This window comes from Schistocerca cancellata, chromosome 8 (genome assembly GCF_023864275.1).
Source record: "Schistocerca cancellata isolate TAMUIC-IGC-003103 chromosome 8, iqSchCanc2.1, whole genome shotgun sequence".
Taxonomy (NCBI): domain Eukaryota; kingdom Metazoa; phylum Arthropoda; class Insecta; order Orthoptera; family Acrididae; genus Schistocerca; species Schistocerca cancellata.
In genome coordinates, this window is record NC_064633.1 from 580,065,019 (window position 1) to 580,209,197 (window position 144,179).

General features: G+C 39.9%; 1 protein-coding gene and 1 long non-coding RNA gene across 3 annotated transcripts; one reads left to right on the plus strand and one right to left on the minus strand.

The window, feature by feature from the left end:
* The first annotated feature begins 5,793 nt into the window (after window positions 1-5,793).
* On the plus strand, window positions 5,794-9,135 carry LOC126094483 (uncharacterized). The gene is made up of 2 exons (XR_007521843.1): window positions 5,794-6,876; window positions 7,198-9,135. It is a non-coding gene; the product is annotated as an uncharacterized LOC126094483 (long non-coding RNA).
* LOC126094482 (uncharacterized) lies at window positions 6,871-117,299 on the minus strand. Of its 2 annotated transcripts, none has more exons than XM_049908878.1 (7): window positions 116,555-117,299; window positions 103,080-104,326; window positions 84,449-84,532; window positions 80,411-80,508; window positions 59,012-59,558; window positions 16,015-16,196; window positions 6,871-9,913 (listed from the first exon to the last, which is right to left on the minus strand). In XM_049908878.1, exons 1-7 carry the CDS (start codon window positions 116,607-116,609, stop codon window positions 9,736-9,738), a joined length of 2,391 nt encoding a protein of 796 aa, XP_049764835.1. In that variant the 5' UTR covers window positions 116,610-117,299; the 3' UTR covers window positions 6,871-9,735. The 2 variants fall into 2 exon arrangements, with proteins under 2 accessions (XP_049764835.1, XP_049764834.1); XM_049908877.1 differs by having other exon boundaries at window positions 59,012-59,591.
* Window positions 117,300-144,179: the final 26,880 nt, after the last annotated feature.

Consider the following 144,179-nt stretch of genomic DNA (forward strand, 5'->3'; position numbering starts at 1 on the left):
GCGGATTTACATCGACTGGCAGCAGCTGTTGTGTATCCCACGTGACGCTCCCCACTCTCTGCTCTGGTACGGTAGTGGGGGTGGCGTGCCCGCGCTACTCCATGCTCGCGCCTTGCTGCTCACAGCTTGCTCCGCGAGCACGTATGTTGTGAAGTCCTGATGTAGAGGCTTATCTCACTAGGGGTAAGATAGATACTGCCTACAGGAAAATTAAAAAGACCTCTGGAGGAAAGAGAACCACGTGTATGAATATCAAGAGCTCAGATGGAAACCCAGTTCCAAACAAAGAAGAGAAAGCAGACAGGTGGAAGGAGTATATAGAGGGTCTATACAAGGGCGATGTACTTCAGGACAATATTATGGAAATGGAAGAGGATATAGATGAAGATGAAATGGGAGATACGATACTGCGTGAAGAGTTTGACAGAGCACCGAAAGACCTGAGTCGAAACAAGCCCCGGGTGTAGACAACATTCCATTAGAACTGCTGACGGCCTTAGGAGAGCCAGTCATGACAAAACTCTACCATCTGGTGAGCAAGATGTATGAGACAGGCGAAATACCCCCAGACTTCCAGAAGAATATAATAATTCCAATCCCAAAGAAGGCAGGTGTTGACAGATGTGAAACTTGCTGAACTATCAGTTTAATAAGTCACAGATGCAAAATACTAATGCGAATTCTTTACAGACGAATGGAAAAACTGGTAGAAGCCGACCTCGGGGAAGATCAGTTTGGATTTCGTAGAAATGTTGGAACACGTGAGGCAATACTGACCTTACGCCTTATCTTAGAAGAAAGATTAAGAAAAGGCAAACCTACATTTCTAGCATTTGTAGACTTAGAGAAAGCTTTTGACAATGTTGACTGGAATACTCTCTTTCAAATTCTAAAGGTGGCAGGGATAAAATACAGGGAGCGAAATGCTATTTACAATTTGTACAGAAACCAGATGGCAGTTATAAGAGTCGAGGGACATGAAAGGGAAGCAGTGGTGGGGAAGGGAGTGAGACAGGGTTGTAGCCTCTCCACGATGTTATTCAATCTGTATGTTGAGCAAGCAGAAAGGAAAAATTTGAAGTAGGTATTAAAATCCATGGAGAAGAAATAAAAACTTTGTGGTTCGCCGATGACATTGTAATTCTGTCAGAGACATCAAAGGACTTGGAAGAGCAGTTGAACAGAATGGACAGTGTCTTGAAAGCAGGGTATAAGATGAACATCAACAAAAGCAAAACGAGGATAATGGAATGAAGTCGAATTAAGTCAGGTGATGCTGAGGGAATTAGATTAGGAAATGAAATACTTAAAAGTAGTAAAGGAGTTTTGCTATTTGGGGAGCAAAGTAACTGATGATGGTCGAAGTAGAGAGGATATAAAACGTAGACTGGCAATGGGAAGGAAAGCGTTTCTGAAGAAAAATTTGTTAACATCGAGTATTGATTTAAGTGTCAGGAAGTCGTTTCTGAAAGTATTTGTATGGAGTGTGGTCATGTATGGATGTTAAACGTGGACGATAAATAGTTTGGACAAGAAGAGAATACAAGCTTTCGAAATGTGGTGCTACAGAAAAATGCTGAAGATTAGATGGGTAGATCACGTAACTAATGAGGAGGTATTGAATGGAATAGGGGAGAATAGGAGTTTGTGGCACAACTTGACAAGAAGAAGGGACCGGTTGGTAGGGCATGTTCTTAGGCATCAAGGGATCAGAAATTTAGTATTGGAGGGCAGCATGGAGGGTAAAAATCGTAGAGGGAGACCAAGAGATGAATGCACTAAGCAGATTCAGAAGGATGTAGGTTGCAGTAAGTACTGGGAGATGAAGAATCTTGCACAGGATAGAGTAACATGGAGAGCTGCATCAAACCAGTCTAAGGACTGAAGACCACAACAACAACAACAACAACAACAACAACAACTCTTTGCCCGAGTTTACGTCTTTTTGTAGCCTTTCTCATTTCTTCTTAGGAAGTAACGATAAAGGCATCGTAACTCATCACCAGTAACAGTATTGCCTAGGAATGCTCAGTGAGCGACCTGATGACATTCAAGCAAATTTGCAATAATAGTCACATTAATTTTTGTTGTTTCGAACTAGAGCATGCAGTACTCCTACACCAGACTTCTGAACCTTGCCTGTTGAATGAAAATGTCGCGATTGTTAAACGGTAACCCATTACTTATATCATTAGTCGAGACTATGTGGAAAATTGTTCATGCCAGAAAGATCTTTGTTGAAACAAGAATATCATTTTCTGGCATATTTTCCCCAAAAGCACTCGCTCCACACACTGATCACATCTATCGAGCTTGCCTCCTCTGTATTCAACCCTATATTGTACTAAACATAAATATTGTGTTGCCGATGTTACTATGCTTTTTTCCACTTGCGACCCAATTTTACAACGTTTAACCGTAGTTCACGATTTTACAATGCTTAACTGCAAAATGATAACTATAACATCAAAATTGAAAATAACAGTTGATATATACACTACAGCGTTGCACCACGTTCACCTGTTTGGCGCCCGATTTCAGGTGGCGAGTGGCGTCTGGCTGCTGGCCACTGCAGCATGAGGAAATACTCAATCGTAAGCTGTTCTGGTCATGAAGCAGCCACTAGCTGTCCTGCAGAATTGTTTCTGGAAGTATTTGTTGTTACTGGTGGGTAGAATGTAAAGCGATTTATCTTGGATGCTCTGTCAGAGTCATAACTTTAGACGAAGGCTGATATGTGTTAAAAAAAAAAAAAGACACAGTTGGACGCGAACACACGACTATATGTTTAGAATGCAAGACAACACTTCCTCCTGGCACTTCTCTTACAGTGTTGTCAGATTGTGCAGATGGATGAATTTGGCATTGCCGCGGGCGGTTGGTTTTACTGGCCACTTTAAGTAAACGACTCAGACTTAAGTCTCTGTGGCAGGTGGCTGGCAGTCAGTTTTTATGTCTAAGAACTGTACATTCTACAGTTCCTCCACTGCAAGTGATACAAGTAAACTAACTTTCTATATTACTGCTAAAATTACACTTTTGTTTTCGCATGATGAAACTGTATACCTGAATCAGTACTACCAAAAGTGCAAAACATTAACAATAAATAAACAAAGAATGTAGAACAAGCTGTACTATGGCACTGTTGCGTTTATACTTACACAATGGACTTTAAATTGCAAGCAAACACCCTGAACCCATGAAATAATTTAGCCAATCAGAATCACAAAAAAGGGCATTCCTTGAGTGTCGCCAAGACAGCTTTCAGGAAAGTGGAAAATTTTGGACAGCAAAAAAGAAAACAGACTGTCCCGAGAAAAGTGGGACGAATACACACTGAGGTTATGAAAGTCATGAGGTCTCATAAATGTTCAGTGGGATTCATGTTTTGCGATCTGGGTGGCATGTCATTAATTTGAATCGTCCAGAATGTCTTCCAGCCAATAGTGAACGACTGTGGCCAGGTGACATGGTGCATTCTCATCCATAAAAATTCCATCATTGTTTGGGAACATGAAGTCCATGAATGACTCCAAATGGCCTCCTAATGGTTCAGCTGCACTAGAGGACCCAATCTATTCCATGCAAACATAGCCCACATCATTATGGAGCCACCACCGGCTTGCACAGTGCCTTGACGACTTGGGTCCATGGCTTCATGAAGTCTATGTCACACTCAAACCGTATCATCAGCTTTCACCAACTAAAATCAGGTTTTCCAGTCATCCAGGTTCCATCCAATATGGTCATAAGGCTAGGAGAGGCACAGCAGGTGGCGTCATGCTGTCAATAAAGGCACTCCCGTCAATCATTTGCTGCCACGGTCCATCAACACCAAATTTCACCACACTGTCCTAATGGATACACTCATCATACATCCCACATTGATTTCCGTGGTTACTTCATGCAGTTTTGCTTGTCTGTTAGCAGTGACAACTCTACGCAGACGATGCTGCTCTCAGTCGTTCAGTGAAGGCAGTGTTGAGTGTGGTGAGAGGTAATGGCTGACATCTGGTTTTCTCAGCACATTCTTGACACTGTGGATCTAGGAATTAACAATTTCTGAAATTCAAATGTTCCATGTGTCTACCTCCAACTACCACTCTGCATTCAAAGTCTGTTAATTTCCGTCGTGCAGCCATTAACACATTGGAAACCTTTTCACATGAATCACCTGAGCGCGTATGACAGCCCTGCCAATCCACTGCTCTTTTATACCTTGTGTTTGGGATATTTCCGCCAACTGTATATGTGTGTATTGCCGTGCCATGAGTTTTGTCACCTCAGTGTATGTTAATACTATAACATCTCACTACTAATAATCTGACGTGTGTGTGTTTGACAGCGGCAGGGAGTGGGGAGGTAGGGGAGCACACACCACCTGTCACAGTATCCCTGTTGCTAAACCCAATCAGAACAGATTCCAATGTTTACAAGGGAAATGCCACTTAACATCCCATGGACTGTCAACCGTCATTGTTTAGCACCAGTACAGAAAGACAATAATTTTGCAAATGATAAGAACTTCTGTTAGATAAATTACACAATAAACATTCACAAAAAAATTAAGAGTATTTTGTGAAAACATTGAGAACAAACTTTTCAGTTTTCTGCTGGTGAATTACATAATAAATTCCCCAATGAACCTTTCACACAGTAGTGAGTGTGCACCGTTTCGTATCTCCAACAGATTAACTGTTGGCTTTGTGTGTACTGGGGATCACTGAAATCACACAATATTTATTTGTGGCTAAAAGATGTGCTAATGATGTATTTAATATTTAAAGTATCAATCATGAATATTTTGTACTTAACTATTTTTTGTCAGGCAATGTCCATTATGTTGGATCTTTTATTACACATCAAGACATTTTCATGTGAGGAGACTATGTTTACGATGACCACAGAGGAGGAGTGTAAAATGGCTCTGAGCACTATGGGACTTAGCATCTGTGGTCATCAGTCCCCTCGAACTTAGAACTACTTAAACCTAACTAACCTAAGGACATCACACACAACCATGCCCGAGGCAGGATTCGAACCTGCGACTAGCGGTCACGCGGTTCCAGACTGAAGTGCCTAGAACCGCATGGCCACACTGGCCGGCTGAGGAGGAGTGTAGCTTTCACTATTAGGTATGGATTACCTGGTTCTAAGTGGCAGTAACTTAATTGCAGGACTGACATCCTCACTAGAGATAAAAGATGCTTCAAGTCTGGGGATACATGTGTGCATTGGTGGTAATTACAAACAAAAACCCTGGCAAGACAATGAAGTTGTCAATTTTCCTGTAGCAATAAAAAAGGAGCTTGTTTTTCTAGACACTAGCTTACACCCATGTCAAAATAGCAAACTTTGATTTCAAACACTCAAGGCTTCGCTTTCTCACTCAAGGCTTCGCTTTCTCACACAATACTCTAAATAGAGAAAGGCTGGAGTTTTCTCCTGGAATGTATAATTAACTGTCATTATAGGAGGGAAATTTGGTTCCCTTTGTATTGTTCAGTGTAAATATCATTATTGGAATGTATTCAATTCTGGAGACTTGTCAATGTGCACAACAACAGAGCTGTACTTTTTATGACTTGGTCCTGCTAACTGTCACAGTAGGTACTGACATAAGATACCGTTAGCCACATTCCTAAAATTTGAACACAAATTGAAAGACTGGTACAGGTAAACAAACTGTTTACCAATATTCATCACAATGGCAGTGCATGTATAAGAATCACTCTACACACAACTTTGCAGAGGAAACTACATCATGTAACACACAGACTTCATTTTCCCTCACACAACTTATTATTGCAACATAACTTATGTGACAAATAGAGCACACTGATCAATAAAGGAACAAGTAACACAACGCATTTTTCATAGCACTGTTTTTAGTGTGGTATCAAACTGAAAACAGTATTTCATTACCACCATAATAATATTCTTCATATTGTTACAAGTAACACAATTTTCTCAACGGTCACCATATGATCCTGATAACTACTCTAATGGGTATAATTGAAATTAACAGTGTTCCAAATGAAATGAATTCACAATACAACTCCATACATTTGAATTCTTTTAATTATACAAAAAGGAATTTCACATGTAAGAGTTCTCCTACACTTACATCATTCTACTTTGTCTTGACAGTCCAAATATTTTGGTCATAATCAGGAACTTTACTTTCACTTTACAATACTTCTGTATAGTGAGAATGTTAATGGTTAAAATGAATTAAGCAGTCACTCATACTTATAAAGTAAACTACAAGTTTTATCTAGATTTTCCTCTGGCAGCAACTTTTACATTTGTTTTCCTGTTTCTCACTATGTGGGAAGAAGACTGGAGAGAGGAGAGGGGAAGGGTTCTTTTCTCTTTCTTGTAACTATCCCGCAATTTCTCTGCAGAGCTGGAATGAACAATTTTCATAGAAAATTCAACTGTACATAAAAATCAGGAGGCCCACGCTCTACCCACACAAATGTAAAATTTTTCAATAAATTAATATCCCATGCTGCAGTTACAGGAAGCATCTAAGTTTTCACAATGATGCATTACAAAACACTTCAACAATAAAACAAAAAAAGTTTCTCTGAAGCACTCTGGCTTGATAATGGACTATCAGTTGGTGTTACTGTTACATATTCTGACCACAGACAACGAAATGCAATAAAGTGCTGTGACTTATAATAATGTACTGTTTTTTATGACTACCATATCAATCAACATCTAACAATCTGATTAGCATGCTATGTCAATTTATGTATTGAGCATAGCATCAGGAATTTTACAACACAAATGAAGTAACCTTTTCCTGTGGGGAGAAATGTGTCATCAGAAATAAACATATAGCAATGAGTTGGTTGTGTGTAATCAGTCCATAACTGATGTCATGTGAATATGAATACCATGTATCACTTACGAGTAGCTACAACAAAAGATATTTCATAATATGTCAGAATTAATTATGTAAATGTTATTAGTGGATAGACAGTTTTACACCCTATAAAATTATTTACTTTAACTGCAGGATAGTGGCCAGCATGCAAAAGATCACATCCGCAACAATGTTCTATCATAATTGATTATTTGGTACACATTTGCCTGAAAAAAATTAACAACACAGAAAAACAATAAAACAGCTGCAGAAAGTAACTTACTTCAGTGAATCATCCACACAAAATTCTAGCCCTGTAGCTTTTACAGAAACATGAGTAGGGTTATTAGCATACATCTCTTACTACTTACTGAAGTTGTTACATCTGACAAGAACTTTTTCCAATTTGTCCATGACTTTTGCTAACATTTTGTACTTTTTATCATCATTCCAATTTGTAATTCTTCTCTTGCCATCATACGTTCATTACCATTCAGAGACTTTCAGGCCCTATAATTTCAGTTGTCACTGTTGTTTTCGTATTCTACTTTTTTGATTCATTCACTATTAGCAATGACGTGGGTCAACTCTACAAATTTACCATTTTGCAAGTGAGGAAAGAGGGGAAACAGAGACAGACAGACAGACAAATAGCTCCAACATATTTCAATGGAGTGCATAATTAGCTAACACTCTAGTGCACAGGGGGAGAAAAATATGAAGTGTTTCATTATACAGGACAATTTCAGATACAAGTTAAATTTACTGGGGACTTGTATTTTTCAGTTGCTCCCTCCCTCCCACCACCATAAATGTATCAACCAACTAGCATTCTATATCTGTAAAAATTGATCTTTTGAGGCTTCACTGTACTTGCGAGTATGGGAAAAATCTAGTACACTGGCACACTTACCACAACAAGGGCTACAAACTCATAAATGATGTGTTACATAAAATGACTGATGTTGCACTGTTTTATATAAATACATGGATCCAAACAGAAAGTAACTAAATACTAAGCTGCAATGAGCCCATAAATGCTATCATTCCATGTTTTGGTTCGGTTCAAGTTTCTTTTTATGGGGGCAAAGATAAACAGAATAAATAACCTTACTCTACAAGGTGCTAATGCTGTCAGATCTTGCAAAACACATAACCAAATGAATATTTCAAGTAAATGTTGCGTGCCAACAGTGTCTGGATGGAAACTGACCCTCTCCTCCTCTCACTGTGTGTGTGTGTGTGTGTGTGTGTGTGTGTGAGAGAGAGAGAGAGAGAGAGAGAGAGAGAGAGAGAGAGAGAGAGAGAGAGATAGATAAGAGGAGGGGTGGCGGAGGAAGGGAGGGGCTAGCAGGAGGAAAACCGTTAAAGAAACAAGGAGGACAAGGACAGAGCTACGGAAATATGATGTAATTAGCTTCCACATTACAATAAACTGTATCAGTGCTTGTGTCAGCTATACTTGTTCGTGACCTGCTTCAGCTGCCTCGAGTCAGAATTACTGTTAGTAAAAAGTAAGCAATATTTACATTTTTCAAATTATTTATATATTCAATAAGAAGTATTGATTATCACATTTATGAATGATTTTGCATTTAATGCTGAATTAATTACATGTACTTATCTTGGTATGTACAAAGAATGAAAATAAATACATGTATTACAAACAATGATTATCGGTTTTCTGTACAAGATAATATTACGCAATATGCAAAACAAAATGCAATTTTGTATTTGCATGGCCATAAGAATCAATCCGTATGGACATATATGTACAGAACGACCATATAGGTCGTCAACATTTTTTTCATGATGTGACATTTTCGCATTATGATGGCAGTAAATTAATGTGGAATGCACACGGTTCATCTACACCGCAATGTTACATTCCTCTGACTGTAAACAACAAGTCAGTCTATCACAGTAAAAAATACTCTACTACAGTAAACAAATCCACCAGTAACATCACCACCACATATGACTTACGATATACACTAGCCTGGCAGCAGTACAAAAATTCAGTAATGAAATCAACATAGCTACATTTTCTGCAATTTGTGAAATTTGTCACTGTGATCAATGAAAAAGAAAGCTACAAATAGATAAAATACTCTTAACAGCTTCAGACAGCTATAAAAGCAAAAATGACTTCACACTAGCAACAAACAACAAACAATAATTCTATATGTTGTTACACTTCATTTCAAGTGTAACACATTTTCAGTCTTCGGTTACGTTTTATCCTTTGAAGTCATAGTGGTGGTTTATAGAAAATCGTGGCAGCTTTTCACGTAGGAAAATGTGATGCACATTATAAATGCAGGGAAGAGAAGTGATCCATAACTATTCTGACAGATGGGAAAGCTGGCTGGCAAACATTTAAAAAGCTATGCACCACATGTATCACTGCACCTATGCATCAGGGAGAGAAGATATTGCACTTTGTAAGTCTCCCTGCCCACTGGAGAAGAACAAGGTGGTCGTATAGGTGAGTATCAGTAACGTCTCTTTAAATGAAGGACCAGCCCATTTTTCACTTCTCATTTTGCTTCAACTGTAGCGTCCACATTCTCAGAAAAACAGACAGTGAAAACTTAACATTCATCTACAGACAAAAATCATCTTGTATCGTCAATGACAGGACACTTTTCAGTGGTGCTCAACTGCACATAACTTAAATGCCGAGTGTTAACAACGGACAACTGTACAGTCTAACACCACAGACGAATTGTACGGCATTTCCCACGCTGCGTAGAGGGCAGTGGGAACTAGAGGCCGTAGTGCTGAGGCCAGCCGAAGCCAGCAGCTGGCATCTGCCACGGCACTGACGGTGTGGCCACACAGGGCCACGCTGTGCCCTAGCTGGTGCGCTGCCGCTTGCTGGCGCTCTCCTCACTGCTGGGGTTGGCGTTCATGCGGCTGAACATGTACTTCATCTGGGGCATGTACTGTATCACGTCACGTAAATGCACCAGAGGCAGAATGTCGTTGACAGACTGGCACTTCCCAGCTTCACGAAGTATCATCATCTGTTGCCTGCAATTGAAATTGTGCTTTTGTCAATATACTATTAAAAAAATATTTTTATGTGAAATGCACAACATTTCTGATATTAATAAAATTTCACATTCTATTTTCCCACTACTCCCTCCCTTCACAGGTGAGGGATGGCAGGAGAGAATAGGGGTAGGGACCTAGCAGCACTAACTAATCTTGATTCACCACAGAAAGCCGTGTGCTGGACAGGGAATCAAATCTGCAGCCTTCCCCTAACATTTCAGAGACAATGTTCACCCACTGAATTTGGGTTTGAGTCTTGGATGGCCTAATGAGAATACCGAAGTTTCAACTCAGTTTTACTTTTAATTTTCATTCTACATGAATTACTTGTTTTAATTGAACTCTGTGTCATGTCTGACACATACTGAAAATTAAAAATAGCTGATTGGAATGATACAGGTCTGTTCCATTGTCAATAAAACTAAAATCGTCTAAGCTAATAACCAAAACATAGAGTTTAAGAAGAGAAACTACGAACTGGGACTGATACTTGTTTTACTGTAATCAGTTTTCTACATTCAAAATATGCAATATACGAGGGCAGTTCAATAAGTAATGCAACACATTTTTTTTCTCAGCCAATTTTGGTTGAAAAAAACTGGAAATTTCTTGTGGAATATTTTCAAACATTCCCGCTTCGTCTCGTATAGTTTAATTGACTTCCGACAGGTGGCAGCGCTGTACGGAGCTGTTAAAATGGCGTCTGTAACGGATGTGCGTTGCAAACAACGGGCAGTGATCGAGTTTCTTTTGGCGGAAAACCAGGGCATCTCAGATATTCATAGGCGCTTGCAGAATGTCTACGGTGATCTGGCAGTGGACAAAAGCACGGTGAGTCGTTGGGCAAAGCGTGCGTCATCATCGCCGCAAGGTCAAGCAAGACTGTCTGATCTCCCGCGTGCGGGCCGGCCGTGCACAGCTGTGACTCCTGCAATGGCGGAGCATGCGAACACACTCATTCGAGATGATCGACAGATCACCATCAAACAACTCAGTGCTCAACTTGATATCTCTGTTGGTAGTGCTGTCACAATTGTTCACCAGTTGGGATATTCAAAGGTTTGTTCCCGCTGGGTCCCTCGTTGTCTAACCGAACACCATAAAGAGCAAAGGAGAACCATCTGTGCGGAATTGCTTGCTCGTCATGTGGCTGAGGGTGACAATTTCTTGTCAAAGATTGTTACAGGCGATGAAACATGGGTTCATCACTTCGAACCTGAAACAAAACGGCAATCAATGGAGTGGCGCCACACCCACTCCCCTACCAAGAAAAAGTTTAAAGCCATACCCTCAGCCGGTAAAGTCATGGTTACAGTCTTCTGGGATGCTGAAGGGGTTATTCTGTTCGATGTCCTTCCCCATGGTCAAACGATCAACTCTGAAGTGTATTGTGCTACTCTTCAGAAATTGAAGAAACGACTTCAGCGTGTTTGTAGGCACAAAAATCTGAACGAACTTTTCCTTCTTCATGACAACGCAAGTCTTCGCACCCGAGAGGAGCTCACAAAACTTCAGTGGACTGTTCTTCCTCATGCACCCTACAGCCCCGATCTCGCACCGTTGGATTTCCATATGTTTGGCCCAATGAAGGACGCAATCCGTGGGAGGCACTACACGGATGATGAAGAAGTTATTGATGCAGTACGACGTTGGCTCCGACATCGACCAGTGGAATGGTACCGTGCAGGCATACAGGCCCTCATTTCAAGGCGGCGTAAGGCCGTAGCATTGAATGGAGATTACGTTGAAAAATAGTGTTGTGTAGCTAAAAGATTGGGGAATAACCTGGTGTAGTTCAATGCTGAATAAAACAACCCCTGTTTCAGAAAAAAAATGTGTTGCTTTACTTATTGAACTGCCCTCGTATGATATGGAGTGTTTCCTTTTACATAGTAATTGTGAAAATCAACAAGGGACATAACTACAGACATTGCACAACACGTGCATTGAGAAACATGAACACTGGGAGGCAAAAACATTCTAAAAACCCTTCCAAAAGGAAGTCTACCAAGTCAAACACTGCACTAAAGAATTTGTTTTGTACCAATGTTTACTTTGTGCCCTCTTTCACAGCCATGTTGAGGTCTTTTTTAGGATTTTTCTCAATCCTCTTTAATACACGCAGTTATTCTAATTGTCCCACTTACTTCACTGACAATATTTGTTTAAGGGGTATCACACTGGCACTACAATTTACAGTTCAATAGTTATGCAACTTCTCACCAGTGCTTGTATCTCCCTCATTGTGGATATCACTTACTGACCAAAAATATTCCAAATTTCATATCAATGTCCTCAAAATTACACTCATCATGTCTCTGTGAAAGATAAATCTTTCCACAGCAAAAACGTTGGTTTGAACACAATACTTTACCAGGTATGGTTGTTCTATTGCTGGTGCTATGCCCTCATCTTCCTCCAACGTTTGACCTTAATTATCCATCAGGTACAGGGGAACTGTACTTCAACGTGGACCCAAAACCCTGGTGGATTTGCACATTTTTCACACCTCTAGGACTGTTTGAAGATGCAACAACAGACGTTTGGATTTTGTCCGACATTTACCCACTTGGTCACAAACTACTGGTGAACAGTAACAGAAAACAACTCACATATACCACATAAGTTACATGAACTATAGAGAGTGCTTGTTGCAAAACACTTTTGAAAGTCACAACATGGAATTTCCTTCACAACATTTACTTCTATTTCTTCAAAAGTACATGTGGGCAGAGGAGGAGGAGGAGGAGGAGATTGGTGTTTAACGTCCCGTCGACAACGAGGTCATTAGAGACGGAGCACAAGCTCGGGTTAGGGAAGGATGGGGAAGGAAATCGGCCGTGCCCTTTCAAAGGAACCATTCCGGCATTTGCCTGAAGTGATCTAGGGAAATCACGGAAAACCTAAATCAGGATGGCCGGACGCGGGATTGAACTGTTGTCCTCCCAAATGCGAGTCCAGTGATGTGGGCAGAGACAATCCATATTTTGACATGTATTATTTCAGAACTCCACTGAAAACTAGATTATACACCTGCAACTTGACATGTCTGTTGGGTCCTCTTTCAAAAAATGGAAAAACTTCAATTTCTCGAAGGAAGGGATATAGAGTTTGGAACCGTACTTGTCAACAAGGCCACTACAGTCTGAGTATAAACTTGGACTGGAAAAGAATACTAGGTCCACCCTTTTCACAGGATTCTTCTTTTATTCTAGTTGTTAAGCAAATCCCCCCCCCCCCCCATTTGATTCAGAACCTTCCCATTTGTTATTCAATCTGCTCATCCAATCTTCAGCATTCACCTATAGCACCACATTTAAAAACCTTCGGTTCTGTTGTCTGAACCGCTTATCATCCACATTTCACTTCCACTCTATCAGGCTACACCCCAATTACTTCAGGAAAGACTTCCGAACACTTAGTGATTCTTCTGTTTCAGCAATGCTTTTCTTCCTATTGCCAGTCTACATTTTACATCCCCTCTACTTCAACCCTCATTAGTTATTTTGCTCCCCAAATAGCAATACCTATCTATAGCTTTTAGCGTATCAATTCCTAAACTAATTTCCTCAGCACCATCTGATTTAATTCAACTATATTTCATTTCCATCGTTTTACTTTTGTTACAGCTCATCTTATAATCTCTCATCAAAACAATACTTATTCCATCAAGACAATACTTATTTCATTGAACTGCTCTTCTGAATTCTTTCCTGTCCGACAGATTTACATCAATGGCAAATTTTAATTTTTTATTTCTTCTCCTTGAACTTCAATTCCAGTTCCAAGTTCCTCCTTGGATTACATCACTGCTTCCTCGATGTACACACTGAATAATTCAGGGATAGTCTACAATCCTGTACCACTCCCTTCTCCACAAAGGCTTCCCTTTCATGTCCTTCAACTCTCAGAACTGGAGTGAGGCTCCTGTAAAAGTTATAAATAACCTTTTGCTCCCTCTGTTCATCCCTGCTTCCTTCCTAATGTCAAATAATTTTGTCCCGTCACATTTTCAAATCTTTATCTAAATTTACAAATGCAACAGATATAGGTTTGCCTTTCTTCAACGTATCTGCTACGATAGGTCACAGAGTCAGAACTGCCTTGTATATTCACACATTTCTCTCGGGCCCAATCTGATCTTTCATAAAATTGGCATCTACCAGTTCTTCCATTCTGCTATAAACAATTCAATATTTCACAACAATGACTCAAACTAATGGTTTGGTAGTATTTAAACTTGTCAGTATCTGACTACTTTGAAAGTGTGATTGTAATTCTTAATAAAGTTTGTGCATGTTTTGCTGTCTTCCACAGCTTCAACACCATATGCAATAGTTTTGTCATCACCGACTCTCCCAATTATCTCAATAATCATCGAGGAATGTATTCCGTTCGATTGGGAGAAGAAAACATGAAGGACGGGGAGTACAAAGAGATGAAATAGCACAATGTGAGGTACTGGCATGGGCAAGGAGAGAGTACCACAAGGGATAGGGGGCTTAATATGGGGGAGAACAGTAGCACAGAGGCACGGAGACTAGCAACGGGGGGAGGGGGGGGGGATGGAGCAGCATGGGGGAGAGGAGGGTGAGAGGGAGAGGTAGGGTGAGAGAGAGAGAGTAGCAGGGGCGAGAGAGAGAGAGAGAGAGAGAGAGAGAGAGAGAGAGAGAGAGTAGCAGGGGCGAGAGAGAGAGAGAGAGAGAGAGAGAGAGAGAGAGAGAGAGAGAGGGAGAGGAGAGGGAGAGGGAGAGGGAGAGAGAGAGAGAGAGAGAGAGAGCAGCAGGGGCAGGCGAGAGAGAGAGAGAGAGAGAGAGAGAGAGAGAGAGAGAGAGAGAGAGAGAGCAGCAGGGGCGAGAGAAGAGAGAGAGAGAGCAGCAGGGGCGAGATAGAGATAGAGAGAGAGAGAGTACCATTTGGGAGGAATAGCACAGGAGGGCAGCACTGGGGAGGGGGAGGTAAGCCGAGGATGGGGGAGAGTGGGAAAATTAAGTGAGAGCGGGCAGAGAGTGGGAGAGGGGGAACGAGTGGGCTGATGGGGGTGGGGAACACATGGGCCATGGAGGGGGGGTTGAGCGGGCCGAGGGGGGGGAGCGGGCCGAGGGCCGGGGGGAGGGAGAGGGCCGGGGGAGGGAGCGGGCCGGGGGGAGGGAGCGGGCCGGGGGGAGGGAGCGGGCCGGGGGGAGGGAGCGGGCCGGGGGGAGGGAGCGGGCCGGGGGGGTGGGGGAGCAGGCCGGGGGGGGTGGGGGAGCAGGCCGGGGGGGTGGGGGAGCAGGCCGGGGGGGAGCAGGCGGGGGGGGGAGCAGGCCGGGGGGAGCAGGCCGGGGGGGAGCAGGCCGGGGGGGAGCAGGCCGGGGGGGGAGCAGGCCGGGGGGGAGCAGGCCGGGGGGGGAGCAGGCCGGGGGGGGAGGAGGCCTCTGGAGAGCAGGACGGGGGGGGGGGGAGCAGGCCGAGGGGGATTGTTGGCCACAGTGGGGTGGGAGTAGGCCAAGATTTGTGTATATGATGTGGTGGAGGGAGTAGCTTGAATCAATGAAACTGGACCTAAACAAAGCAGTCAAAATGCAAATAACAATAAAAACCTGAAAAAACATAACACAGTTAGGTGTTAACACCTGACGTTCAAAAGCAGACTGGTATACCATAGATTAAAATTACATAATACAGCACTACTGTAAACTGAACTGCAAGAAATGTGCTTAAGGCAATGTTGAACACAGTCCTATCTTACAATGATGATAGTGGTGGTGATGTTACTGAACTGAAAGAGAAGAAGTTGCTGAGGACATTATTTATGCTTCAGTATTCTCCGAAGTATATTTAATCTACGCACTGATTTACGATCATAAAGAAATCATTTTACGTAATATACCCATAAAAAGAACAGAGCAACGATATTCATACAACTACAACAAACAGTTCCCCCAATATTGTACAGGTATGCATTTGATGCTCAGATACAGTAGCTACTATTATCACTAAATATTTTTCTGTTATGTAGGTTTTGTCAGCCCTTTTGTGAAGCACTTATTAGGCCCTTTTGTGAAGCACTTATTAGAAATAAAGGTAACATATACCTATTGCCACGGTAGAGGTCCAATCCAAGTACATCTTGTAAGACCTGCCTGCAGCTGGCCAGGGAAACAGTTGGGAAGAAATGAGCCACCAAGTCAGAAAGCGTCATTAGCAGCTCTGAGGATATGAATGGCTTTGAATTGATGCTGGGTACCATTTTACCCTCAACAAGTGCTTTGTGTACCTGCAGAATAATAAGCACAGATCAACAAAATGCACCAATAAATCTGCAAGAAACTGCAAAAGATGTTGATGATTTCAATGTTACATATAACCACAGAACAAACATAATACAAACTATTTTGTTTTAAATGCCTGGAGTGTCCACACATGGCTAGGAAAGCAGATGTACACATGCCACACCAACCAAGAATGATGGCTGGTGGGTAAGATAATGTATACTATTGTATTGCATATGATATATTCTTTGAGCTGTTGGACTGTAATTGAGTGTTCAGTGGCTTTCTGTGTGTTAACACTGTAATTCAATCGGTCACTGTTATATCAACAATATTAGGAAAAGGATAGATTGCTACACACTGTAAAGATGATATGTTGAGTTGCCGACATGCACAACGAAAAGACCATTACACATCATAGCTTTCGGCCAATACCTTCTTCACAAAATAAAAAGCGCTCTCTCTCTCTCTCTCTCACACACACACACACACACACACACACACACACACACACACAGGCAAGAGCACGCTTCACACACAAATGTCTTTTCAATGTGCCTTCTGCAACTCAACGTGTCATCCTTACGGCGAGTAGCAGTCTGCGCTATTCCTAATATTCCAACGTGGAGTTTCCAATGACTTATGTTTTGTGTGTTTAATATTTCAGTGGTAAGACTGACTTTCAAAGTGGAACATTTAATCTGATTTAACATCTACTAGTACATAAATTGGTTTTGGCTTGATCTCATCTCAGGAGCTGTCCTTGCAACTAAACTGTGGGGAAAACTTATTTGCTTACTGTAATCAAAGAATTGGTAGACGACCACCTTAAATTATATGCTTTAAAAAACTAAATTTTTGATGACATACAATTATAAATAAATTCGATCTTATCTAAAAGCACACTTAATTCTATCACATTTTGAAAAGCTGAAGTTGTTAGTGGGTATGGTAGTTTTCTACAGGCCAATCAGAATTGAGAGCACTGCCTGCTTGTGGACAGATTATCATAAATCGGTGCACCTTGATTATATTATAACTGCACTTTGCTCAATGTGGTGTTTCTCAAGTACAATATAGTTTTCTTTGGAAATGAACAAAACTAATTACATTTTACAATGAATTCTTAACAATTCATCAGATGATCTGAGTACATTACGAATTCAAATCATATGATAATGACTTGCTAAGCTAAGAATTCTAAACAGACATAATGTCACAGTCTGACCTGAGGCTGAAATGTATAATTAAAATATGGTTTACAAGATGGTCACTAAAGAAGGTGAACGCCAACAAAATATTTTTACATTCAGAGGAGAAAGTCTGTGATTGAAATTTCATGAAAGTCCTCACCAGAATAAAAAACACCTTTGTTTTAAAGACTGCCACCACAAGTCACGTATCCATGACAACTGCTCCTCCACTTTGTGACAATACAATACAAAAAGTCCTTGAAACTTCCTGGCAGATTAAAACTGTGTGCCCGACCGAGACTCGAACTCGGGACCTTTGCCTTTCGCGGGCAAGTGCTCTACCATCTGAGCTACCGAAGCACGACTCACGCCCGGTACTCACAGTTTTATTTCTGCCAGTACCTCGTCTCCTACCTTCCAAACTTTACAGAAGCCCTCCTGCGAACCTAGCAGAACTAGCACTCCTGTAAGAAAGGATACTGCAGAGACATGGCTTAGCATAGTTTGGGCGATCTCTTCCATATTCCAAGTGTAGTCTTTGCTTTGTTTTCCTCACATTTCATAGATTGTTTTCTTCCACAAAAAGTCTTTCTTTGCACTTTTCTGATGTCCTCTGCCAATCTTATCAGATAAGGATCCTATAGCACACAGCAATACCCCAGAAGACAGATGAGCATAGTTTGGGCGATCTCTTCCATATTCCAAGTGTAGTCTTTGCTTTGTTTTCCTCACATTTCATAGATTGTTTTCTTCCACAAAAAGTCCTTCTTTGCACTTTTCTGATGTCCTCTGCCAATCTTATCAGATAAGGATGCTATAGCACACAGCAATACCCCAGAAGACAGATGAGCATAGTTCGGGCGATCTCTTCCATATTCCAAGTGTAGTCTTTGCTTTGTTTTCCTCACATTTCATAGATTGTTTTCTTCCACAAAAAGTCCTTCTTTGCACTTTTCTGATGTCCTCTGCCAATCTTATCAGATAAGGATGCTATAGCACACAGCAATACCCCAGAAGACAGATGAGCATAGTTTGGGCGATCTCTTCCATATTCCAAGTGTAGTCTTTGCTTTGTTTTCCTTACATTTCATAGATTGTTTTCTTCCACAAAAAGTCCTTCTTTGCACTTTTCTGATGTCCTCTGCCAATCTTATCAGATAAGGATCCTATAGCACACAGCAATACCCCAGAAGACAGATGAGCATAGTTTGGGCGATCTCTTCCATATTCCAAGTGTAGTCTTTGCTTTGTTTTCTCACATTTCATAGATTGTTTTCTTTGAGCAAATTCGTAATGTTCGAACACAGTACATGATCCAGAATCATAATGCAAATTGGCATCCATATGAGTATGTAATTAAGCAGATTGCTCATTGCCCTTAGTCGTCTGAAAGTAGCCTAACTGAACCAGAGGCCATGTCACTTTTAAGGGATTTAAGTTGCTTTGGTAGCTGTTCCTGATTTGAATTCTGAAATATTTACTTTGTCATCTGCAACAATTTACAACGTTAATACCACTGGTTCTAGGTCTATGCTCATCTTGTGTTTGGCCTGCACCCTTTGACACTGACATTCTTTCTGTACTTTCCCCATGACCTTCTAACCTAAAAAACTGCCCAGTACACCCCACACAAAACCCAATATCCATATAGGTGTCTCCTGTGTGTAATGGACCCCCCAACATATTCAGCAGAGCCCGAAATTACACCACCCTATGGCACACAACACAGAACTACACCATCTGAGCCCGTGATTTAGATCCTGAACTCTGCTCTGCACCAAATGCCTGCAATTGGGCCTGTCGACAATGGTGCAGATGGTTAGTTGTGCACCTCACAAGCAAGACTGGCAGAATTTACCAATTCAATTAGCTGCTGGAAACCAGAATCTCTTCCAATTCAAAGCAATACACATAATTAATACTGATGAGATACACCATCAGCAGTTGGCTGCACCCTGTGCTCTTCATGGTATCCGGAAGTACCTGTTCCACATCTAGGATGACTCTTCCCAGTATGCACACAGAGTGCACACTGGAGTTCTTCCCTTCCTTGATAGACATATCTCTAAGGAGACCAATTACCCAACTAACAATGGGGCTCCCAACTACCAGTAATGCCACCCTCCATGAAAGACTGGATCTTGCTAGTCAAGGGCCTTCCTCTGCAACAAGATAAATGCCTGCATCTGGCTCAGGATGTATATCATCCACAGTGCCTGAAACCTATTTTTCAGACGAACTGGGGAGGCCTTTCAGTTGGTTCCCCTACTAAGTCCTTCACTACCTGCCACATCTTGGAAGAACCACCCACTTGACCACAGGTGACGGATCAACCTCAGTGCAGGCAGGGTGGTTGCAGTAGTGGACCAATCGAGTGACACATGGGATGTGCAGGACGTTCCTTGGATCCCTTTGTCTGGCCTCCAACAGCGCTGCCCATTGGCAACAGTCTCAAGCTGCACGACAAAAGCTAGCACCTTCTGGAGCTGTGAATGAAGGGTCATCAACTCAGCTTGCATCTGAACACAACAGTCACAGCCAATTCCCATACTAAATACAGCAGAACTCATCACTACACAGTTATTAAAATTCAAAGCTGTGCTTAGTAAATACACAAAAATTTAAGAATTAGACTACAAAGCATGCAGGTATAACTAAATTTGTCACACTTCTAATTAGAAGCTTGTAAAATAATACACAAATGATCATTGTACTCTCCTGTACTACTGTTGCTGCTGCTGTAACAAAGACTGGTGCCTAACTAACAGTATAAATAAACAATTCAGCATTGATGTACATGGTACTTGAACAGAAGTTACACAGTTACAAATGCACACATTGACAGGAAGTGACAGGTTAATTCGAAAATAGGCTTCAGAGTGCCCACTGTCTGTTACAACTGCTTGCACATCAGAACTTCGTGCCTACTTCATAAAGCTGTAGCTGCATATGAACTGTAAGCTGAAGAGAAACATGTATATTTAATTTACACACAATGCTTCTCCTTATCATTGCCTTAAACACATCCTGTGTAATGGTACTTGAATTACATAACCATTACAGCACCTCATCTGAACCTCTCGATACCAGTAATATTCTACTGTGTTTCTGTTAACTACTTAACATATTTATGAGACAACATTCAGATTTGATTTCATTTGTGATACATCGATATGTTTATATTGCAATGATATTATTCTTATGTGCATTCTTTCTTTTGTCACTATGATCTTTGACGTACTTGTAACTCTGATTTTTGGGCGCGTAAGCAATTGTTAGTTAGTTGTTAAGTTGTTAGAGAGTCGGACCTTGAAAAAGTCAAGTGTTGGACGTCACGTTGGAAAGACATATAACGTAATCCGCTTATAAAATGTGAACTTTAACAGTGACTGTGAGGAAGATGTTTTCACGTATGTTTTGTATTGTGAAGTGATGTTTTGTTTTTACGTGATATTGCAATTAAAATTGTTTTTACGTGATATTGCAATTAAAATGAAGTGTAACTTAAATTCGGAGTGCTGATTATTTTTTTACATCACCACTGTCCAGTAAAAGTGTAATCTTCAAGAATGGTTTGTGAAGCGCATCTACAAAACTTTTGAATATAGCAGAATAAAACCTAGGCCTCTTTGCATCCGAGCTTGGAATCATAACCACCTAGATTTTCAACGATTGAGCCATGATTTTACGACAAGACCTGCGTGGGAAACACAAAAAAATGAGTGCCTAGTTTTTTCATTATTACATGAAATGAGTATTAACTGTGCTCTAATGACACCTGCCACATAATATGACTGTTGTTGCCCAAAAATGCAGTAGTTAGCAGCTTGAGCAATACCACAATCGTTATTAAATTCTGACCTTTGTTGTGGTAGGGTTGTTAGACCTGTCCCTACTCACATACAATATATGTGCTTTTCAAAAGAAACAATCCTATTTTGTTAATCTATGCTTAGAAATTGTGCTACATTATTCCATCCAACACACACACACACACACACACACACACACACACACACACTCTACTGAAACATTATCTCTTGCACTGTAAAAGTTAATCAAATGCAAGAAGTGTGGTAATACAGCTTGATGTGTAGCACACTGACTTATCAAACAGGGATGCACATCAGACTTTGATCAAATGCTCATGTCAGATTCTCAATAACTAGTCTAGAACCAAACCTCACTGGAGCTTTCCGCAATTGTCTAGACAGTTATCCAGCTAGTTCCCCATCTTCATCCCCAGAAAAAAAGAACACAAACTGTTGTTGCAAACACACACAGAACACAATTCACAGATTGCAAATGCTGGTTTCCTCCTGTGAGATAAACAACATTTGTGGTGACAGGAAGGGAATCTACACAGGAGATATAAATATAAGTAATGTCTAATCACAATAGGCAACTGCCTATCACCAGCCAAATGTAATAAAAGGCAGGAAAAATGCTGAAGAAAATGTTAACTGTTGAATGAGGTTAAGGCTGCATGCTGTAGTCACCCCTCAGTTACTACACCTACAGCACACAGCAGACCTAAGTCGGGCCACAACTGCAGGGTGTAGTGTGGGCCAACATTCCAATGGCATGCCTGCAACTACCGAGGTGGCCACCAGGAGCACGGGCACCTCAGTCACCGACCAGCATTACCAGGTCCACCAAGCGTGCGCCGCACTACCCATCTGATGTGGATAACATCTTTATAAGGACATGGATGGGTCTCCAGGCCCTCAGTCATGAACTGTGTTTGAGGTGTGTAAACTACTTTCATTATATCCTACTTGATTTCATTCTGTGACCCAAAAAATTCTCTCTTTTTTACACCTGCATCTCTCCTTGTTAAAACGCAAGTGGCAACACTGAGGGGCGAATTTTCATGAGCTTCAGATTCTGTGCTTTTCTGCCATTAGGCTCTTCCATGGTGGATTTACTCCACTCACTCCTGCAATAGCTGCAGGCACTTATGCCCTTATTGGAACAGTTGCTGGCTATGTTGAGCCAGGCTCAGTCACTGTTCCCGCCCTATATAATCCATGGAAGACTAGGACACTTATGAGAAGCAGTTTTGACAATATTTCGTGGTGTTCCAGTTGGTCAACATGAAGATACGTAAGGCTTTCTGCTTATCATGGATACCCCCACTTCGCTCCTCTGTGAAATCCAGCGTTACTTTCTTTTGAACATATATGTTGTTTGCTGTCCTCTTATCACCACAAGCATTTGCATGTGGTTGCAGCACACGTTAAATTCTACCAATGTCCCAACTGTATCGAGCTTGGGTTGCCAAGCTTCACAGTCTCAGTTGGAAGTGTCAGTTTGTCACAAGTAAGTCTCACGAGTCTAGTGCGGCCACCATTGTCGGAGACACGATCATTCATTTGGTTCCAGATAAGGAGGTGCGTCAATGTGCCCTTCAGTTTGAGGAGCCTAGATTAGCAGAGATTTCACATACGCACAGTCATTTGAGGTACCCCATGCCGCAAGCCATCAGTTAGAGACTTGCAGTGATGTTGCCGTTGTTGGCTGCATGCAGGCCTGGTGTATGGAGCCCTGCATACTGGGGGGGGGGGGGGGGGGGGGGGTCCGAAGCAAATGGAAGGGAAAAGAAGAAGAGGAAACGACAAAAGAAGGAAACGAAAGTGTCGTATAGAAGCCACAGATCAATCTCTAAACACCCCCCCCCCCCCACCCTGCCTCCCCGGAGTCACTGCAGGAATCAACGAACGTCAATATTCATACTGTTTTGCCATCATGTTCACCATTGTGAACACTGGAGCCGTCATGTCCCTACTCGATTTACAGAAGTACGTCAGGCTTGACACCAAACCATTGGCATGCGTTGAGTGTCGTTTGTTACTTTTGGTTTTTCTATTGTGGATACAATGTGTCTCATGGCAGATTAAGTGCCCTATCACGAATTGAATTCCTTATGTTGAGAGTTTTTGGATCTATCTGTCACTGGGTTTGGTTATGCAAACAGCACACATCACCCTAAAACCCTCCACCTGCCTTCGCTTTATTCAAGCACAACTAATACCAGTAACTTTATGTGACCATTCGGAGCTTGATCACTTAATGCCACTGGAAATGATTAGACTGATTTCCTCAAGTGAATGGGCTATGCCTTTACTGATCAAAGGATGATGTTTGGTCAGCTTTGGTTCTGTGGCAACTTCCAGATCACTATTAATGCACTGTCAGTCAGAGAGACTAACCCTCTGCCTCACACAGGCAAGTTGCTCATGAAGTTGGCTGGGTGTCAATTCTTTTTAAAAATTGACTTAGACAAAGCCCGCCTTCATATTCCATTGAACGAGGTATCAAAACACTTGTTTGTGGTTAATATGGCTTACATTCTCTGTCATCATAAACGGCTAAAGTTCAGGGTTGCTAGTGTACCAGTCATCTTTCAACTTTTTTTAGAGCAGGTTACAGCAGTTTGCTCATTGTAGTAAGTATCTTGATGATATTTTTGTGATAGATGTTACCATGGAGGATCACCTATGTAATCACTATTCTTTGTTTACTGTTCTACAAGCTCAGAGCCTCAAATGTAATCTCACTAACCCTTACTTTTTACAGCCTTCCATTGTTTATTTGGGTCACGAAACTTCCCAGCACAGTGCCACCCATGGAACAACATGTTGCCACCATTATGGCATTGCCCTGTCCATCTTATCTACAGAACTTCAGGCATTTCTTGGCAAAATGGTGTACTATCAGAAGATCATTCCCAAGGTGGCTACTACTGCCCACCCCATGCATTGTTGCTTTGGAAAAGTGCCTCTTTTGTTTCGTCTGCAGCCTGCAAGTGTGCTTTTGAGAAGCTTAAGGATAAGTCTTTGCTCTGTGCCGTGTATTGCAACATTTCAACCTGGCAAGCATCTGGTCCTGCTCACAGACGTGTCCCAGTACGGGGGTGCGGGCAACCCTGGACCATCGCCATTCAGATAACTCCAAACAGCAGTCCATTGAAAATATTCAACTTGGCTAAGTAAAATTATTATCTGGCGAGAAACAATGCTCTTGCTGCTGTCTTTGCCTTAAAAAAAAAAAAAAAATCATGTGTTCTTGTATGGTGCAACATTTCATTTAATTACCTATCATAAGCCCTTGGTTTACCTGTTTAACCCATAGGTGTACTTACCGGGCAAAGCTGCTCATAGTCGTCAGCATTGGGCTTTGCTCTTGTCCTGGTACAATTATGAGATTCATTTTCTTCTCACATTGCAACAGACGAATGCAGAGGCTCTGTCCTGTCTCCCCATGGGCCCTGCCCTAATCCCCCCCCCCCCCCCTCCCCCGAAACTGTATACAGAGCTTCCCCATCACCAGTTCCTGTATTGCCTCTGCTGTGGCTGTGGATCTGATGCTCAGGCACGTCATGTATGATACATTATGGATGATGTGACTATCCGCCAGGTTGGACAGTCATGAAACACGTTTCGGAATTTTTGTGTGTTGCACCATCTCCTTTTCCTCTTGGATGGTGTTAGGCTCCTGTTAATGGGAAGGTTCACCCCTGGTTCATGGTTTTTTGCCATGACTGGGATTGGGAAAGAGTCCTCATTTATTGTGCTGGTCCTGTATACACACACTCTGGTTGTTGGCAATTTATTTTTCTTCATTTACCAAATATTGTGCATTGCAACTGTCAAGACCCTGCCACACATGTTCTCCATAGAATGCTTCCCTTGCACTGTGATTTTGGACAAAAACTCTTAGTTCATGGTGCAATCTTTCGAGGCCTTTTGTACACACAATGGCATCTGCCACGACATGGAACCTCCCTTCCACTCCTAGTCGAACAGCAAGACAGAAAGCCTTATTCAAACATTTAAGATGCAGATGTGCAAGTATGTACAAGATTTCCCGACTGAGGAGACACTTACATTTTTTTAAGCTCTTACAAAATGATGCCCTCATCCCACTTACTTTGGTCTATACATCCCAGATCAGGCTAATTAGGAACTTCTCCTGCCTTTGGCTGCTGCCCCCGGCACTGCCACAGACATCTCTCCAGTCACAGACAGTGTTGTGGACGTCAACACCTGGTCTTTCCCCAACAAGGAAGGAGTAAGTCTAGTAGCCCATTGATTAATCCACATACCACCTACTGTGCACTGAAGTTTGGCCAACTATGGCAAGTGAAGTGCATGCCGACATGCAAATGCTATGCCTGCAACTAACCGGGGCAGCCGCCACAGGCAGTCTGGTCACGGACAGCAGTCACCCAGTCCATTGTGCATGCTCAGCACTACACCAGTGACACCTGACATGAACAGCATCTTTGTAATGGCATGCACAGACCTCCAGGCCCTTGGTTGTGAAATATGTTCATAGGTTCAGAGACATGTAAACTACTTACATTGTATTCTTGTTGATGTCACTCTGTGACCCAATAAATTGTATTTCTTTTATGACCGTGTGTTTCCTTGTGTTCCTAGTTAGAACACAAGCCATGTTTTTCAGTCCCCATTACCTTCCCTGCTGTATCCACTTCACATCATACCACTGCACTCGATTCAAAGTATGGTTCCAATAACATGAAGTCAGCAAAGGCTGTTTTGTGTTCTCAAGTTCATTGCTGTGAAGTATGCCTGAATTAGCGCATAGTGCCCAATGCTGCATACACTGAACAGCAGTTTTCAGTGAGTGTCTTTGTACAAAAATTTTTTTTGAGAAAGACATGGAAAGAAGCAGCAGGCATTTCAGTCCAAATTGCAAGACAACCACGAATTCCCAAAACCATATGTTTTAAATTTCTACGCATGACTGCTGCTTACACAGATATTTACCTATCACTTAGTTGAGTAGTGATAAATATGGAAGTATTGTTTCCTGCACTGATGAAAAAGACATTTTACTTCAGAATTCTTGTCAGTAATTACAACATACGGGCTTTCTAACGGAATATAAAAATTAAAAATATGAGTACCAAAACGAATACACACAAAGTGTATGCATTCGACAGTTTCCAAGGATGATACTTATACAGTAATAACCTGCCTTACAATTTTTGAAACACGATTCTCTCTTAGTTGAAAGACCATTCATAGACCTACATTTTCCAACAAGATGGAATACTTATCAGCAGTAGGAAACGACTCAAGTTTTTTTCAGTGAAAATGTCTTACCAATGAACCTGATGGAACTAAGCTTAAAATCTTACACTCCATATACGCCTTCCGAGAAAATTAGATCACACTCCTGAGATAATACAGTATTGAGTGGACAAAGAATGTTTTTGTTTTGCCAGTACCTACAAGCCTGTACATGACCTTACTAAATCAAACTGTAATCATGTGTTAGCTCACTGGGTTACAATATTCTGCAACACATTTCGAAGTAATTACCACACTGCATTTGTGTGACCTGTGCTGCAGATGATATGGACAATCATCACTTTTAGCCCATCAGTATGAGTAGATTTTGTGGAGTTTGAGTGAAATTGTGTAATTAATTTCTCTCAATGAAATATAGCTCAGGGAAAGTAAATAAGACCAAGTATTCCACACTCCTACAGGGCACTAAAACTTGTTTATGCTGTTGTACTAACTTTGATTTTTGCAATCTATTAATATTGTACGACCAAGATGTTTTTTCACCCCATTTCCTACGGATGAAAACTTTGATTTGCTTGTGTCAAACACATGGTTGCATCTCAGCAATTGTTCCTTCAATACTCCAAAGAGTCACAAGCACAAGTGAGGCGGTACAAAAAGACAACGGTGACTGCAGAGAAAAAAATATAATGTAGATATTGTCTTTTCAAGGAAACTACATTTCAGACCTCATAAACATTACACAATAAAACAAATTACACGATAAAAATTGCAGCTATGAGATTGTCCTCATTGCAGCTATAAGCACGTAAGCACGGTTCTACATTCAGTATTTTTCATTATGAATATTATGCTGGACAGCAGAAATTGATAACAATTAAACCACTGCAACAATCACACCTTACAGAGTATTAAATGAAAGCTGATGGCTTCAGCGAACACTACAGACTACATTTCGAATCCTACACGTGTATTTAAAGTTATAGATGATTTTACAAAATATTCAAATGTGACACAGCCATTTATCCTGCACGAGCTGAACATAGTATGAAAGCTGCAAGAGTTACTTTGTTTCTCACCTAATCATCCCAGGAAGCTATTTGACATTCTTTAAATGATTGTTTATGTAAATGGTCATTAATAAAAAATATATTGAATCCCTATGAAAGCATAAAAAATAATAAAAAACTAAGACCTTTGATATGCAGCAACATATACGCTGCATATTTTCGTATTAAGAAAATATAAATCCAAATTGCACCAACACAGCACGTTAGTTTCCAGAGCGTTGAAATGGAGATTACAATGTTCTTTTGTAAGCCAGTTGTATCTCATGTCACATGATCTTGCTAGCCGATGACAGCAGATATTCAGAGCATAGGACACACGTTATAGTCAGCCAATAGCAAGGTCACTGTTACGTAACGCCAACACACAAAGTTCAAAAGTTAGTGGTTTACATTAATATATATAGTACAGCTACTAGAAAAGCTAAGCTTTCACATGTAATATTGATCTTTTTTGCTTGTATTATACTTTTAAGATACATCACATAAATGTGCCAGTAAATTTAATCTAATGACATAAATGTCTGGTCTTCTGGGCTTGAAATTCTTGTAAGTGGCTTGACCTCAAAGTGTTCAGTTCTAAAAACTCTGCGATTTAACAAATTCATCCCACTTTCTCACATGTAACATACTTTATCTTGCATAAAAAGAAATTTACTTTGAAAGTAATGCTTTTCGAACCACAATTTGCAATACTATCCTGAGACTGTTAGAAATAGGTTCGGTTTATCAGTTGCCAGAGAGCACCAGAAAACAGGCATTATTGCACGTGCACAGTTGCAGTGGTGTAAGAAGCACCACATGTTCGTATGTATAAAGCACTAAGAGAGCTTACTTTATGCCATGAAAGAAACAGGACATCAGAGGATACTCCAAGAAAGAGCATCGGAATTTCGTAAACCATACTAAAATGCGTAATTCGGCTTGAAATGCACATTGGTTTTTTCCAGATTCAGAATGAAGTAGGTCCCATATTGTGGTTTATGGGTTGTAAATTTTCTTGGAGTACTAGTACTGCACTATCTCATGTTAGGTTCTTTATTATGGCATAATGCCATTCATGGCAGAAGATGAAAATGTGAACTTGAAATTCCGCAAACAGTTGGAACTAGCGAGAAAAAATTTTCTCGTTAGCATCTGGCTGCTAGCTGATACTGCCGATACAGCAAGCAGCCACACTTCATGCAGCGGGAAGTGGGAGAAGGTACTACTCATATGCAAGTAACTGTGCATGCACATAAGCCCGCTGGCAACTGGTCAAACAAACCAAATGTAAACAGTTGTGACGTCACATTCATAAAAAGCAGTTTATTGTTATGAAGTATTACATAGTCTTCACCCTAAGGCCTTTGACATATTTTTGCTATTTGCAGACGCTTGTGTGTGCACGGTGTTTCGTTGTAGTAAATGGCGCATTTCCTTTCCCACTAAAGTATTACTTTTTTCCCCCTCATTTATATTTTATTGGTGCAGTATTATTCTCCAGTAGCAGGATACAGTAACATCCTTTGCTAGAGAATAAATTCTTACCACTCAAAATTACAAAAATTTAACTGAAAGCTAAAGCACTGAAAAATTCCTGGGTTTTCCCCGGATGAAAAAATTTCCGGGTTTTTCCCAGATTTCCCGAGTCATATACACCCTGGAAAATGAGATAGTTTTAGGTGTCATAAGTACAAAACTATTCACACAAGTACAAGACATACCTATAGAAATGTCGAAGTCTCATACTATAAGAGTGTCAGAATTGAGCCTCCTGTTCTATTTAAATTCTGTATTTTTTATCAAGTGGAAATTATGAATAAACAAATATTGAATCAAATGAATATAATAGAGGGAAACATTCCACGTGGGAAAAATATATATATATATATATATTTTTTATATGATGAGACTTACCAAACAAAAGCGCTGGCAGGTCGATAGACACACAAACAAACACAAACATACACACAAAATCTAGCTTTCGCAACCGACGGTTGCCTCGTCAGGAAAGAGGGAAGGAGAAGGAAAGACAAAAGGGTATGGGTTTTAAGGGAGAGGGTAAGGAGTCATTCCAATCCCGGGAGCGGAAAGACTTACCTTAGGGGGAAAAAAGGACAGGTATACACTCGCGCACACACACACATATCCATCCATACATACAAGACACAAGCAGACATTTGTAAAGGCAAAGAGTTTGAGCAGAGATGTCAGTCGGGACGGAAGTACAGAAGCAAAGATGATGTTGAAAGACAGGTGAGGTATGAGCGGCGGCAGATTGAAATTAGGAATTAGCGGAGATTGAGGCCTGGCGGATAGCGAGAAGAGAGGATATGCTGAAGGGCAAGTTCCCATCTCCGGAGTTCTGACAGGTTGGTGTTAGTGGGAAGTATCCAGATAACCCGGACGGTGTAACACTGTGCCAAGATGTGCTGGCCGTGCACCAAGGCATGTTTAGCCACAGGGTGATCCTCATTACCAACAAACACTGTCTGCCTGTGTCCATTCATGCGAATGGACAGTTTGTTGCTGGTCATTCCCACATAGAATGCTTCACAGTGTAGGCAGGTCAGTTGGTAAATCACGTGGGTGCTTTCACACGTGGCTCTGCCTTTGATCGTGTACACCTTCCGGGTTACAGGACTGGAATAGGTGGTGGTGGGAGGGTGCATGGGACAGGTTTTACACCGGGGACGGTTACAGGGGTAGGAGCCAGAGGGTAGGGAAGGTGGTTTGGGGATTTCATAGGGATGAACTAAGAGGTTACGAAGGTTGGGTGGACGGCGGAAAGACACTCTTGGTGGAGTGGGGAGGATTTCATGAAGGATGGATCTCATTTCAGGGCAGGATTTGAGGAAGTCGTATCCCTGCTGGAGAGCCACATTCAGAATCTGATCCAGTCCCGGAAAGTATCCTGTCACAAGTGGGGCACTTTTGGGGTTCTTCTGTAGAGGGTTCCGGGTTTGAGGAGATGAGGAAGTGGCTCTGGTTATTTGCTTCTGTACAAGGTCGGGAGGGTAGTTACGGGATGCAAAAGCTGTTTTCAGGTTGTTGGTGTAATGGTTCAAGGATTCCGGACTGGAGCAGATTCGTTTGCCACGAAGACCTAGGCTGTAGGGAAGGGACCGTTTGATGTGGAATGGGTGGCAGCTGTCATAATGGAGGTACTGTTGCTTGTTGGTGGGTTTGATGTGGACGGACGTGTGAAGCTGGCCATTGGACAGGTGGAGGTCAACGTCAAGGAAAGTGGCATGGGATTTAGAGTAGGACCAGGTGAATCCGATGGAACCAAAGGAGTTGAGGTTGGAGAGGAAATTCTGGAGTTCTTCTTCACTGTGAGACCAGATCATGAAAATGTCATCAATAAATCTGTACCAAACTTTGGGTTGGCAGGCCTGGGTAACCAAGAAGGCTTCCTCTAAGCGACCCATGAATAGGTTGGCGTACGAGGGGGCCATCCTGGTACCCATGGCTGTTCCCTTTAATTGTTGGTATGTCTGGCCTTCAAAAGTGAAGAAGTTGTGGGTCAGGATGAAGCTGGCTAAGGTAATGAGGAAAGAGGTTTTAGGTAGGGCGGCAGGTGATCGGCGTGAAAGGAAGTGCTCCATCGCAGCGAGGCCCTGGACATGCGGAATATTTGTGTATAAGGAAGTGGCATCAATGGTTACAAGGATGGTTTCCGGGGGTAACAGACTGGGTAGGGATTCCAGGCGTTCGAGAAAGTGGTTGGTGTCTTTGATGAAGGATGGGAGACTGCATGTAATGGGTTGAAGGTGTTGATCTACGTAGGCAGAGATGCGTTCTGTGGGGGCTTGGTAACCAGCTACAATGGGACGGCCGGGATGATTGGGTTTGTGAATTTTGGGAAGAAGGTAGAAGGTAGGGGTGCGGGGTGTTGGTGGGGTGAGGAGGTTGATGGAGTCAGGTGAAAGGTTTTGTAGGGGGCCTAAGGTTCTGAGGATTCCTTGAAGCTCCGCCTGGACATCAGGAATGGGATTAGCATGGCAAACTTTGTAAGTGGTGTTGTCTGAAAGCTGACGTAGTCCCTCAGCCACATACTCCCGACGATCAAGTACCACAGTCGTGGAACCCTTGTCCGCCGGAAGAATGACGATGGATTGGTCAGCCTTCAGATCACGCATAGCTTGGGCTTCAGCAGTGTTGATGTTGGGAGTAGGATTGAGGTTTTTTAAGAAGGATTGAGAGGCAAGGCTGGAAGTCAGAAATTCCTGGAAGGTTTGGAGAGGGTGATTTTGAGGAAGAGGAGGTGGGTCCCGCTGTGACGGAGGACGGAACTGTTCCAGGCATGGTTCAATTTGGATAGTATCTTGGGGAGTTGGATCATTAGGAGTAGGATTAGGATCACTTTTCTTCATGGCAAAGTGATATTTCCAGCAGAGAGTACGGGTGTAGGACAGTAAATCTTTGACAAGGGCTGTTTGGTTAAATCTGGGAGTGGGGCTGAAGGTGAGGCCTTTGGATAGGACAGAGGTTTCGGATTGGGAGAGAGGTTTGGAGGAAAGGTTAACTACTGAATTGGGGTGTTGTGGTTCCAGAGTGTGTTGATTGGAATTTTGAATGGAATTTTGAGGTTTTGGAGGGAGTGGAGCTGGAAGTGGGAGATTGAGTAGATGGGAGAGACTGGGTTTGTGTGCAATGAGAGGAGGTTGAGGTTTGCTGGAAAGGTTGTGAAGGGTGAGTGAGTTGCCTTTCCGGAGGTGGGAAACCAGGAGATTGGATAGTTTTTTAAGGTGGAGGGTGGCATGCTTTTCTAATTTGCGGTTGGCCTGTAGGAGGATGCTCTGAACAACCGGTGTGGATGTGGGAGAGGAAAGATTGAGGACTTTTATTAGGGACAGGAGTTGATGGGTGTGTTGATTGGCTGAGTGGATGTGTAGGTGAAGGATTAGGTGGGTGAGGGCAATGGATTGTTCGGTTTGGAACTGGTATAGGGACTGATGGAAAGAAGGGTTGCAGCCAGAGATGGGAACTTTAAGTGTGAGGCCTTTGGGGGTGATGCCAAATGTCAGACAATATATATATATATATATATATATATATATATATATATATATATATATATATATATATATATATATATATATATATATATATATATATATATATTTTCCCACGTGGAATGTTTCCCTCTATTATATATATATATTTTTTTATATTTGTAAAGAAAGATGATGAGACTTACCAAACAAAAGCGCTGGCAGGTCGATAGACACACAAACAAACACAAACATACACACAAAATTCTAGCTTTCGCAACCAACGGTTGCCTCGTCAGGAAAGAGGGAAGGAGAAGGAAAGACAAACGGATATGGGTTTTAAGGGAGCGGGTAAGGAGTCATTCCAATCCCGGGAGCGGAAAGACTTACAAATATACAAATATACAAATATTGAATCATAATTTTCTAATGAAAATAAGATCATTATTTTCAGTTATGGGTCACATGAAGCAAATTAAATTGATACGGTCATGTGAAATGACTTACATACATCAATAACACTCCAGAATGAATTTTCACTTTGCAGAGGAGTATGGGCTGAAAAACTTAACCTGTCAGGAAGTTTCATCAATAATACAGTTCCATTTTGTATGCTTGAAGATAAAAAGAAATTAGTGGGAATTAGCAGTAAGTAGAAGAGATATGGAATGCCCAGGAAAAGATGTATTTGCTGTTGACAAGGAGATCTTCTGGTAGATACAGTTCAGCATTTTGAATTTTAAGGTACTAGAATCTACTAGATGACTTCTGTGAGGGATGTATCACAATACTTGTCTGCTTTTTCACTTTGCTCACAGTGTCTCTCAAAGTTTTAAAGTTTTACATGACTGTATTAGTTTATTTCTGGTACACATCATTCCACCATGTATGGAAATGAACAGATTTTTTGATGGACTATGTTTCTTTAAAATTTTGTGGATACGGTCACTGGACTTTATGAAGGCTGTATCTCCCAATCCTTACTGGTAACATAAAGTTTCAATATCATCATGATCCACAACACCAGGCTTTGATTTGTTTTCGCTGTTGACACTGATACTGTGAGCAAGTCCCCCATCATCCACCCACATTTGTAGCTTGTTTCTGTAGCAAAGTTCACTATAAACAAGCATCCGTTTGACAATATTTTTCTGAACAAATAACTTTGACTGTAAAGTTTGTAGTCTCATGACATAGCACACAAGCAGATTTACTGTCTAAATTACAACAGCGATATTTAAAGTGCAGTTTTATCTTATCCGGCATGATGTGTGTTTCATGTTTAACATCTTGCACTTGACATTGAAAATAAATCTTAAAACATCTAAATTTGTAGTCTGTGTTCTTGTCAGATTAATAATTTGTCCAGTAAGCACACAATAGTTCAAAATACATTTACTGGCATATTTTCTGCAATTTCACCTTATGTTTTTGCTTCAGAGCCAGAGGTATAACAGTAGGCTTTGCACTCAGCTATCATCCATTTGTGCTTGCGACTGCAGTTAGGCAGAAACACAGCTACCAAACAGTTGCAGTGTTCGGTGAAGATGACTGACTAAGTGCGACACCTAGTGGGAGCACTATGTACCTGTGGCGTGACATCACGAGCCGCGACCCCAGAAAGCTCAGGATTTAACACTGTCATGGCACCACACAACGTTACTGAAGGAAACATCCACATTCTGAGTCTACAGATACTCTGCAAGCCACTGTATGGTGCATGGCAGACGGTACCTTGTACTAACACTAGTTATTTCCTTTCCTGTTCCACTTACAAACAGAACGAGGGAAAAATGACTATATTTCTCCTATCTTATCTCAGTGGTCCTTACACACATTGTATGTCTGAAGCAGTAGAACTGTTCTGCAGTCGGCTTCAAATGCCATTTCTCTAAATTTTCTTAATAGTGTTCCTCGAGAAGAATGTCACATTCCCTATAGTGATTCCCATTTGAGTTCCCGAAGTATGTTGCTAAAAATTGCTTGCTGTTAGAACCTATCAGTAACAAATCTAGCAGCTCACCTCTGAATTGCTTTCATGTCTTCCTTTGATCTGACCTTGTATGGATCCCAAACACTTGAGCAATACTCAAGAACAGATCATACTAGTGTCCAAATGCGGACTCCTTTACAGATGAACCACTCTTTCCTAAAATTCGCCCAAAAAACAGAAATCGACCATTCACAATCCCTACCACAGTCATCACACGGTCATTCCATTTCATATTGCTTTGCAATGTTATGCCCAGATATTTAACTGATGCGACTGTTCACAAGCAGGACTCTAAGGACACTTCTAATGCTATATCCGAACATTATGGGTTTGTTTTTCCTACTCATCCGCATTAACTTACATTTTTCTACATTGAGAGCTAGCTGCCATTCATTAAATCAAGAAGTTGTCAAAGTCGTCTTGTACCCTCCTACAGTCATTCAACTTTGACTCCTTACTGTACACAACAGCATCAGCAGGAAACAACCATGGATTGCTGCCCCACTGTCGAGGACAACATGCTGTGTTTCATAATTTTATGAAGTCTTCGAACCACTCACATTCCTGTGAACCTATTCCATATGCTCATACCTTCCTTAACAGCCTGCAATGTGGCATCATGTCAAATGCTTTCCCGAAATCTAGAAATATGGAATCTGTCTGCTGCCTTTCATCCATAGTTTGCCATTATATCACGCAAGAAAGGGACAAGATGAGTTTCGTGCAAGCGATGCTTCCTACAACCATGCTGATTCACGGACATCAGCTTCTTGGTCTCAACAAAATTTATTCTATTCGAACTGAGAGTATGTTCAAGGATTCTGCAGCAAACCGCAAATACACTCTTGGAAATGGAAAAAAGAACACATTGACACCGGTTTGTCAGACCCACCATACTTGCTCCGCTCACTGCGAGAGGGCTGTACAAGCAATGATCACACGCACGGCACAACGGACACACCAGGAACCGCTGTGTTGGCCGTCGAATGGCGCTAGCTGCGCAGCATTTGTGCACCGCCGCCGTCAGTGTCAGCCAGTTTGCCGTGGCATACGGAGATCCATCGCAGTCTTTAACACTGGTAGCATGCCGCAACAGCGTGGACGTGAACCGTATGTGCAGTTGACGGACTTTGAGCGAGGGCGTATAGTGGGCATGTGGGAGGCCGGGTGGACGTACCGCCGAATTGCTCAACACGTGGGGCGTGAGGTCTCCACAGTACATCGATGTTATCGCCACTGGTCGGTGGAAGGTGCACGTGCCCGTCGACCTGGGACCGGACCTCAGCGACGCACGGATGCACGCCAAGACCGTAGGATCCTACGCAGTGCTGTAGGGGACCGCACCGCCACTTCCCAGCAAATTAGGGACACTGTTGCTCCTGGGGTATCGGCGAGGACCATTCGCAACCGTCTCCATGAAGCTGGGCTACGGTCCCGCACACCGTTAGGCCGTCTTCCGCTCACGCCCCAACATCGTGCAGCCCGCCTCCAGTGGTGTCGCGACAGGCGTGAATGGAGGGACGAATGGAGACGTGTCGTCTTCAGCGATGAGAGTCCTTTCTGCCTTGGTGCCAATGATGGTCGTATGCGTGTTTGGCGCCATGCAGGTGAGCGCCACAATCAGGACTGCATACGACCGAGGTACACAGGGCCAACACCCGGCATCATGGTGTGGGGAGCGATCTCCTACACTGGCCGTACACCACTGGTGATCGTCGAGGGGACACTGAATAGTGCACGGTACATCCAAACCGTCATCGAACCCATCATTCTACCATTCCTAGACCGGCAAGGGAACTTGCTGTTCCAACAGGACAATGCACGTCCGCATGTATCCCGTGCCACCCAACGTGCTCTAGAAGGTGTAAGTCAACTACCCTGGCCAGCAAGGTCTCCGGATCTGTCCCCCATTGAGCATGTTTGGGACTGGATGAAGCGTCGTCTTACGCGGTCTGCATGTCCAGCACGAACACTGGTCCAACTGAGGCGCCAGGTGGAAATGGCATGGCAAGCCGTTCCACAGGACTACATCCAGCATCTCTACGATCGTCTCCATGGGAGAATAGCAGCGTGCATTGCTGCGAAAGGTGGATATACACTGTACTAGTGCCGACATTGTGCATGCTCTGTTGCCTGTGTCTATGTGCCTGTGGTTCTGTCAGTGTGATCATGCGATGTATCTGACCCCAGGAATGTGTCAATAAAGTTTCCCCTTCCTGGGACAATGAATTCACGGTGTTCTTATTTCAATTTCCAGGAGTGTATTTCTTTCACAGCTGTGGATTTGCCAAATCTTTCAATATAGGTTTGATTGCCTCGTTTACTGTCAAAGGAAGAGAGTATTTATGTATAAAGGCATCTATGTTACCAGAAAATTCAGCTTTCCTATACTTACACCAGGTACTACAGGGGGTGGTCACTTCAGAAAAATGACTGGTTATTTACATTTTCTTCACTGTTTACACAGGTTTTCTATGACTTCAAGCACAAATTTAGATGTCACATATCCGTTATCCAGAAACTTAAGTCATTTTACAAAAGAACAATATATACAAATGCACTATGGACATCACTGGTTAACGCATTATTTTCTGACAAGCTAGTGCCAGAGACAAAGAACTGACTTGTTTATTTGTAGCAGATTGCAGATAGAATAGCTAAGTCTCAGGATAAAATTAAAACCATATGGTCAGTCGTAAAGGAAGTGGCTGGTCTGCAGAGACAGGTCGAGGATATAGAATCAGTGCGTAGTGGGAATGTCCTGAATTAGTATCTCTTATTGAAGGAAATAGTGCGCATATAGTATTAGGAACGGAAAGTTGGTTAAAACCGGAAGTGAACAGTAACGAAATCCTAGACACAGAATGGAACATATACCGCAAGGATAGGATAAACGCCAATGGTGGAGGAGTATTTACAGCAGTAAAGAATTCAATAATATCCAGTGAAGTTATTAGCGAATGCGAATGTGAAATAATCTGGGTTAAGCTAAGTATCAAAGGTGGGTCAGATATGATAGTCGGATGCTTCTATAGACCACCTGCATCAGCAACCGTAGTAGTTGAGCGCCTCAGAGAGAACCTGCAGAACGTCGTGAAGAAGTTTCGTGATCATACTATTGTAATAGGGGGAGACTTCAATCTACTAGGTATAGAATGGGATAGTCACACAATCAGAACTGGAGCCAGGGACAGAGACTCTTGTGACATTATCCTGACTGCCTTGTCCGAGAATTACTTCGAGCAGATAGTTAGAGAACCAACTCGTGAAGCTAACGTTTTAGACCTCATAGCAACAAATAGACCGGAACTTTTCGACTCCGTGAATGTAGAAGAGGGTATCAGTGATCATAAGTCAGTGGTTGCATCAATGACTACAAGTGTAATAAGAAATGCCAAGAAAGGAAGGAAAATATATTTGCTTAACAAGAGTGATAGGGCACAAATTGCAGAATATCTGAGTGACCACCATCAAACATTCATTTCTGAGGAAGAGGATGTGGAACAAAAATGGAAAAAATTCAGAAACATCGTCCAGTACGCCTTAGATAAGTTCGTACCGACTAAGGTCCAAAGCGAGGGGAAAGATCCACCGTGGTATAACAATCATGTACGAAAGGTACTACGGAAACAAAGAAAGCTTCATCATAGGTTTAAGAGTAGTCGAATCATACCTGATAAGGAAAAGCTGAACGAAGCGAAAAAGAGCGTAAAGAGAGCAATGAGAGAAGCATTCAATGAATTCGGACATAAAACATTGGCAAACAATCTAAACAAGAACCCTAAAAAGTTTTGGTCATATGTAAAATCGGTAAGCGGATCTAAATCCCCTATTCAGTCACTCGTTGACCACGATGGCACCGAAACAGAGGACGACCGAAGAAAGGCAGAAATACTGAATTCAGTGTTCCGAAACTGTTTCACTGTGGAAAATCGTAACACGGTCCCTGACTTCAGCCGTCGCACGGACGCCAAAATGGAAAATATTGAAATAAACGATATCGGAATTGAAAAACAACTGCTATCACTTAGTAGCGGAAAAGCATCCGGACCAGACGAGATACCCTTAAGATTCTACAGTGATTATGCTAAAGAACTTGCCCCCTTTCTATCAGCAATTTATCGTAGATCGCTGGAAGAACGTAAAGTACCTAGCGACTGGAAGAAAGCGCAGGTCGTTCCCATTTTCAAGAAGGGTCATAAATCAGATGCGAATAATTATAGGCCTATTTCGCTTACGTCAATCTGTTGTAGAATAATGGAACATGTTTTGTGTTCTCGTATTATGACGTTCTTAGATAATACAAATCTCCTTCATCATAACTAACATGGATTCCGCAAACAGAGATAATGTGAAACTCAGCTCGCCCTATTTGCCCAAGAAATTCACAGTGCCGTAGACACTGGCGAGCAGATTGATGCCGTATTCCTGGACTTCAGGAAGGCATTTGATACGGTTCCGCACTTACGTTTAGTGAAAAAAATACGAGCTTACGGAATATCGGACCAGGTTTGTGATTGGATTCAGGATTTCCTAGAAGAAAGAACACAACATGTCATTCTTAACGGTTCAAAATCTGCAGATGTAGAGGTAATTTCGGGAGTACCGCAAGGAAGCGTGATAGGACCTTTATTGTTTACAATATACATAAATGACTTAGTTGACAACATCGGTAGCTCCGTGAGGCTATTTGCAGACGACACGGTTGTCTACAAGAAAGTAGCAACATCAGAAGACTCGTACGTACTCCAGGAAGACCTGCAGAGGATTAATGCATGGTGCGACAGCTGGCAGCTTTCCCTAAACGTAGATAAATGTAATATAATGCGCATACATAGGGGCAGAAATCCATTCCAGTACGATTATGCCATAGGTGGTAAATCATTGGAAGCGGTAACGACCGTAAAATACTTAGGAGTTACTATCCGGAGCGATCTGAAGTGGAATGATCACATAAAACAAATAGTGGGAAAAGCAGGCGCCAGGTTGAGATTCATAGGAAGAATTCTAAGAAAATGTGACTCATCGACAAAAGAAGTAGCTTACAAAACGCTTGTTCGTCCGATTCTTGAGTATTGCTCATCAGTATGGGACCCTTACCAGGTTGGATTAATAGAAGAGATAGACATGATCCAGCGAAAAGCAGCGCGATTCGTCATGGGGACATTTAGTCAGCGCGAGAGCGTTACGGAGATGCTGAACAAGCTCCAGTGGCGGACACTTCAAGAAAGGCGTTACGCAATACGGAGAGGTTTATTATCGAAATTACGAGGGAGCACATTCCGGGAAGAGATGGGCAACATATTACTACCGCCCACATATATCTCGCGTAATGATCACAACGAAAAGATCCGAGAAATTAGAGCAAATACGGAGACTTACAAGCAGTCATTCTTCCCACGCACAATTCGTGAATGGAACAGGGAAGGGGGGATCAGATAGTGGTACAATAAGTACCCTCCGCCACACACCGTAAGGTGGCTCGCGGAGTATAGATGTAGATGTAGATGTTACTGATAAGTCGCATATATGTACAGTATTTAATAATCACTTTCTGAATATAGCAGGTGAACTAAATAGAAACCTAGTCCCAACAGGGAGTTATATAGCGCTCGTAGAAAAAAGTGTTCCGAGACTGTTACCTGAAATGCTCCTGCCTGATACTGACAAGAGGGAGATTGAGTTAATAATTAAATCACTAAAGACCAAGAACTCTCATGGATATGACGGGGTATCTAGCAGAATACTGAAGTATTGTTCCATGTATGTTAGCCCAGTACTTAGCCATATCTGTAACTTTTCCTTTAGGAGTGGTCGGTTTCCTGACCGATTAAAGTACTCGGTAGTGAAGCCACTTTATAAAAAGGGAGACAGGGATAATGTTGATAATTATAGACCTATTTCTATGCCATCGGTGTTTGCTAAAGTTATCGAGAGGGTTGTATATACAAGGTTACTGCAGCATTTAAATTCACATAATTTGCTGTCAAATGTACAGTTTGGTTTTAGAAGTGGCTTTAACAACTGAAAATGCTATAGTCTCTTTTCTCTGTGAGGTTTTGGACGGATTAAATAAAAGGTTGTGAACGTTTGGTGTTTTCTTTGATTTAACGAAGGCTTTTGACTGTGTTGACCACAAAATATTACTGCAGAAGTTGGAACATTATGGAGTAAGGGGAGTAGCTTACAATTGGTTCGCCTCTTACTTTAAGAACAGAAAGCAGAAGGTAATTCTCCGCAATATTGAGAGTGGTAATGATGTTCAGTCCCAATGGGGCACTGTTCAATGGGGCGTTCCCCAAGGATCGGTGCTGGGGCCACTGCTGTTTCTTATTTATATAAATGATATGCCTTCTGGTATTACAGGTGATTCAAAAATATTTCTGTTTGCTGATGACACCAGCTTGGTAGTGAAGGATCTTGTGTGTAATATTGAAACATTAACAAATAATATAGTTCATGAAATAAGTTCGTGGCTTGTGGAAAATAATTTGATGCTAAATCACAGTAAGACTCAGTTTTTACAGTTTCTAACTCACAATTCAACGAGAACTGATATTTTAATCAGACAGAATGGGCATGTTATAAGCGAGACGGAACAGTTCAAGTTCCTAGGCGTACGGATAGATAGTAAGCTGTTGTGGAAAGCCCATGTTCAGGATCTTGTTCAGAAACTAAATGCCGCTTTATTTACCATTAGAACAGTATCTGAAATAAGTGACATTTCAACACGAAAAGTAGTCTACTTCGCATATTTTTATACGCTTATGTCATATGGTATTATTTTTTGGGGTAATTCTTCTGATTCAAAAAGGGTATTTTTGGCTCAAAAACGGGCTGTTCGAGCTATGTGTGGTGTAAGTTCTAGAACCTCTTGTCGACCCCTATTCAATAGTCTGGGAATTCTGACATTGCCCTCACAGTATATATTATCTTTAATGTCGTTTGCTGTTAGCAATATTAGCTTATTCCCAAGAGTTAGCAGCTTTCACCCAGTTAATACTAGGCAGAAATCAAATCTGCATGTGGAATGCACTTCCGTGACTCTTGTGCAGAAAGGAGTGCAGTATTCTGCTGCATCCATTTTCAATAAGCTACCACAAGAACTCAAAAATCTTAGCAGTAGCCCAAACGCTTTTAAGTCAAAACTGAAGAGTTTCCTCATGGCTCACTCCTTCTATTCTGTCGAGGAGCTCCTGGAAGAGGTAAAAAATTAAGCAAATACCAGTGTTACATTCTTGATTTTCTTTATTTAAACTGATGACGTGTTGCCTGAATATGTTTCTTATATTTTTATTTTATCTGTTTCTACAATCGTGTTATAATTTCATGTATTGACTCGTTCCATGACCATGGAGAGTTCTCCTTAATGTGGTCCCACGGAACAATAAATAAATAAATAAATAAATAAATAAACTTCTGAGAAATTGGCATGACAATTCAAAGCATGACAATTCTTGACTGTGTGGTTTCCAAGATATGACTATGCAACTGTGGCAGTTATACGAGGCGGTAAAAATTATCAGCTACTTCTTGAATTTAAAAATATTATTTCGAGGTTTTAAAATGGCATTTTTTAGTGTTCAGGGGAGTCTAAAGCATACTAAACTTACTGTAAACAGAAAATGTCAAATTTTGACTTTGACATAATCTTCCTTTGAATACTTTAATTTATTGTTGGTTTTAGAATAGTTTTGGGTGACAACAGACTCACATTCCAACTTACAAGTGCATGCAGAATATTTGATATTCATTTTCAATGACTGAGTCTGAGTGTAAATACAAACTTTATTTGTGGGACCTGAGGCATCCAAAACCTTTAACTATTGTGCTGCAGTTAATATTGACACTCACATGTAATAGGCAAAGTTTGATAGTTTCTGCTGTGATTATTTAGGCCAACAAACTTAAGTTGTACGTCAAGATCAATATTGAGAATCTCTGCATTTGCTTATGAACTCTGTGATGTTAAATGAACACACACGTATTCCATACAATTGTTCTGCTGAACTATATTAAATATTATTCATCTTTGTTTGCATTTGAATCCACTATAATAACACAAGCCTTGGCAGGTGGGCTCTATGCCCTAAAGTGGGCCACATACGGCAATATGTTCAGCCAGAGCTCACCAGGCATCACCTGTCAGTCAGTGTCTGGAAGGTTACTTACTGTAAACACGGTCAGTTTGGCATGTGGCATATTTGACTTCTGCAACCTCAACACCACAACAAACACATTTTGGCACAAATAAATACTGGCAGTCTGAGCACGTGTTGAGGCAGTGGAGTCACTGAATTGTCAAACATCATAGTGTTGGGGCCTGTCGCTCTGTCGTCATTCTGACAGGACTGCCTGCTACGGGGATCCAACTGCCGCCTAATGGGCCGAGGGGAGAACGAGTGGTTCCTAGTCACTAGAGCACTTGCCAGCACTAGTCGCCGGTCCAGTGTTCACTCCCTGGACACCTGCCCCATCACTTGCTATGGCTGGGCAGGACACTGCATTCTGCACTCAGCAGGCCGCGTCAGCCATGATGTTGCTCAGCCACTGCCAGTATGGCTGGCTACACAAGTTCACATCACGCCTGGGCGCACCACCGCACAAGCGGAGCAGCGGCTGTTTTAATACAACACTTGGCTGCTGCAGTCCACGGGATGATATTCACCTTCCAACATTGCCTGATACGGGTCTGAGTTGTACTATGAGCCACTACGCGTAATACAGAGATTATACAGCTTCTGAGCAGCTTCTCATTCACTACAACCCGCCATCCTCCTCCAGAGCATACTGATCCTCTAAGTGGTCTCAGAACTGCTGACAGAGACTGAAATGGTCTTTTGACGTTTGCAGCAACAAAGAGCAACCCAAGTAGCAGCAGCATGTGCATTTCATAACTGCTCGTGGAATCCTTGTATCGTTCTTGGATTTGTCCTCTTCCCAGTATCCTATTTTCCATTATGTCCGTTCTGTGGGGGCTTGGTAACCAGCCATCCACCTAACCTTTGTAACCTCTTAGTTCATCCCTATGAAATCCCCAAACCACGTTCCCTACCCTCCGGCTCCTACCCTTGTAACCACCCCCAGTGTAAAACCTGTCCCATGCACCCTCCCACCACACCTATGCCAGTCCTGTAACCCGGAAGGTGTACACGATCAAAGGCAGAGCCACGTGTGAAAGCACCCACGTGATTTACCAACTGACCTGCCTACACTGTGAAGCTTTCTATGTGGGAATGACCAGCAACAAACTGTCCATTCACATGAATGGACACAGGCAGACAGTGTTTGTTGGTAATGAGGATCACCCTGTGGCTAAACATGCTTTGGTGCACGGCCAGCACATCTTGGCACAGTGTTACACCGTCCGGGTTATCTGGATACTTCCCACTAACACCAACCTGTCAGAGATCCGGAGATGGGAACTTGCCCTTCAGTATATCCTCTCTTCTCGTTATCCGCCAGGCCTCAATCTCCGCTAATTTCAATTTGCCACCGCTCATACCTCACCTGTCTTTCAACAACATCTTTGCCTCTGTACTTCCACCTCAACTGACATCTCTGCCCAAACTCTTTGCTTTTACAAATGTCTGCTTGCGTCTCTGTATGTGCGGATGGATGTGTGTGCGTGCACGCGAGTGTGTACCTGTCCTTTTTTCCCCTTAAGGTAAGTCTTTCCGCTCCCGGGATTGGAATGACTCCTTACCCTCTCCCTTAAAACCCACGTCCTTTCGTCTTTCCCTCTCCTTCCCTCTTTCCTGATGAAGCAACCGTTGGCTGCGAAAGCTAGAATTTTGTGTGTAAGTTTGTGTTTGTTTGTGTGTGTCTATTGACCTGCCAGCACTTTCATTTGGTAAGTCACATAATCTTTGTGTTTAGATATATTTTTCCCACGTGGAATGTTTCCCTCTATTATAAACAAGCTAAAAATGTTGGCCTGAGCAGCAATATTTAATGTGCAAATATAAAGATGACCTCATATTTTTCAAATGATGAATTTGGGAAAAACCACATCTTATAATCGGGTAAATACAGTACTTTGCATAGAATTTCAGGAAACTGTGAAGCAGATACACAGTCACAAGAACCTGCTTCTCCTTCAATGGTCGCTTGATAAATTCCAGGCTGACATTTCCATCTTGAACACTTATCTGTCGAAAGCCTTAAAATCTTGGTTGGCAAGTACGAGTAAATAAAAGTGAAATTTTTCAGCTTTGGTTTTTATAATTGGTCCAGAAAGTGGCATACCTTCACTCCTCTTTATTAAAAACCACCTAGAATGGCATTCGTTAAGTTCATATATGGGGGACATACTTCGTACTGCATTATATCTGAATCCATAGTATATCAGGCTTCTACTGTATCACCTCTTCAAATAATCCGTTAGAAACCATATCACATAACAACTATACAACTGAAGGTGCTGAATAAGCGGATTAATTTTCCGCCAAAATTGTAACAATGGTAAGGTGAATTGGATCTAACACTCTATTTAATGAGGGAACCCATTAAGCCATGTCAATTTACAAAATATAAATACTGGATCAAATAAACCATCATGATATGATGAAAATATCAGGGAATTGTGTGATGTGTCTACTATGTGTAAAGTGGGTACAGAATTTAACACACAAGTCCAAGCAACACCCGCCAAGCCCACCCCTCGCTTTTAATAAAAATGAAGAAACATGTTAGTAGTCGGCTATTGTATTACTGATTCTCAGTGTATACGGACATATCATGGAACATCAGGCTACTTCCATAGTGTGTTTCTGGGTGTTCTACCGAGCTGTCATTTCCATTTCATGCAAAATATTTCTATGACCGATCCAGCCATTCTGTTGAGATGCTGTGAGTCATTCACTGCCTGGACTCAACCCAGACATTATGAATCTACCATGCCGAGAAAACTTGGGAAATCATAACATGCTATTCCCTTAGAGGCTCTGTGGAGGTATATCTTCTGTACCAGAGTCTCCTACACTTCATGGCAACATCTCATTTCAAAAAACCCGTTTTTATTTGAAAGTCAGAACAGAACAAATGGAAACATCTATAACAAACTGCAAAGGAAATTTTCTACTATTTTAAAAAAACCTATGTTTATGAACTACTGATGTTCGACATTATACCATCTGAAAATAAAAGCAGACTATCCCCGCACAGAACTTAAACTGTGCTAGTAGTTAAATGTGACAGTAACGAAATGTCTTGTACAATGGTGTGGAAGGGGATGATAATAGCAGCACCAGAGTACTAAAAAAAATCAATGGCAACACAAATGAGATCATACTTAGATAATGAATATATTCTTGTTTTTTTTTTTAAAAGCTGATCAGATTCATTTTCACATGTGTATAGCTCAGCAACAATTCCAAGTCTTAGAGTTTGGCAAAATTAGTAATAGAGGACAAATAAACATGTGAAGTTCAAGAAAGAGAAATACAGTAAGTGGCAAATAAAAACAGATAACGCTGATGGTGTAACTGATAAAACTACAGTGCACATCATGCTGGAAGGCAGCCCAGTTTTGTAGGTTCTGTAGATCTACCTCCACTAACAGCTGGAAATCAGTGAGATTTAATCGGCTTCCATATGCCTTGTCTAATTAAATGTCAGACACAAATAACTTGTCTCTTCTACTTTGCAACACAGCTGTACTTCAGTGACAATGCAACTTTATTTGCTGTTGTCCGCTTGTTACTTTACAATTTTCGGCAATTGTAACATATGCGTTATGTAGGTGAGCTAATCCATCACCTAGAATTGATATGGGGTAAGGTGTATTTTTTGCATGGCTGAATACTACCGGGCATAGGTGTGCTGTGGCCAGACTAGCTAGTTGACCGTTTCAGTCACATGCGAGTTCAGGTGCAGAGCCATTGAGTGCATCACTGGAAACAGCTGGGAATTTGGACAGCTGATGCTTGTATTGCCTTTGTGCAGAATATGCTCCAGGAAATGGTGGAGTGTCAGACACACTTAAAGATGGACAAGTTACAGAACTTTGAGCTTCAACAGTAAAAGTTACAGCACTTTGAGATTCAACAATTGTTGTTGTTGTGGTCTTCAGTCCTGAGACTAATTTGATGCAGCTCTCCATGCTACTCTATCCTGTGCAAGATTCTTCATCTCCCAGTACCTACTGCAACCTACATCCTTCTGTATCTGTTTAGTGTATTCATCTCTTGGTCTCCCCCTATGATTTTTACCCTCCACGCTGCCCTCCAATACCAAATTGGTGATCCCTTGATGCCTCGGAACATGTCCTACCAACCGATCCCTTCTTCTAGTCAAGTTGTGCCACAAACTTCTCTTCTCCCCAATCCTATTCAATACCTCCTCATTAGTTATATGATCTACCCATCTAATCTTCAGCATTCTTCTGTAGCACCACATTTCAAAAGCTTCTATTCTCTTCTTGTCCAAACTAGTTATCGTCCATGTTTCACTTCCATACATGGCTATACTCCATACAAATACTTCCAGAAACGACTTCCTGACACTTAAATCAATACTCGATTTTAACAAATTTCTCTTCTTCAGAAACACTTTCCTTGCCATTGCCAGTCAACATTTTATATCCTCTCTACTTCAACCATCATCAGTTATTTTGCTCCCCAAATAGCAAAAGTCCTTTACTACTTTAAGTGTCTCATTTCCTAATCTAATTCCCTCAGCATCATCCGACTTAATTCGACGACATTCCATTATCCTCGTTTTGCTTTTTTTTTATGTTCATTTTATATCCTCCTTTCAAGACACTATCCATTCCGTTCAACTGCTCTTCTAAGTCCTTTGCTATCTCTGACAGAATTACAATGTCATCGGCGAACCTCAAAGTTTTTATTTCTTCTCAATGGATTTTAATACCTACTCCAAATTTTTCTTTTGTTTCCTTCAATGTTTGCTCAATATACAGATTGATAACATTAGTGAGAGGCTACAACCCTGTCTCACTCCCTTCCCAACCACTGCTTCCCTTTCATGTCCCTCGACTCTTATAACTGCCATCTGGTTTCTGTACAAATTGTAAATAGCCTTTCGCTCCCTGTATTTTACCCCGCCACATTCAGAATTTCAAAGAGAGTATTCCAGTCAACACTGTCAAAACTTTCTCTAAGTCAACAAATGCTAGAAACGTAAGTTTGCCTTTCCTTAATCTAGCTTCTAAGATAAGTCATAGGGTCAGTATTGCCTCACATGTTCCAATATTTCTACAGAATCCAAACTGATCTTCCCTGAGGTCGGCTTCTACCAGTTTTTCCATTCGTCTGTAGAGAATTCGCGTTAGTATTTTGCATCCGTGACTTATTAAACTGATTGTTCGGTAATTTTCACATCTGTCAGCACCTGCTTTCTTTGGGACTGGAATTATTATATTCTTGAAGTCTGAGGGTATTTTGCCTGTCCCACACATCGTGCTCACCAGAAGGTAAAGTTTTGTCATGGCTGGCTCTCCCAAGGCCTTCAGTAGTTCTGATGGAATGTTGTCTACTTCTGGGGCCTTGTTTTGACTTAGGTCTTTCAGTGGTCTATCAAACTCTTCACGCAGTAATGTATCTCCTATTTCATATTCATCTACGTCCTCTTCCATTACCATAATATTGTCCTCAAGTGCATCGCCCTTGTATAGACCCTCTATATACTCCTTCCACCTTTCTGCTTTCCTGTCTTTGCTTAGAACTGGGTTTCCATCTGAGCTCTTGATGTTCATGCAAGTGGTTCTCTCTTCTCCAAAGGTCTCTCTAATTTTCCTGTAGGCAGTATCTATCTTACTCCTTGTGAGATAAGCCTCTACATCCTTACATTTGTCCTCTAGCCATCCCTGCTTAGCCATTTTGCACTTCCTGTCAATCTCATTTCTGAGACGTTTGTATTCCTTTTTGCCTGCTTAATTTACTGCATTTTTATAATTTCTCCTTTCATCAATTACATTCAATATTTCTTCTGTTACCCAAGGATTTCTACTAGCCCTTGTGTTTTTACCTACTTGATCCTCTGCTGCCTTCACTATTTCATCTCTCAAAGCTACCCGTTCTTCTTCTACTGTATTTCTTTCCCCCATTCCTGTCAATTGTTCCCTTACGCTCTCCTTGAAACTCTGTACAACCTCTGGTTCTTTCAGTTTAACCAGTCCCATCTCTTTAAATTCCCACCTTTTTGCAGTTTCTTCAGTTTTAATCTACAGTTCACAACCAATAGGTTGTGGTCAGAGTCCACATCTGTCCCTGGAAATGTCTTACAATTTAAAACCTGGTTCCTAAATCTCTGTCATACCATTATATAATCTATCTGAAACCTTTTAGTATCTCCAGGGTTCTTCCATGGATACAACCTTTTTTTATGATTCTTGAACCAAGTGTTAGCTATGATTAAGTTGTGCTCTGTACAAAATTCTACCAGACGGCTTCCCCTTTCATTTCTCTCCCTCAATCCATATTCACCCACTATGTTTCCTTCTCTCCCTTTTCCTACTCTCGAATTCCAGTCACCCATGACTATTAAATTTTCGTCTCCTTTCACTATCTGAATAATTTCTTTTATTTAATCATACATTTCTTCAATTTCTACGTCATCTGCAGAGCTAGTTGGCATATAAACTTGTACTACTGTAGTAAGCATGGGCTTTGTGTATATCTTGGCTACAAAAGGCGTTCACTACGCTGTTTGTAGTAGTTGACCAGCACTCCTATTTTTTTATTCATTATTAAGCCGACTCCTGCATTACCCCTATTTGATTTTGTATTTATAACCCTGTATTCGCCTGACCAAAAGTCTTGTTCCTCCTGCCACCGAACTTCACTAATTCCTACAATATCTAACTTTAACCTATCCATTTCCCTTTTTAAATTTTCAAACCCACCTGCTCAATTAAGGTATCTGACAATCCACACTCCGAGCCATAGAATGCCAGTTTTCTTTCTCCTGATAACGACGTCTTCCTGAGTAGTCCCCGCCCAGAGATCCGAATGGGGGATTATTTTACCTCCGGAATATTTTACCCACGAGGACGCCATCATCATTTAACCATACAGTAAAGCTGCATGCCCTCGGGAAAAATTACGGCTCTACAGGGTTATTACAAATGATTGAAGCGATTTCACAGCTCTACAATAACTTTATTATTTGAGATATTTTCACCATGCTTTGCACACACATACAAAAACTCACAAAGTTTTTTTAGGCATTCACAAATGTTCGATATGTGCCCCTTTAGTGATTCGGCAGACATGAAGCCGATAATCAAGTTCCTCCCACACTCGGCGCAGCATGTCCCCATCAATGAGTTTGAAAGCATCGTTGATGCGAGCTCGCTGTTCTGGCACGTTTCTTTGTAGAGGAGGTTTAAATACTGAATCTTTCACATAACCCCACAGAAAGAAATCGCATGGGGTTAAGTCGGGAGAGCGTGGAGGCCATGACATGAATTGCTGATCATGATCTCCACCACGACCGATCCATCAGTTTTCCAATCTCCTGTTTAAGAAATGCCGAAAATCATGATGGAAGTGCGGTGGAGCACCATCCTGTTAAAAGATGAAGTCGGCGCTGTCGGTCTCCAGTTGTGGCATGAGCCAGTTTTCCAGTATGTCCAGATACACATGTCCTGTAACGTTTTTTTCGCAGAAGAAAAAGGGGCCATAAACTTTAAACCGTGAGATTGCACAAAACACGTTCACTTTCGGTGAATTGCGAATCTGCTGCACGAATGCGTGAGGATTCTCCACCGCCCAGATTCGCACATTGTGTCTGTTCACTTCACCATTAAGAAAAAATGTTGCTTCATCATTGAAAACAAGTTTCGCACTTAACGCATCCTCTTCCATGAGCTGTTGCAACCGCGCCGAAAATTCAAAGCGTTTGACTTTGTCATCGGGTGACGGGGCTTGTAGCAATTGTAAACGGTAAGGCTTCTGCTTTAGCCTTTTCTGTAATATTTTCCAAACCGTCGGCTGTGGTATGTTTATCTCCCTGCTTGCTTTACTCGTCGACTTCCGCGGGCTACGCGTGAAGCTTGCCCGCACGCGTTCAACCGTTTCTTCGCTCACTGCAGGCCGACCCGTTGATTTACCCTTACAGAGGCATCCAGAAGCTATAAACTGCGCATGCCATCGCCGAATGGAGTTAGCAGCTGGTGGATCTTTGTTGAACTTCGTCCTGAAGTGTTGTTGCACTGTTATGACTGACTGATGTGAGTGCATTTCAAGCACGACATACGCTTTCTCGGCTCCTGTCCCCATTTTGTCTCACTATGCTCTCGAGCGCTCTGGCGGCAGAAACCTGAAGTGCGGCTTCAGCCGAACAAAACTTTACAAGTTTTTCTACGTATCTGTAGTGTGTCGTGACCATATGTCAATGAATGGAGCTACAGTGAATTTATGAAATTGCTTCAATCATTTGTAATAGTCCTGTAGTTTCCCCTTGCTTTCAGCCGTTCGCAGTGCCAGCACAGCAAGACCGTTTTGGTTAGTGTTACAAGGCCAGATCAGTCAATCATTCAGACCGTTGCCCCTGTAACTACTGTAAAGGCTGCTGTCCCTCTTCAGGAACCACATGTTTGTCTGGCCTCTCAACAGATACCCCTCCGTTCTGGTTGCACCTACGGTACGGCTATCTGTATCGGTGAGGCACACAAGCCTCCCCACCAACGGCAAGGTCCATGGTTCTTGGTGGGGGGTGGGGGGATTCAACAATAACTCAAATTTGCGTTGATATTTGATTCAACAATAACCCACATCAAATATCAACGCAAATCTGAATACAACTGCAATCTCAGAAAAAATAGATGCATCCAATGACACGGTAAAAAACTGTGGAAGTTAATATCTCTCAGTGAATAAACATTTTCACAATGACCCTCTGCACCAAAAACTTTTAATCGCTTCATGCAATTTCAACAAATGTTATTTCAGATGACAGCACTGCGCTATTGCTGTGTGTGTGTGTGTGTGTGTGTGTGTGTGTGTGTGTGTGTGTGTGTACTTCATTAGAAGAAGACCTTTTGGCTGAAAGCTTACAGGCACAGCAGTCTTTCTGTCATGCCTGTCTGTGACTCAATGTCTCTTTTTATATGGTGAGCAGCAATCTATCCTTTTCATGATATTGTCATTATTCCATCCATGACTTTCAATTGTTTAATTTCGCTGCTTTCATATTCAAGCAGCTTTGAAGTTGGCCTCACAAGGCAGAGTGGATTTACTTCCAGACCTTTCCACCACAAAAAAATTGAAGTAGCCATTGGGAGCAGAACCCTGGGCCTCGGCACTGCTAGCAAAAAAATGCCAGCCACTAGACCATGCGGTCAGTTCGTGTTCAATCCTGTATGTACGCTTTCACTGTTGTTAAGACTTGAAAGAAAATGTATCACGTCTATGTTTGTGATTAATGCTGGAGAAGAGGTATTCTGATGGATAAATAAACTGAGAATATAATACAATCAATAGTCATAGTGTCCCCTGTCCTTCAATTTGCACACAACTGACTGACGTAACTTTTACCCAGAAACATTTGCTTGCACCTCCCACTGCCTTCTTTGTTGGCATTATCACACCTTTCTCATTCTCACTGTCAGTAACATTAACAATGTTAACAGCATATTGTTGTTGCTTGCCGCACAGGTATTTTTCACTGTAGTTTGTGATCACTTTTCACGCTCAACTGTGAGAGAAAAAAGTGCGCTATTTTGAACTGGAACACAACTGTACCTCTGATCAGTTAGTTCCTGCTACAGCCAGATTACCAAATCACCTTTCTGAGTAATAACACATGTAAATTTGCCAATCGATGCAATAGAATTTCACGCAGATGTAAAATGATAAATTATACTGTCTCCTTGTAATAATTATTACTTATATAGCCACCAGATTAAAAACGATAAAAAAGTTTAGCAGTACCACTCTATTCACTTTCGGGATGTAATAAACAGCAAGCACCTCAGCCGCCATGACTCGCTCATCTCAGTGAACTGGTTACCTGGCCATAATGGGAACTAACCTGGTCATGTGATTACATACACTTGCGCTCCAGTTCAAAGCTGTGCACATTGTCACCTCATAGTGCAAGCACGAAAAATTATCAAAAAAAAAAAAAAGCAAACACAGAAAATACCTTCACAGGAAGCTTCGACAGCATGCTGTTAATTTCACTAACTTTACAGACAATTAGAACAAGAAAGGTGTGATAGTTCCCATAGAGAACGTGATGGAAGGCACAAGCAGATGTTGAACAGCAAAAGTCAAGTAAGCACGTCAACTGTGTGCAAATTACAGTGGGGGGGGGGGGGGGGGGGGGGGGGGAGATGCAATGTCAAGTGGAACGGGTTCCAGTATCTGTCCCAAACTACAATAAGTAAAATGCAGACAACTAATATTTCACTGATAGCGCTGATAAATATGCTATCACAACATACTTCCAAAATGAGCACTCTACAATAGGTTTTTTTTTTTACAAAATTTTATCAAACAAATCAAAACACTTCAACACCACAACATCACTAGACAACATGGTCAGATTGCTGATATTAGCTTTTACTGGTATGATATTAGACAACTAGAAAGACTGTGTATCATTCCAAAAATTTGTGTCATGACCACTGGTGGAGAGAAACTTTGACAGATGAAGACACTGAAAACATAATAAAATCAGTTGGCATAGATTTGAACAAAGGGTTGGCATTATCATCTGTTGCTGAAAAGCGGTCGACTAAACAGGCGCGGCCATCAAAAATAGCAACATCACCGGGGAAGGCAGTTTTACGGATGCTGCCAGCAAAGAATTGAGAGCATCCAATGAGAGATGAACTGTTTGTATTGTTTCTGTACATGTTTCAAGTGGGCACTTCACTCATGGGGGCACAGAACGGACATGCGGAATGCGACTGTGTTCCACTTTGTAAAAGTATTTTAATGAATGCTGTTACTACTTCCCCATCCTGCTTCTCGGGCAAAAACGCATTGCTACTACCACCCTGGACACGTAACCAGTTTGCTTCGCTAGAACTAAAAAGATTAAAAGGTAGACTTGACATAGCAGATTAACAGGAGTGTTTATTGGTACCTGAGAGATTTATTTGCCATGAAAACAGCAAGAAAATGATCAATAATCAGAAGACCAACTACCATGCAATTTTAAAATTAATAAAATTTTGACTCCCAATAACAGGGGAAAAAGAAGATACTTAAGCTGCTTCTTCCATAACAAGTCCCAACAATAAGATAAATTTCCAGATGGATCGCTGGAGAATAATCTCCTTCAATAACTGATTCTTGCAATAAAACATGAGGAATAACTCAAGAAGTGCCAGTGTAAACCACTGGCGGAGAGAGAAATACCTCGAGGAAGGGGGCACTAAAGATATCTTGAGCTACCTTTACTTTTACCACAATAAAAAATAATCAAGTCACATGCAAAGTTTAAGAAAGAGGGCCTATATAGTAACAATGCATTTTTAGGAATCTTCTCGAAAGTCACAATTACTGGGGATATATATTATGAGTCTCATAACAATATTTTTACTGAGAAATTACTATCAACTGATCACTCTCACTCTTGACTGATCTCCACACTTGCACTTGCTACAACTAGAACTTTTTACTTATTCATTCTTCAGTCTTTAATATTTCTGCTTCTGAATGTAAACTAGCTTCCTATTCGGCAAATAGTCTGTATTTATAATACTACCTATCGGAGGTTCTCTGCACAAGAAAACAGTAAAATATTCGCGATTTTTCTCAAACAAATGCCGGACAGAATAACGTATCGAGACCACTAGAATAGCTGTGACTTTTCTCAAAGGTATTTGTTAGATATCTATGTGCCAGATGCCAGACAGAAACATATAAGATGCGATGACGCGAATGCGCATGCTACATAGGAAAGTACAACTACTCGATATCTCGATTCAGTCGAGTCGATTGACGAAAGAAACGAACCAATTGCATCCAGGCTGCCTGGCGGGGGCAACGTGGGTGGACCCGCACGGAAAAAGGGGGGGGGGGGGGGGGGTTGCACCCCATATGTATCCGCCACTGGTGTAAACATAGGCTTCCCGTGCATACAGAACTTGTGGGGGATTGAGCCAAATAGCACTTCTACATATCTAGCTGAAAATGGTGGTTCTGATACTTAAAGAAATTTAATGAACTATTTATCACTCCTGTTGAGAACAGTTTGGGTTTCAGAGAAATGCAGGGAAGGGCAAGGAAATACTGTGACTATAACTTATCTTAGAAATATCGACTGAAGAAAGGCAAATCTACATTTATTCTTCTATCTGGCTTTCATGGTCGATTTTCCATCTCTCAGGCCCATCGTCAAAATATCCTTGTTGATGTCATCCTTCCATCTTGTCCATGGCCACTTCTGCCCTCCACAGATGCTGAGAATGCTACTCACAATAGTCTTTTCCTCTTCCATCTTATTTAGGTGTCCAGCCCACAGCAATATTTTCTTTTCTTCATGCTTTGGCCACTATTAGTTTTCGAGTGCAAGTCTGCCAGTCCCTGATGTTTTTAACAATCTCCATTTCTGTGACTGGGTGCCCTCTTGGGACCAAATATTCACCTTAATATCATTCTCTCGAAGGCGAGCAGTTTTTGTTCACCTGCTTTCTTTAATGTAAATGTTTCACAATAATACAGAGCTCTTGGGAAAATTACACTGTGGTATAGTCTAATTGTAAAACTTCTCAAAACTGCTATAATGCTCACACTGTCCCATAAGCAAAAATATGTTTTATTTGCTGATGCAGCCATTACCTCGATCTCAATTTCCACTGTATTCTGCTTATTGAAAGTGTTTCCCTTACATTTAAATGTGCCTATTCTTTTAAAAGTGACTTCATCAACTGTCAATGGGGACTATCATTGAGTATCCTGCCGAAGGCCTTGTACTCTGTTTTCTCCTCATTAATTTGTAACCCTGCCTTCCTTACAATATACCTGTAAGAACTTGTCGTAACTTTTAAGTCTACTTAGCTATCAGTTACTAGAACAATCTCTTTCATACATGCAAGCCGATTTATTGTGTTATTTCCCAGTCTTATTCCAGACGGGTTTATATCTTTTCACTCTGCCATAGGCTCCCTCTGAACACAACTGTGCTAGACATACTATCTTCTGTGGAAACAAACTGTTTCAAGACAGTGATGATGTATGCTGTCAGAAGTAATTTATAAGTCTATAAAAAAAACTATACGAATAAGAATGTTATGTTTCCAATCTTACTCAGTTATCTGTACAAGTGCAAGAAGCTGATCTCTTCCTCCTGATACTACACTGATAGCCCCTACATTTCTTTCTGCAATTGGCGACATTCTCTTTAGTGTACAGAGACACATAGTTTTGCAGCTTACATTAAGGATTACAACCCCTATATAATTATCACTTACCAGGGGGTGGTTGCTTTTTTTATTACAGGGCAGATTACAGCCATTTTCCAGTCATCAAGCAGGCTCTCATACTCCTAAATATTCATTAGCAGCTTTGGAACTATTTTAACACGTGCCAGTTCTCCGTTCTTTATTAGCTCTCCTGCAATTTCATCTTTACCGAAAGCCTTGTGGTGTTTTAGGTTTTTTATTACTTGTTGCGTTTCTTCTTCACTGGGGGTCTCTACTTTGTTGTCTACGGTGTCCTGTACGTCACATGGAAGCGATTCAATGGGGCCATCACAGTTTAACAATTGTTTGAAGTACTCTACCCATCACTGTCTTTTTACTTCAGTGTTATTTGTGACTGTCTTCCCCTGTGTGTCATTAATATGTGCTTGTTTTATTTCTGGTACTTCCTTTACTTTCAGTACATTCCCTTTGGCTTTTATATTAGTCCCTTAATATTTCTGTTCCTCCTGCCTTAGTGTAGTTGCCCTGTCCTTCCTTATTCTGATATAGGTTTACATCCATACCCTGCAAACCACAGTCAAGTGCATGGTGGAAAGTACATCCCACAGTACCAGCTATTAGGGTTTCTTCCTGCTCCATTCACATATGGAGTGCGTACAGAATGATTGTTTCAATGCCTCTTTGCATGTAGCAGTTATTCTAATTCTATTACCTCCTGCCGCGGAAGTCAAACACGCGCCAGAACAAATGGACGTGGCCAGTCCATAGAGGGCTCAACGTCCGCGGCGGCACTTCCGCGCAGCGGCTCTCGCGCAGCGAGGGCGCCACAGTTACACCACGTGCAGACCGCAGCCAATAGCCGCTCCCTCTGGTTTCGTATATAGGGACCCTCTCCGCCCTAGTCCAGTTAGTCTGGTACTCACTCTGGATTGTGTCTCTATCTCGGCAGTACTGCGTTCTGGCCGTTGCTCGTTGTTGACATTTGCCTGGCTCTGGTTCCGAGTGGATTTACTGTTGGTGTTTGGTGTTGTGGTTTCTACAAGCCTCCGTTGTTTATCTCTTCCTTGTAGTGTCGGTCATAGTCGGTTGTGGTCGGTTGTTGACAGTTGTCGTTTGTCTGTCGTCCGACTCGTCCTTGTGTTTACCCGGTGATGCGTGCTCCACCGCCGGCGGTTTCCCCGCCTGGCGGCTCCAATCCACAGCCCAAGGCATTCCCACAATTGGTTTTGGTTACCACACTAATCTTATCCTCACCAGCCCAATGTGAGTGACACACAGGGGATTGCACTACTTTCCTAGAATCATAATTTAAAGCCAGTTCTTGAAACTTTGTTAATAGACTTACTTTGGATGTTTTATGTCTAACTCCCTATCCACCCTATATTCTAGACACGTCTTCCTAGCCAGCCTTCTCTTTTCAATTTTTTACTGGCACACACAACTGAACACATCTTATCTGATGTCTTTCATTCGTCTGGAATTTCATAGGCCACCCTATTTACAGTTTCCTTAATTCGATACCAGTTATGGTTGACATCAGTTTCCTAGGTTTCCTTCACATTTACTTAGGCGCATTTATAGCATTTGTATACATAAAAAGTAAACCCTGTCTACATGCCCTGGCTGGCTCATTGGTAACAACTGAACACTGTATCACCCTCCACCGACAGTATTGTAGGATACGATATGGAGAAGCTTGGGGTCAAACACACCAGTCTCCCTGTCCTTGTCACGTTCTATGACCAGAAGCCACTACAACTGTGTCCTGTAGCTCCTCAATTGGCATCAAGAGACTTAGCGCATCCTGTTATAGCCTTCCCACGAAGGAAAAATCCTTGCAAGCACTGAGAGAAAATTTTTGTGTCAAAGGAAAAAGGATGTGGCAGTTGAGAAAGGAGTGGGAGAGGGTTGTAGCCTACTACTGATGATATTCTAGCACTTAAAAATAAATAATTAATATGTGGTAATAAGATGATCAACAAATGTAAACTACAGGCTTTGTTGACCCACATATTATCATGCTATTGTTTTCAAGTTGATTAAGTGTCTTGATTTGACATCAGGTTCTATGAGAATAAATAATGAAGTTGTCAAAGGAACTGCCCAAACATTACTCCTTAAGGGTCCTTTCATTTTTCTCGGTTGTAAGTTCTCATTCAGTATCTTCCATACTGGTGCTGTTGCACACGGTAATGGGTGAAGTGTGATGTGTATCAGCATCAGTGGCTGGCCTTCAAAATTGTAAATAGAGATGTGACAGTGTACAAGACATTTCACACTTCTGAATTTGTCAACAAGCTCTGAGGGGGCCTAAATATCAACCTGATGCTCCTCTGATGATTTTTATGAGGAATGGGAGGAAAGTTAGTCCAGCCGAATCAGTGCCTCTGGACGAAGGGACATGGTACAGATTAAATCAATTAGAGTGCGAAATGAGATATTAAAAGCAATAGATGAGTTCTGCTATTTAGGCACCAAGTAACTGATGATGACTGAAGTAGAAAATAAATACAGAATTGGGGCAACACGAGGACCCGGATCCAAAAATTACTCATAAGACTCACCTGATGATTCTTAGCAATGGACTTTATTGTAATAACAATAAAATCAAACAATGAAAAGTCCACGACAAGCAACTCAACATGTCAACTTTACAGTGATTAGCAATCTATTCATTTCATAATTTTGTTAATAATAACAGATTCTATTTAGTCTTTGAATGACAACATAAAAATCTACATCACTGTAACGAAACACTTAGTTTGAGGACATAAAATGATGAATAATTTCTCCTCGATCATGCATTGTACAAGATGTGGTTAAAGAAATTTGTTGTATAGGTAATATCGTCATAAGTAATTCAGAGATGAACGCAAGCCAAATCCAATAAAAGTACAGTCCAACACGATCTTTAAGGGCTCCCAACAAACTAAGGACTTACTGTATCAGGTTATTAAACCAGGCCAAACAAAACATAGTTTCAAAATACTGACTAGAAAACTTAACAATATGCTGTGCAACAATTCTTAAAACATAATTTATGTAGTGAAGGTAGAAGAGCTGCAGAGAAAATATGAAAAGACAATTTGCATTTAAAACTTACTTATACACTAAGAATATCTATGTCAGTAATATGTTCTCAATTATAATAAGCATCACAAGAATAAAAAAACGGATGTTTACCTTGTACGGTGACTGCGATCCCGATGAGTTCGTATCAGGCACCTGTATAAGCTTCCGTGCAGTGCCATTCGGATCTGATAAATCTCGCACACTGGCAGGAGTAACTGCAGCAGTTGTAACTGCAGGTGCGTGTTGCGGTGTAGTCCTACTTGCACTCACTGTAGCACCCACTTGAGCACTCCTCCTCGGTGACTGGGGAGGCGAGGATAAATCAATGACGTCGGCACCTGTCGTCGCTACACCGTACAAGTTTGTAGGATAACGCGGTGGACCTGGTGTCCCATTCACCGGCACCAGAGGTGGCGGCGGGTACTTCGCAGTGGAAGCAGAGACGGGTGTCGGCACTACTTGTGCGGGAGCCGACGACACCTTGGGCTGGATCCGCACCTGCTGGGGCTGTGGCTGGGGGGCCACGGTGTAGTGTGGCGAGCACAGAGGAGATGCAGCAGGAGGCAACATCTGGTGCTGCGAAGGGTCAGCGAGCCCCATCAGATGCATGTTAGGCAGGCCCAGATTCGCCGAAGATGTGTAGGTGGCAGCTGTCGCCCTGCCGGAAATAACACCGTTCTGGCGTCGGCTCCTTCACGGTGTAGGAATACACATCATATACACATTAGTTAAAACTATGATAAAAAGATACTGTTTTACCCACCACCAAACCATTGCGCCAGCAAATTTGTTTTTTAAATACAGCCTGAATTTCGTGCTCTTAGCAATTAATTATCAATCTTTCAAAACTACTCCAACATGCACCGCACTACTTTCTTAACAACTGTTAATTAAAAACTAATTTTTAAATCACCATTTGACTGCATTGTTGTTTATTTAATTACAACCCAGGTTTCAGCCTTTTATGCCGTTTTCAAGTGGTTGAATTCATGTCATTAACATATATTGCACGAAATCAAGCTCAAAATTGGCCATAACTAATTGTTGCAAATATTTATTATGTATATATTAAAACTGTAAGACTGCAATATTTAATAATTCATTGAAAAAAAAATCGATAAAGTAGGACCCTTTTTCAAAATTATTCTAAAACAGCTTTTTCTGAAATTTGAGGCATAAATATTTTCAAACAGAAATTAAAGCAGGGTTATGAGACACTCATCAGATGAAATCTCCCTCAGTCACTTTCTAAAGCTACATCAAAATCTTTGCAAATGCTCATATATTAAGTTTTAGTTGAGAGCCAATTTGGCATTCTTAAAATACCTCACGGAAGATAGCAACTGGGATGGGTACCAAAAATTCTACTCTATGAAACAAAACCCAGAGTTATTAATGGAAACCTCTTGCCCTCTATGAAACATTGTTTCCTTAAATATCTTTAAGCCTCATTTGGATTAAACTCCTACTGACATATTTGAAATTTTATGAAATGATACTTTTAATGTTCTGAATTATTTTAGATTAAAATTCAATAGTCAGTTGCACAACTAGGAAATTTATTTCACTTTACTGGTTTCAACAGATTTAGCTGTCATCTTCAGAAGTCTATATGAAATGGACCCAAGTTCTAATGATTTATAATACCCCAAATCGTGTAGACTTCTGAAGCTAACAGCTTAATCCAGGGAAACTGTCAAAGCTAAATAAATTTTCACACTTTGCTATCAATGACCGGATTTTATTTCGGAATATATACCACAGTCGCAGAGAAAATAACAGCTATGAAAAGAATTATGCACAAAATTAATAACAAAGCAACACCTTACTGTTGCTATTCCCGTAAAAGCTCTTTTCCACTAATTTTATACCCTACACCACCAATCAGAAAGTAGCAAACCGAGGTCCAGGTCCGAACTGTGGGAAGTCAAAAACTTGACCGAAAAAAATATTTTGAAGGTATACTGAAGAAAATAACTTAAAAACTATTTTTCTGTAGATAACAATACGTTTGAGTGCCACCCTCGCCACTTTTAACAGTATTTTACAAGTAAATGTGTGACTGATTTGAGTTCTTAATGGTTTGTAGGTAGACTGAAAACCTAGCTGCTGTACTGTGTAGTGTAGGAGAAAGTGCTCTGGAGAGCGAGGGTGCAGGGGAGCAAGCTGGCTGGCTAGCCAATCATGCTGTGTTGATCCACACAAGAGCTCTGCACACCCAAGGGCAACATAAGAATTTTATTTAAGGAAAAAGGAAATTAAATCAATCTCTGGCTCTGGCAACCTATGAAGCCTCTTAATCAGAGCAGGCATATTCATTTTAACACAATTTTTGTATACATAACTTGAATGAAAGCTTAATGCCACTTTATGAAACTTTGACATGGAATGACAAGTTTGTGTGTCAGGAAGGTGTACACAGCAGCGGCGACCTGCAACATTGAAGTGGCTCCTCTGCACTGCATTGGCAAGTGCCTTTTGATGGACAGCGAGCAGTAGCTTTGTAAAGAATGAATCTAAATACAGCAGACCAATTTTATCATTACTTCATCAATAGTTGCTGCAAACCTCATACGGAGCTGTTATTAATTTCTCTTATAGTAATAAGAAGCTTCTAACCTTTTTTGCGTCAGTATGGATCTTAAATTTCGTAAAGATGATAGTGAAAATAGGAAGATTTTAAGTGAGTAGACTGAATGAACATTTCTTTCCCTTTTCTTTTTAACGCTGTGTGACAGGCCTCGAGCTGTTCCAGTTTCCTTCACATGCAACAAAACTGTTGCTTGTGTTAAATGTGCCAATTTAAAGTGACACGACCAAACATCAAGTGACAGTACCAAACATTTTATCAACAGTTCCATAAAAATTTCCTCTTGATAATAAAGCTTGTCAAAAAAATCTCTACACATATCTACTGTCTTAAAAAAAATCACGGCGTTACAAAATCGCTCTATGTGAGTACAAGCAAAATCTGCCGAAAAAGTATTGTGCGTTTGTTGGGCGCTTGATGGGCATCAGAAGCCATTTTCAGGCTCAGAGAGAGAGAGAGAGAGAGAGAGAGAGAGAGAGACAGGAGGTTGCAAGAGGCTGTGGCACTTTTTGAAGAGAAAAAAGTTCAATGTATTCACTGATGGCAAAAATAAATATAAGAAGAGCAGAAATGTTAGATTCTAACAGTAAAAGCAGTTTGCTCGAACTTCTGCAGAAGATGCCTTGCCACGCCATAGCACTTGATGAATCATGTGCCATTTTTAATGAAGAACAAATGTCTACTTTTGTGCCGTTTTTTGATATAGAAAGTAAAGCGTTTAAGAAAGAATTGCTAGCAATATTGCTGTTTAAGACTAGACTCACAAAGAAGATTCATTCAAGACTTTTGACAACTTCGTGACAAAATGAAGCATTACTTACTATAAAATTACATGTCTCAACTGACAGGGGCCCAGCGATGATTGGCAAAAAAAGGGACCAGTAAAGAAAATCGAGCTGCACTACTATCTTATCAGTGCATAATTCACCAGGCAGCACTCTGTGGAAAACTTAGTGCCACTCTGAAAGAAGTAATGGACTGTTTGATCAAGTTGACCAGCTTTATAAGGTCTCTTTCTACTATTCAGCATAGACAGCTCAAAGAATTTCTACCCGAGTGTAATTTGTCACGTTCTAACTCAATACAGCACAACAAGTGATTAACGTTTTTGGTAAACAAAAGAAGTAACCTCCTTTGTAGACAACTTTGTGGATACACAACCAGCAACGAAGTATCTGGAGTTCCAAGCAAATGAATGCAATATTTTACCTGTGGGTTTCCTGGAAGACATGCTGAAACATTTAAATGTGTTCAATATCGAGTTGCAAGGAAATGGGAAATTAATGTGTGATATGATGCAAAATGTGTGTTTTCTCTGTCGCAAGCTGGATATCTTTGAAAAAGAATTGAAAGTCAAGAATTTATTCACTTTCCAAAAATTCTTGAATATCAAGATAACTATGAGATGGATGCTGCAGTATTTTCAAATTTTACATCAGATCTTAGGAAGGAATCTGATATGTCTGTGTAAGCAGAAGAAACTAACGATCAAAGTTCGAAACAATTTATTGGACTGTTCAATTAACCAAAACAAATTCTCCAAGTATAACACCAACATAAAACAGTGATCCATCTTCGAATCACAACTACATAGAAGAATAAGATAGAAAACAACTGAAATAATTTCCTACTAGTCTCCGCCAGAGACTTCTCCGATATACCAAGCCTAATCCAGAGATCAGCGAGAAGATCCAAGCCGGGCTGCCGGGGCGGCAGCTATCCAAGTCTGCTGGCGGTCGATGAACTCCCGATGTGCGGCCAAGCGCCGGCCTTCATAGCGCTTCAGCGGATGAGTACCTCGGAACTATTTTTCATCATGTGGTTGACGTGTGAAAATAGTTCCGGGATCTGCAGCGACCACTTCCATATGTTTATGTGGGCCGGTAGTGGCCCCTGGTGTCTTTGCTGTGGTGGTGGTGTTGTTGTTGTTGCTGTGGCCGTTCATCAATACTGCCTGTTGGTTGTGTAGTGCTTCGGTGTGCCTGCGAAGACGGGCAACCCGCGGTTGCAAGCTGTCAGTTTGGTTGCTGATATTCTAGGCGCCATGATGTCTGGTGGAGAAGGCCACAGCAGAATCAGCAGCAAGACTCCAAGACTTCATGGAAACATAGTTGTCGTAGTTCTTAAAATAGCCTTTTGAAGTTTCTCCAGCAGCAGAGGTTGCGAGGTTGTTCCATCTTTCAAAGCCTTTCCTCCAAATAGAGATAATGGACTTGAAAGAAGAGGTTTCCTTGCAAACGTATAAAACTGCAACCACCAAAGAATTTTAGAGTAAACATGTCGAAGAAAAATAAAAAAATTGCAAAAAATTAGCCGTTTCCTATGTTTAGCTCCACATGTTTGTGAAAGAAACTTCACGCTCTTCAGAAAATAATCAGATAGCAATGTTAAAAAACATGTTTACTATTTTCTATGAACTTCACTTGGTTAGATGCCTTAATTATTGAATAGCTATACAGAGAATTGTGTGTTCCTGTGACATTATTTGAGTAGAATAATGTAGTAAAAACACACAGGAGGAGGTAGACAAACATGTTTTAAGAAAAAAAATGATTTGTTACATGGCAAGTTGCTCTTCTGCACTACCTTTTTTACCAATACAATGATTATATATTCTTGTTACTGGAACTATTTTCTAGTGCATTTTTTTCTGTTTAGTGTCAAGCTTCTTGTTTTTGAAATTCACAGTAGTACTGTAATTGTTCACATCAAAGAGAAAATACTATGAAGGGACGATGGATAACATGAAAGGCAGAAAGAAAAATCTTGCACTAATAGCGATACTGCAAATGTAGTAGCTGACACACAAATTAGCCTAGTGGCAACAATCTGAAGATAGCCATGTGTAACACTACACCTCAGATAGTCACATGGAATGACATATGATTAGTTACCAGTATTATTTGATATTCTTAAAATTCAAGTAATTTATAGTTTGAACCAAGTCTGACTAAAATTAATTCTATAGTTTTAGGATGCCACACAGCAGCATTTCACTTTAAACAGAGAGTCAAGAAAGAGACACAACTGAGTCTTCAATTACTGGGCTAGATATACACAACTGAGTCTCCACTTCCTGGGCTACTGAGCTACATAATGTGTGTTGCAATGCTTGTAACACCAAATGACTGTCCAACGAGAAAAATCTGAGAGCCCAGCAATGGCTATGCCAATGTGGGACACTCCCCCTAATGTTGGCAAGTCAAAGTAGCATCTTTTTTTCGACTGTCTGCTGTTTCCTCACAGTGTTAATCTTTTTAAATAGAGACCTGAAAAAAATAAATGCAACTATAGATGCAAATTCTAAATGTGAAAACGCAAATTTACCTACCAGATGCTGTTTCACAGTGAATTGTATCCAGATGAACTATTTTATCCAATATTGTAGGAAATAACTCTATTTTCTGTAAATAAAAATAAAAATGGAACCAATGTTTAATGACTGGTATATCACATCATCCACTGAAGCCTAATTTGGAAAACTGTAAAAACGCGTTTGCCAAATAAAAACTGCACAAGTGCAACAACATATGTTCTGGTGCCACTCCGATTGCAGGCCGCTGCATGGTCCGTATAAAACGCAAGCACATGCCACGCAATGCAATTTTGTACCCAGCCACAGGACCTAGCGCCTTAGAGAAAGGAATGACATATGTTCGCCTGTTGACTTAAGTTCAAATCTGGCATAATGTGGATACTTTAATGAGGCAGTTTTAGGAAGAGCGTGTTTTGAATGGTGGGGGTGTCAAGTACCGGTAGAGGACAGGCCTGAACTATTTCATTTACGATATTGCCAACTCAGCAAATTATTTGCAGCAGCTGTTAGCAAATGCTGTGTGTTGTGCAGCACTTTTTTCTTCTTTTTCTTTTTGGGTTTTGAAATAAGTGAAGAGACTAACACTGGTCCATCACAGTGTTCAATTACAAACCTCACAACACCAAAAGGGATCAGCGACCCTTTTTACCGGGTGTTGGCTGCTGCCCTGTGAGGAGAGTTGGGCTTGTTTGCCCACAACATTCCTCTCCCCTCTGGTGGTCTTAATTCTAGTTTCTCTACACTTGTGACTGACAGCCAGTTTATAGTGCCCGCACTCTGCGTGACAGAGAAAAGAAAACAAAATGACAAACTGCCTATTGGCTTCTGTCTCGGGTTCTTCGGCCGACGTTCATCTAATGATTTTTCTGATGTTTCATCAGCACGAGTGGCTGGCATTGTCAAAGCTTCACCCTCCATTGCCGGTGGTGAACTGGAGGCGAGCTCGCAGACTATATGTACCTGGCGCGCCAACGTCCGAGGGCTTCTCCGCGGTCATTTCCGGTGCGGTTCTCCTCTTGCTACCTGCGACGGTCGTTCGTTGCAGTACGGGAAGCCAGGATACGTTTACCTTAAGGCTTTCCTCTTTCTTGTTGAAACTGTTCGCGTGTTTTTGGATTTCTACAGCTTCTCTGAACAAGCGCGTGTGATAGTGCTTCTCTACAGCCAGAACTTCCGTGTCGGCGAATTTTATTACGTGGTCGGTCTCATTCAGTGCGTGCTCTGCCACGGCCGATTTCTCCACCTGCCCCAACCTGCAATGTCGCTTATGCTCTTTGATCCTGGTGTTAATGGATTGTCCAGTCATTCCGACATAAAATTTTCCGCATGTGCAAGGTATACGGTATATTCCCGACATTGCCAAGTGGGTCTCTTTTCTCCTTCGCCGATCTAAGACACTCTTTGATCTTCCTTGTCGGTTTGAAAATCGTCTTTACGCCGTGTTTGCGCAATATACGGCCGATTCTGTCCATCACTCTGGGAATGTATGGCAGAAAGGCCGTACCCGACATTTCTTTTTCTGGTTCCTTACTTCGCCGAGTGTTTGGCTCTGTTACACTTCTAATGTAATTTGTGGAGTACCCATTGCTCCTCAGGATAGTTTCCAGGTGTTGCATTTCTCGTTTGAGGTGTTGAGGCTCACATATTCGTCCTGCTCTCGTTACGAGCGTACTAATCATGCCTCTTTTCTGGCTCGGGTGGTGGTTTGACAGTTTGTGCAGGTATCGGTCCGTGTGTGTTGGTTTTCGATACACGCTGTGTCCCAGGTTTTCGCCGTCCCTTGTGACCAGCACATCTAGAAATGGCAGTTTCTTGTCCTTTTCTACTTCCATGGTAAATGCCTCCAGTTCACCACCGGCAATGGAGGGTGAAGCTTTGACAATGCCAGCCACTCATGCTGGCGAAACGTCAGAAAAATCATTAGATGAACGTCGGACGAAGAACCCGAGACAGAAGCCAATAGGCAGTTTGTCAACAAGTGGCCACGAAAGCCTTAACAATTTTGTGAAAACAAAATCTTTCAACGTAATGTATTTCGACAGCACTTATATTCTTCCTGTAGTGTGCAAATGGAGTTACTTTCGTTTCTATTTCTACACTAAATGTGTTGTCAGTTCTATCTGTAGCACTGTCAAGTATGGGTTCGCACGACTATGAGTTTCCATCAAAGATATAAAATAATATTCTGAAGAGTTTGTAACTATCGAATTGGGTGGGAAGAGAAAAGTAATGTCAAGAACTTCTAAAATCTGAGAAGCTTCTGCTTCCCAACAGAAAGTATCATTTTTTGAAAGCTTAAACAGAGCCAAACGAAGAAAACTAGCAAAGACCATTTCAGAAAAAACTTCTGAAGTTTTCGGAAAACAAACAGTTCAGCCAAAATTTCTCGAAAGAATTATTTTGATTTTAGTCTCATTCCTTTCTTGTGCTGATTTATCCAATGGCATGATCGCTAAATGAAGGAAGAATTACATCTGTTATTTGCTAAGACATCTCATGTAGGAGCCCATCATCAGTTTAAGTGGCTTGTAAGACCTTCACAGTTTAGCAGAGATCTTTTTACTTTTTTGTGAAACAGACTGTCCCACCCCCAACAATAAACACATGATCTTTTCATCCACTACGCCCCCGTATTATAGCATTTCAGCAGATTGCAATCCATTTTGGTATCAACGTATCTTGGTGAAAACCTCCCTCAATCTCTGTTTTCAACAGATTTTATGTTACGCTAAAAACGATCCCCAATGTTTGTTTGTTAACATACTTACGAGCGCCTCCCTCTATTGCTTGGTATTACACATACTTTTATAAATTAGGTCTTTTTTTGCTCTCTACTGCAAGCAAAGCATTCACTATGCCATATCAGATGCCAAACTATCAGCAATAGCTAACAGACTTCAAATGTCACAGCCCAGAAATAAACACACTAAGTCCATCAAACCATCTCCTTAAATTATATTACCAAATGAAAGACCATCACTTAAAAAGCACATGCTCCCCATTCACAATAAGCAAATAAATGGAAAGTACAATTTCCTTTCTCTACATACACAGTACACTTCAGTTTATGGAAACAAGAGAGAAATATAATACAGCTTCCAGGTTTGCCACTCCATCTCAACCTGGTTGTAGACTTGTGGCAATGGTTGAGGCAAATATGCACAACAAAAGAACATCGATTGATCTGGTGGAAGAGAAACGGGGGGGGGGGGGGGGGGGGATTCTCTTCATCAAGTTGTGGTTGTGTGTGTGTGTGTGTGTGTGTGTGTGTGTGTGTGTGTGTGTGTGGTGGTGGTGGTGGTGTGTGTGTGTGTGTGCGCGCGCGCGCGCGTTGAGTGAGAGAGAGAGATTGGGGGGAGGGGGACTAAGGCTAGGGCTAACTTTCACACTAACCCATTTTACACAACACAATGCGCAAAAATGCAAAATGATATAATGTAGCATAGCTTCTGGCAATATAAGCTGCATTATATTTGCAACTCAAAGGCTTGTAAGTCGAATAAATAATTACACAAAGGTTCTTACCATTGGAACTTAAATGAAAAACTGAATTTCTGTTCTCCACTTCATTAAAAGATAATTGCTCAAACCAAAAAATTACATACAATGATAAACAAATACTTGTTTATAAATGCCTATAACAACATTTCCCAATTTTTGGTGACAGGCAACAAATTCTGTACAATGACCACTGGAAAAAAAATGTATTTACAACAAATATTTCAGGATGGTTTCACAATTGTTTTTTCAGGGTAGGGTACATACTCAGTTAATTAACAGGATATCATTCCAAATCTATTAACAAGCAACACTACAGAACTACTCTGTTTATAACTTTAAAACACCAACTGAGTCCAGTGGGATTAATAAGACCCAGACAAACCAAAATCAGATTCTAATTATCTAAAAAACTTTTATGGAAATCACTTACGCAGCAGAGTACACTCAGTCAGGACAGTATAGTCAACTGATTAAAAATACATAGTGTAACTGGATTGATTTTCAAGTTCACATTCACAATAATAGGCAGACAAAATGCACAAAAAGTCTGCTAACACTGCCAAGTTTGAAGAGGGGGGAGAGAGAGAGAGAGAGAGAGAGAGAGAGAGAGAGAGAGAGAGAGAGAGAGAGAGAGAGAGAGAGCATAAAAGTGACATCCCACGATCAGATTTATTATAAATGCGAAAGCTTCTATAAAAAATGCATTCACAAAGTGACTGGCAAAATGGGAAAGAGCATAATACCATGTAAATCAACTAAAACAGAACACGAAGTCCAGCTGTCTCATGCCTCTATAACATTTTTCTTGTAAATCAATGACTCACCAATCATCCTTCCCATACGTTGGATAACTAAAAGAAACAGTACACGACAGTGAGCTACGGCAAAGGTTATTGATGTAATGGATTACTGATAGCAAGTAATTACAACAGCATAATTAATTAAACATGCACCTTAAAGTGACATAATTTACAGGTCCAAGAAGTTAAGACCAGATAAAGAACTATTTGTTATAAAAGATCCAGACAGATTAAACCTGTTTACCAGACCAAGACTCAACCTTGAACCATTTGTGAGCAATTCTCTACCTAAACACGTTATCCAAGCACGATTCACGACAAACTTTCAAAGTTTCGATTTTCTCAGTGCCTCTCCCCTACCCACTATTGTGGGAAATTGCTGTAGCCAATCTTTAAAAGTGTCAGTTCACATCACAAATACACTGTTTGTGAAACTTTTCTACTCCATAATGTACTTTGGACTTTCCTGAACATTTTGGTATATGATACATTAAAGTCAAACAATTGTGAGACCTTCAAATAATATTTTGAATGTTGACATGTGACTGTCAAATTTCGTGGCTACGCATATACTGCCACAGTTGAGCAGTCATATATTGGGAACTACACAGTCTAGAAGGCTATGGATTGCTTTGTTTTGTGCCTTTTGCTATGTCCCAGAAGTTGGCATTATGAACAAACAAATCAGTCCTTTGTTTCTGACACTAGTTTTCGTTGAAAGTATTGTGATTATCAGCTATTTTTGCAGTAAGCTAACTTCTATTGCTTTTTATATGTAAATAAAATGACTAAGCATAAAAGTAACTTCAAGAAATGCAGAAGAACAGATTAGTTCGTAAGCAGCAGTGTATAAAAAATTATGAGGGGACAAGTGGAGGAATGACAGTAAAAGGAGCAGTTAACATTATCCAGCATTCGCAGAAGGAGAGAGGTGTCAGATATGTGAATTACTTACGTGATGGAGACAGCAAGGCTTTCACTGCAGTACAAAACAGTAAGCCATAAGATGTTCCTATACAAAAACTTGAGTGGGCAAGACACGTCAATAAAAGAATGGGAACACATCTATGTAACCTAAAAACCAAGCTGGGTAACACAAAACTGTCTGACGGCAAGACAACAAAATGTACTGGAAGACTAATGGGCAAAGTAATTGATGAATTACAGGAATATTATGGGAAGGCCATTAGAGATAACTGTGACAATTTAGAGGAGATGAAAAGAGGTGTGTGGAACACTTTCTTTCATCAAATATCAACCAATGAAAAACCATGTCATGCTTTGTGTTGTGAGTTAACAAACATTGTGCTCCCATTTAAATACATGGCCGAAAGAGTCAGCCTTCAGGTATTGTGAAACAAACCCTGTCGTCCAGAACGGCATGCCACAAAGGGCACAGATTCACCACAAGAAGGGGAAACACACAAGCGTCTACTGAGGCCTAAGCGCTGTAGTGTGCGAGTGAAACAGACGAGAACCTGCGTCAAAGGGAAATTCAGTAGAAGCCTTTTGTGGCCAAGGAGAGGTAGGAGTGTTAAATGTGGCGGACCTAAGTTTGGCCACAAGGAGAAACATTTATGGAAACTATTTAATTCTGTAGTAATTAGGGAATTAAGCCACAGTAATTTTAATCTACCATCCTTTATAAATTTTCATGGTGATCCCAATAAAACTTGAATATTGATCATATCTATAAAATTTAGGATTTACTGTTAAAGTGAAATTCAAAAGTTTTTTAACAAAGACCTGAATGCTAAAATCTGAACACTTTAGGCGATCTTAACGATCGACATTTCATATAGAAGCGCATCACTAAAATGACAAAAGTTGTTCATATCAACTCTGTAACTTTATTTGTTTAAAAGATATAGTAAATTTAAATTATCAGTATTTTCAGTTAAGCATCGGATCATCATTTCCTCCACACAAAACACATTGAACGATGATAGCAAGACACCTTACTGAATCATTAAGTAACAGAATATTTGCTGTAAAGTTTAGTGCATAATTGTGTGAATCTATTTATTGCGCCTATCGCGACTCAGCATCTCTGCTATATGGTGAGTAGCAACTTTCCTTCTCTGGTATTGTTAGTGCATAATAGTTACTTTTGTTCTTTGTTTATCAGAAAGCACATTGGTGCAAGGCTACTGGCTGTGACATTCAAAGCTACGAAGGAAACTGTTTTGGTTTTATGTACCAGAATTTAACATTTATTATGTAATGGATATTATTGTTACTTTATTCAGAATGTGAAAGAGGTCAAGCTTTGATTATTTAAATATGTTAAAATGTAAAATAATGTATAATAAGCTGTAGCCAATCAGATGGACAGCCTCAGGAAATGGAACTGCCCTAGTCAGTTGAGCGGAGATGTTCAACACGCGGGAAAACGCAGCCGGGGACGGGCAGAGAGATAGTTCTGGTCTAGACACCAAAGAGTACAGTTCAGCTGGACACAATGAAGTGAACAGTACAGACTGAGACACGAAAGCGGACTGTCTGTCTTTAGGCAGCTAGGAAGTGAAACGACTTTGAAAATTTTGCGTTGTGTGGTATCACAGGACATAGTCTCTGAGTGGTAAGCAGCCATGCATCTGGTGTGAACTCTAACTTTCCGAGTAAATATCGAGGTGGAGTATTGGACTTGTGTTTCACAATGAGACTGTGAATGATCGAACTGTGTCAAATGGATATGCGCTCGAGTGTAACAGTAACTCTAAACATGACCACTTTTGCTATCAGTTTGCTTTCGGAATAAACATTATTCTAACCAAATCGCAACTGAATGGCCTACATCTTTTATGGGTAATTAATTTAGTTCCCGATATTATTATTACTGTTTTTAATACGCTATGTTAACTTTGTATTTCGCAAACTTGCCATCAGCCAGACAATTTAACCAAAGGTCACAAGTGTCTAATTTAGGGCGTGTGATGCGACACGTGCGGTTCAACCCCTAGATGAGTTTGAGCCAAGACATTTCGACGAAGAGGAACCACATGTGAACCAGAACATCTTTGGGATGTTAGCTTGCAGTGTCCACCTCCACCAAACACTTGGTGTAAATATAGGCAAGCTGAATTTTCTGGCACCCTGCATGAATTTACACATAAAACATTCTCTTCCTTTTGCAGTAATGGAGGCAATCAAACCTATTTACAGAGATTTGGCAAATCTCTGAGCTACTAAAGAAGTGTTTACATGGAAAGACCCAGAAGGTGAATGAGTCCTTCAATAATGTTGTGTGGTGTTGTGTGCCTAAAAATGTATTTGTTGGCCGTATGACTCTAAAGTTACCACTGTCTTACGCTGTAATAACTTTTAATAGTGGGAACTATGAAAGACTTAAGGTTCTGGAGAAGTTATGGGTAAGATTTGGACAGAACGAAGTTAAAGGACTTCGGGAACTGGATGAGCTCCGTGTATGTGAAGCAGAGTTAGCTGCTCAGCAAATGATAAAAGAAGCAAGAAAGAAAAGGAGGAGGCAAGCACTGGGCTGTTGCGACATTGAATAAGAGACAGACTATGGACCAGGACAATTCTAGTGCATAAAAGACGCAGAAATGTAAGTCAGTATAAGAAATTGTAATTAAAAATGTTTTAAACCTCAATGTATCTGCACTTCATTTTTTGCAATAAATGACCCATTTTCAAAAAAATTCTGATAGTGGAGACATGAAATTTTCACAGCATGCCAAGTGAGAGATTCAACAAATATGGAACTAAAATAATTAAAATAACCTGAGTTGCTATGTCAAAAAAACTGAGTGTTTGGGGAAAAAACATGCCCCAGAATACAATTTAACTAATAATTGTAGTTCAGTGTATCTAGAAAGGTGCATTCAATAATTATAGAAAACTTTTGATGTCTTAAAAAGTTTCCAAGATAATAGGTCACAAAATTCGATAATTTAACAGGTCATATAATGCCCCTTAACAATGATTGTGTTACACAAATGGTAGAATCAACTGCAGGTACTAATGCAACAGTGCCTGAACTTATGTTTGGTTACATATTAAGAAAATCGCAATATTAAACCAACAACAATTGTGAGAAATACACACAAAAAAGATGTCACTAAAATTTAGGTAACACAGTTTTATGTCTGCCACCTTTTAATCTCTTATGTGCTCTGGATAGGCACATACAAAGAACTTTAACATAGCCAAAGTGACATAAAGAACAGCTACTTGCTTCACACAAGTGAAATGATTCAATACCAAAGCAAGTGCATTTCACTGGTATGTACTACTGACAGAGAACTGCCCTTTCCACAGTAACAGCAATTCATCATCAGGAGATAATTCATGTTCAGGAAATTAATTTTTTTTCTGTAGATGACCAACGACAGCAGGAATACCACAGTCTTTTGTATAATGAAGGAACTTCAAGAGAAGACTAAATCTGCTTTTCCAACATAACTAAATCAGCTTTCCGACAAATTTCAGGAGAATTAGTGTTTCAAGGTCTTCTTTCCTTGAATAATACACTTCGGAGTCCAGTTTTTGAATAATCGATTGGAGGTATAAAAAAACTACTTCTTCTACTGCTGCTGCTTTTACAGCCTCACTGTACTCATCAATCAACATTTTATGGTCATTTTCAAAAGACTTTCTTTCCAAATTACCCAGTATCTTTTCATTTGTTCTGATCTTTTTTGTTATTCCTTATCTGTAAATACCCTTTTAAATGCTTGCCATTCGTATATTTTTGATTTAAATCTTATTTTTATGTTTTCAGTTTCTTTAAATTTTCGATTTTGTTTTGCAAATCATCAGGATTAATTCTAGCTCTTCCGTATCCTCCCTGGTTTCCTCTACCCATCCTACTTGTGCTTAATGTTCCGAAGATTCTGTGTAATTTTTCTTGGTAATCTTATTCCTGGTGTCCCCATAAAGCGAAGAAAAAAACAGCAAGAGAAATCATTTTTTCCCTGTATAGCATCTAGAATGGGCTCCAGTTCGTTGTACACCACTTCACATGACACTATCCACCATTGTCCATCTTTCGGATATTTCTTATTGTTCTAGCTATTCTTATCTCTCCTTTCACGATTTTGTCGATTCTGTTTCTTTTGGGCAATGCTGAAAAGCGTCTTACTTCTGTATGTCACCTTTGATTGACGTTTTTATTTAGTTTTGACTGACAGACATTTTTTTATTGCACGTATATCATGTTGATTTTAGAGGTTTTATCATTTTGTTAATTCTTTCTCGCCATGCAGGTTTCTAGCCCAAGTTGTATGTTATAATTTCTCCTAGGTATTTAAATTGTTTCACCACTCTTAATTTCTCATTATTTACTATTATGTGGCTGATTACTAGTAGATCTGCTCCATTACCTCAGTCTTTTCAAATGATATCTGGAGACCTATGTTTTGTGGTATATTTTGTAGGCTGCTTATTTTATTTCCAGCTTCTTGAATGTTATTAGCTAGTAATGTAAAGTCATCTGCGAAATCCAAGGAATTTTGAAGTTTATTTTATATTCCTGGTTCCAATTCTAATGTTTTTAGGATTCTTCTCGAACAATTCCTGTATCATGTACTCCAGAGCACAGTGGAAATGTAATGGCACTAGAACTATCTCCCCGTCTTAACCTTGTTTTAGACACAAATAGCTCACAATATTTCTCCTCTGAACTTTACTTTAGATCTGGTGCTTGTTACAGTTAAGTTTATCATTTTTAGTAATTAAGGACAGAGACTGATATCTTGTTGTATCTTTATCATTGAAGATCTGCGGATACAATCATAAGCTTTTCTGAAATCTACAAAGGTTATTAAAAGTTTGTGTGTCTGTTTGTAGTAATCCATTACCAATTTTAAAGTGATTATCTGTTCTGAGCAGCTTCTCCGGGGTCTAAATCCTCCTTGGTATTCACCTATTTCCACTTCAGGTTAATTTTTAAGATTATAGAGACTTCTGGACATTTCTTTATAAGTGATCTCCAAAAGGAAAATTCCTCTACAGTTGTCTGGCAAAATCAAACAATGGAAAATCCAGGAAGGAATGCAACAATACCGTATTTACTCGAATGTAAGCCGCACTCGAATCTAAGCCGCAACTGAAAAATGAGACTCGAAATAAAGGAAAAAAATTTTCCCGAATCTAAGCCGCACCTGAAATTTGAGACTCGAAATTCAAGGGGAGAGAAAAGTTTTAGGCCGCACCTCCAAATCGAAACGAAGTTGGTCCATTGTAATATGAGACACAATTTAGGTCGAACGAATGACGATACAGCTACAGTAGTTTGGTTCGCGTCGTAAGCTTAGCAGTTAAGCTTTACCACGTAGCCATTGCTATGCGTCAGGCGCTCCGTCCGTATTTATACGGGCACCCTTCCTTTTTCACGTGCTTCGTCTGGTTTGAATCGATTGCTATTTTGCTTTGATCTGATAAATGCCGTTTTCTTTGTTATAGGTTTTTGCGTCACTCTTAAGCTGAAAATGCATTACTGGACTGTGTCATGCATTGTTTGTGCATTCTGATAGTGCGTGTTTACGGCCTGTCGCGGCACGCGGCATGGCTTGAGAGGAATCGTCTCATTAGCGAAACAATGGCAAGAGACTGCTATTTGTTGTTACTTACACTGCTGCTTTCTTTGATAATGATCAACAAGAATCAAATAATAGACTGCGTATGATAGAACAAGTTCTGAACGAGAGTTAGGCGAAAATTTTTCTCCGTTTGAAAATCTTTGTGGCCGCTTCTTTATTACATCAAATTCTGCACAGAAGTTAGAGTCATCTTAGATTTAAAAATCTAGTCACTTGCCGTGCTTCATTTCTGACTGTAAGAATAATACGAATATAAACATGACACGATACGTATATTCTTCCGCGTTTGCTGTTGTCTCACTCTAGTTTCGTAGTTTATTAGGCAGACAGGATTTAAATGAGATAGCAGCAAACACGAAAGAATACATGGCAAAATGTTTATATTCGTATTATTCTTATGGTGAAGAGAATACTGTATGTGATTCATATTTCATCAGGTTCCTATTTTAGCAACCATCTCTTCTCACGGATAGGAAAAAATTCAGAACTTAGAGTTGGCCATATTGACAAACATCCCAAACAGTCTTGCCAGTCAGATTTTCGTAATACACTGAAATTGTGCTACATTCGAAAATGAACAATACGGAATTTGTATTTACTTCGTTGGTTAATGTATGAAAATGCAGTGGTCGAAACTCGCGGCGGAGAAAATACGGTCGTCTTCCACTTTTTTTTTTTTTTTTTTTTTTTTTTTTTTTTTAAATTTATTTACTGACGCAGAGGTTTTGGCGCCAGTATTTATCTTTGTGCCTACAACGCATGCCTGCGTAGCGCTACATAGTACATATATTTGACGGCAGAAGTTAGTTGTGGCGGCACGTACCAACATTTTTCATAACTTCCGCTTGCTTTGCACTCGATTCTAAGCCACAGGCGGTTTTTTGGATTACGAAAACTGGAAAAAAGTGCGGCTTAGATTCGAGTAAATACGGTATTAGAGAAGGAAAGCTGCCACTCACCGTATAGCAGAGATGCGGAGTTTCAGATAAGTACAACAAAAAGATTCTCACAATTATAGCTTTCGGCCATTAACACTTCAGTGACCAAGCACGAGCATTGGACGGGCCACAGAACTGCTTCGAAACGACCGCACCCGATTATAGGTTGGGTGGTTGTTGGATGCCGCTCACAGCCTATTAGCCGTCCAGAAGCAGGCCGGTTACTGTGGTAGTGCTGCACGGAATACATGCCTATATGTCCCTTGACTGCTGCTCCCCTCTGTGTTCTGGTTTTAGAACTACGTCAAAAGAAATGGCAAGACACGCATAGCAGCTTCTGTGACACGCTGCGCCATTATGCATTGGTGTAACCGTGAGTTTCAAATGTTCTCGTTACTCTTTGCCGCTTTCTTGTTAATTTTTTAATTATTATTATTATTTTCAAATTATTATTATTAATTATTTTCAAATATGTTGCATTTTCTAAGTGAGAAAGAAATTTTAGAAGCCTTAGAAGAAGAATTGGATGATTCTGGTTCTGAGTGGGAAATATTTGAATGTGAAGAGAATGAAGAGGATTCAGATACAGGTAAGGAGCTGTCTAGTGCAGTTTTTCTTCAGTATTATTATTACGACTTATATTGCTCGAGTTGTTTCAGTTAGCAGAGAGTTTATTTCTGTTCGTCTTTTCTATCTTGCACAGGAATCTGATGAGACTGCATCTGTGCAGCCAGTGTTTATTGAACAAAGTACATCCTCTGTACACAGGTGTTGGCTGCAACACAGCTGTCTGTACCTCCAACAAAGAGGCAACGAATTTCACGAAAAAAAAAACCCCACTGATGCCAAATTAGGTCAGAAATTTGCTGATGATCAGCCTACTGTGCCACAATTTGTAGAGAAAAGTGGAGTAATGGTAGCTGTTCGTGAGAATTCCACTCCTGTTGGTGTGTTTTCGATGTTTTCCCCCGATTCCATAATGAAACACACAAAATCTGAAACAAATGGCTCTCCAAAGTCTGTTTATGACAAACTCAAAGCAACTTCCAGGGTAAAGCTTCACAGTTTTCGTAATTCATGGGTGGGAGTAAAGCTGCACAAAATGTATATGTCTTTTGGCATATTTATACACATGTGTCTTGTGAAAAAACCAAAACTGGCAGGTTACTGGTCTACCAACAATTTTATTTCAACCTCTTTCCCTGGTTCTGTTATAGTCAGAAACAGATTCAAGGCAATATTATCAATGCCGCATATGAATAACAATGCAACTTACATTCCGAAAAGTCAACCTCAGCACGACCCCATGCATAAAACCACAACAATCATGGATCATTTCTTATTAGAATCACAAAAATCATTTTACCCATCAGAAAACCTCACTATTGACAAAGGCATGTGTGGTTTCCGTGGAAGAGAGGTATTTCAGGTTTACATAAAAAATAAACCTGACAAGTATGGAATCAAGATGTTTATTGTGTTATTGGTTATGTTTTTAGATTGGAGGTATATGCTGGGAAAGGAACACAAGACAAATCCATAATACCATTATTTGAGATGTTGCTAGCGGATTACCTAGGAAAAGGCCACACTGTTTACATGGACAGATTTTATAGTTCACCAGCAGTATTCGATTTTCTGTGGCAACATAAAACGAAAGCAGTAGATACATGCATGACTAACTGGAAAGACCTACAAAACAACATTGTTTACAAAACAAACTGAAAAGGTAAGAGTCTGTGTCAATGAGGAGGAATCATCTGCTTTGTTTGAAGTGGAAAGACCTAAGAGATGTGCTATGCCTGTCCACTGTGCACAAATTGCCCAGCTGACACGTCTGTTCCTACAAAGGAAGGTATCAAAGCAAAATCAAAACCAGATGCCATTCTTGACAGTAATATTTACGAGGTCACTAGGTGTGATCAAATGATGCATTTAGGAGGAAACAGAAGAAGTGGAAGAAATTGTTTTCCACATGCTTATAATGGCTACAACAAATGCATTTGCCTTATACTGGGGAACCAGGACTCCTGCTCAAAGAAAGAGCTGCCATTTTTCCACTTTTCTACGACAAATCGGTGAAGGACTGATTCACGAAGGTACAAATTTGGCACTAGACAATGTTCCTAGTGAAATTCACAGTAACATTCTTCTAGGACGGCACTTTGTAGAAAAATTATCAGCCACTGAGAAGGAGCGTCCAACTAGTGTGTGTAAAGTTTGCTCTGAGAAAACAAAAAAATCTAGTGGTCAAGCAGGTAGGAAGGAAATCAGCTGGTGGTGTCCAGACTGCAATGTACCACTCTGCATGCCAGAATGCTTCAAAATCTTTTGTGAAACCGAAATCATACATTTGATGTTTGTTGTTATTAATTCTGTCATCAACCAATACAATTAAAATAAACCTTAAAGACTTTTTTTTCATAATATGTTTTCTGTTTCAAGAAATCTTGAATATAAATGTGCCAGTGACATTTCAAAAAAACACTAAAAATGGCTGATCCACTGGGCCAAGAGTGTGTCCAAACACACATGAACGTAACTCGCACACATGACTGCAATCTCGGGCAACTGCGTCGTTTCAGCTGCCTGAGACTGCAGTCGTGTGTGTGAGTTGGGTTTGCACGAGCCTATCTGCAACTCAGCATCTCCGCTATATGGTGAGTGGCAACTTTCCTTGTCTATAGTTGTCTGGATTTGCTTTGTATCTTCTTTTGTGTAGCAGATGGAATATAGCTGTAGTCCAATGTTCTGGTAGCTGTCCTATGTCCATACTTTCTCTATGCATTGATATAATGATACGATCAATGGTTCTGCAGTGTATTTCCAAAGCTTCGTATATGTTTGATCTTCTCCACTTGCTTTGTAGTTTTTGAACTCTTTCAAAGCTTTGCGGACTACATGGATTTCAGGTGGATTTATATCTCCTGTTAGTGTTTTAACAGATATATCTGGGTTTACTTGAAGTACAGCAGTTCGGGGAAATCACAACTTAGTAATTTGTTAAATGTTTCTGCTAAAATTTCTATGATTTTTCTACTGCTATGGGCCACCTTATTATCTTTATCTTAATGCTGGAGAGTCATGTCTTTGTAGTTGTCTCATATAAAATAAAGTGAAAATATTAAGCGGATATGGAGGCTCCCCAAAAGAACTTCGTACACCTGCAGTTACTGTGAAACGGAATGGACTTCTATCCACAACACAATTACCAGGCTACAATCCTGTAGAACCACAACTATTGTCAGTTGTCATCAGCTGTTCTTTGACACCCCTTTCACCACCTAACATTTCTGAGTCACTGTCATTAGTTATCATCATCACTGTTTTCACCACTACTCGAAACATTATTACTAGACCACTCACTATCACTTCTGTTCAATAACCTCTCAATGTTCTCTTCACAGAAAGACGAAGAACATTCATGCTTGGACAAGTTACACTTGGTCATCTTCTGCCTATCCTTGCTATCACTTAGCAGAAACTAGAATAATTCAAAATGATTATATGTAAGGAAAAAACATACACAGAATTGATTGCAGAAAAGTAAGCAACCAAATCCTCCAACTCATGGATCTAATATCTGAAGTTACTGTTTTCTTTTGCTGAAACTGGAAAGGGAAGAAATTGCGAAAGAATAAAGCTGGGAAATGTTACAAGTAGGGATGGAAGAAAAATCCCATAGCTAACTAGTCGGCGGTAGCCATCACGTGGCTATAGCCTTGTGCCCCAGGTACTATGCAAAAATAAGTTACTTGCATATAAAGAAGTGGTATGCAGTATAACTGAAAGAAATACCCACCCCATTGTAGGAGTGCTGACAGTTGCTCTGACTAGTGGTGGTGGCTGCTGCTGGGCTGCTGCCAGGTGGCTCGTCGTAGGGGACATGGCCAGCGACACCTGTAACCGCAGCAGTATGGAAAGTCAGTCTCTCTCTCTCTCTCTCTCTCTCTCTCTCTCTCTCACACACACACACACACACACACACACACACACACACACACACACACACACACACACACAGGAACAAAATATGCATTTTTCATATATAGCACTACTGAAGCAATGGAAGTGAACTGACCATTTGCTGTGGCAGTTTGGCAACAGTGTACAGTTCATACGTTGAGTGCTAAAGTGCGCGCCATTTATGATGGCGGCCGAGTTTAGGTTCGTTCTGCGCATCTGACGTCACAAAACACAGTCAGCCAATGAACAGAGAACGACGTTGCCAGAGCTCGACTGCAGTGCAGAGCACGGACGAGTGTCTTCAGTTTTAGAAACGTTCAGTCATAAATAAAGTAATTGAACAAAAGCAATGTCTTGATAGCAGACTTTCTTTTATAGAAAGTTTGGAAAAAACATTCTTTGTACCAATTGCTTCATATTCTATTAATTAATTAAACCAAACAAGCAATAAGCCTCCTAATTCAGGCGATAGCAAGGAAAGGTGTTTGTATCATTCTCACTAACTGCTTTCTCGCAATAAAGAACAGCGGTAATTGTTTATTTCCTATTGTATTTCGACAAAACATGAGTAATTCATAATCATACCAACAGTGTTCGTCGGTATTTTGCGTAATATTTTAAAGTAGTCCGGAAAAAATATCAGGCCATAAGTTGCGTTAGCGTAATGGATTAAGTGTATGGCCGCTAATTGAAAGGTCCTGAGTTCAAACCTTAATCGGTGTTTAATATTTTCATTATTTTAAAAACAATATCGAAGTGTCCTACTTCATGAATTTTATTCGTTTGATTGTAATTTTTTGAAATTTCAGTGGCAACTAACAACGACAATATGGAAAGTATACACTATGGACTTTTACCTCTGCAAACTCTTCAAAATTTCGTGCAATGGTTTACTACATCTGATGCTGCACAATAACTGCGTTGAACATCGAAACCAAATTAAATCATTTATGGGGGGGGAAGGAATCAGTCCAGAAGATGTGTAAAAATCAAATTTTTTGGGCCAAATAGTTTTTGTGAAATCGAATGATAAAGCGTGTCAAAGCAGTCGAAACACTATGTGTCTGCACAGGCGAGCAGTGCAATGATGACAAAATCGCGCACATCGCGGAATGCGGGGAGCTCGTCTCTGTAGCAGCGAAAGGGTTAATGCTGCCGTGGTGGCTTTACTTCATAAACTGCGCGCTCCCCCCCTAAACGTAAGTTCGCGAACTATACTATGGCGCTGCTTCTCTTGGCGCGTACAACTGTCAACGCAGCAATCTCCCACGTCTGGGCGGGCATGCGCGAACCGCCAAGATAAAAGAACTGAACTATAGTGCTCTGGTTGGAGGAAACTAGCTCCAATGCATGTAGTGTCAACCAACAAGTAGTTTGAATCCGAATTTAGAATATCAGTTCAGATGAGCAACTTTGTGGGTGGGTGGGATGTTAAATATCCTTCACTTAAGTGTCGTTGGAGTGCACATTTTTCAGTCTCAAATACTGTGTATTGTCTTGAGACGTGAAATAAATGTGCAGGAAGAATACCTATGTGCACAACTTAACATTCACAGAGTCCATTTACTCTGCATAAAAGTAAGTACGAAGTTTTATGTATGTGCCTTATTTATTTCAGCAAGCATGAAATATGTTCTACAAACAACCAAAGTGGACACCTGCCTAAATCTTGTCAGATAACCTTGGCATTTATTATACCACTGGATTTACTAATTTGTAACTCATACACCTTTGTTCCTCTTTTTCAGCCCCAATGTTTAATTTTATCTGAAGACTGATCAAAAGGTCTCCCCTCTAGAACTGCCCCCTTTCCTTAGCAATAAAATAACTAATATTTGTTGTTGCAAGTTCCAAATCCACTGACCATTAATTTGATAAGTACTGTAATGCACTTAACAGACTACTTTACAAAGTACTTGTAGATGACTGATTAATTTTATGTGCAAGTGTTAGCGATTAGAAGATTAATGAATACAGCACAGTGCACTTAAAAATATTATAACAGAAATAAATAAGGTACAATAGTTTTCTACAGCAAACATATCATATCAGCAGTGAAACATATTTAAATTTGACAACAAAACCAAACAATGGAAAATCCAGGATGGAATGTAACAATACCAGAGAAGGAAAGTTGTTACTCACCATATAGCGGAGATGCTGAGTCACGATAGGCACAATAAAAAGATTCACACAATTAAAGCTTTCGGCCATTAAGGCCTTTGTCAGCAGTACACACACACACACACACACACACACACACACACACACAAACGCAACTTGCACACACATCTGCAGTCTCAGAGAGCTGGTGGTCTCAGCTCTCTGAGACTGCAGATGTGTGTGTGTGTGTGTGTGTGTGTGTGTGTCTACTGCTGACAAAGGCCTTAATGGCCGAAAGCTTTAATTGTGTGAATCTTTTTATTGTGCCTATCGTGACTCAGCATCTCCGCTATATGGTGAATAGCAACTTTCCTTCTCTGGTATTGTGACAACAAAACTTAACATACTATTGTTCTACACTACACATGCTGCTACCTTTTAATAACAAATTAACCAATGCACTGGAAGAACCTTTAGTTTACTATTTAAGTTTTCGTTTTGCCTCTGATCAGAAATGTGGCATAACAGGTTAAATAATCAAAAACTGCTGTAGATGTGTAATGGATCACTTTTAGAGCCACAGTCAATTTTATGGAATTATAAATTTTTTTGAAGTATTGTATGTGCAAGTTACTAGCCAATCAAAATTGTGCTAAATGTAATAGGTGAGCACTCATGTTCTAAAGACTTATCCCACTTCAATACATACAATTTTCTGAAGGTTAAGTTATCCCAAATCTGATGTAAAATAAGTACAAAATTTTAATATTTTTTTCTCTAACAATGATAAAAGTGCCACAAACTGTCGAAATTCCGGAGTCTTCGCAGCTTATAAGACACATTCCATGCAAAACACTATTTAACATATTTTTTTTGTTTTATACAAAGACAATAAAAATACATGTACATGGAATAATACCCATGAAATATTCAAATTTCTTTGAAGTATGGACTCATACACACAGGATACAATACTCTGTGAATGCATATAGCAATTCTCCACCGTCAGGTACTGATGAAGTCATAAAGGTAGCTCCCAGTAACTGTGTTAATTCACACACTAGGCCTTAACTGCAATAATGAACAAGAGTGTTCAGGGATGTGGGATTACAGCTTTATCTATGCAATGGAAGGACATTTAATTTAGTATTGAAATTTTCCTTTTGCTGTCAATCAACTGATTAAAAGAAAATTGCTCCACTGTGAGTGGACATTCGTCCTAGAGCAACTGAACATCTTTATCACGAGCGGTGTGGAAGTTTTTTGAGACAGTGCAACAGGACTTCATAGCGAGCTGGACAATGTGACTGATTAGATACTCTGTACTAGTGCTCTGTTAATAAAGAGGATTCTCATGATCCAGATGTGTCGTCTCTGTAGGTGGTTTACTACTGCTGTAGTATCCCACCTAACAACTGTGTTTTCTTCTCAGTAGTATTAAGGTTTTCTTTAATTTTTCGAACCTATTAAATTCAATACTAAAACAGAATTCAGTGTGTCGATGCTAACATCTTGCAGCAATTAGAACAATTACTGGCAGCTTCATTGTTACTGTTTTCTGTCTAATAATTACTTAACTGAAATGACCAAATTTCACTAAATCAAATACACTTAGTGCTCAAGTGACACCTCAAATAATTTACTCTGTCATCTATTACTACTGGCAGTATGCAGTTAAGTTTAGTATTGTAATTTAGATGGAGAAGACCATCGGATAGTGTGTAACAACGTTTTTTCTTCCCCCTCCCAGCAGCTTTCACCATTTACTAACCTGAGGATAATACTGCGGAGCCATTCTAGGGCGAACAGGAGTGTAAGATCTATTACTGGCAGTTGTAGATGTGTTCATCTGCAACTAAACAACAAAAATTCAAATAATAAAAACCAATACAAGACCATGGTTTAGGCAACATACATAAAATATTCTTTCAGCAATTGTGATAGCAGCAGTTCGTACTAAATATCATAGAGGTTTTATACTGCAAACATTTCATCAATTCCGTGGTAAGTTATACACAGCAATTTCTATAAGAGCCACTGAAATTTTCTTTTTCACTACACTACAAAGTTTTAGAGTCTAACTGATTTGAGTACTTGCCATTTGTTAACCTAGGTTAGCATGCAATGTGCCAAAATGATTTTCGCTCAATGGAACTTAAAAATTGAGGTGCATGCTTGAAGGAAACTGAAGCCCGAATATAATCTGATCATTGTAACTCCAAGAAGCTTAAAGAAAAACTTCAAGTATTCATATACATTTGAAATGTTTGGAACATCCCATCAATAACAATTGTCCAACTTATTTGGAGTAGTGCACTGACAGTAATTAGATGTAGAATTTTTTTTAAATAGTAATTTTGGTTTATATTTGAAGACATAGCAACTGGGGAGAATGATATACAAACATCAGCATACGCAAACAGAAAAATAGCTCTTTGAAACAGGAAAAAGGAAGAATGCACACTGTTTATGCAAAAAAAAGTCCACCACAAGATGGCACTACAAACTACTTTTACGATGAAATAAATTTACAAATCCCATACCTCGCCCAGCAGTTACACACATCTGAATTGCTGGATGTGTAACCAAAGCACAGTGAAACAGCACACATTAATCCATAGGTAAAACAAACACACACTATAGGCCAGAGTCCTTCTCAATATGGAATTCTCTACAATAGTGACATGTATAAGAAAAAGCCGTTATCACACAATGGAAGAGTCAAAATACGGACGTGTCAAAACAGTAGCCCATGATGGGCTGCATTGTTGTGCCCCTTGTCAACTCCTAATAAAGTTACATAATCAATTCCTTCCCTGCCTGCAGGTACACATACGCAGTCATGGTATGCAATGAAATCCCGTCGCCACAGTACCGTCGCACAATGCTGGAAGTGTCAAAACAAAAACCTATCACTTTATTGATGGGCTGCACCAAGTGTTTCATGCCCATGTGTATCTTCAGGCAAAGAAGGAATTAAATATCTAACTTTATTTTTCAAGTTTTAATTATAAGCTTTATACTATCCCACTTAAGCACTGAGAAGACTGTACTTTTGTACTGGCAGTATGTTACACCGCTTCAGCACAAATTATGTAATGTGTAGGTAGAGATAGTCCTGGCTGAAATGATCTCTGAATGTAAATAAACCAGTAATCTTCCCGCCCCCTATTCTTTACAGAATTCAGTCCAGCTTCAAAAATTTGATTAAACGAGTTAGGGTGTTAAATATTTGACCTTTAAGCTAGTACGCGAGGAAGTGTCTAGGAAAAGTTTGAAATTATGTTCACAATTTGATTAAAGTCGCTAAGTGCTAACATTATCAAACATTGGTTGAGTGGAGTATGGGTAGTTTGCACTCTGTTTTGAGCAAAAGCTAATTTATCACACACCTTAACGTTTACAATGTCATATTTCCTGAATTGAGTGTCACATAATGTTACAATTTCACGCGTACATTCAATGGTATATGTGGATAATGTCTGCAAAATATGATGCCAACAGAGTTAGTAAAAAAGTAATAAATTAAAATGTCATGCTTGGTGCAACAGTTTTACAGCATGAACAACAAAGTGAGAGAAAGTTTGTAATGATTTGAAATCATGTATAATGTTTGTTGAAGGTCGGTTACTGTTGTCATTCTCACACAGTGGATGAACAGAGACTGGGTAATTGACACATTGTGGGTTAGGCTATCTCAAGACATTTACAAACTTTCTAACTGTAAGAACTGCCTTACTGTGTTAAATCTTGGACTATACCTCTTATTGAGTAGATTAAGACAGAATTTTAAATTTAGTTAGTAATTGTATGAAAATCAAATTTTTGTTGCCCTTAGAAGTTATTCAGATAGGCAACCTTTACTTTGAACCTTGCAATACAAAGCAGGTTTGCCGTTCAGTAGTATAGATTACTAACACTAAATGACCAACATCCTTCTGTTGACTAAATGTCTGTATCTTATTCCTGCATTTGTGTTAACATACAAAATTCCAGTGTTCCTACCCTGCTTTGATCAGAGCTGTCATCTTCAGAATAAATTTTATCGTATTATTCATCACTTTACTTTTTTTAAAAGATTTATTTATTTATTTCATGTTCCGCTGATCCAGATAATGAGTGAATTGCAAGGATAGGGAACATGTCAAACTGTATATAGTTCAAGATGTAACACACACAAAAAATAAAAGATACAATGTAAATAAAATCTCATATTGAGAACATGCACCCAATCAACAGAATATTGTGTTACACTGGGGAATCATCGGTAAAAACTGACCATAAAAAATAAATAAATAAATAAAACAATCTGTATTAGGTACTCTTTCAGAATTTGTTTGAATTTTTTCAGTTGTTTCTGAAGGCATTTGATATGCACTGGAAGTGCTTAAAGCTGGAGTACAAAGCTCTTTTCTGAACCAGAGTTAGAATTTCAGTTCAATGTGCAAACACTTTTTGGTTCTTATGTTGTCGTCATGTTGTTTACTCTTGTCTTTGTATGGAGAAAAGTTTACAGCCAACAAGGAACAAATATACGTTAGGTAAAAAGTTGGTAAGGATATCTTCCTTTTGAAACAAGTAACTGTAAGTGTGTATGATGGGCACCACTCATTCTGATAGCCATTTTTTGCACAGTAATTTTTTTTTTCCAAGACATTGGTTCCCACAGAATATAATAGCATACAACATTAATGAATGAATGTAGCCAAATTAGGAAGCCTTAATGGCATCTACTTTACACACAGAAGCAGTAATTCATAGTGCAAATATTGCAGAGCTAAGTCTTTTGAAAAGGTGAAAAATGTTGTGCATCCAGTAATTTTATAACAACTTTTTGAATAGGTTGATCTCTACACTTTATGTTAATTTCTTCAAGATTTCTTTGTGGTGCATTGGACCCCAAATCATGGGTTTTATCTGAATTGAGTGAAAGACCATTGGAACAAAACCAACTTAAATTTTCACTAAAAACTTTGTTCGTAGTTTGTTCAAAACTGTTGCTACACAGTTCATCAATGAGAACTGCAGTATCATTTGCATAAAGGGTAAAGTTACTCTTTGTATTGGAACAAAAAGGAATGTCATTAATGAAAATTACAAACTGCAGCAGAGGAGCCTTGTGGCACGCCACAATTTAAGCCTCCCTCTTCATATAAGGCTGGCTCTCTGGACAAGCCTTTCAGCATTACACTCTGCTTTCAGTCCTTTAGGTATGACTGAAGTCATGAACCAACAATACCACCGAAACCATAATATTCTGCCTTTTTCAAAAGGATTTGATGGTTTATACAATCACAACCTTTTGAGAGAAAACAAAAAAATATCTACTGGTAACACTTTTTGGTAATGGCTTCCAGAACTTGATTTTGCATATTGTGGAAGTAGAAATGATTGACAATTAATCAGTACACAAGTTTATCAAGAATTTTTGAACAGATGATTAAAAGGGAGATTAGGTGATATTTTGTGATTTATTTTTATCACCTTTCTTAAAGAGCAGAATCACTACAGCCAATTGTAGTATATCAGGGACAACTCCTTCTCGGAGAGATGTACTGAATATATTGCATAAGGCTCGACTTGTATGTTTATAAAAATATTTCAGTATGTTACTAGAAACACTGTCCACACCAACATACTTTATAATGACTTCGTTATTCTTCCAATCTCATTTAATGTAACAAATGGTAAGGATATCTGTGGGGTTCTGTTGCTGGTAGCTTTCTGTAGAATAGCCATTGCTTCATCCACAGATCCTTTTCTACTGTTGTCGAAAAATGTTTGTTCAATATTTCCGCAACCACCTAATGTTCCTTTATAATATTATCTTCTTGTTTAATTTCTATCTATGTCATGTTTCTAGTCTTTTTCTGCTGTTTTCCCTCTTTTTCACATTCCAAATTGTTTTTGTTTTGTTTTCTGATACGTGAATTCCAGTTTTCATGTACCTACTTTAGAGTGCTAAAGTAATGTTTGTTGTGCTGCTGTCTCTTTGGGCCATTACACGTTTTGAGAGAACTACACAGCATCCTCTTTGTTGTCCATGTTGTTTTATTCCTGCAGTGAGCCAATTCTGTCAGCGGTTACATGGGTGTTACTATTTTTTTTAACGGAAGATAGCATCAAAGAGACATGAATTCATTTAACAATGTATTACATTTTTCATTTAAATCTGTTTCACTGTAAACTGGACTCCAGTTTATCACTTTTGTAAATACAACCCTTTTTTTTTTGTTCGCTGCGTCAATTCTGTTACTAAAGATTTATTGCAACCTCCTCATTTTATATCAAAAATAATTATAGCCATGAAATCGACAATACTAATTTTACAAACATATGGACCAGATTTATTCTCTGCAGGTATGGCAATAAGATAGTGTGTAAGTTTCAAAGCAGTACAGCTATTAATGTAAGTAATTATTTACTAATTGCCAGCAATGTGAAGAAACGTGTATGCAATGGTATTTGAATCCTGAAGGCCACTCCAAGTAACATAAAAATTTAAAAGTTGAAAACCTTCCTTCAAAATTTCTCAACAGATCTACACAATTCTGAAAAGCAGTAAATCGATGCAGTTAGTTATAAAATCGGGTATTTACTAACAAAACAGCTTGAGATTTATAACAAAAAATCATAAAATTATGTGCATGTGTGGGGTAAGAATGAATTGAATTCACGTAGTGCAAATCACTTACTGCACTTGCACACGGGGTACACTGGGCACTAGTAATGTCTCATCAAGTCAGGTTAGGGGTAGCACATAGGATAATGTTATGGGGTAACCAATGTCGAGGTCTTAAACCAAATGACTCCTACATTTCAGCAAGTATGGACAGCTTGCACAGAGTGAACTGCCTGTTCTTCACTTTTCTCAGGCCCAACACCTCTGTATTCCTGTTGATATCATACTTCCATCTTGTTCATGGCTACTTCTGCCCTCCACAGATCCTGAGAATGCTTCGTCTTCCTCTTCCATCGTAATTAGGTGTCTAGCAAACATCAATCTTCCCTTCATCCTTTGGCTAATAGCAGTTTGTAAGTATAGGTTTGCTACTCTGATTTTTTAACATCCTCCATTTCTGCCACTGGGCATCCGTCGTGGGCCAAATATTTACCTTAATATCATTCCCTCTAAGACTAGCAGTTTTTGTTCATCTGTTTACCTTCATGTAAATGGTCCAGAAACATAAAGAGCTCCTGGGTGAATTACACTGTGCTACATTCTGATTCCAAAACTTCTCTCAAAACTGCTCTACTGCACAGAATGTCCATGAAAAAAATATGTTCTGTTTGCTGGTGCAACCCTTGACTTTATGTCAAGTTCCATACATACAGCTGTACTAGACATATTAACTTTTGTGAAAACAAATTCCTTCATGATACTGGTGATTGTGTCCTTACGTATGCAGTCAGAAGATTTATTGAAATGAACAAAAACCACAAGAATATCAATGTCATGTTGCCAACATTTCTCAGTTATCTGTTTGAGCATAAAGAGCTGATCTATAACTGATCTATTCCTTCTGAAACCACAATGATAGTCCCTATAATTCCTTCTGCTATCAGGATAATTCTCTTCCATAAACACCGAGATAGAATTCTGCAGCTTACACTAGGGAGGGCAACCACTATATAATATTCACATAACAGGGGGTCATTCTGTTTTAGTACAGGACAGATTTTGGCCATTTTTCTGTCATCAGATAGGTTCGCATATTCTCAAACATTCTTTAATAGTTTCCTAATTATTTCAACCAGTACCAGTCCTCTATTGTAATCAGCTCTCCTAAAATTTGGCCTTTGCCATCAGCCTTATTGTTTTTAGGTTTTAATTATTTGCCTTATTTCTTCTTCAACAGATGTCTTTTCTTTGTGTCTACAGTGTATGGTATTTCACACGGAAGAGACTCAATGCAGTTATCAAAGTTCAGTAATTCTGTGATGTACTCTGCCCATTGCCGACTACTTCCTTGTCATTCATGTAAAGATTTTTCCCTGGTTGCATTCGACAAATGTTTCTTCTTTTATTTCTGTGTTACTTTCTTGACTTTTTGGTACATACTTCTTGTCCTGTGATGGATACAGCCCTCTTTGGCTTCTACTATTAGCTGGTTGTAATATTTCCACTTCTCCTGTCTTAGTATAGATGCCCTTTCCTTTCTTATCCTGATACATCTGTGTTTTAACTCCTGGTCCGCACTATATTCTAACCCCATCTTCCTAGCCAGCTTTCTGTCTTCAATTTTTTGGTTGCGTACATAGCTGAATCACACCTTCCCTGATCTCTCTCATTTGCCTAGAATTTTGGAGGTTACGCTGTTTTACAGGTTCCTTAATTTGAGAGCAACTGTGGTTGGTATCACAGTCTCCTATCTTTTCCTCACGTCTGCTTAGGTATTCCGCTAGTGTTGACTCGTGTTCTTTTGATCCCTATCTCTTTTAAGGTATTTATATCATAATACGTTGTCTCATTTCCTTAATGTCAGAATGCATAAAATGCTTCTGCACTTACTTGTTATTTTCTATCAATTATTAATGAATTTGTCTGTGATATAAATCTTTGGTGTGGTGACAAGCTTGGTTTATCACAAAGCCACAGGTCAGGGAAAGGTAGTAGGTGACATTCTCACTCATAATTGGTGAAACCCAAATAATGTGGATACAAAATTAAATGTCAATACAAAGTCTTTGTTTCTCTAGTCTTCCACACTTGCTTCTTTAGTTGTGTAATTGTAACCTGTACTATATTACAAACCTAGTAAAAATAGGATAGTTGGTCATCGAAGCCACCAAAAATTGTGATATTTCCTGTGAAATCTTCAAACACGCAAAGCAACTTTTCCTATGCCACTGTCTCTACTATACCTCGGCAGCTCAAAAATTCTGAGTGGCGCAGCTTACTTTCTCCTACAGCCTCGTGTTTAAAATTTTGGTCTAAAATGTGCCCTGCACTGCACCTACCACTGACCATCAGTATCTCCTGTCTCTTTGGCTCCCACTGCTGTTGTCTTTTTCTCTTCCGCTACCACTGTCTCTCTGCTACTCTCCATCAGCATAAAAAAAAAGGGAAAATTTTTGGTGAGGAAGGTGAAATGAGGTTTGAGGAAGCTGGCTGCCCATTTTTTTGTCAAGATTCTTTTTAAGTTCAAAGACGAACATATCTGCCATTTTTGTGCTCCTACAGGAGCATTTTTCCATTGGTTCCCTTTTTTTCCATTACAGCAGGGTATGCTGCTTGTGTAAAATGACTTCTACAGATCAGTAAAGTTTTGACAGTTTATTTGTATAATTTCCTTCTCATCCCATCCATTGAGTCTCCCCTGACCAGGGTTATGCGTAACTTTTCCAAACTCTATCCCTTTTCCTAAACCTCTCCATTCCTATTCCTTTCCCTTCAACCCTTCTGCCAGAAGAAGGAGCCACTGGCTCTAAACGTTTGCCCAAGTAAAACTTTTCTTTAGGTGGGTATTCTCCTGCAGCTACTTGGTAAGTAGATTATTTTATCTATTTAGTTACATTATATTTATATAATAGGGCACATTTATACAGGGTGTTAAAAAGTGTCAAATACTTGGTAGTACTCATCGAAACAAGAAAAATAAGTCTAACAAACATGGGTACGAAAATACATACTTCCAACATAAACACATATTTACAGAAAGTGTTGCGCGATGCTTGGTTACTGATATTGGTACAGTCTTGCATTGCCACTCCATCAAATGTGTCAGAAAGGCAGTATGATGTCTTACTCACAGTACTCTACCTACCATTAGATGGTATGCAGTCAGTTGTGTGGTTCAAGTCATGTTGTAGACTACGTTACTTTCTGTCATGTTTGTGAGCCTTATAGTACAGTACTGTCAATCCTGGGTATGTAACACGGTGTTTTACCTTCTTCCAAACATGGATTCACTTATGTGTTTTTAACGAGGTTGTGCTGTTTGTATGTACAAATGGTGTGGTACGGTTACATTTTCTCTCTTCCAGCACTTGTTAGCAATGGAAACCTATTACCTAACAAGTAAAATGATGGATATGATATTCTGCTACGGTTTAACAAATGGACGTAGTCTATGAGCCCTATTCACAGAACAGGTACCCTTGCACCTCAGGAAACTGCCAGTGAAAGCCTCAGCACAGTCCATATGCCTGACATGTGCTACGTTCGATAGACCAGTGTGCGACCAATGTGCAACGATTAGCAGCAGCTGTAGGCATGTCTCACACTCTTATCTGGGGAGGGGGGGGGGGGAGTACTTCACAGACAATTGCTGTACCCATATCATCTATGGCCTATGGCGCACTCAGGCCCTAAGGCCACAGGATCATTTTGACAGATGGTGGTTCTGTCAATTGCTTTTGCAAAAGTGTGCTGCAGATCCACTGTTCACATTCAAGATTTAATTTACTGATGGGGCAGGGTTCACAAGAATTGGTGGTGCAAATTTCCTTAACCAGCATGCATGGGCAGATGTAAATACCCAAGCAATTCAGGAGAAAGGGTAACAACACTGATTCTCAATCAATGTATGGGCAGGCATACTTGGCAAAAGATTAATAGGAATACGTGCTATCTCAGAGATTAACTGGGGCACATTATCTAGACTTTCTCATTAATGTATCGCCTACCTTGCTAGAGGCTGGACCATTGCAGCAACAAATACAAATGTGGTTTATTCATGATGGCACACCAGCATACTTTTGCCACAATGTGCATGGACATCTGATGCAGACATTTGAGGACCACTGGACTAATTAGGGGAAGGAGGGGGTCACACCTTGGCCTGCTCGTTCCCCAGACAGGGGGGCACTTGAAGGAATTGGTCTATGTCATGCCAATCAATGATGTGTTGACACTACAGGATTGTGTCTTCAATGCGTGCCAGCAGACAACAAAAACCGAGCGAGTGTACTTCAAAGGGTGCGTGACTCCTTACGCCAGAGGGCAGAAGGGTGCTTTGTCATGAATGGGTGTGGCATTGAACGCCTCCTGTAAACGGTGTTTTATCGCAGAAAGTATGCATTTCCAGACCTAGGTTTATTGGACTTACTTTTCTTATTTCAATGTGTACTGCCACCTCTCAAAGCATTCGACACTTTTTTTGAACACCCTGTATACTTCATTTTCCTTCAATATCCATCACAGTTGCAATAATAGCCATTTCTTTGTGTTGACTAATTTTGGAGCATCACATCCATTTCAAACCAAGGCCTTAGACATTAAGTATAATCATACAGTTCCCACCACTGTACATGTGAGTAAGCAAATATTCACATTTTTCACCAGTAATCATTACACACATGCAAAATTATAAACTTTGTACAAGCACACACTGTGACTTTTCAATCAAGTGCAGCAAATTCTGCTGTGTTCAACTGTAAAGAATTCAACTTTTTTGTATCTGGGCAATAGTTACTGGTGAGAAATAATGAATATTTGGTCACTCACATGTGCATTGGTGAAAACTGTATAACTGCACTTCAGTCTAATGCAAAGATTTGAAAATGGACATGATGGTCCGAAACTACAATCCCATCCACGAATGGTGATGGTTTGCGGAGGTCAAGAAACGTGCGGGGATTGCATTGTTGTCAGTTCCAAACAATAGTTGCGGTACACACATACACGTGCTTTGTACTTGAGGTAAGTGTATATCCAGCAAAATACGTCTCTCACTTGCTTTTCTGCTTACCACCACAATCTGCCATAACAACTCACAACACATGGAATAAAAATTCACCAAATAATGAACCCGATTAATCCTCGCATTGGGTACGACCTTAAGCAGAGTGCTCAGAACACTGCTGAATACTCACTGGCTGTTGGAGAATGCTGGACTTCGATACACAGAATGAGACTAAATTCAGCTACCATCGTTTGTAACTCCAACTATAGTTACCACAAGAAAATGACTGTTATTGCAACTGTGAGGGAAAATAAAGTTTTAATAGATTTAAGCTGCGATAGATTTAACAGTCGAAGTTGCTGGTCCTATCCCTCATCAGTATGTTGGAATGCCACACATTTGTACAATTTGATAGAAATAAACAACAAATAAGTATGCGTAATATACAGTTAATACAAAATCATGTAGGCCTAAGGATACTCTGATCAATGATCGCAATTAATCGCTAATGCCCCAGCTTGATTTGTATTTTAAAAGATTAAAAATTATGTCAGAAATATTTTACTGAGTTTGTAATCTTTCCAGTTTTACACATTTTTTAGCATAATTTTCAGTTCTTTTTAGGCAGGTTATAACAATTCATAGTCCCTTTATTGTGGCTGCAGTAGCACTTTGGGAATATTTCTATAAGCACGAAGTGCCGTTTGTACAGTTTTTTTTACCTCAAAACCCTTGGAATGACCTTAGAACCATTGTCAAGTGCTCATTATATCGATTAAAACCACGTTTACATCTCAGACCGGATATTACGTGCGTGAGTACAATAACTTTAAATGGTTGGATCTTGGTAACGGATAATACTGATAAGCTTCAAGTTTCCTCCAGATCATCGCCTCAAGAACATATGGTAAAAATTTTGACAATTTGCCACGAGTACAAATGCTAAAAGTGACAATCCCCAGAATCTCTATACAAAAAAACAAGGTTTCTTATGGTTTTCTCAGGAACTACCTATGAACATGTAGTACTTTTATAAGCTGCCTAAGGTCCACCCTAGAACACACGTCACACAAAATAACCAACTGTACTAAAATTGCCTGCACTGGAGGAAGAGTTTTAATGTTTAAATTTTGACCCTGTACTGCAAGATAGCTACAAGATACCCTTTCTTCCAATATGCATACAAATAGTTGCTAAGCCAAGGGCTATCAAAAACCTTTGACACTATCTATGATCAATGGAACCCGCAATGCAACCCCCTTATTTTAATGAGCATTTTTCGGTAAAGGTAGGCAGGGTTCATTGTCATGCACAGACTGATACATCAGGTTGAAAACAAATCTTTTTGTTCTTACGAGAGCAGTAAATGTGAAGCTGATGGCAAACGAAAGAAAAGGTTAACATACAGCACTTACAAATAACCCTTCAAAAAGTTTCATTGGAAAGAAGGTAGAAAAGTATGTTATAGAAATTGGAAGCACTGTCTGTATTCACTATTTTCTCTGAACAGATCAAATGGTTCAAATGGCTCTGAGCACTATGGGACTCAACTTCTGAGGTCATTAGTCCCCTAGAACTTAGAACTAGTTAAACCTAACTAACCTAAGGACATCACACACATCCATGTCGAGGCAGGATTCGAACCTGTGACCGTAGCGGTCTCGTGGTTCCAGACTGCAGGGCCTAGCCACTTCAGCCAGCTGAACAGATCATCCCAAAGAAAATAAAAATGGGTGCTATACTTGGCGAGAGACTGGAGCATGAGAAAACAGCTCAGTAAGTGCATGAAACACCAACAGTTCAATGTCTACTTAAGTTATTTGCATACTGCACAGATCATGGATGTGATCTCTAGCTGTGAAGTGGTAGCAGTCAGTTATAATAATTATAGGCCTAGTAACAATTATAGGCCTAGAACATTTTCTCAATTGAAAATGGTGCAACTTGGTAACAATGATTAAGTATAAGTTCAATTGAAGTGTTTATAGTGGATCCGTAAGAATAAAGTGAAAATGAAAATCGGGCAATGAAATTCATCAAAATATGCTTTAAAATAAAAGTTGTATGAAGTTATTACAAACAGGTTACAAGTGCTGACTGCTTGGTGCCTGAAGACATGGAATCAATCAAAGTCACAATACTAAAGAACACGATATGAGGAGTAAATATCAAAACAGACTAGAAGAAGAGCCGAAATTTATATAGAAGACGCATTCTGGTCAGGTATGGAATTGAAGTATTCACAAAACATTTACTGAATACAAGAAGATTGGAATAGTTCTGAACTTAGGGTGAATATATCACAAAGCCTCCAAGCTTGGACAACAAAGATCATTTCTATAAATAGAAATGAAAACAAAACTATATAGAATGCCCAACAGCAGACTCACATATGTATGTACCAAAAAATGCTTAAAACTGAGTACATACTCAGAAAAATGCGTGAGAAAGTGAAGTGACTGATACACATTTCAGAGACATTGGAAGTTAAATTATAAGTTCACATTTGAAGTACCACCAACCTGCATGGATAATTGTCCCTACATATTAAATTTATGGAATGCTGTTACCAACATAACCGAACAGAGAGAGATGATGAGACTGGGGCACAAGCCACTGGAACATGGAATTCTGCACACTCAGTGCTTGCGAAGAACGAAGCTACTCTTTGCATGTAATAATGAAATGATATTTTGGCATGTGTATAACAATCTTAAAATGTAAAACTAACTGCACCTCAAACTTACTGTTGTAAATTATGTGTTATTAAAATGAAACTAAGATTTGTTGGTAAAATCTTTAAGAAAAATTTGGACAACTTCAAGTTGACAGGCGTACCTAGTATAGGCAACCTGGGCCAAGCACAGGCATATTTAGTATAGGCTACCTGGGTCAAGCAAAGTTTTCAGCACTAGTCTGCAACCAACCAACTGCACTAACTCATGACATACGTGTGTTGTGTCATGTCATGATGGTACAGTGTATTTGAAATGGATCATGTTTGCAGAGGGTGTGTTGGAGTATGCACTGGCGCTCTCTAGTGTGGGATGTTTATGTCTGTAAATTGTTTGAGAGTGCTGTTTAGTGATTCACTGTTTAATATAATTTTTGTGTGGGATCTAAAATTTAAAAACCTCTCTCACACGGGCCTGATTTAGCTTCACTGATCAGGATAGTAAAAACATGCGTATATTAAGGGAATTTTCATTGACAAAGCAGGCTTATCACATTCACACAGTTCAATACTGTTCTATCCCGATTAAATTGAGCTTAACTTAAATTCCATAAGGCAGTGAAGCAATTTCGAAGTCTCGATGCGACGAAAATTGTCAGTCGATCTCCTGGAAACATTTGTAATAATTATTAACTTTCGGTGATCACATGGGGAAGACCGGAGATCTGCTGGTAAGACCGTGTTAGCCTATTTATTTGAAGTAGCATACAAAACGGCAGGTTCGTCCAGTGTAAACCAGACGTTCCCCACTGATCCCGTGCAACACAGCGTAGTAAGCAGACACTGTCAATAATAATCAGTAAAATAATACGCGAACACACTTACTTTAGTTTAGTTCATGTATTAAATTCCTTCTCATACAGAATCTCATCAAGATGGCGACTAGCCCAACAATACATACATATACATCCTTCTTTCACGACTAATCGGCAAGAAGTCCTCTATTCTTTTCATAAGAGAAAACATAGATAGCAGAGAAGCTATTCCATGGAGTAAATGGACGCTCCAAGGAATAATTGGGCTTGAAACTACTTTGCATTGATAATGGGTAAGATAAGAAGAGATATTTCGAGATATGTACTGAGTTATATAATTTATAAAATTTCTGAAAATATCACAGAGAGACCGCAAAAAAAAACCTCATGGATATGACAACAAAGTTTGTGAGAAGGTCTCTGCAATCCACAATGGGTGGTGATGTGCTGATCACAGTAAAATTCATACATATACTCAGTCTAATTGCAAAGTACATGAGGTGTTACTTTTGTGTGAGGCTGACCAAAGTTGCTGTATCTCTGACAAGGTATATGTGGCATTGTCAGAAGGGTACTGGTGTTCTACCTCGAGGTGCTCCTGGTGAGAAGTCGACGCTGGCCATTCAAGAGATTGTACTGATGACATATTTGCTATTGTTAGATTTCTGTGTCAGCTTACCGGTGGGTATGTATGTTTTAATGGTTTTCGCTCTTTCTTTCTCTTAAAATATAGTACGTATGGTATGTGTGTTTATGTCCATAATTGTGTATTTACTGTATATAGAAATTGGTGTTAATACAATTTTAATGAATTTTTGGGTTGTGCTGTTAGTTGTTGGTAATTATGTTGGACTATGATTGGTAGGTTCTATGGAGTTGTTTTACCAACACTGGTGATGTTAGGTTTTCGATACATTTTGGTTTTGTAGTACTGTGGAATTCATGTTAGGTGTTCAGGCCAAGTGCAGTGTTAGATACTGGATTTGTGGTATCGTGGATTTAGTTTAAGCTATATTGGTCAGGCAAAATTCCCAACACCACATGGTTTTGTTGACTGCTGAAGATTTTGTTTGCTTGACTATTGTGTTAGTATCTGTTGTGGTATATGTTCATTATTAGGATTGTATTATATTTAGTCTGTCTCCGCCCAAAAACCCCAATTCTTGCATTTGTCCCATCAGTTTCATGTTATTTCTGCAACTGAATGTTTTTCATAATATTCGTGTCTTTTTGCATGTGTAATGCCAAGACATTCTGCATCAAAGCTGTTGGGTGGTAACACAATCTTCAGCTCTACAGGCTACTTGGCAGACAACCCAAATGCATGCTCTCTATGCATATGTGAACCATTTGGTCACAAATAGTATGCTCCCATACGTTACATCCCCACTGCCCACAGACACCCAGCTGCCCATGGACAGGCTCTTGAGCTGTAACATCCTAGCCTAGACAATATTATGAAAAGGATAGTTGCTATTCACCATGTAGAGGAGACACTGAATCGCAGATTGGCACAACAAAAAGACTGTTAGAAAGTGAGCTTTCAGCCGACATGGTCTTCGCCGGAAACACACACACACACACACACACACACACACACACACACACACACACACACAGAGTCTCGAGGCCAGACTGGCCTCAGCAGTCAGAGGCTGTTGTCCGGTGTGTGGGGGCGTGCACGTGCATGTGCATGTGCATGTGGTCTATTTCCGACGAAGGCGTTGTTGGCTAGAAGCTCACTTCTGACAGTTTTTTTGTTGTGCCTACCCATGACCCAGCATCTCCGCTATATGATGAGTAGCAACTATCCTTTTCATAATATTGTTAGTCTAGACAAAATTAATATAAATTCTGCTGAAATCTTAAATAGTATGACACACGGTTGTAGATGTTTTATTTCTTCTTTTGCACTACCTGTAAGAGACGTCTGAGACACAGTTAATGATATAAGAACGCTAAGCAGACCCTCCAATAGTTTGCAGAGTATTCTACATCATAACTTCTCAAAATATTTCTTACTGAAGCAGGGCTTATCCATGTTTCATAACATAAATATGGAAAGTGCATGTGTAAATGGTTTTGAAGAAAGTGAAAAATGGTTTTCTATTCAAGTAGTTGGAGTTGACGAGATACCAGCACAACTCATAAAGGCTGCTGGAGAATAGCTACATGAAGAACTGTACCATCCCATAAAAGTTACATATGAAACCAGGGATCGCCCAACAGACTTTAAAAAAAACAAATCACAGTGTCAATACCAAAGAAAGAATCTGCAAATAGATGTGAACAATACCGGACACTCGGTTTGGAAACACATGCCTCTAAGATCTTGACCTGCATCATTATAAAGCAGATACAAAGCAGGATAGTTGCAATGACCACAGGTGACTGGTCCGGGTTTAGAAGAGGTGTAGTAGGCACACAAGAATCAATGCTCTGCTTACGACTAATTCATGAGAAAAGACTTAAAAAAGGGTCAAGACACATAAATTGCCCCCCCACAGTCTTAGAAAAAGCATTTAATAGGATACACTGGTCACACTTTTTAAGATGCTGAGAGACATGGGCATAAAGTATGACGACAGAAGAGCAATAAAGAGACTGTAGAGAGAAGAGGTGAAAATGTGTGAAGAACATCAAGAAGAAGCTACTATTAAGCAGAGTGTATGACAGGACTGCTCTCTTTCCTGTCTTAATCAATGGATACATTCAGAAGGCAATAGATGAAGCAAGGGGAAATGATGACTTACAGGACTAATTAAAATTCATTATAAGAACAGACATGCTGATGGTATCGGAGTGTTAATTACGATGCAGGAGATTTAGAAGTGATGCTGGCTCAGATGGAAACAACCCTCAGCTCTTCCTACATTATGAAAATTAATAAAGGTAACACAAAAATCTTAATGGTGAGCAGACAAAACTTCATTGCCCAATGCTCACTTAATGTGTGACTGGAAACTGTTAAATCATTTGCCTACCCAGAAGGAAGGTCAAGGTAGGACACTGCAGTGTGAATTCACCAGTTAAAAGATGCTTTTAATGAGAGAAAAACCTTTTCACCTCCAGTAGCATAGACAAACGTCTCGGGGAAAACATCATAAAGACATTCGTTTGCAAGGTGCAGCTGTATGGAAGTGAAACACATACACTCTGAGAAGCAGAATAACATAAAATAACAGCGCTCGAGAAGTGGACCTACCACAGAATGCTCAAGATATCCTGGGTAGATAGGGTATCGAACGAAGAGGTGCTCAACAGAGTTGGGCAACACAAACCTTGTCACCTGAAGGTAACTGAACACAGGGACACATGGGTCGGCTGTCTGATGAGGTGTGACGTTATCATTAAAACTATCATTGAAGGGACAGCAGCAGGGACAAATACAAGAGGCAGACCGAGAATAGAATACATCAACCAGATCATGGGGAGGGGGGGGGGGGAGGCAGCACCTGCACTGCTTTCAGGAGGAAGACAAGGCCGAAGTCAGAAAGGCACAGTGAACTGCTGCTAAGCAACCTGATGACAGAAGACCTAAGAAGATTTAAGCAGTGAAATCTTAGCACACACTACTTCCAGATGTTACCACACACTGCTCAGAACTGGACTACGACAAGACTCTAGGAACTATTACCAATTTCCACGAACTACTGTGTAGAGACCACATGAGTAACATCAACAAATAATAGCTAGTCTTCCATTTCAAGAATGTAACAGCAAGTGACACAAATGACACTGGGTGGGTGGGGGGATGCATTCCATCCACAGATAATACAACTGTTTGTGATGTAGATGCAAAGCATCTGCTAAGTTTGAGAAATACAATGACTTTACTGAAAAGTAAAGCATTATTTCCCCTTTTGCTGGTACATGATATGTATTATCCAAGTGCTGGATGTCTGCACTGGAGTGACATTACCAATGTAAAAACAAAATCAAACCATGGAAAGTCCAGCAAAAACTGTTAACATCCAATAGACTGGATACAGAATAATGATCCTCTCATTTGACTATACTTTGCCTCACCTCTATTTGTTCAGTTCAAGCACTGCAGCCTTACCTGTCCTAATGACCTTTTAAATATGCAATATGTCTCTGTTCTGCGTACAGTTATGGCAAGTAGTGCCTAATTCATTATTCAATGTGTGCTCCCCACTCCTGTATAAAAACAACATTCTACAAACTTTCCATTTTGTAAGAGTACGGGTGACTTCCCAATCACCTACAAAATGTAAGCAGCGTTTGTGAAACAGTACAACAATTCCACTTTCTACAGTTAAAGCTCCTGGAATCGCATTAACTTTTATGAGATAATAAGTGTATTATTACAAACACTTTGTATGTTGGTATTATTCATGGAATACAGTGCATTCAATCTATGGATTCAAATGGTTAAGGATTTCAATATTGATGAGACATTAAATTGTAACAATGGGTCAGTTTTGGTGCCCTTCTTGTAGATTAGTAATCAAGACCATATAGGTGCAGCAGCATTTTCTCCTCAGTTGCTGACACCAGTACTCCAGAAATAAAAATTATTTTCGGCATCTTATTTTTTACTTTACTCCCAACTAGTAATCATCAGCAGAAAAATGATTCAGCCTATCATACATATTTAAAGGCTGCCACTGATGACATGGGCTACACATAATGCCATATGACCTGCACATGCCTGAATTATACAGCCGCCAATCAACTCAAGTTTCGAGTCTGAAATATTTTAGTGTCAAACATATTTTGCAAGTAAACTCTAAACACTATAAGTGTGTCAAGACTGAAAGGTGTATAATTTAAATTTAACCACACATCATGTACATAAAATACATGCCACCAAGAATTCAATTATCCACATGACATGAGATTTGTTGGCTTTGCCAATCAACTAGAATTCCCCTTTTTTACCCAACCTAGACTACAAACTATAAGAAAGATAAATATTGTCCATATTCCGTTTCTATATCTGTTTGCACATTTAACACGTCACACACCATGTAAGCATTATGTCAGAGGTCAAATTATAACTGGTATCAGTATGTTCAAGTGAGACTGGAATCCAATTATGGTCAAACAAAACTTTCTATTTAAAGAATGGCACAGCACTTCATATGAATGTGAGAAAAAAAATCTGATCAAAATGAATATCATCATATTATGTAAATCACAGTATGAACTCAACGAATCATTACTCATTACTCATTACTCATAACTTTTGAGGGGCAGCAATAAAAACCCAGTTGGCTCGATTAGAGTACAAAGTAATGAAGTCACTGCACTAAAACTCACATTTGGCATCGAAACAGGTGGTGTCATGCGCACAACACCGGCGGGCTGCGGCACTACAGTAGGCTGGTAGGTCGGTTGTCCACCCACCAGCCCTGTCCAACCGTTACACACGGCCTGGACTGCAGCAGTTAAGCCGACTGGCGGAGCAGCACGATGAGGCAGGGTGGTGATGGGAACATCCGGCTTGGTTGCGGCAACAGCGGGGGGTGCAGCCGGAGGGATGACAGGCGGTGGAGGAGGCGGCGGCTGCTTTGTCCACATGCCGGCGCCTGTAGCCGTAGCTCCGGCCTTGCTGCTCGCTAGTAGCAGCTGGGAATCCACCACTTTGTTAGGCCAGTAATCTTCGAACACGGTTCCGGGAGGAAAATAACTCTTGATGTCATTAAGGCTAATCACTGAACACGTCTCACTAGCAAACAGCTCATTACGAATGCCTTGGACCTTGCAGCAAAATTTAAGGTAGGCAAGATCCCAACCTTCTAGCTTTTCAGCCTTGAGTTTTAGGTTATCGGTTTCACCTTCGAAATAGAATAGCGGTACGTACTTGAAGCCATCACGCACGGTGTAGGGCACGACAGATTCACCATTGATACGAACAAATCCACATTTATCTTTAGGGTTGCTGGAACTGAGCAATAGCTTGTTGTAACACACGTCAAGAAAATTATAAAATTCTCCGGCATCTTGTAACCGTACGACCAGATCTTTAGTTGTAAAAAGATCTCTGCCAAACTGTCCCTCACAATGCCTCACATTTATTTCGTTAAGTAACCTCGCCTCTGCGTCCGTGATATAATAGCTGCGGATACACGTGCAGTTGTAAATGTCTGAATGGAGATATGTCAGGTACTTGTTTAAAAGTTTTGATTCCACCATGCGAACGGCACAATACTTCTCACCGTAACGAAATATGTAAGGTATGTGGCACTTTCCGAGGGTCACCCACCCAAATTTTCCTCTCACACTCTCCTCATCCAACGGGGGTTTCCTGTCCGGCTCGGGTGTCTTTTTGTCCTTGTCTCTTTCCTTGTCAGGGCACGGTGCAACGGGGGCAGGAGGTGCCCTCGTAAGGTAGTTGAGGATGCCCGGCTGGCCAGTTTGGACCATGTTGGGCGGCGGGGGTTGGCCAGCACCGGGCGGTCGGACACTCGCCATCTTCGCCTTATTTGCTTCCACCATTTTGGCTGCCAGCTCTCGGATTTCAGCTTCATCTGGACGTTCTTGTTTGATTGCAACTCCTTCAAAACCTAAATGATGGAAAATAGTCACAATTTTAAGCAAAATTATGTATAGGCATTTTTTATGCATTTTGTGTGTCAGTATCCATCCCAACACAATTTTTATTTAGCACTATTTCCAAATATTTGTAATTAAGATTTGAGCACTTCAAATACCAACTTAGTTGCGGAGAAAATAGTGATTTACTAGTTATAAAACATGTTATGGAATGAGACTGAGATACAGTGCCTTAAGTAGTACTTGCTATTTGAGTGTGTGTATTGCCCACCACCACACCACCTGTCATTCCACACACCATTTGTATTGTTATAGAGTGTGTAGGAAAATGTATGTTAGAAAAGGCTGCCCACGCTCTCCCTACTTATTTAACTTGTAACACAAAATACAACAGAAACATCAAAATATGACACTACATGACATAATTTTAATGGTCATCCTGACAAAGTATTTTGTCTGCCAACATCATCAAGATTCTTAAAGGGAAATGAACTGTGAGTTGGGACATTTGGCAGACGTTCTTCTCAAACTAAAGATAAATATAAAAAAGAAAAGCCATTACTAATAAAACTGGGACGAAACAGTGGATTGGAGGAAGCTGTATGTCATTTGCAGACTATTTCTCTGTGCAATCTGAAAGTATAGTAGAGAACACAAAATTTATCAGTAATGGAAAAAATAGAAAAAGAAGAAAGATAATTTGTACTACAATTTTTTTAACAGACATTGGCAGAATAGAAAAGTTCAAAAAGTTGAAGTATCTAGGAGACATAATTCCAGAAATAGGTTAGAAAAAACTGCTGTAAACGAAAGGACACACAAGAAGTAGGAAACAGCGTATGTAATAACAAAAACTATTTACAACAAAAAGCACATTTGAAGAAATTAAAAAAAGAAACACTGCACTAGGACACGGTAGTGAAACGAGACTGCTTCTATGCAAGTGAACGCCTAGCACTGATTTACCAATCACACAAACCAGGAATATATTGTGTCCAAGTAGAACCAAAGGGCCCTAGTCATTAGGAAACAATAGTGTAATGTCAGATATAGAAAAGAAAGAAAATTAGTTATTTTTGGATGTTCATACTAGATGAATGACAACAAGTTCACAAAACAAATATTTGTACTTATGGGATAAGAAAATATCAACCAGTTGTACCCTAGAAGCAAAAAATATTAGAAATACACAACATGAAAGTGGCAGAAGCAGTGAAGTACAGATTTTCATGAAGGAAACGTTAAATTTCAGATTGTGAGGCAAAAGCAGCAAAGGAACAGATGCAAAGTGGTCTGAAGATGGTAAAAAGACATGTGGTGGGAAGAAGAAAGAATACTGGAGGAAAAGGAAAGAGTAAACCTATGGAACTGAAAATGTCACTTGGTCCCTTGTATGAAAAAATAGAAAGGACGATCAAATTTTAAAACTGCGCGCGCGCGCGCGCGCGCCCACACACACACACACACACACACAGGTGCGCGCACGCATTACAAAGTGAACCTACAAATCATTTAAATAAATTCAGTTATTTGAATAGTAAAGCAAGCAGTGACTGCTGTCCTGTAAGGATATTAACTGAAGGGGGGGGGGGGGGGGGAAGGAAAAGAATGGCTGAGCACGCCAACAGAAACATAAATTAGGAATGACAGACAACCACCATTACCAAAAAAGTATAAACTGTTCCAAGACTTTTTTTATAGAATTGTAAATGGTGCACTCTTGGAAAATAAGGCACCGCAAAATTGGAAACAACATATTTAAGTATGGAAATAAACAACAAAGTACAATCAAAATGACGAGTTCATGAATGAATGGGGTGGATTAAACCTTAGACCACAAATGGCAAAAATCGTCAACAGTAAAAAAAAAAAAAAAAAAATCCCCCAACTAGAATTACCTGGAAAAAATAGGAACAGAAGAATGGCTACATCAAGCAGGAACTACCACAAACAGAAAATGATATTCTGAAGCAGTTGTTTGAAGTTAATCTGGATGGGAAAATAATGAAACGTGTTTCCTGTTACGGAATTTAGACAGGAACATCACCACTTCTATCATAACATTATTTACTGTGTCTGTGTGCAAGAGAGAGAGAGAGAGAGAGAGAGAGAGAGAGAGAGAGAGAGATGGATGGGGACAGAGATTAATATCAACTATATATTTGATTCCTGAAATTATCATGCATGTTTCTTTGGGAAGCTACAGAGCATGTACAAAAAGGGCAAGACAGTTTACTGAGTACTCCAGGATGTAATGTTGTTATAACATAAATGAATGAAACACACACACAGAAGTGCATGCATCGTGTGAAAGGAAGGGTGTAGAGAAAGCTGGGAAAAAAAAGAGGAGAAGAGATTGGATGCTAAAAAGGGTAAGAGGAACAACCACCAACGAAAATTCGACTGCAAGAACAACAACTTTTTTCAATGAAATGCAAACATTAAATCCACTCATACAAACATTTGAAAAATAAGTCAAAATTACACAGTTATTGCAGCTTCAACTGGAGCATTAGTCAACTAACTGATGGAACGATTTATCTTTTCAGCCAATTGTTCTGTTGCATACTTTGCTATTCACTAACTCAATGAGGAAGACACAGTAGTAGTATAGAATAGCTGTTGACGGACAACTTTGTTTTGTAATGAATATATACTAGTCAGGGGAGGGAATGCAACACAGTGGTAAGACAATTCATGTTAGTGGGAATTATGATGCACACATTGCAGTGAATGATAGTAAAGTGGATGAAGCTGGGATAAAAAGCAAATTCGAAGAACAATTCAACAAACTGGCAGGGTACTGTGCGCATTGGGCTGAGGTACGATCATAGTTTTCTAATGACTCATACATTATAAACAGACAGTTTGATATTTTTTGCTCTGAGGGAGATTATTTCCCACAAGTCATCACAGCTCAGAGACAAAATATAACACCTTAAAAAGCTTAGTATCTGACGATACTATATTTGTATTCTCTCGTCTGGTTAACTGAAAACAGGTTCTTGTATTCCAATAGCATAGTTATCAAACAATGGAAACACCAGGTAGGAATACCAACAATGTAAGAGAAGATTCCGGCCCGAGATGGTGGAGATGGCGTTGTGTGTGTGTGTGTGTGTGTGTGTGTGTGTGTGTGTGTGTGTGTGTGTGTGTGTGTGTGTGTGTGTGTTTTTTTTTGCTGACTATAGCTATGGCTGAAAGCTATAGGTGAGTGTCTTTTAATTGTGCCTGTCTGCAACTTGAAGTGTCTACTTTACGATAAATAGCACAGCTATTGTTTTCACTACTTCACACTGTATCCACTTTTGAATAACTCATATTTTAATAACAACCCATTCAGAAATTAAATCTTAACACTAAAAACACAAATCCTAAAGAAGTTGTTCTGAACCCTTGCTTCAAATGGTGTACGAAACATTGAGCTACTTTCACCAATTAGATATCATCCACAAAAATGTGCAAATAGAAAAGAGGTACAATTATTTTTAATACTGCTGTAAACAATAAAAAATTATTTTATTGATAAATCTGCTATAGCAAAATCATATAACTTACTGGGCATCATAAAGCCTAAAAATGAAAAAGTGATCTAAACAAGAAAAGATCTGAACTGTAAATGGATCATAACATTAATTGAGTGCTTTCGGGTGTTCAGTCAAATTGTTTATTCCACTTTCTTTATACCATATTATCACAACCGACCAAGTCATACAATCCCGGCGCAGTAAGCTGTACTCTTATGCATAATCTTTGCTAGAGTTCTAAAGAAATATGCCTGAATGGGTTGGAGTCCAGGTAGTGAGTATGCATAAGAAGGCAGCTCGCAGCACCTGAAGAGGGCAACTGGGCTGATTGTCAAAATATTGTGTGTAAAAAATGAAATCATCAACTCTGCTAAAAACCTGAAAGCAAAACATCAATCAATCATGCTGACAAAACCTCAGGGTTGTAACTTGGTTTAACTGATCACAATCAATTACGTCACTTAAATAAAATTTTTAACTTCATCTGTAATCTGACATAAGACTGGAACAAATCAGCTTCTCTGTCTCTCCCTTAAATATAGCAATGAAAAATGACATTTTGAAATTATCCCCTGTCCTTGTATATTTTGAAATTACTTGAAGTTCTGTAAATTAACACTTTCTTTTTTATAATAAATATTCTCAAGCACTAATCATGTGAAACAAGTCTCACTAATTAACAAAAACTTAACTTATTTATGGCAAAAAAGTTAATAGAGTTCAAACTTTTTGTAACCTGTGTATCCCAAACTCTTCTAGAAGACCACCAAAAACTGATATACAGCAGCATGTCAAACTGAATGAAAATTAAAACTATAGAACCACTATGGTTGTGACAATAAATCATACACGTACAGAGGTAAAAGTGTAACAAAAAAAAAAAACAAAAAAAAGAAAGGAAAAGAAAGGAAAAGAATACTCTGTTAAGACAGTAAAATGTTCTATTAATTGTGAACACCATACATAGAGCAATAAATGCATGGATTTAAGGATGCATGCCTCAAAGGCAAACTGGGAGGCGAGGACATACAGCTCCCAAGATTCGTGGAATATATTTCCCTTCTGTCTGACAGTGAGATAAAGCTGCACCTGTAAGGAATGGAATAAATATTACAGAGAGAACTATAATAAGCAATTAAATAATTACTGTGTGTGGCACAAACATGACTGAATGTGCTTAAACATGTGAGCACTTTCACCTAAAGTTTTTAACAAATAAGAAAGCAAAGATACCATTTATTAATAAAGATGGGCCACATATGTAAAATGTTATGGAAAATAGCTTATTCCAGGGTATGTACAGACTTAATCGAGTTACAGTGTGTACGCTAAAGTAAACAGCAAAAGGAAAAAGTGGAGAGAAGATTTTTTTTTTTTGAAACACAGAGCAGCATAACACGAGGCAATGTGACATTCACTCACAATACTTTTCAAATATGGGGTTCTAGGTAACACAAATGAGAGAAGAACCATGCAGTGAAACTTTTATTTAGTACTGCTGTTTAGTATGGGATCCTTATCGTATTGATCACCAAGGAGCACTGATAGAAGTTCGAAGGATGGCAGCTCGTTTTGTATTATTGTGAAACAGGAGAGAAAATAGCAATATAATGTAAAGGATAGTTGCTACTCACCATATAGAAGAGATGCTGAGTCACAGAAAGGCACAACAAAAAGACTGCCACAAAATTTGCTTTGGGCTAAAAAGGCCTATGTCAAAAGTAGACAATGTACACACACACACACACACACACGCAAACGCATCTCTCACACATGACCACAGTCTCTGGCAGCTGGAGCCATACTCAACTAGCTGGCTGTCTGGCTCCAGCTGCCAAAGACTGGTGATGTGTGTGCAAGTTTTGTGTGTGTGTGTGTGTGTGTGTGTGTGTGTGTGTGTGTGTGTGTGTGTGTGTGTGTGTGTGTGTGTGTTTTTTTTTTTTTGTCTTATTTTGATAAAGGCCTTGTTGGCCGAATTGCGTGACAGTCTCTTTGTTGTGCCTTTCTGCATCTCAGCACCTCCGCTATATGGTGAGAAGCAACTATCCTCCTCATTGTATTGTTACATTCCATGCTCAATTTTCCACTGTTTGAGGAGAGAGAGTGTCATAAATATGACATGCAACTTGGGGTGGCAATAATTAAAACAAAGACGTATTCCATTGCAGCAAGATCTCTTAACAAAATTTCAATCACCAACTACTGAAAGCGAAAATATTTTGGCAACTATCACCGAGAAATAAACATCACAACAAAATAAGACAAATCAGAGCTTACATAGAAAGATTTAGATGTTCATTTTTCCCACATACTGTTCAAGATTGGAACCATTGAAAAATAATCGGACACTGGCTCTATGAATCCTCTGCCAAGCATGTAGGTATGAATTTCTGATTAATCATGCAGATGTATGGCACCTGGAAATTTACCAATGACACCAAACCGAAACATCAGTACATACTTTTTAAAACATTTAGACAACTGAATTAAACTTCCTAAAATGAAATGAATCAATGGATTTCAGAAATGTTGAAGCTGCAATATAACGAATGTTGAAATAGGTGAAATCAAAGTCACAATGAAAATTTGATCTGAAATTGGGGGTGCACACAGTTGGCTCAATAAATCCAGTGATTACTCACAAAGGTAAGTAGAAATGTAATGTTTCTAGTATACCTGTAAAAGCATTAGGTATGATATATGAGAACCACTGTGACTTTACCACGGGTAGTTTGTCAAGAAGAGTTCTTGCACCTTTTGTCATGAGAAACGCAGTAACAATTCTTCTGATTTATCGAAATAAAAATGGTCATATTAAGTCAGTGCAGAAATTGGGATCCTGTGGCGGTAGGCAAAAAATGCAATGCAGCTGAGGATGGAATGTTGGATGAACTGGAATCACTTGTGTCTGGTAGGGTATTGCAGTCCAACAATACAAACAAACACTGATAGGACATAGCTTATGTCAAGCAACATTAGCAATTGGGCATACCAGTATTCTAAAATACATGAAATATATAGCGTGACCATAAATGTATAAGGTATAGGTTCACAAATAAATACTTCCCTGCTGTGGAACGACAATCCCTGTAGTTATTATGATTATTAGTTGCTGGTTTGCGGTGTGCTTTCTGTTAATTCAATTTTTATGCCCAAAATGCATAAAAATTAAATAAAAAAGTTCAGCTGAGCACCCAGAATACACCCTAAACTGATAGTAAACCCAATCTACTGATGTGAATAAAGGGAGATCATAGGCTACTTTCAATTACAACCAAAAACATTAACTTTGTCTGCAAATAACAAGTTCAAACAAGAGTTATATAGTGCCTCCTAGATAAATTTACATTTTATGGGCTTGATGGTATAGCCAACCAATGGATAATGTCATATCCGACCAAAAGAATGCACGGTACTTAGTAATTCAAGCAATGTAGTCCAGGGACACAATTCTGACTGGAGAGTAATCAAGTATGGGGTTCCCGAAGGTCCACTGCTTTTCCTCATACATGTAAACGATTTCCATCTAGAATACAACAAGCACAATTAGTTCTTTTTGTAGATGACACCAATATTGTAACAATCCAAGCATATGTACAAAAACATAAGAAATGATAAACAACATTCTTAAAAGCATCATTGGCTGGTTTTCTGCACATGGTCTCGCCCTCAATTTTAAGAAGACACAACATATTCAATTCTGCACATACAGAGGTACTACACCAATGATAAGTGTAATACATGGTGAGGAAATAATAAATAGGGTGGAAACTTTAGACTTCTTAGGGGTTCATGTAGAAGGAAAAAAACATTTTGGAACTCCTAAAACAACTTATTTCAGTCACATTTGTGCTTAGAATCATGCAAATCTTGGGGAGAGATAAATCATTAAGCTGACATACTTTGAATATTTGCATTCAATAATGTCATATGCAATAATGTTCTGAAGTAACTCATTTTTAAGGAAAAAAGTCTTCATTGCACAAAAACTTGCTGTAAGGATAATATGTGGTGGCCACCCACAATCATCTTGTAGACATCAGTTTAAGGAGTTGGGCATTCTGACTACTGCTTCACAGTATATTTATTCCCTCATGAAGTTAATTGTAAGTAATTCACTACAGTTCAAAAGGAACTATGAGGTACATAATTAAAATAATAGAAGAAAAATGATATCCATTACACCACATTAAGGTTGTCTTTAGTACAAAAGGAGTGCACAGTGCTGCAACAAAAATTTCTGATCACTTACCAGTGATATAAAATGTCTGACAGATGGCAAAGGAAAATTTGATAATGAACTGAGAAAGTATCTCCTTGACAATTCCTCCCACTCAAAAAAAAAAAGGGGTAACCATACATACTAATTCATTCATGATGTGAATGTAAAATGACTCATTACATTTCATTATGATCTATTGTGCAAAATGATCCAATGGTCCATGGAACATGTAGCTAACTAACTAGCTGCCCCCATCCCCAATCCTCATTTTTTCACATTTGATGTATAACACATGTACATTATTGTTGTTGTGTTCAGTCCCAAAGACTGGTCTGACGTACCTCTCTTCATTAGTCTATCCTGTAAAAACCTCTTCACCTCCACTTAACTACTGCAACCTGTATCCACTTGAACTTACGTCCTGTATTGAAGCCTTGGCTTCTCTCTTCAATTTTAACCCCATTTTAGCAAACAATTCCTTGGTGCTTCAGGAAGTGTTCTATCGAACAATCCCCTCTTTTACTCAAATTGTGATGTACATTTCTTTTCAGGATGTCAAATTACACAGCCTTCAACTGTCTAGTTTCCAAACTTGATTTATTTGGCTACCAGTTTCAGCATTTTACTTTGCCACCTTCAGGCCGCTGATCGACATGTAGGACGATTCTACCTCAGTTCTCATCAAAATAGGGGTCAGCAATACTGGTATTAGTAGATTTTTGCTATAGCAACCAATTCAATCATCATTTGTCATGTCAATCAGAGGCCTGGAGATGGCACAGTAAAACACTGAAACTGGCAGCCAAAGAAAACCATTTTGGAAACTTGATGGCTGAAAGGTGTTTAATTCGACACCCTGTAACAAACAACTGAGTCCCCCAACTATCTCTAAAAAGATGGATGTACAGTAATTTCTTTTTCCCAAATTCAATTAAGAACATCTTATTCGTAATCAGGTCTGCTAATCAAATCTTCAGCATTGTTCAACGGCACACATTTGGTAGTTCCTATTCTCTTCTTGTCAGAAGTGTTTACTGTCCAGATTTCACTGCCACACAAAGCTACACTGAAGACAAATGCACCCAGAAAAGGCTTTATATTTGATATTATATAGATTAGCCTAAATGTACATAAAGAGCACCAAAATTTGCCTCGTATGTAATGTAGCTTCTCTAAATTTCTCACACAGCATTTGTTTTCATTATGAAAAGTATTGTCCTTGGCAAATGACGACCAAACTGTCATCTTTCAACTTAATTTAGGTCTTGGCCTACGATGCAGATCGATTTATCATTACAGCTAATTTCAGAAAGTGTAGATGAGAAATATGATCTAGTGTGTTCACAAACATAAACATCAATACTTCTGATACACTCAACATGACTATCATGAAGAGACATTTATCTGAAGAGGATAGCAATATTGATTTTTTTCTTTTCCCATCACTACCACAAACTGAGGCAAGTATCCCTAGTAAATATAACAATGAATAGACCTATAGTGCACAGGATGGAATGTATGTTATCCAATTTGATAGCATCAGCAATCACAGATTAATAAGAATTGTACATGCATTAAACTAATGAGAATGGTATGTGTATTAAATTGTCAGAAATGACACAAAAAATAACTGATTTACTACTTCAGTCATCTTTATTTACAAGTACACTTACTGTTTCAGTCACACTACCATGGTTTTAGATTATGAAACATATTTCTGGCTTGTATATATGTTATGTATTTGGAAGTGATGTGACTAGAAGGTAGTGCAATTGACACCTGCAGCACAATGAACAAAGAGTAATGCTGTCATACGGTACCACATGTGTTTCAAACCATGCATCACAGGTCTTTTTTTTTAAGATCTCTGGTATCATAATACATGCAAAATACTGTGTTTTCAAATGTGCAGTGACAAATATATGTGTGCAATATGGTATCATGCAGCAAGAGCATGTACTATGTTACGCATATCTGATGACAGGTGCACACACATTTCATGGTGTAAAAACAATGAAATTCCTCTTAATTATACGGCATGACCACTGAAGAAGTGAATGTATGATTTTCTTTTGTGTATTAGACAGGCCATTATGGATTAAACATATTTTCCACTAGTAAGTAAATTAAACAAAAACACTTAAGAGACCAACACTATTATACAAAAGATTCCTAGGCCTAGTGTCGTGCTGCATGATCATGAGAAATCAATGGCAAAGCCCAAGTCCTTAAGGTGTAGTTTCACAAGTGCCATAGGAGAATCACTAATAAGTGCTGTCATACATTTTGCTCAAATCTCATTAAAAATAATGTGAACAGTATTTTTATGTCCTTCATAGAAGCGAGACACATCTCATATTGGACTACAGTGCAAACTGTAGCACACATCTTATTCCTCTAATTTCAAGTAATGAGCTTTCATAAATGGAGTTGAGATGTATGCATAGGTCACTGTTGTACAACACCAGTGATTAGTCAAACACACTGCAAGAAGCTTAAGAGCCTGGCTTGGTGGTATTCCTGTAAGTTATTTTTCAGTAAAAATGAATTTTTTTTACGGATTTTTTTGTATAACAGAAAACTGGAAATAGTAGATACTGCACTTTTTTAACAAATTTGTTTTCAATGACATGACTTCTTGTATGCCTACCATACATACAGATATAAGGTGATGGACATTATAATAAATGACCGCAAGACTAGTAGCACTGATATTAATAAGCACTGTTAAGTTGGCAAGATACTGGTAGTCAATGAATGCCATATCGCACAGTTGAATATGAAGTTCCCCTCAGCTGTTGTTCATTTCTTAATAGGCCTCTAACTTATTCAGAGCCACATTGGTATATTAAACATCTACAAACACAATTATTGCTAAAGAAAGAGTAGTTACCTACAATATGGGCTACCATGTTTTAATTTTTCATTCTTTATAGTTAAATGTTAATAAATGAATAAATTTTGAGACACTGAATCAATTAGACCAACAGTTACTATCTACTGATCTAAAACATTTCAAACACAGCCTACATTTGTTGAGTCCAAGATGAAAAGCAGACTACTCATCAGGAGAAATAAATGGTAAGCATGTACATTTAGAGAACAGAAAAACCAAATTATTGTGGCTAGCAAAAACATTCCAAGAATGTGACAGCATGGCCTGCAATGTTATAGTGCTGAGAAACGATTGACTCAAACATACTAGAATTCATGATTATGCAGCAGTCTGTGAGTCTTGCCATTTTATTCACTTTTAGTACTAACTTTTGCAGGATATAAACTGAACTTTCACAACTGGTGGACTTTTAATAGAATACATGTATGTGAACACATGTTTGATATGCTTTTCAATAAGATTCCTAAAGCTCTGTAAATTTGCACATTATCCCTGCAAGTTTTAGATACAATAGTGGTAAACGTAAACCACATAAATTTATGGAAGGAAAGAAAATGGTTTTCAACTTCAACTATGCATAAAAAATGTAGCCTAGAGGAACTGAAAACTACTTTTTGTCCGTGTTAAAAACCTGCTTCACGACAAGAGCTACTGTACATACGAGCATACAAATTCTGGTACAGATAGATAAATAACCCAAACAAATTTAGTGTCAGCTAATAAATACAATTTTTTGCATCTCAATACCAGATGTCAGAAAATTCAGTTTAAAACGATGTTAATTTCAAAATATTACTAATGTAAAACAGATTAAAAATACCTGACACAAAATAAATATCGGATTTAGTACACACATGAAGTGGCTTCTTACAAAAATATAGGTTTGTGCGTACCAGTATCATTAGTTGATTGACAGGTTATAAATTACGGGTAAGAATAAAATGGTTTGCGTCTTACACGAAGAAATGTTTTATAGTTCGTAAAACAGTCTGAGTAGATTATTTATTTACATATGTAGGTAAAGAGGGCCAATATACAGTACGGGATTGATAAAACGTCACTTTGTATTTTTAATACCATCTAACGTATGTAACGAGTAGAAAATCTTTTAACGGCATAATTATGGTATCTGTCAACTGATGACGTCTTACAATACGTGTTATGACAGCACGATGTGCTAACGCTAAATTAATTTTACGGAGACCAAGGTAAAGCCATATGCCATTAAAACACTAAAACAAAATGTACAGGGCGTACAAGGGTTTTTACGATTTGCCACTCTTCAGCAAACATATATAAGGCACTCTTGATTCTACATTGACATGCAATCTAAAGCAAATTAGGTCAACTACACTTTTACATAAAATTTCACATAACATTATCTGACAGCAATGACACATGTGAGCTGTGTACGTAGCATACTTGCAAACTTTAAAAAAATTAATTCCTATACAGGCAGACGTCTATAAACACAAAGTAAAACCACCTGCTTAAATTCAACAGTTCCACATACAGTGACATATGTAAGTGGAAAAAAAACCAATCACGTCAACAGTTTTACTCATTTCCGCACGATACGTCTGTTCTCCCTTACCTCCTTTATTTGTATTTCCAGCGTTCGATAAGGCGGCAACCGAGGATAACGCCATTATAGCTCTCACGTTGTTTCAGCCATGTAACAATTGACGAAAGCACTGAGCAGACAGAATACGAAAACAAGGATCACTTGTGTGTAAATTGTATACAAATTTCACATTTCGTCATTATTATGACAACGCGCACACGCAGCACTTCGACTGGTAAACTTCATTCTTTCTGTTCGCGTTCAGAGCGTTACACATTTCTCCCCTTCGATTTGAAAGCCAAGGGAAATGCCCCGCCTAGCCTCGCATACAGGGTCCCTATTTTCTCAGCGCCAGTTTTTCTCCACCTGTGAGTCATTCTCGTCAAATGGCGGTCATCGAGGGAAACCAACCAATGGCAGCGCTCCATGCTGCAATAACAAAAAGACTACATCGTCATTCCTGTGACGTCACATCAAATTTCCAGGCCCCCGGCTCGAGGCTAGAGCTTAAATTTCCATGGTCCCTCAAGTACGGCACGGAGGAGAGTTGCAACATCTCATCTGCGGCAGTCTAATGAAAGCATTATTATGTTCATAGACAAAATAAGATAATACGAAATATCACTAGAAAATTATCGAAACTCTAGGGAAACCGAAATTGTGGCAGTATTCGATACCACAAGTTACATAAGTAAGTACAATTAAATTCAATTCGTATATTTAGATACCGAACATAACCTCTAGAACTTATATTCTTTATGTTCATCAGCGTATATCTGGCGGCGTCAACAGTCCCGAAGGCCGCAGAGGAAAAAAAAACACACCCGGAGTGGGAATGTTGCCAAAGACATACAATTGTCGTCCTAATGCACAAGACCGTAAGGACGAGAATCATGACGGTGGCCAAGCGATTTTCAGCCTTACGGTGCGCAGCGAAGGACGGCTACCTCCCCTCCCGTCCCGTCACCCCTACATTGGCTGCTGTCTACAAAGTACACGAAACTCGAGAACGCAAACGTTTGTAAATTGTTTGGGAGGTCTTTCAAAAGATTCCTTTTGACAAACAAAAGTTATGCAAGTTGTATTGCTATATGCTTCGCTTCATTACTCGTTTTATCTCGCAGCCTACTTTCTTGTGAAGTTGCGATCGACAATTCTCACTCAGAACGTTGACCTTGGGATCCCTGGCGCAGAGGCAATGTTACCCGGTGCGGTACCGAACTAGTATCTACTGGAACTTGTTCTGCGGCGAAAGAATGTATCATCCTTAAATATACAACTGAATATTAGGACATTTGTCTAGTGACGGCCAAGACCCGTCATCAGCTTTCTGATAGTTCGCCCTTCGATCTGTAATATTTCTTTCTGATGTGAAAACTTTTTAAAAAACGTATTAAAAGGGAACTGCGTATTGTGGCGTTAATTTAACTTCGCGGGTTATCCATTATAAAAGTTGAGGGCAAAAATGTAGCGTTTGACGTTGACGTTTCAGAACAATGTTTTCCATCTTCAGGACTGGTATATCGCATTCTCCTTCGTTCGTTTCTGAAGATGCTTGCCAGAACACTAGGTGAGTTAGATATTAGCTTATCTGAATTTCTCAAATCAAATTCCAAAAACTTCTGGTATCAAAGTTTGAAACTTTTACTGTCACAAACAACAAAGTGAAGAGAGTACTTGAAATACTCAAAGACATGTTCCCACAACTTAATTAGCCACAAAACAATGTATTTTCAAGCTTCAAATAAACTTTGATACTTTTTCTAATTTAGAGACTAACTTAACAATACAACTGCGTTGCCAGGCTGTAAACGTTCTTGATAATACGTATTTTTCTCTGTTGTATGTTTCACTTGCTCTTACGCCTTAAGTAAGACTGAAAGTTAATAACATAATCACTACGCAGCACATGAAGAAAAAGAAGAAATAACAAAAATTAAATTCAGTAGCTGGTGACACTCTTTATCTATGCATGGCCCAGATGGTCTGTGTGTGGCAATACAAGGTTGTACAATCGTCTGTCTCGACGTGTGTGTGCACTAGATCCACGTAATTCACGACTACAGGTGCATGATTTCCACAGTACATTGGCGCACTTATTGAGCTGCAGTCTACTGCCACGATACCATACCCTCTCAAAAATATTTGCATTTGTAGTTATTTTTCAATAGCTCAATTAAATCGGGAGCTGTTTCTGTCAAAACTATACGATAATTATAAAGGGTTACAAATTGTCCGAAATATTCCGCAGCTGTTCAGATATCTTTAACAACATTATTTCTATTTTACATTTATTTTTTAAAAGTAGTAATAACGCGAAAAAACTCCTCTAAAGTACTTCCTCAGATTACAGTAACATTAAAACAGTACCGCACGTCAGAGGAATATATTGCAGATTATTGTATGTGCGCTATGTCATAACTTGACTAGGAATTGGCAATACAGTGTCAGTTTACGGTGCCACGTTGCCTAGTCGCAGCTCGCGCTAGAGCGACTCTCGCTCACATCGTGTAGCATGGCCTGCGATGTTGTAAGCGGCGGAGAATAACAGCCTACCTCCCCTCCGCTCCTCCTTCCACCTCCACAGCCGCTGAGGGGAAGGGGTACGCGTGGCGGGAGGGGAATAGAGGGGCCGGCAGGCCGCTAGCCTCGTGCACAGGCCCTGATTCTGGAGGCGAGGCGCGGCGAGCGCTGGCGCGCGCGGGACCTCGTCCGTACTCGCGCCAAAGGATACGCATGCGCACCAGCGTTCTTACCCCCTCTCCTCCGGCGTTGCTGTTGGCTGGCGAGTTGGCTCAGTGCATAGCGACTGTTACTACTGCACTAACAATTCAGCCGGTGATGGAGAAACATCGGGCGGAGAAGTGGTAGTTGAACCAGCGTTCGCTGTCATTTCTTCATAAACTATTTGTCGTATAGCCCATTATTAATATGAGTTTACGTCCTTATTCGATATCACAAGAAATCAAAAAGGTTGCAGTAGTTGGAGTATAGTTATTTGTATCAGGTTAAATGAGAGCCATCATTTGTTCAGAGTTCGTAACGACGCTTTGGAGTGTGTGTGTATTGATCAGTGTACTATGTCTCGTACATTCTACATCACACCTGGATGGGGTCTGACAGTGTAACTACACACCACATTAGGCAAAGTGTTAGTTAACTGTTAACAATTTCTCATAACATCCGACATTTACACAATAGTGAACGTTCGCAGTCTTCTGTCGGAGTATTTTCGCCCTTTTGCTATATTTGTTTATGTATGAAACATTTATATGTAAATTTTCGACAGGATAGCGTATTAACATCGTTGTAGGGCCCTCAAAATTTTGTTGTTGAATGTGTTCAAACTTGATGGTTGAAAATTATCTCGCAGCAATAATGAATGGATAAGGTGCAAGGATAGCGCAGTTTCTGGTCCTATGGAAGTAGAAATCATTGTATAATTTAGGACTTTGTTTCAACTTTTGGAATGACTGAATGAATACGGTGATAAGATGCAATCACTCAGTGTAAAACAGTATTGAGCTCACAAATGTAATGGGGGCTATCACTTGGTAGTTGTTGCAGTTGTCACTACACAAATAGGAATGTAAGGTTTTGGATTGTTTCTTCCCTGCTAGTACGTACCTTAATCTTTCAACCATGGAAACAGCTCTTGCAATGCATGAAAACTTGTGGTTTGTTAAGAAACCAGTAGTTTCATGAGGACAACTAGGTCGTGGCTTTCTGAGGGAGATAATCTACTGCGCTACTTCACGAGCCACCTTGCGCACTGTGGCGGAGGGTACAATATTATTACACCATTTCATTGTTCCATTCGCGGATGTGCCTCTAAATGAAAATGAGAGACACTAATTTGACCAAAGTGGTAAAACACGAAATGTTTGGCAGAACGAAATATATTACTTGACACGTAATAGAACGGCTGCTCTGAAAATTTGTAGGAGAAAGTGCGCGTGACGCAGGTCTAGGTCTCCTCTGTTGCATCTGCCATTACGCATTGTTGATCGCTTGTGCGCCGCTCTCGCACTAATGAACACGCGAAGAATCAAGCGCTTGCTGAATTTTCTCTGTTTTTCGTAATGATCTATCTTGATGACTAAATACGGCTGTAAGTAAAACTGCAACGAGCCACACGTTTTGAATGACTGATTTATTTCACCGTAACACCTTCTGATAGTGTACGTGAACACGGGTTCGCCATAATGTCTTTCGTCTAGATTACGCTTCAGCAGGTCGCATATCAGTAAAGCAGACGTAGATGCTGTACTGCATTAAGTCAACCTCATCCTCAAGACAAAAAAGTGAAATCTGAGCGAGAAATGTTCGCTGCCGTCTGATGATGAACCCAGGCCCAACGCTATTTACAGTGACATGAATCCCTCATTTAGGAAGTGCGCCAGGTTCTGCGGTGTTCTCAGACCAGCGTAGATAAAACAATAACCTGATAACACTCGAGAGTTTTATGTTCTTGATTATTCCAGATTATGCCTCATTTAGAAATTGCTTTCCTCATCATCGTGTACAAGAAAGTTTGTGCGATCAATTCCCACTACGCTGCCAAAACTGTTGCTGGGAAGTTCGATCAGTACGAGGGTGCCGCGGAAATGCTCCTAGAGCTTAGATGGGAATCGCTGATGGGAAGAAGGCGCGATGTTCACCAAACGCTTTTCCGAAAATTTAGAGAATCAGCAAACTGCAGGGCAGTCCTGTTCCCTCCTAAGTTCATTTCGCGTAATCGCTAGGGTAAAATAAGACATAGATTTGATTTTCTACACAGGCATAATGGAAGTCGTTTCTCCTTCTCTTTGAGAGTGGAGCACATAAGGGAATAACAAGCAGTGGTTCAAAGAACTACGGGCCAAATTTACTAATCCCAGTCCCAGGCAAAGTCTTGGAAAGCATCAAGTATAAATAAATGTGTGGGTACCTAGAAGTGAACAAGTTTGTGTACGTCACAACTTGGTTACAGGAAAGAAAGACCCAGGTACGCAAGCTGTAGAACTATTATAGATATTTCATCAGAATTCGAGGACCATGCTCACACATAGGTAACTTTATGAGATCCAAGTAAGGTCTTTGATTGTGTTGACCACCATCTTTTGCTCTCCAAACTAGAATACCACAGAATTTGTAGTAAAAGCCTAAAACTAATTATATCAGCAAAAGAAAGCAGGTGGTGAGTTCAGGAGGTCAGTTAACAAACATGCTTGAGGTTCAACTGGAGTGCCACAGGGATCAAAATTAGGACCTTTTCTATTCCTGGTACAAATAAATGACTTACTGGATAATACAAATGTAAAGATTTATATGTCTGCAGATGATACTACTTTTTTGTCTGTAAACTATATATTTGAAGACCTTGTCAAAAAATTAATTTTTTGAAAGAAAGTGCAGCATCCTGGTCCAATGCAAATGGTTTACTATGAAATGAAAATAAGACACAGAATGAGTGGTTCAGTCTATCAAAGACTGCAAAAATAGAAAACCAAAGTGCAAAATTTCTAGGCATTACATTTGACTTCAAACTATCATGGAGTACCCATGTAGAACAAGTAACAGTTACGTTATCAAGAGTAATGTACTTGCTGAAGAGACTGATGTCATGTATCACCTATGAATATGTAAGGACAACACACATTGCTATTTTTCAGTCTGTTTTAAGATGTGGGTTAATACTCTGTGGAAACAGCAAAAATTAAATGAAATTCTTATAATTCAGTAGAAAGAAATTAGAGTCATGGCAAGTGCAGATAGCAGAACACATTGCAAGCCTTTGTTCATTAAGCATAAGATTTTAACTGTAATTCATTTAAATATTATAGAGAGTGTTAATTACACTCACCAACCTACCAAATTTAACAAATCAAAGACATGACTGTAATACAAGAACGAGCACTACTCTGCTCTTACCATAAAACAGACTAGAAAAAACAAACAATAGTCATAGCTACATGACAGTAAAAATATGTAACAAACTGTGTAATCATGCCACAAGCATGCCGCATGCCAATCAAATCATTTAAGGAAAAACTGCACAGCTTCTTGTTAGCAACACGATTTTATTCTTTAGAAGAATTTTTAGACATTCCAAATAAACAATGTAAATAATATCAATATATACATTTTGTAATACTAATAAGCAAATGTACTGATGAAGTCTGTAACATGTACAAATTGCTGAATGACTAATAAAGAATCTGAATCATGCCCAGCACAGTGGCTTGCAGTATGTGGATGTAGGTCTAGGCTAAATCGTGCTCAAGTTAACTTTCTTGCTTTCCTTTGCTTTTATTGCTGTTACCAACGAAAATAGCATCTGTGATGTGTGGTGAATGGAAATGGCAATCTTAATCCTTTTGCTGATAATAATGGGGACTGGACAGCAACAATTTCACAAAATGTCGCCAACTAGTGTATTGTCTTGTGGAGCCCAAGAAACTTTATTTTGGCTCAAATTTCACTATATGATAAGTCGACCCAGGCATTTACTTGTCGAATTTTCCAAACTGATGATAGAATTTTTTTGTCAATGACTGGTGCTGACTATTATGACTGGATATATAAAAGATATAAACAGAAGACAGCATCGTACAAATAGCTTCAATTGTTACTAGTAATCTATATAGCTTTCAAAACAAAGCTTGCACTGGGCCTGAATTTGAAAGTTTACTATTGGTGTGTATTACAAGTTTTGGTTTATGGCACTGAGACAGAGACTTAACATGCAAAAAAACATTAAAAATGGGTAGCCCAGTGAGAAACAGACAGATGCACAATGGGAATCACTAGGGGAGAGAGGAAAATAAATGGTTCAGGGGATGGATCTGAGTGGAAGATGTAATTATGACTGCAATAAAAATTGAACCCGGGTGGTTGAGACATGTAGGAAGGTGAGTGGTCAGTTGGTGGACCTAGAGACTGGTTTGCTCAGTCCAAGACATAAGGAAAGAGTGAGACAACGTAGTGTGTGTAAATATCATTAGGATATAAGCAGGAGAAATACGCATACGAAATGATGAAGGCTGTTATGCAGAGAGGGGTTTAGAGGAGACCTTTATCCTTTATGTATTAGAGTCCAACCAAATAGCTAATACTCAAAGAATAGTGTCCTGAGGTGAATTCCAGTCCCTTCCACCTATTCAGTCGCTGAAGATGGGCTTCTGATATATGGGGTAAGTGCTGTCAGTCTAAGAATCTACTTGAATTCTGCAGATTTCCGATGAGGTGGAATGTCTGCGGAGAGAGCATTTAGATGTGAAGAACAGAACTTTTCTTTGCAATATACACTGTCTCCAATGTCTACATCTACAGCTATATACGCACTCTGCAGACACTGAGAAGTGCATGGCAGAGGATATGTAGCATTCTTCTACATGTTAGGTTTCTTCCCGTTTCAGTCACTTATAGGATGCAGGAAGAATGCCTCTGTGCCCACTGTAGTTAGTCTGACCTTGTCTTGGTGTTCGTTGCAGGAGTGATTGATGGGGGCTACAGCATATCTTTAGATTTTTAGTTGGACACTGCTTATTGAAACACTGTAAGCAGGTTTGCATGATAGTTGCCTTCATCTTCAGTGTCTACCAGTTTCAGATTTCCTAGCATTACCAAAATGCTCTCTCATTAGATTACTCCTACATTAGATCCCTAATCCTCCAGAGCTGATCCCATCCGATCTGATCTAACATCGGCTGACAATCGGACAAACATTAAGGCAACAATGTAGATGCCGACTATGGAAGCAAAAGCCCGATCCAACAACAAATGATGACGCCCGATTACAGACCGATCACACGTTTGTTTCCAATCCGTTATCGGAGGCTCGATAGCCCATAATTATGTCGAAGATTGACTATCTCTAGATCACATTCAGTTACTCACTAACAATTAATTTGTTACTAATGCCAATATTACTGTGAAAGTGTTATTTAATGAAGTAAATTGCGCTCAGTTACTGTATTAAGATAGAAAATTTACGTCTGGATTGATACGTACCTTAAGTTAGGTTGACCAGCAAGACAAGTTTGAGAGCATTTCTGCCCACAAACGGCATATAATTTGGCGCCCACCCATCCTCCCACCTCCCTCAGAAATAAGCTAACTGTCTCTGACCTATTGATAAGAACATCAAAAATAAATTTAAATCCGGTTATCACAGAGTGGGTTGTTATTTCTTTTAAAATAAGTACTACATAGACTTCCCTGTGTAGCAGAAATCCAGTTTCTAAACTTTATTCCAATGATTGTTCAATACAAGTTAATATCTGAGATCTTTAAAAATACCTAGTGGAAAAAGCATGTTGTTGTTTAATATACAGTGTACACCACAATCCGCAGTGAAAACTTATACTACAAAATTATACAAAAACAGAATCAAAAACGTTAGTAATGGCACTTTACCAATTTCAGTGCAGACTACATTGCTGCCAGATTTTCCCCTGTCCCTTCTGCTCCTCTGTGACGTCATGCAATATTGTCAGATTTCCCCCAACTCCTCCTCCCACCAACCCTCTCATATACAATTGTTATAAGTGTAAAATAGCGACAAATTCAAAATTCCAAAACGGGGCGTTGTCCTGTTGGTGGAAATAGGCTACTTATGTAATGTATAGAGTCCAAGATAGCTAACCCGAGATACAGAGCATGTCTGTATGATTGTCAGATTTCTTCAGCTCTTTGATGTCAGAAATCAGGCTGGAAGACCCTAGGATACGAACCCAGGCAGCATTGTCTTCAGATTTCCCTAATCCTATGACCTCAGGATTAGATTAGGAAATGAGACACTTAAAGTAATAAAGGAGTTTTGCTATTTGGGGAGCAAAATAGCTGATGATGGTCGAAGTAGAGAGGATATAAAATGTAGACTGGCAATGGCAAGGAAAGCGTTTCTGAAGAAGAGGAATTTGTCAACATCAAGTATTGATTTAAGTGTCAGGAAGTCATTTCTGAAAGTATTTGTATGGACTGTAGCCATGTATGGAAGTGAAACATGGACGGTAAATAGTTTGGACAAGAAGAGAATAGAAGCTTTCGAAATGTGGTGCTACAGAAGAATGCTGAAGATTAGATGGGTAGATCACATAACTAATGAGGAAGTATTGAATAGGATTGGGGAGAAGAGAAGTTTGTGGCACAACTTGACCAGAAGAAGGGATCGGTTGGTAGGACATGTTCTGAGGCATCAAGGGATCACCAATTTAGTATTGGAGGGCAGTGTGGAGGGTAAAAATCGTAGGGGGAGACCAAGAGATGAATACACTAAGCAGATTCAGAAGGATGTAGGTTGCAGTAGGTACTGGGAGATGAAGAAGCTTGCACAGGATAGAGTAGCATGGAGAGCTGCATCAAACCAGTCTCAGGACTGAAGACCACAACAACATCAACAACAACATGACCTCAGAATCCAAGGTGGCGATTTCATATAGCCATTTGGTTTCTTCCCAATGGGGAATATGGTTCCAACATTCATGGTTGTCAGATTTCATGTGTGTTCTAAGTTTGGAATCTTATCCTGGCAGGAAATTTAAAAAATGCTTAGTTTTCCCTCACTTCTAAGAGACTGCTGTTCATTTGCTTTGAATTTGAAAACAGTGCAGTGTACAGCTTTAAACAACTCTAATCTCACAGTTTGAATAATTGTCACCCTAAGTTTGGAGCTGACTTGCTCTAAGTTTAAGTTCACTTGTGCTGTCCGCAAACAACTGACACCACTGTGGGGATAGGATAGGAACAACTGTGTTTTTTCTATTTTGTCAGAAAGTGACATACTGAGCCTGTGGTTGTGTACAAAATATAGGTTGACTGTGTAAGAGTCAACCTGTAAACTGCATTTTTATTATTTGAAGAAACACCACACCAGGGAGAGCCTTCCTTCTGGTGTCGCAGGGAGGGGGGGGGGGGGGGGGAGGAGGGCAGTATAGAAGTTCTTGCTGCTAGCTGGCTGCATCCATGCAGTGCTGGGACTGCAGCTGGCGATACCACTATTCAATGCTGGGCCGGATTGGGCCACTGAGGCGTTGCAAACTGTCTGGCGTTAAGTGTGAACAGGCTTGGTCAACATGACAACACTTTAAATGTAAATACATCTCTGCTTATAGAAAGAATACACACAATGAAGATGTAACTGCCTACTGTAAAACAGAACACTTCATACAGATCTTTGTCTGTCTACTGTAAAAATGAACACCTTTAATGGTGTAAATGTGTTTATTGGTCTAGAAAAAGATATATGCAATCCAGATGTAATCGCACTTTTGTACAACTGAACGTTTTTAATTAGATGTAGATGCATACCCCCAATGCAATGCTATTAACAGTTCAGTGTAGGAAATGGATTTCCAGAACTTGACATACATTTGCATTACAAGGTATTTCTGTATAGAACTCCACACACTTCGATCACAAACTTAAAATAAATGAAACTACAGCATAAACGTTTGTAGCTGCACCAGAATCACGATGACACAACCATTACATTGGAAGCATCACTGCCAGATTTAATAAATCTCCCCAGTGTAAAGAAACACCCCACACTACAGCAAAATTGTAATTAACTGCCCCAAATATGGTAAAATTCAAACAAAATACCTTTTTACAATAAAAAATGTAATAAAACACCCAACGCTACATAAAAATTTTAAAAATCTTGTAACACCGGTAGAACATTACGTAGGAAATCAGCATACTTGCACCATTTAGATTGCCATCGATAAAATGGGGGCCAATTATCCTTCCTCCTATAACGCTGCACCATACATTAACCCGCCAAGGTCGCTGATGTTCCACTTCTCGCAGCCATTGTGGGCTTTCCGTTGTCCAATAGTGCATATTATACCGGTTTACGTTACCGCTGTTGGTGAATGACGCTTGGCCGCTAAATAGAACGCGTGCAAAAAATCTGTAATCGTCCCGTAATTTCTCTTGTGCCCAGTGGCAGAACTGTACACGACGTTCAAAGTCGTCGCCATGCAATTCCTGGTGCATAAAAATATGGTACGGGTGCAATAGGTGTTGATGTAGCATTCTCAACACCGACGTTTTTGAGATTCCCGAATTTCGCGCAATTTGTCTGCTACTGATGTGTAGATTAGCCACGACAGCAACTAAAACACCTACTTGGGCATCATCATTTGTTGCAGGTCGTGGCTGATGTTTCACATGTGGCTGAACACTTCCTGTTTCCTTAAATAACGTAACTATCCGGCGAATGGTCCGGACACTTGGATGATGTCGTCCAGGATACCGAGCAGCATACAGAGCACACGCCCGATGGGCATTTTGATCACAATAGCCACACATCAACACGATATCGACCTTTTCCACAGTTGGTAAACGGTCCATTTTAACACGGGTAATGTATCACGAAGCAAATACTGTCCGCACTGGCAGAATGTAACGTGATAGCATATACTTATATGTTTGTGGCTATTACAGCACCATCTATCACAAAGCAAAAAAAGTGGTCCAACTAAAACATTCATATTTCTTTACGTAGTGCACGAATATGTAATAAAAAATGGGGGTTCCTACTTTTAAAAAAACGCAGTTCACATCCGTTTGACCTATGGCAGCGCCATTTAGGGGGCAACTATAACGCCATCTGGTTTCCCCCTTCAAGCTAGACGAGTTTCGTTCTTTGTAGTTTGATGCTTATTTCGTGAGATATTTGGCCCGGCCACTGTCAATGGACCACCCTGCATATTCCTATTATATATAGTGTAAATCATTCTAACAACTCTCAGCACACCTTTATTGAGTCAGACGGTAACACTCACTACTCCACTCCCACAACCCTTAAGACCAACTCATGCTGACTGTCTCGACACAGTCACATCATGGCACTGTCATGACGAGGTGTATTCATGCTGTCCATCACATCACAGCACAATGAGTAAATTCAGGTAATGTGGTTTCAACTTGCACGGCTGTTCTCAACTACTTGTTTGCAGGAATTTCGATCTTTGCAAGATCATTCTTAACTGTTTCTCTGTGCAAAGTGCATGTACACATTGCAGTAGCTTATATACACGGATGCTGGAGTCCACATCTGTACAAAAATGATATTTATTGGACTCAAATGGTTTGCTGCTTGCAGGTATAGACTGTACGTTAGAGAAAGAAGACAGAACTGCAGACCAACACAAAAAACAATGTGGTTCCACCCATTGCACCCATAATTACTAAAAAGAACACAGTGTTACGAGCTGCCATCACATCTCATGAAAACTGGTTTGTTTAAGTTTAGTTACCAGTCCAGTGAAAATTTTTGTGCAATACTCATATCTCCCTCAATACCTTCGCCCTGAAGATTTATATGATTTCTTTATCTTGTATCTGACTTTTAATAGTTCACTGGGGTGGAACCATATAAATATTGACCACTGATACTTGCAAAACTATTTTACATACAATCTAGACAGCTTCTTAACAATAAAGAAGTCCTACAAACAAACATTTAAACAAAGAATTAGAAGATATTACTTGATGTACATTTCACAAAAAAGCATTTTGCCACTTTTGCAGTGGCTGAAGGTTTCAGTCAATTTCTTTATTAAACATTACAAATAAATTCCACTTACTAATCAGTCTGAATCTACTCACTGTACTTTATACACTTCAAGTTGCAGCCATATTGCAATTTATTTTATTGTGGAATATTAAATAAGATACCACTATGTATAAAAATCCATTTTATAAAATCCGTAGAGGGCGAGTTATTTAATATGCTCTTGTCATACAATTCAGACTGCTGCCTCACTGCTTCAATTAATCTTTTGATATTGATTATAAAATTATAAATTTTACCAAAAGAAATATCAAAATGAGAGTTGATAACAAACTATTTGTACTGGGTTGCCCCTCCACCTTTCTTGGTACATCTTCTCCTTGTTCCCCCTCTCTCTGTCAGTCACCTCCTCCCTCTCTCTCTATCTCCTCCTCAGCCCCTCTCTCTCTCTCTCTGTCACCTCCTGCCCACTCTCTCTCCCCCTCTCTCAGTCCATAACCTCCTCTCCTTTCTCTGTCCATCTTCTCCTCCCACCTCTCTCCATCTCCTCTTGCTGTTCCCTCTGTCCATCTCATCCTTCTCATTTCCTATGTCGGTTTCCTCCCATGTCTCTGTCCACCTTCTCTTCCCTTAAGCCTTGTTTATTGTTATTGCAAATTTAGATTCTGTAGCAGTATTCCAATTATAAACCAATAAGCAGTAAATTCAACTTTCCTGTTTGCTAAAAATGTGCCATATTGTATGTATTATACATTGTGTTGTGGTCTTCAGTCCTGACACTGGTTTGATGCAGCTCTCCATGCTACTCTATCCTGTGCAAGTTTCTTCATCTCCCAGTACCTACTGCAGCCTACATCCTTCTGAATCTGCTTAGTGTATTCATCTCTTGGTCTCCCTCTACGATTTTTACCCTCCACGCTGCCCCCCAGTACTAAATTGGTGATCCCTTGATGTCTCAGAACATGTCCTATGTATTATTCATATGTTGTATATTTTATGTATATATAGTCTATATATATGTGTCTAAACTTTTATTGCAGTAACATGTAAAAATTTGAAGTAAATCAAAAAAGTACATTTTTATATTCTTGGTAAAAATGTTTTTCATTTATGTATTACATTTATATATTAAATGTATTAAAATATCATTACCAAATAACATACCCTTTTTATAATTCAATTATCAAAGCAACAGGTCAAGAACTTTTGGAGATTTACATTTTTGTAATCTTTTTCCTTTCATTACCTATATATTACACATATACCAGATTACATTCCAGTAGGTATATAAAAATTCCTGTCGTGTCAAAATTTCAAAGCAATCCATGAAGTATTTTCAGAGATTTGAGATTTTGAAGAAATAAGCATTTACATTCACTTAAAACTTCTGTGCTGATAGGCTGTGGACGATGTATAAAACTCTTCCCTGACATTTCATCTCTGACTGCAGGGGACATCCTCCAAGGTAAAGAGGCGAACCTCGGAAGATGTCTCCTGCAGTTGGAGACGAAACTTCAGGGAAGAGTTTTATACATCGCCCACCACCTATCAGCTTGGAAGTTTTAAGTGAAGACAGTACCGGTTGTGAATGCCTACATTGTATGAACATCTACATTTGCCATTATATAGAAACTGTAATTGTTCCTAATCGCAAATCTCCAAAATTATTTGGCCAAATGCTTTGAAATTTTGAAAAAAACGTTGCTCTGGAGTATGTATGTGTTTTTTGTGCACCTATTTTTTAAATATATGTAATATATAATTTTTTATAAATTTAATAATAGGGAAACATTGTTACAAAAATCTCAAATAGTTATATATATGTATATATCATAGATTAAAGAAATAGGTATCTAAAAACATGCCTGTGTTAGAATGCAATGTTATGTGAAAATTTCAAAGAACTTTTGGAGATACATGATTTTGAACAAATTAATATTTACATTTTTATTTATGTAGATAATAAAATCATAAACAACAAGGATATAGAATAACAACTGATATCAATCACAAAAACAACGATGAAACGAAATACAGAGACATATGCATGGCTGTGTTTCAGGAGGAAATAAGTTTGAGGTCACGTGATCAAAAAGAGATGATATGTCAGCTGTCAATACTTTCTTCCCAAGAAACCTTGATGGTGATATGTGGTGACATGCCATGATGGCCAGTGTAGATACTGCCATTTGAAATGCACTGCAAAATGTTTTGATGGGAATTCATGTGATGTGATGGCCAGTGTGTATTTACCTTTATAAAGAATCAGGTTACAACAATACACCGCTTGATCTAGTGTTCAAAATGGTTCATTTCCTCAACCCACAGCAGATGAGTTCAAGTCATACATGAAAAGCAAAACATATACGACATTCACACACACACAAAATGATATAGTATAATGTTAGAGTGTTTCTAAGTTTAAAAAAATACTGACATGTCTAACAAGTGTAAGTATTCACATAATAGTATTAGCAGTAACATATCACATCAGGTCATCAATCAAGATTATATTTTTCGTGTGTATTCACATAATAACATACATATCACAGAATGTCAGCTAATTCATATGCAAAATTCAAATTTTATCAGTATAGTCACTTGGTATGGAAAACAGTTACAGTAGGTGTATAGATGTTTAACATTATCAATGATTTATTTATGTAATTAATTAATTATATCTAATTGCTATCATCATTTGATCTGGCTGTACATTGATCTCTATATCTACATCTACGTGATTACTCTGCTCTTCACAATAAAGTGCCTGGGAGAGGGTTCAATGAACCACCTTCATGCTGTCTCTCTACCGTTCCACTCTCGAACGGCACGCGGGAAAAACGAGCCCTGATTTCTCTTATTTTATCGTGATGATCATTTCTCCCTATGTATGTGGGAGCCAACAGAATATTTTCGCAATCGGAGGAGAAAACTGGTGATTGAAATTTCATGAGAAGATCCCGTCGCAACGAAAAACGCCTTTGTTTTAATGATTGCCACTCCAATTCACATATCATGTCTGTGACACTATCTCCCCTATTTCGCGATAATTTCTTTGTACTTTTTCGATGTCATCTGTCAGTCCCACCTGATGCGGATCCCACACGCTCAGCAGTACTCCAGAATAGGGCGGACAAGTGTAGTGTAAGCAGTCTCTTTGGTAGACCTGTTGCACCTTGTTCTGCCAATGAATCTCAGTGTTTGGTTTGCTCTACCCACAATATTTTCTGTTTCATGGTTCCAATTTAGGTTATTCGTAATTGTAATCCCTAAGTATTTAGTTGAATTTACAGCCCTCAGATTTGTGTGACTTATTGCATAATCGAAGTTTACCTGATTTCTTTTAGTACTCATAAGTATAACTTCGCACTTTTCTTTATTCAGGGTCAATTGTCACTTTCCGCACCATACAGATATCTTATCTAAATCATTTTTCAAGTCTTTTTGATCATCTGATGACTTTACAAGACGGTAAATGACAGCATCATGTGCAAACAATGTAAGACGGGTGCTCAGATTGTCTCCTATGTCGTTAATATAGATCAGGAACAATAGAGGGCCTGTAACATTTCCTTGGGGGACGCCGGATATTACTTCTGTCTTACTCGATGACTTGCTTCTATTACTACGAAGTGTGACCTTTCTGACAGGAAATTACAATTCCAGTTGCACAACTGAGGCGATACTCCATAGGCATGCAGTTTGATTGGAAGACGCTTGTGAGGAACGGTGTCGAAAGCCTCCTGGAAATCTAAAAATATGGAATCAATTTGAATCCCCTGTCGATAGCACTTATTACTTCATTAGTACAAAGAGCTAGTTGTGTTTCACAAGAACGATATTTTCTGAATCTGTGCTGACTATATGCCAATAAATCATTTTCTTTTCTAGTGTTCAAATACAGTATATGTTCTAAACTCCTACTGCAAATCGACGTTAGTGATATAGGCCTGTAATTCAGCGGATTACCCCTACTTCCCTTTTTAGGTATTGGTGGGACTTGAGCAATTTTCCAGTCCTTAGGTACGTATCTTTCCGTGAGCGAGTGGTTGTATATAATTGCTAAATATGGAGCTATTTTATCAGCACACTCTGAGAGGAACATGACTGGTATACAATCTGGACCGGAGGCCTTGCTTTTATTAAGTGATTTAAGCTGCTTTGTTACACTGAGGATATCTGCTTCTATGTTTCTCATCTTGGCAGTTGTTCTTGATTGGAATTCAGGAATATTTACTTCATCTTCTTTGGTGAAGGAGTTTCGGAAAACCGAGCGAGGTGGCGCAGTGGTTAGACACTGGACTCGCATTCGGGAGGACGACGGTTCAATCCCGCGTCCGGCCATCCCGATTTAGGTTTTCCGTGATTTCCCTAAATCGCTCCAGGCAAATGCCGGGATCGTTCCTTTCAAAGGGCACGGCCGATTTCCTTCCCCGTCCTTCCCTAATCCGATGAGACCGATGACCTCGCTGTCTGGTCTCCTTCCCCAAACAAATCAACCAGTCAATCAATCAGTTTCGGAAAACTGTGTTTAATTACTCGCCTTTAGTGGCACTGTCATCAGTGACTTCACCGTTGTTATAGCGCAGTGAAGGTATTGATTGTGTCTTGCCATTGGTGTGCTTTATGTATGACCAGAATATCTTTGGGTTTTCTGCCAGATTTCGAGACAGAATTTTGTTGTGCAAATTATTAAAAGCGTCTCGCACTGAAGTACGCGCCATATTTCGAACTTCTGTAAAACTTTACCAATCTTGGTGATTTTGCGTTCTTTTAAATTTGGCATTCTTTTTTTGTTGCTTGTGGAACTACGATCTGACCCGTTTTGTGTACCATGGGGGATCAGTACCATCACTTATTAATTTATGTGGCACATATCTCTCAATTGTTGTTGATACTATCTCTTTGAAAACATTCCATAACTTTTCTACGCTTACATGATCATATCGGAAGAAGTGGAGACCGTCTCTTTAAAAGACGTTAAGCATTTTTATCAGCTTTACAAAATAGATGTACTTTGTGCTTCTTTTTGCTGGTTGTTGGTGTTACGGTATTCAGCCTAGCAGCAACTGCCTTGTGGTCGCTAATCCCTGTATTCGTCACGGTATTCTCTACTTGTCCAGGATTATTTTTTGCTAAGAGGTCAAGTATGCTTTCGCAACCATTTACTCTTCGAGTGGTCTCATGAGCTAATTGTTCAAAATAATTTTCTGAGAAAGCATTGAGTACAATTTCGGATGATGTTTTATGCCTGCCGCCGGCTTTAAACGTATAATTTTTCCAGCATATCGAGGGTAGATTGAAGTCACCACCGACTGTAATTGTATGAGCGGTGTACTTATTTGAAATGAGACTCAAGTTTTCTTTGAACTGTTCAGCAACTATGTCTTCTAAGTCGGGGGTCGGTAAAACGATCCAATTAATAGTTTAGTCTGATTGTCAGATATAACCTCTACCCATACTATTTCACATGAACTATCTACTTCAATTTCGCTACAAGGCAAACTACCTCTGAATAAATACTCCACCACCAACTGTATTTAATCTATCCTTTCTGAACATTGTTAGATCGTTTCAAAAAATTTCGGTCGAACTTATTTCCGGCTTTAGCCAGCTCTCTGTACCTACAACTATTTGAGCTTCAGTGCTTTATATTAGGGATTGGAGCTCTGGTTCTTTTCCAACACAGCTACGATAATTTACAACTACAATACCAATTATTTCTACACCTACCTTACTGTCTTTTACCTGCCCACTTTTTGACGGACGCCCCTTTTGTGGTTCCCTGAGACCCTCTAACCTAAAAATCGGCCCAGTCCCTTCCACACATCCCCCGCTACCTGTGTAGCCGCCTCCTGTGTGTAGTGGACCCCTGACCTATTAAGCAGAACCCAGAAACCCACCACCCGATGGCACAAGTAAAGGAATGTGCAGATTACACGGTCACAGAACCGCCTGAGCCTCTGATTCAGACCCTCCACTCGGCTCTGCACTAAAGGTTCTATCGACGATGCTGCAGATGGTGAGCTCCGCCTTAATCTCGGAAGCAAGAGTGGCAGTCTTTACCACTTCGCTAGCCGTCCGAAACCAGACAGAATCTGCTCCGATCCAAAGCATCACACGTCATTGGTGCACACATGAGCCACCACCTGCAGTTGGCTGCACTCTGTGCTCTTCATGGCATCCGGAAGCACTCTTTCCACATACGGAATGACTCTCCCCGGAATGCACACAGAGTGCACACTGGCTTCCTTCCCCTCCTTGGCAGCCATGTTCCCTAAGGGGCCTTATTATGCGCCTAACGTTGGAGCTCCCAGCCACCAGCAAACCCACCCTTTGTGAATACCCTGACCTTGCGGGCAGAGAAGCTTCCTCTGGAACAGGGTGGATGACTGCATCCAGCTCAGAGATATCGTCAGCCACAGATAACGCCCAAAACCTGTTCGTCAATCGAACCGGGGAGGCCCTCCGATCGGCCCCACAGAAAGTTTTTCGCTGCCTGCCAGACTCTGGAATGATCTCCCACTCGACCATGGGTAAGGGGTCAACCTCAGCACAGGCAGTACCCGGGGAGGTCACAGCAGTGGACCGATCGGACGACACGTGGGATGTGCTCGACATCCCTCACATCCCCATGTCCGATCCCTCACAGTGATGCCCCTTGGCAGCAGCCTCAAGCTGTGTGACGGAAGCCAACGCAGCCTGAAGCCGTGGGTCGCCAGCTCAGCTCGCATCTGTACACAACAATCACAGTTCCTATCCATTACTACACTCCTCCTGTTTGAAGCTCGTAAAAATATCTAACATGCGAACGGTATACTCGCCTTAGTAGTAGCTCAGCTCGCATCTGTACACAACAATCACAGTTCCTATCCATTACTACACTCCTCCTGTTTGAAGCTCGTAAAAATATCTAACAAGCGAACGGTATACTCGCCTTAGTAGTAGCTCAGCTCGCATCTGTACACAACAATCACAGTTCCTATCCATTACTACACTCCTCCTGTTTGAAGCTCGTAAAAATATCTAACAAGCGAACGGTATTCTCGCCCTAGTAGTAGCTCAGCTCGCATCTGTACACAACAATCACAGTTCCTATCCATTACTACACTCCTCCTGTTTGAAGCTCGTAAAAATATCTAACAAGCGAACGGTATTCTCGCCCTAGTAGTAGCTCAGCTCGCATCTGTACACAACAATCACAGTTCCTATCCATTACTACACTCCTCCTGTTTGAAGCTCGTAAAAATATCTAACAAGCGAACGGTATACTCGCCTTAGTAGTAGCTCAGCTCGCATCTGTACACAACAATCACAGTTCCTATCCATTACTACACTCCTGCTGTTTGAAGCTCGTAAAAATATCTAACATGCGAATGGTATACTCGCCTTAGTAGTAGCAGGAACTAGCGGTGTGCTCTCGCTGGCGGTCTAACTGACACTGAGTTGTTCTAACCAAACAAACAAAAGCCTCCACGATACGAGAGTCGATGCAACAGTCGATAGCAACAGCGGTACTGTACACTACACTGTTATTGAAATAAAAGGTTGTGCCTAGTAAGCACTCGAACACGCAAGAAATTACAAAAATAAACTAGTAACTACACAGATAACTGAAAATAAGTTGCTCCTGTTTGAAGCTCGTAAAAATATGTTAAAAGCGAATGGTGTACCCGCCTTAGTAGTAGCAGAAACTAGTGATGCACTCTCGCTGACGGTCTAACTGAACTCAGCATTGAAACAACCACCTGCAATGAACCCAAATCATTCCACATGTTAAACCATACCACAGCATGAATGTTAAAAATAATATAGCACAGTACTCACTTGCGGCTAATGGTGAGCGTCCATCATCCTTTACGATGCACTGATTAGACCAGTCAGGTACTGCAAGACATTATAAAATCATGAAATGTTCAGCCTGCTCATATCTGAACTTGTCATTATTAGTATCTGCATTGACACATGAAGCTATTAGATAAAGTCCATATCCGCCTATAATACATATAAAGATAATAACTTTCTGATACTTCAGATATGGCTCAGTACTATCACTGCTGTGATTGACAGCTGACATCTGTAGCATCTGACACTGTATCAAATGTATCACCAGCCACTGTGCTGTAATGAATAGAGTCTCCCTACCTCCTGCAGACTTCTTGTATTGTTCATCTGTTCATAATATTTGAGCTATCACAATCCACACACTTTTTGTCTCTTCTAATAATTCTAACATTCTGTGTGGTGTCTGTTTGTTCTAAGTTGTGTCTCCCTACCACTTCCGCACAACGACGCTCTGAGCGTGTTTTTTAGGGAATTGACTAGTTTGAACCTGGGACCTGTTGCTGGTAAGGAGACGCCAGACCACACATGACACGTAGAGTTCAGAAGAGTTCAGTGAGACTAGCGATGATATAATCAAATACTTCATGATTTCAGCATCAGCTCCACTGCACTCCCTATAAAAAAAAAGAATCTTAATACTAACTAAATTTAGTGGAAGGGGTTAAAGGCTTTCCTATTTTTAGTTAGCTGGTAAAATAACGTCGAAAAATCAGTTATGTTTATCATTGGAATTTTTATTCTACTCACAAAACATTGTTTATAAATTGCACTATTGATAAAAGCAAATATTTTAATACAGGATGATAAAAACCAACTGCGTTCAACAAAAATGTGAACGAATATTCCCTGAATGGATTTCCAACTTCTACAATGGATCAAAGGATGACCTATGCCATATCACATCTATAATCTAGGTTTAAATTAAGTTTTATAAAAGAGATTTGCATGACACCTTACATAATGAACTGTTTAGTTCAACAACAAATGAAAAGTGTGTGAATTGCTAAGATTCTCTGATATCCATCAGCTAAACTGTTTCATCTCATGTAAAATGTTGTCTGAACTTAAAAAAACAAAAAATTCCCAATTTTTCATGGATAACAGCAATAAAGGGCAACAAAACAAAAGCTAATTTTTTTTCAGAATTTTAATTATATTCTTTTCACCATTTTACGAAAGTGGTACTTTGGAGTACCATCTGACCTATCAACCAATAGTTCTCAGTACAGCACTTTTCCTAAGTAACATATCCGGATGTTCTAGTATGCACTAAGGCTACAAATCAGTGAATGTTAGAAGGCAGTTACAATTTAGTTAATAGAGTTCAGCAAAAATGTTTTGTTTCATTGCTACAGAGAAATACTCCACAAAATAGACATTTTGAATTTGGTCTTGAGTGAATTTTTCTTTTATTACATATATAAAATCTTCCTCTGTTTATTGCAAAAGTGACAAAATTAATACCTTTCTTTTCTAATTTCACATCATTTGGGACTAACTTCTCCCCTTTGTTTGGATGTGTTGCTTCCTGCCAGAATGTGGCTTGCAGCTCTGGGACTGATAAGTTTCACGTTCATCTGTCTCATCAGTCTGTGTGCAACATTCCTCCTAAACCTAGACAGCTCACGGTACAGTTCATAGGTAGTAAAAAATACTGTTTGGATCTTCTTCCTAGCCCATAAGCAGATCTAATTCTGTCATCATGGCTTACAAATTCCATTATACGACTGCAATCCTTTACTACAGAAGAGCACTGAATATTGATTTTAATGCCATCCTCCTGCTTTGTGGAGACAAAATTATTACTATTCCATGGTAACTGGAAGCCAGGTACACAATGTTGCTGTCTTTCAACAAAGTACCTCAGTTTCAGAGGATTACATCCTGCAATAAAGTCATCTCTTTCTATTTCCTGGTGGGAAACATTTCCTATTTATCCTCATTATGTCACAAAACAAATTTTCTCTACTTTTGCGCTCTATACAGTAAAAACAAGGAAAAAGTTATTAATAATCTGCCATCTGTTTTTCTCCAAAACTTCTTTGAAAAACCTAGAACTACCATAACACACAATTTTTAAAATTTCCTATCCGAAGCTTAATTTCTCCCTTGATAAAAACAAAAGGCAGCAATGTAGCCTTTCAGGTCAGCATAATGTCACAGTTTGTAACAGTGTTGTACAGGCTGCATTACAGTTTATTGTTTCTCTGTGTTTCCTTCTTTGAAAAAGTTTAATTGAGTCATCTTGTTTCCTCCTCTTCTGTTAATTTTAGTCTCGGACATCTTCCTACTTTTGAGAAGATTTTTATGTAAGCAGTCGTTTATCCCTTGTTTTTCAATTTTGTCTCAGTTTCAGGTAAACTAATATTGAGCTACACTCGTACACATTCTATCAAAACTCTGTCAAGAAATGCTTCAAAATCTAAAACTTTTGCAAAAATCGCGTCGAAAACTAAACCTGTAGGAACGTTAGCAACATTTGCATCAGCATAATTGTCTTCATCATCCTCTATTTCTGTAACATGATTATTATCTGCCAAATCTTTTAGAATAGCTTCAACAATTCCGCCATCTGTTAATGCTGCCAATGTCAAAAAGTGGTAGCCTACTTCTCTGTGAAACAATGTATACATTAACGAGAATCGCCGCGCGTTCTAGGGCGTCTTGTCACGGTTCGCGTGGGTCCCCCCGTCGGAGGTTCGAGTCCTCCCTTGGGCATGAGTGTGTGTGCTGCCCTTAGCATAAGTTGCTTTAAGTTAAATTAAGTAGAGTGTAGGCTTAGGGACCTATGAACTCTTCAGTTTGGTCCCATAAGACCTTACCATAAATTTCCAAATGAGTTTGTGCTAAGACAAAAAGTAGCTTACTTTTAGGTCGACAAAGCTAGTAAAATACAGAGAAAAATGTCAAGGAAGGCGACAAACCACGCCTGTGCAGTAAACTAAAAATGGTGCTCTGAAGTACCACACGGTTTTCGACTTATTTCATACATAAAAAATTCTAATTTAACAAAAGAGCTCTATGAGAAGACATAGGACCTAACTTTCATCATATCTATGCTAGTAAACGCAAAAATTTTTAGCAGTTGATTGACACTAAACAAAACAAACAGGGTCTATTCAAATCGAACCTTCCACTGTCACCAAAGATTATACATACCTACTCTCTAACCAGCAAACGAAATCTAGAACGTAGTGAAGTGTTTCAAAAACAACATAAATATGTTCTTAAACATATTGTCAGACCAAGATGTGGGAAATAATATGCACACTCAGAATAAACAAAGAACGAAAAAGGTGGTGTTTACCTTTTAACAGAGGGTTAAGCTCAATTGATATGGTAACTATTTGGACTGTGAAGTCTCTCTCTCTCTCTCTCTCTCTCTCTCTCTCTCTCTCTCTCTCTAAAGGTATGTCCAAGATGCGTGTTTTGTCGTGCACAATCGCAGACGCACGGGAATAAGAGGGCACGCACAAAAATTTGTGGAAATAACAGGCATGGGAGATCTCGTGTCCACAATTTGCCTCACTGTGCAAGCAGTCTCCTATGAATTACCTTCTTTGCCTGGGAGCTTCTGCTGCGTTTATTGTGATGAAAAGGCGACAGAGAAAGACAACACAACAGCAACTGTAGGTAAAGAAGTATCTAAAATAACAGAGGTACGAGAAATACTAAGTGACAACAACGTTTCGTCTTCAAATGTCAAAAGTGTTCACAGCAAGATTATATATTTTCTGCTAGGGAAACTGCAGCGATAAGACTGGCCATAACATTTCGTTAGCTATTAAATGGCGACTTATATACCAGTTTGAACTATTATTCCTCATTTCAAAATAAAGCATTTCAGTGATTATTCCTGAAACTGAGATATATTGATGGAAGGTTCTTAGTCGTTATGTGAAGGTTAATTAACTTTCAATGCGTCATTTGCATTTTGTTTGTTTACACAACTACAATCGTGAAAACTGATATGTAGATTAACATCCTCGCACTCGACAAATTTCGGAATTTCATAGACGCCAGAATCAACTAGAACGGAGGTTATATTTTTCAAATCTGTATTTTTTCCATCATCAGTGTACTTAATTTCAGTTATAAGTAGTAAATTCACCATAGCATGAATATTCGTCCACAGTTTTCATATAGGCCCACACTTTTCATAACCGTTTAGCTTATTCTTCCAGTTTTTCTATTTTTAAACTTACAGAATCTTATTCTTTACAAATAATTTTCAGAGGGGCACTCCATATGACTTTCTTCTTTGTTTGTAATCATCTTTAAACTTAAGCATGCTTTCTTTTGAGTCAACAGACGCTATTACTTATCCTTCACTTCACAGCATAATCTCAACACATGGGCCTCAGCTGTCTGTCATCTCCGAAAAAGCGCAAAGATTCCCACCGACGGCGGATAACAATGCGCTTTACGCACGGCGTCCATTCCAGAAAATTACGCATGTACAAATGCTCATTCGTAGTCACGCTGCTGCCAATTTACGTGCACGCTCAAAGTTCAACACAGAAAAGGCATCCTGAGCACACATTTTAAGAGTAATGAGGGCATACGGATTTTAGATGCGTACCTCAGGTGCTATGAATGTATAATGAAACCAGAAGCGTCTAGCTGTATAGTAAGCACCTTTGGTGCGAAAATGGCCTCATGTTGTTTCATAAAATACTGTGTAGCTTAGCCTGTAGGGAGACAGATTTATAGGCAAACATACGTTACTACTCTGCTAAATCTAGAACTAGTTACGAAACTTATAGGTACAAGACTTTCACGTTACTTCTCTCAACCTGCATGTTGTGACCTTATATAAACAAGTGTTTGTACTGGTATTGGTGTAGGACACATTCAAACTGTTCTAAAATATCAGGAGAACTGTCAGATGCCTGTAACTTGCTGGTACAATATTTTGGCGCAGAGTCTTCTGGCCATCTTCTGGTGATTATTGACGAGCGGTAGACTGGGCTTCTCTATGCACCTGCCAGCAAGAGTATTGGGATAATTGCCTCATTCTCCATTGTTGCCAGATGTATCCAAGATGGCGACGATGACGTCATCCAAGATGGCGGAGTGTAGACTTGGCACCAGTGAATGATGTCATCCAAGATGACAGCCACGTCATTCAAGATGGCGGATTTTGGCAGGAAGATAGCTCAATTGGACTACCTCCACTAACCTAACCCCCCTCCCCCCCTTTACCAGAAAATGGTGGGAAGTTCAAATTCCATCAGGACAATGTAGCACACCTCTATTAACCTAAGAAAATGGTGGGAAGAAAGGTCGCTTGAGCTACCTCCACTAACCTAAGTCATCTGGCCGCCACCTCTTCCTAGGGACTGGCTGCGAAAAGGACCCAGCCTGCACTTGGCTGTTGGAGAGAGGAAGGAGTGTACTTTATTTGTTTTGAAACAATTTATTTAGGTATGGGTTTTGAGAGATATTATATTTATTACACTGATACAAAAGACACGCTTTGACATGCTTGGAGTCACGCCACGCTACCTACAGACCTGTAAAGTACTACTAAATAACCCATGTATAATGCTCAGTAGACACATTTGCTAACTGTAAACAGCCAAAATAATGCACTGTACAGCCTACAGACATGCAGACCACTCTTAAACAATGAAATACATTATTGTCCAAAGATCCAAACAACCCGCAAATCGTCGAAATAATAAGACATCTAAAAGACCCTGCAAACACACTTGCTAGTCATCAACTCTAAAAATCATGCTCCATTTTTTATTTAAACAATTTGAGGTGCTACTGTCATCCAGTGTGGTCGCTGTGGGGTCCGGAGTCCAACTGACCTAGTACACATTACCACCACCAGAGGGGCTGTCGACCATTCTGTGACATAATTCAAGATGGTGGGGGGACAATGGTGGGAAACAGTGTGTTCACCATGAGGTCTGGAGTCCAATTGGCCTAGTACACAGTACCGCCACCAGAGGGCGTTGTCGTCCATTCATTGACATAACCCAAGATGGCGGTCTAGGGTGGGGAATATAGTGGGAAAAGGACTCTGCCTGTGCTGGATATAGTCTTTATTTTGCAGGCAGTGTCTCCACAAGATCTAGAGTCCAACTGTTCTAGTACACAGTACTGCCACCAGAGGGTGCTGCCATCCCTCCTGTGACGTAACCCAGGATGGCTGTCTGCAGGGGAAAATGACTCCGCCTGCACTGGGCTGCTGGAGAGCGTAAGGAAGGTGTGTACTTCATGTCCGAATAATGCATAGCACAGCCTGCAGACCTGCTAGCAAAATAATGCAACAGGCACATGATCAACGTATGCAAGCACCGCCTGCTGCCCCCTGTCCATTGGGCCACACAAGAAGCTACCAGCAGCCCCCCGTGAAGTGACGCGGCCATCAGCTGACAAACCACTCACAGGTGCCCTCAAGCATGAGGCAGCGGTAACCTTTTCATACTTGAAACCTGAGAAATTCGTCTCAAAATACCTGATCACCTAGGCGCTGTTGCTGACGCGACCAGACAGGTGCAAAGACCTATTAGCAGAGTGCAAACACTCCAAGGGCGAGCTCAGGTCGACACCATCGCCGGACACAAGCCAGCGTGAGCCAGCGCTCTCACGCTGCTGCAGCCTACAGCGACCGGGTGAAAGCTGGGCCTATTTTCGGGTATACAGTTAGAGTTCTCCAGGTGTTATACTGAGATCAAAGAGCTCCAAGGCCCTAACGCCAGTCCCATATGCGAGACGCCTCTGGGCAGCACGTGTGTTTACCGTTGATGATGTGATACCTGCAGATGCTGATGTCACAGAACAGCACAGGTTGCATTGTTCCAAACGGAACATGCGAGCTGCTTCTAGCCATGCACAAGTACCCAGTGTGGCTGGCGCATCACGCGAAATGTTCATCCTGCTATCAATATATGTCTCAGAAACGTTAAACGTTCACACCGCTAAAGGCCTGTGCATGCTCGCGAAAACACCATTTGTTTGGAAAGAGATCACTGTCTAAGCACAGCAGTAGCAAACAACAGTCAATACTGTCACTGTGCAATTGCGCTGGAAATGTTACCAATGATGGCACCACTAAAGCGGAGTTACTGTGTACAGTTTTCCGTAATTCCTTCACGAAAGAAGACAAAGTAAATATTCCAGAATTCGAAACCAGAACAGCAGTTAGCATGAGTGACATAAAGTAGATACCTTAGGTGTTGCGAAACAACTCAAATCACTTAAGAAAGGCAAGTCTTCCGGTCCAGATGATATACTAATCAGGTTCCTTTCAGAGTAAGCAGACACAAAAGCGCCTTTCTAGCAATCGTA

Coding starts and splice junctions, on each gene's coding strand:
- LOC126094482 (XM_049908877.1), bottom strand. CDS start 116,609: ATGGCGTTATCCTCGGTTGCCGCCTTATCGAACGCTGGAAATACAAAT. Junction 80,509..84,448: donor CTCCGCAGTATTATCCTCAG/GTTAGTAAATGG, acceptor CTGCGGTTACAG/GTGTCGCTGGCCATGTCCCC. Junction 59,592..80,410: donor GTCAGCACTCCTACAATGGG/GTGGGTATTTCT, acceptor TACACCGTGAAG/GAGCCGACGCCAGAACGGTG.